Here is a 104,968-nt window from a genome sequence, read left to right on the forward strand (position 1 = left end):
CCTAATTTTCCTTGCTTAGAACCAACCAGTAAATGCTTATATTAAAAAGGGGGCAAGCATAAAATTTGGTAGATGAAAATGTTGGGTTGGAAATTGTTAAATGTTTTTTCTTTTATTTGATATTCTCAGGGCACTAAATGAAAAGAAATTGAGTCCATTATTATTGCTATTATTAGTAGTAAGCTTACAAACAACTCACAATGGTATGCGTCTTTTACCTGAACATACCAAAATCCAGAAAAGAAAACAAGAGACAATGCGGTATGGAATTTTAGAATTCCCAAAAGGAATTGTAAAGAGAAGGGACCAAGAAGAAGAAGAAAAGAAAAAAGAGGCAATTAAAGGAATCCGGTCTGTTTCTGACAATGAAAGAATTGATTGGTGCAAATGCAAATCAATAATTGTACTTTTCCTCTTTTTTTCTTTTCTTTTTTTTTGTATTTCAACGACCGTAAGAAACACACACACCCGGATCTAAGGTAACTCCACCAATTTATCCAAAAGGCAATTGCTGACTTCTGGGTAAACTCACGGACCTTAAATCCAAACACACGCACACCTCTTTTTTTGTTTTTCTTTTTTTGTGTAGGTTGAAAGCAAAGCAACATCTTCTTCTTTTGGCCATTTTTTTAATTGATGAGTGGTAGCTCTTATGTAATTAATGAAGTTGTTATATCCAAAAAAAATCTGAATCATTACACTCGAAGTCGTCATTGTTGAATTTGCCAGAAAGATGAAAAAGAACAGGGCATTAATGTTGAAAATGAGAGGTGGATGAACCCACCAATTAAGAACCTCCGAGTTTCATCTTTCATCCATTTAATCTATTGCTGGGGTCAGCCCAGAGTTCAAGGGAGGACTTCAGGTTCAGGGGCTGTTCTTGCATCTGATGGTTGGGAATAAGAGGGGTGGGGAGACAGGATAAAGCGTAAGCCAGAAAACAATTCTGTTGCTGGAGAAATATCAATTCGAGTCTTTTGGTCTTTTAAGCACTATTCAAGGATTTTTTTTTTAAATTTTTTCTTTTAGTATTCTTACAGTGAAGAATGAAGATAGGAGAGGAATTGAAAATTAGATCGCAAATCCAACACGGATTAATCTTTCTTACACTATCAGTATATACTTTGATAGGTTTGGACGTATGACACATTATTTTAAAAGTTTTTTCAAGGGCACTTGTTAATACACGTACTATCCACCTAACTTATCATATGTATACATATACTAATAATTATTATTCTCTCTTGCATTCATATACTTTTTCTATTTAATCTTGTCTACCCTCCCTTATATTTATTTACTTTTCCTAATTAATCTTATGTTTTCAAAAATATAACACCTAAAAAATAGGGCACTCCTTTGACAAACCGTTATTTCAATTTGAATTTGAACACTAAATTTTACCTATGTGATCTGTATTTAAACCCGCTAATATATATATTGTCACTATATGAAAGATTTACCCACTGAATAGTCACTTGTCATTGTTCTTGCTCTAGGAATAGGTTTTTTTTTTTTACCTTATCAATTAATTGAGTTACACGCCCTAGCGGGCAGTTTGTATGGTAACTGCTTTCAGGTCTTTACTTGAGGTCGCCAGATTGACTCCCGCTAATAAATTGCTATGCATCTTGGATAGACTTTGCACAGCCGCAAAGGATTAGTCTAAGGATGGCAACGGGGCAGAGTTGGGGCAGGGGAGAGGCCCCGTTGCCTACTAATTCCCCCCGCCCCGTGTCCCGTCCCGCTTCCCTCGCAGGGTTAATAAAAATTTGTTATATAATTTTATTATAATTAAATTTTAACAAATAATATTAACATCAAACAAAAGTTATTTGAATACAGTCCAATATGATGAAATAAATACAATTAAAGTAGACAAGTTTTCACTTTTGACACAAATACAATCACTAATTCATTATTGTGCTTGTGCTTTTTTTTTTTTGAGAAAAAAGTGTTAATGGATTAAGTGTAATTAAGAATTTAGTATAAATGTATTAGTAAATTTAGTATAACTAATTAATAATTTCTATTAGTAGACATATATAATTATTAGTATAATTGTCAATATCAAGTATATTACATATACTAATATACATTATATAATACATATAACCAATAATATCATTATTATAAATTTGTAACTAATTAAATTATTATTATATATATAATTATATACATATATATATATATATATTTTTTTTAGCCCCCCGCCCCATTTGCCCCCCACGGGGCAGGTGCCTGCGGTCACCCGTTCCCATTGCCATCCCTAAGTCTGGTGTAAGCCAAGGTATCCTTATGTTGACCAAAAAAAAAAAAATTTTTTTTTAATGGAGGTACACACTCAATTTGGGCCATCAGCCCGAGAATTTTATTCCAGGGCCAAGAATGTGTCTTTGCCAAATGAATTCCTTACAATCCAACTTCGGACTCACGGCACATAAACATTGTGATCAAGTGTTAGGTGCCGTTGCCAATGTGGCCACACAACAGATTGATGGTCCAAATAGGACTTAGTTTTTTTTTTTTTGGTTGATACAATAAACCTATAATTATTCTATGCTATAGGGAGAGAAGGATCTGAAAAGATCAAGAGAAAATCGGAGGGGACTGAACCACCTACCGGCTCAAACTAGTGCACTACACATTCGTCTGGAAATCACTTGAAGTGACTTGCCACATTTTGTGGCCATGGTGGGAGGCAGGGTTTGATCCCCTGACCTCCCACCCCACCAACTTTGATGGTGGCCACTGAGCTAAGCTCAGTGATTCAAATAGGACTTCATTAGTTTGGTTTCGATTTGAGCTGTTCAATTCAAAATTCAAAAAATATATTTTTTCTTTAATTTGAAATAAAGAGTCTAGATGAGGTCGAGTTCATGACTCCATTCGAGCAGTTCATTGCACCGTGCAATTGTCACTGACAATCATAGCTGACGCTTTTGATCCCTAAGAGTGCTTACAACTTTCCTGGGTTCGATGGCTATTTGTTGTTAACGGAAAACAAGGATAGAAATAGAAGAAAATAAATCATTAGTGGGATTTAGAAAAATGATGATTGCATCTTGAAAGAATTGTCCACGAAAGTGCATGATGCATCACACATGCAATTAGTGGGTAGCAGTAAACATTTGGTTCAGATAACTCGACAATCCAATACTCATGCGCAATTAGTGAATTCTGTACCAATTTGGCGATTACACCAACTTGAAAAACAATTAAAAGTTGATCAATGGAGATTGATTGATGCAAAACATTATGGAGGGGTTATTAGTGGGAATATGGGTAATTGCAGAATGAAATCAATTGAGTGTCAAATTTTGCTTGAAACTGTCAAGTATACTTGGTCCAATGCAATAACAGCAGTCAACTATTTTTTGTTTTTTTTTAACAGCACTAAGTCAAATTTTGCATCAAACTTTCAAGTACATTTTGGTTTGATCCAATGAGATAAAGTAGCCAACTATGTTTTTGATACAATACCAAGTTTGCTTTTTTAAAAAATAAAATAAAATAAAATGAAGAGAGAATATTATTACCAAACTTGCTGAAAATCGTCCATCGTTTTACCTAACCAAGTTTGTTAAAACTGTCAAATTTGGTATCAAACTTTCAAGTATGTTTGGTAGAATGTAATAAAGCAGCCAACCATCTCTTGATACAATAGCAGTCTTAGTACTAACCATTGGGGAGCCCAAATGACAATTTTCTTCCATCACTTGACTAAAAGTATATATGCTATTTACATATTGCAGAATGACACCAGAAAAGGAAAATACAAGAAATTAAATTAACCATCTATATACAACTCGGGGAAAAGAAATCATGGGAAATGCTCAAAACTGAAAATAACATGCACAAAATTCTTCAAGCAGAAAAGAAACATTTGCTAGCAGCAACACCAATATCAGATTTAGGCTCAAAAACCCTCTTGACCGTTTCCATTTTCTCTCCCCCAATCTCCTCCTTCATCATGCAAAAAGAACTTTCAAGATCAACCCTCTTAGCTGATACTGAAACATGAGCGAAGTATTCAATCTCTTCATCATTTGCACCTTGATGACTACTTTTTCTTGAATTCTTCACCCTTCTTTCATACTCCTCAGCAACTAACATAGCTATATCAGCCATCCCTCTTGAACTTCTTGCTGAATATTTCTTGTCAGTTTTACTATGATGAAATCTGATGGACAAGACTTTAGTGGGAAAATATATGTATATATAGGGGTAGGATTGTAGGAACTAGGAAGGGTTGCCCAGGCTTTGGTAAGGTTTTGGTAGAACATTTTGGATAAGGTTGCCTGGTAACTGTGTGTTGTGTGTGTGAGGTAAAGAGAGCATTTAGTATTATTTTTTCTGAAGGTGGCTACAGCAGTTTTGGACATTTAGCATTTGGAGTAGCCTGTTTTGGATTTGTTTATTGGTTTGATGGTCATAGGTTTCATCTGTCATGCGCCCAAGGGATGAGGAAGTCAGCAAACCACTAAACAATGCGGTATTGATTATTATATTTCCTCTTGTGAAATCCACGCAATGCTGACCCAAAGGTGAGAAGGAAAATATGGTAGTAGATTCATGGAATTTTTACAAAGTCTTTGAATTCGGCGTCTTCAAAGTTTACAAGTGATTGTTGATTTTTTTCTTTTTCTCCAGCAAAAGGAAAGCATTTATGATGTCAGTTTTTTTTTTTTTTTTAAAATTTGGATTAATTTATTTTTGGATTTTGCCTTGATTTAACTTCCAAGTGTCAATTTATTTAATTTTCTCTTTAGCCAACAAATGGAGAAGTTAAAAAAATAATCACAAACAGAGCCGTAGAAGACAAGGTCAAAAAGTCATTAAGTGTTAAGACTCAAATGGTTGATTGCTTCGTAGGGGAGATAATGGAATCGAAAGAATTGGGCGAGAAGCCTTAATTCCCCTGCTCCCTCGCTTTTTAAACACATTCATGACAATCTGTCGAATTTCTTTTTTTTTTTTTACCTGTTTTTTAAATCTCACCTCTCCTCTCCTCTGTTAGAAAAAAAAATTAATTAAAAATCTATTGAACTTTCGGAATAGTTGAATCTTGTAAGGAGTAATTTGTGTAAATAGATAATAATCTTGTAAAATAGGTGGATGTAACGTACAATTATTGCATGCTGTGTTGGACCCTTAATTTTTCTCTTTTTTTTTTTGTCTCAAGAATTTTAATCGTGGCTTATTAATTTCCATGCCAAGAATGATTAACAATCTACATTTTTCAAGATTAGTGGGTAGAAATAGACAGATCGGCAAATGGGGTTTACAAAGAAAAGAAAAACCAGGACACTGCAAACTGCAACAGCTAAGGCTGGACAAGGGGCACGGTGCAACCGTCCCTAATGGTTTTGACCATTTTCAACAGTGCGTAACTTTGGTTATATACGGTGTAACTTTGTTTGCACAATGTGTAACTTTAGTACAACATTTTGCGGGCCCCACACACGGTGTGAAAATCGATGCACAACTTGTTATCTGGACCGCACAAAATTTTTTGGCCAAATCATGGTCATTAACTACTTTATACCTGTTTCCGAAACAACGGTAGGGCCACAGTTTTCAGATTAAAAAACTATTTTGATATATAAAAGCTGTGTGTTTGTGGGTAATCTACAAGTATTCTGTGAGCGGCATATGATTTCGACAGTATACAGGTCCGACTTATGGTTTCGACAGTATGCTTTAACCTGTATTAATAAATGGTGCCGAAATTGTTGGTGGGTAATCTATAAGAATTCAATAAGCGGCTTGTGGTTTCGACAGTATGTCTTGAGCTGTAGTAATAACTGGAGCCGAAATTGGTATTTTTCGTTGTTATAGAAATTTTTCTTTTTACTATCTTCTTTTGCAAAGATGCCTATTGAAGCAAATTTGTTGCCTACAAAATTGTCCATTTTTGTAATATAGTCTCCTCAAGGGTAAAGCATGGAGCAACACACGATTTATGTTGAATTAAAGTGACTAAAATATCTTTTGCAGAATGATGTATGAATCTTAAGAGCAATTAATACATTTTTAGAAGTATTCAAGTTCCATACATAAAATACATTTAAACCTACTACTAGTATCAAAAGTTTTCTTACAAGGCTAACAAGATTTGTCCTTTAAACTGAGTTTGGAGAGAATTACACCCAAAGAATATCAAATATTTGTTAAGGATATTGTATTAGTATGGTTTAACATAGAAAGTGAGATTTGAGTAGAACCATATCCATCGCAGTCAATCCCATACATGCACAATCTAGGCGGTTGGCAGGATATGAAAATCAGATAAATGAACCACAGTTCCAAATCAAAAAAATATCCTGATTGGAATCAAATCCTTCTGGTTTGTTATGATGGGAACACACATGGAGCCATGATTTATTGAGCAAATAAATCAATTATTCAAACCATTTACCCAGGAAAATTTCCTTGGGAAGTCCAATCATGCCTAAAATCTGTAGGTGTAAATCTTGACTTCAGCAAGGCAGTGAAGTATTAATAATGTCTCTGGCCTTAGCTTTGGACAATAACAATATGAGAACGACCTGATCAGTTTCTTGACAGATTTACGCATTCATTCTCTACAAATTCTGGATCAGAATGGAAAAAGAATGCTGCCACCAAGGAATTATGCAGACAATAATGAAATCTGAATGTGAATCTTGTTTCTTGATTCGAATTATTAGAAATCATTTGCATTGCGTATAGTGAATCATAAGGGAACTATAACTTACACAAGTTGTAATAATGCACAGATTATTAACATAACTGAACAACAAGTGCTGCACTCAAGCTCTCAATCAACAACAAGAATATCTGCATTCAGGCCTGATACATATCAACCCACAAGGGAAGAATGACCAACCTAGTTAAAAGCCTGTCTCTACATGTTCCAAGTATCCTATTCAAATTTCTCTTATCTCTACAGAAGCCCGAGTGTCTTCAACTGTTGCACATGCTCAGGTGGAAGTGGTGGGGGAGACCAATCAGATCCAGTCATCTCACCATCCACATCTTCCACAACATATTCCTAAACAAAAACCTTTCAGGATATGGTTGAAAAATAGTCTCATATGGAGGAATATGATGAAAGATAATGTAGCAACAACTACTTTTTCCACTTTTTGGGTGGAAAATTAACCATCAAAAATCTAATTGCTCGAGCAAATCTTGCTCGAAAGTTGAACTAGAAATTTCGTTTCAATTTTTTTTAATTTAATATAGCTTGGAGTGTTCCTGAAAGCATGTAACGTAAAGATTAGGAACAATAGCAACATTTCTTCTAATAGCCTGGGGAAGGAAGAAGTAGGAAGACTAGGAACACTTTTAACCTAAGAAAACAAAAGAAAAGATCGTGAATTTCACAAATCAAGCAAACTTGATGGACTAGTGAATGACTGTTTCGGCTATCCTTTGCCAGTTTCTACTATCCAAACCCCATCCCCACAAACATGCCACATGAGGTGGATGGTGCCCCCTCAGGCCCTATTTGTTTTTGAAGGAACAGATAAGCGGAAAGAACATTTTTGGTAAGACACAATTCTCAAGCTGTTTGTTCTTTCCATATTCAGAGAAAGAGCAGGAGAGAAAACATCATTTCCCGAGTAGATGAAATCAATTGACTTACCGAGGGGAATGTTCAGCTATCACTGATCAAATCCAAATTCTCACCATATTTTCTTGATAGGCATAAAAGATAAAGACAGAACAGTGGCAGGTAGAATAAATTATTGAAACTCACTTTTGTCAGCATTCTTTTTGCAAGTATGTGGTAGTGCCGCTGCCAAATCCTTTGTCCAACCATTGTGGCCACCAAAACACTGTAGAATATGCCAATCACAGTAAACAGTCCAAGCACAACCAAGGCCATTATTAATAATAATGGCAATCCAGCTTCACCAGCTCCTCCCAAGCAACCACATTCACTAAATGCACTAGCGCCGCTTTCAAAGCATGTAGTACAATCAGTCCACATACAAAGTGTGCCAGGCAAGTGACAGTCAGCACACATTCTGCATGGATGGCATAATTCAAATTAGAAGAATAGGCACTGTGTCTGGGTTAATCTGTATTGTATGATTAAAACCATCAACTTATCTAAAAAAAATGCCAATAATCTGAAACACGCAAGTACAGCTGCAAGTTAAACAGATAGCTTGGCAAACTATGGCAAAGTACGACATATATAAAGGTTCTGAAATACATCATAAATCAACTAAAAAAAACAATTAAATACTAAATAAGATTTTCAACACAGTCACTGGAACTTGCCAAGACAAAATCTGCTCATGACTTGCCAGATTGACGTTGTAGCATAGTGGGCTCCTCATATGTCAAGGATGGCAATTAAAACCATCCAAGCGACTGTCAAATTTTCATTTTATTGAACCCAAAATTATAGGCAACAACCAGGCATGATGCTCATAATGTTGTCTGTGTAGAATATAAGATGCCAATTTACATTGTGCGCATCATGAAACAGGTTGATTAAAGACCTCGGTCATATGGAATAAATAAAAAGCAAATATTTCGTTACCATTTATAAAGAGAACTAAACAGCACAACCATATAAGACCCTTGTCAATCAACAAATTTTGAGTTAAAAGGAAATATTAACCATTAGGTCTACGAGTTATACCCTGGCTGACAGCAACAAAGGCATAATTCTCGACATGGCTGAGCAAGATCGTTGCGCACTCTTCTGTCATAACAAGTTATGGCACACCCAGATAGTCCCAGCAAAGCAAAAAACAAGAGCGCCCCTGAACATTAATGTACAAAAGATTAATAAAATATAGTGCAAATGTTCAAGCATCAAGTCAAAGACACAAGAAACAGCAACACTCTTATCTTGAGGAATAAACTGTCTCAATGTGCAAGCAATGGCGGATTCTAAGACCTCAATTATTTAAAAATTGTAGAATAGCCTATAAAAATTTTAGATCTTTTAGTATTGCTCCAATCCTGCCAACACCACCCCTCCCCCCCCCCCCGGCGGAATTCTAACCATATTACTTCTAGGCCATCAATTGTCCCCCAAAAGCGTTGAACTTTCTTACAATTATGCTTACAATTTCTACAATGGAACCTTAAAATAAATTAAATTACAGAATGCTACATTTTTTCTTTTTAATGAATTTTATTACATAACATTGAATTGTTTTAGATATCCAGCAATATGAACTACAAAAGCAGACATATATTTCACAGTCTGATTGTGTACTCATTATTAGTCTAGTTTACATACTAAATCTTTACATCTTGTAGTCTTACGCATAATTTTAAGTACTATGCAAATTTATACAATAATAGGACCTCATAAGTATTGCAAATGGTTAATCACAAGTTGTATACCATTTGTTTTTAGAATTTTTTGATATTGAGTAAATTGGTGTATTTATATCAAGGGATAATTTCAGAAACCTCCCCTAAGGTTTCTGACAATTTCACTGAGCTCCCCTGAGGTTTGAAAATTTACACATACCTCCTTTGTCATTTAAAATGACAATACTACCCTTAAATATTTTAATGAAATTCCCTTGTTTGGTATGCTTATACTTAGAATGACTTTTAAAATTATTTTTTCATTCTTTAAAATTATTTTAATTTTTTGCCAATAAAACTGTAGAATTACCACTATTATCTCTAGTTTCTATTGTAACCAAATATCGAACTAGTGATTTTTTTGATGAGTTAAACTTTATACGAAATCCAATAATTTTTGCTAATCTTTGTTTTCTATTTTTTGGTATTAAAATTAACAATAAATCAAAAAGAAATTGCCCAAAACCACTACTAAATTATGATAATCCCACTACTCGAAAAATTCATAAACTCTGAATCAATTATTTCAACGTTTTATTTTCTATCTTATAAATCTAAATCCATAATAAAATACTATCAAAAGTATCGTATCATAGTGATAAAATTATTAGCATAGTTGGTTATCAAATAGTAGGTATGGACATGAAAAATTCGGCACCTTTTCCTTATAATTACATTAGATAATCTTATAATTCTATAGGGAAGTAAATTAAAACTTATTACACAAGGGCATTTTTGGGAATTCATTTAAAAATTTGACCAAGTCAATATTATTTTAAGGTTTTGTTACTAAAACTATCAAATCAAGGGACGTATGTGTAATTTTCCAAACCTCAGGGGAGCTTAGTAAAATTGTTAGAAACCTCAGGGGAACAATCCCAAACAGTGAAATTGTTAGATATTGTTCACGGGGAGCTCATTACATTATTTCAGTGCATACTTGCATAAATGCTTATTGTGTTGGATGATGTCTAATTTTCAATTTTCTTTTTAACTGTATTTACCTCCTTATCCAGCTTGGAATTTATGATAATATGATAAAAATTTGCTTTTGATTTTTTGAAACATAAAAGTTGTTCTAAAAGCACCAATTTTGAGATTTTGCTAAAACTGCTTTTGACACTAAAAGCTCTACTTTTGAAAATTTATGGAATGATGTTCACCAAACACCTCAAAAGTGCTTTTATCACCCAAATGTACTTTTTTAACAAAAGCACTGCAAAAGGGTCTATGTGTATTTCTACAGAAGCACCTCTACCAGCATGTTGAGCTCAAGATTTACAGTCTTTGCTAGCTTTTTCAATAACAAAAATTGTAAAATAATATTAAGACAGGGACATCTCAGATATACAGAAAGAGAGGCTAGGTGGCAAAGGAAGAAAAGGAGATAAAGCACCAAAACCATCAAATTGAGTAGACGGATTGGAATACCAATACAGCCACCACAAAAATGTAGAGCAAGGAGAAGAAGTAAAATGAGAAACGATAAAATTAACAGCAATGACACTAAAGTTAGATTAGAGGACCGGACAATTAGCTAAGGCAGATAAATTATTAGCTGACAAGTAAGAGATTTCCTGATACAAATTTCCAAAAACTATCTAGGGATTTCTGCAAGTGGATGTTCACTCTTCAAACCATTAACTAGTGGGGAAAAAGCATTCAATATGAGGATCATTATGTGCACATCAAACTCACTTCCAGAAATTAGTATATTTATGTTGTAGAAGTTTCCAAATCGAAGTATGAAGAAAAAAGGTCCAGATAACATAATGGTCCTACAAGCAAAGCACAAGATAAAATGAACTCTCATGTAGTTCCAGACAAATGAACATAAGAGAACTAGATTAGTATTCAAATAAAGATAAAACCCAAAAAAAAAAACAACTTAAGCTTCTCAGACTTTACCACATATGTAATAGAAACTGAGTTCACCATCAAAACCCCAGGCTAGACGAAGCCAGAACTCCTGGTGACCGTCAACCAAATATACTAAATATGCCAATGAAGAAATTACCTATAAAAAGAAGCATGAAGTATCAACAGTAGGACATCAATTAGTAACTTTTTTCTACCAGTCTCTCATAAAGAAAAACTGAAAATCAAAACTAAAATAAAAGAGAGAGTCAAGAACTAACAAGCTGCACAGCAAGAAAAATGAACAGAATGTCTCTAGTCACGAAAAATCGGAACTTCAACGTTCGCCATCTTCTATCAGCAAGGACGTGAACTCTCAAGTGATAAGGAGCCTTGCAAGTTGTGCAATGGGCAAATGCAAAACCTTCCTGCAAAAATCAAATTAACCAAAGATGCTATGATGTGATTCAACAAAAGTACAAGTTTGAGAAGAGAAAACAACAAACTATGCATTTAAAATATAATTAATCAGCCAAGACTCGCAGCTTCAATTGTTAATATGTGGGATGTATAATAACCACTTCATTTGGCAACTTAGTATAAATGAGACATAAAAAATCAAAAATTATAAAATTATTCTAAAAACACAAAGATTAGGCAGGGCATGGTCAAATGCCTGGAGGGAAAAGGAAAAACTATGTCTACATACAGAAGCAGCATAGAATTTTCTTCTCCTTAGTTCATTAATATCAAACTGACAATGTCCAACAATACTACCAAATGCTGGATGATTAAAATTTGACCTAACTAACTGATAGATTATGATATTTTATCATGTCCCACTAGGACAAAGTTTATTACAACCACAATATCTAACAAAACGCAAGTTACAGAGTTCCATTTAAAAACCCCTGGTTATTACAGCGGAAGTACTACAGTGACTGCAGTTGACACAGCAAGAGCATTCTTGTATAATCTATAAATTATATCCAACACACAATTCACACATTGTCAACTATGAGAAGAGCACACTGCCAAGTACGACATAAATTCCTGAATAAACTACATCAAAGCACAAGTAGAGGTCATCATTCTAAAAGCTAAATAACCACATATAAGGGACAGAATCCCCAAGCGGATATCCGCCTTTAATTTGACAATAATTTGGAGAAAATAAATGAGGACATAATAAGTCCAATAATAACTCAAAAACACGAGAAATATTCACTAGTTACCAATGCAATTACTTAAGAAAGTCGATTGGTGTGTCTGACTAACTTTATGTAATCCTAGTGTACAGTGAAATTCATTCAAGAAATATACCATACTGAAGAAAACAGGTTAACACAGATAGGAGGATCCTAGGATAAAGTTAGTAAATATCTTTATTGCCATATAAATATGGATAGAAATGTCATGGAAGCGTATCATAGATTGTTAAACAGATCAACATTCAAGCATGCCAAGAAAAAGAAATGAAAGGAAATAAGATGTCTGCTCCAAGTACACATTTTGTGGGGAAATCCATCTTCAAGTAGAATAAATAAATGTCTCCATAACCAAAAAAAAAAAAAAGGCAAGTAAAAGCTTGCATAGATAACATGCACCGTTTTGGTTTCCAAAAACCTAGAAACACTAATCAAATTCATTATTGCATCTTGATTAGCAGAATGCAAAAGAAATATTACAGGAAAATAAAAGCAAATCTTTACAGGAAAATAAGTCCAAGATAATTAAATGTTCTAGGAAGAAAATGCATCAAGTACCTAAGTGCAATCTTCATGCAAACAGCCTAGAAAATTACACAAAGGAGTGCTTGAAGGAGAGGTCAAAACTTGTACCTTCACAGCCCGCCAGTGATCAAGGCATTCACGGTGAACAAATTTCGATGTCCCTTTGCACTTGCAAGGTGCAATAAAATCCCTACCTAAGAAAGAAAATGGATTAAGTTTTCATGAGCATTCAGTAAAGATAACCATGACACACGTCAAGGACAATATAGAACACCATATTTCACCATCATAATGCATCATAGTCCATCCAAACCATGGAAACTACAGAATTCAAAAATATTGAAGCCAGTCACAAAAGTAAAGAGCAATAATCAGTCACCTAGAACGTCAAGTTCCATTATTTGACATTATAATCAACCAAAAGTTCAACTACCACGATAATGGGGACAAGACACATACTAATCTTCAGAAATGGATAGCAGAAAGCTTCACATTTGGAATACATGCTCACACCTCACCAGCTTATCCAGAGAGATGAGTTGGCACTTAAAAGATCATAATTGCAGCTAAATGGCAAATCCAAGAATGCATATTTCTACAGCAAAAAGTGCATTAATCACAATAATATTCAGAAAAGAGCATAAGGTTTCGACATCCATATACAAATGTTTCTTCAAAATTTCAACGATCCATGTGCAACATAAGCCCCCACCCCAACCCGACAGAAAAAGAGGAAAAATATAAAAAGAAACTATGCTCACAACAAAATTTGTAGTTAACCTTTCTTTCCTACTGGATTACCCCTAAATTCCAAAAAAAAAAAAGGCATAGAATTGTACAAAACCACAGAAAAAAAACATAAAAACATGCTACGAAAATAACAGCACAGCAAGCAAACACACAACATTTTAAAACAAAAATTGCTTTAAAAAAAAACACAACTTTGCTATTCCATTACGTGTTATCATCCAAAATTATCCCCAAAAAAAGTCAACATAAATTAGCAAACTTTTCAAATTATATTAGCAATGCAACCAAACCTATGACTTGTTTTTAAGTGTAACTCAGTGAACACAATTCACTACCATTTTTGAACTATAAAATGGAGTGAAAATCAAAGCAAAAGAAATAGAAAAAGAAAATAAGAAAGTAAATAATACCGTCAGTTTCGAGGCAAATTCGGCATTGAATTTGTTCCTCTGGGCCGGCTTCAAGGTCGATCTCCGACGGGTCCTTGATCGGAGCCGGAGCAACGAGGAGAGGAGAAGAATCAGAGTGCTGCTGATCACCCATTTCTTCCTTTTACTTTTCCCTTCCCGGGTGTATTAAATTCAATATTTACTTATTATTATCTATATAAGAAAGAGGGAAGAGGGATAAACAAAAGGCTAATGATCAATTTTTCTATTGATTATTCAGATGAAATACAACTGGCAAAAAATTGAAGAAAAACCCTCCTTGCCAAATTCATCTCTTTCTAGCCCTACCCCTCTCTCTCTCTCTCCATACAGAAATTAATTTTATACACCTCCCTATTGATTGAGAGAGGTGCAATTATTTTTATTCCTCTGAATATCTTTTCTTTCTCTCAATATCTTTCTCTTGACTGAAGATTTTTTTTTTTTTTTTAAGTCTTGTGGTTTAGATGCGAAAGTACTCTATAACTACTTTTACTCCTACTTTATTATATTCTAAAAAAGAGTCCAATTGAACTTAAAATAATTAACGGAGAGTGAACCACCGTCACCGTCGAGCCACAGATTTTAATAGCTAGGATTGAACCACCTACAGGCTCCCTTGGATTTTAATAGCTAGGAATTTAGAAAGAGAGGAGACAACTTTTATGGGAAATTGACAATTTTGGTAGTACCTAATAGAGGTCTATAATAACCACCAAAACTTCGAGGTTTGGTGGGATAGGAGGTCAGGATTCAAACTCTGCCTCCCATCATTTATCACTAAAATGTGGCAGGTCACTTTAAGTGGCCACCGAACGAGTGTGCTGGCCCGATAGGCGGTTCCATCTCTTTCGATTTCTCTCTGAACGCACTCGTCTGGACCGGTAGATAGTTTTATCTCTTTCGATTTCTCTCTGACCTTTTCAAGTCCCCCTCTATCGTTGCAAGCAAAAAAAAAAAAAAAGAGGTCTATAATAGTGGGCTTCCAGAGATGGACTTGGACTTCTATTTCCATGTACTCCTATGTACATTCCATGACCTGTATTATTTAATGTTATGGAAGGTTTCAGTATTTCACCTGTAAAGAGTAACTAAAAATTACACGTCTGAGTTTAGTTTGGGTTGTTCCTTAGAGTAGATTTTCCCTTTTAGAATAGGTGTTGGAGATGACAAAATTATTACTACTCATTGGTCAATCCTGGAGGGGTCATATGGTGCATTAATACACATAGTTACCACAGAGGGGAAAAAAAAGATAAGATAGACTTTCTTTTTTAAAAAAAAAAACATGAACTTTTGTCATTAGATATTCACCCAAAAAAATCACCTTGCTTATTTTGTGAGCTATTTCTTTCTATATTTAAAGTATGAGACATAACTTTTGGTGTTAAATTTTTTTTTGTCGCATTATATTATACCAATTTTATCTTCATATAAGTTAGGATTTACACTATATAACTATCGCAAACAAATTAGTAGTAGTTATTAAATTTCGATTCCAATAATTTTACCACTTTAGTTTCCAATAACTTTCACGTATTATAATTCATTTTTACCAGTGCCAGAGTAATGGGCATTTGGTAGAATTAAAAACTAAAATCTAGCGTTATCAAATAAACGTGTGTGACTGTGTGAGTATATGCATGAAGCAATATATTATTGAGTGAATGTTACTATACTTATTTAGTGACGGTTAATGTGTTCAGTTGTAAGTAAATTCCATTATCAAATAAAATTAATACAAAACGACACTCGATTATTTCATTTCAAATACTCATTGGGTTATCAAATATTCAAACTCATGTACTCAACAAGTTATTACACATTTTTGTAAATATTTGAAATTAAATGATAATAGATTTCAATTGGCTTGTTTATTAGAAAATGAAGTGTGTCAGATCTTCTGCATATTTTGTCCATTACTAGATTGAGAGTTTGCACTCAATGATCATTATAGATAGTTAGGTGGCTTCGTATGAATTACGTGTTTTTTTGGAATAGTTTTAAAAATTTTTACTATAATAATGTGTGTAAAAATTTTTTACTATAAATAGTTAGGTGTTTTTATCGGTGTGCTTTCAAAGTGCCTTTGACAATGTATTTTGTGATATTTTTAGAATTAAAATTTTTTTGAAGTATTTTTTAAAAATTAATCACTACCACTACCATCACTTATTTACCACCACCCATCTATCATCATCGGTCGCCGCCACCACCTCTTCCACTCTCCTCCTTTCTTCTCCCCCTCCTTCCTCCTTCCTCATCCCTCTTCCTTCCCCTCCTCTCTTCCGTGATTAGACCGGTGGGGGTGGAAGGAGTTGCGGAGGAGAGGGAGAAGGAAGGAAGGAAAAGAAAAGGAAGAGGAAGATAAAAATGAGGTAGGATTTATTTTTATTTTCTTTTTGATAAGTCGTGTTTGAAATTGTTTGTTTTCTTGGAGTTGTCTTTTAGAATTGTTAATGTAAACTTCAAAAACAAAAACAGTTTTTTTTTTTAAAAAAAAATGGCAATCCATACAAATAACGTGCTTTAAGTTTTTCCTTTTCAAACACACGACACGCATTTGAAGCAAAGCTAAGTATTCATAAGGGCTATCCTTGAGGATAAATTTACCCCATGGTAAGGCTAGGATAAGCGAACTTGTCATGTGAAATGACGCTTGGGTTCTTAATTAGTTTGATCCCAGAGAATAGTTGATTATTGGATTAGTGGTAGTCCAATCTATCACTAATTTGCTGTCCACTTAAAGAAGGTGTACGTGATGACTCAAGTAGAAAATATGAGAATAGATCCCTCCAGGCTCCATCTTGAGAAGGGGGAAAGAAACGAGGAAAGAGAAAGAAAAAATGCGCTTCGACATAATGAAACAAACATTTCAAGAACTACAGTGCAGTGTTGTACACTAAAATAGACTGAAAAAAAAGGACTCTAACATCCTAGCATGGTTTAGTGATTGTACACAAGTTGATATGAGGGTAGTTGCCTTATTTTGTAGTAATTAAGTCTTGTATTACCAAGTGCTTTCGAGCATTGCCGTTCGACAAAAAAAAAAAAAAAAAAAAAATATGTTACAAACTCCTTTATAAACTTTGTCCTACAACACAAGCAAAGCATCAACCAAGTTCTTCTTGCCCCAAAAAAAAAAAGATCTTTGATCTCAAAATGAGAGTGAAGATTCCACTAGTTGCACCCACGAGGTTTGAGACTTTACATTGGTAGACTTCTGTTAGTAATTAAAATGCATTTGTTTACCATTGGCATTGCTTTCTACTGCAAAGAAATGAAAGTGGGAGCCAATGGGATTTTCCTTTTTTCTAGGTTTGGAATAAAGGGAGTCAATAAGAAACGAATCTTGCCTTTTGGTTTTATAGTGTAAGGATAACCTTTGCTTTCTGATGGGATCGAAAATTAGTGAATCCCAATATTTTTGTCCTCATACTTTGTAAGGCGAAAGTTGCATAATTCCAATTTGGGATGTCTTCATTCATCAAACTGCAGAACAACTGCAACATCAACAAGAGAAAAAGGAGTACTCCATTTATTAAAAAAGAAAAAGAAAAAGAAAAAGAAAGGGCAGGTAGAAAGACGATTATTTTTGTTTGAATTAGATTCAGACACCAGTCTTGATAAGGCAATTTGGAAAAAATGGTTTGGAGTGGAAGCCAATGAAACAAGAGGTAAGCTTAACGCCCGACTAAGTACTAAACTTGGATTGTATAATTGTTGAATAAAAAAAAAAAATTTAATTAAACATCTACTACAGATCAATCCGCATGTCTGAGCCCGGGTTCGAACCGGGGACCTCTAGTGTGTGAGACTAGCGTGATAACCGACTACACCACCCAGACGTTGTGATAAAATTACGACGTACATTATCTTAGGAGACTGCAGTATAGTTTCCTTGAGAGTCCTCAAGAGGCCACCGAATCTTTAGTGGAGCAGCAAGAAAACCCCATGGTTCTATTCGGTTCTCCGTGAACTTCTAGCAAAACGGGCACATTTTCCCACTGATATTATGTTTTCTGAAAAGATGATACTCGAAACATCAAAATAGCAATACTCGTGTTCTTCCTCCGGTTGGATTGCTATTTTTAGAATTTAATATAGAAGAAAAATTTACTGTAATGATTTGATATATATGAGATGAAAAGATTATTGGAAATGCGTTTACGAAAAACGTAAAAAAAAAAATTTGTGAAAAATCACAATCCAACCTGACGTTTTTGCCTCAAACGTGCCAGACATGAACTACTTCAACTAGTCTAATAGGGATTAAACTTCTAATAATTTTTATCAGATTTAACGTCACCAGAGAGAGCTTGGGCAAAAGGAACGCAAGCATTCGACTCCTTCGCACAATGGCATGTAAGGCTACGAACTTTTCTCCAAATTTTCCGTATTTTCTGTTTGCTACCCAGCTTTTCATGCTTAGGAGCCAATTAGAGTAAAAGTTTGGTCAATTTTGATAGGTTTAGTTGTTGAAATTACGGAACTCGCAAGCCACCGAGTTCTCCTTATTGAATATTACTACTAATCCATCGCGATGAAGTGATTGAAGTTTAAACATTACCATTTACTACAACTACTATTAGTGCGCAAGTGGAACATGGATAGCGTCGGACACTAAGAAGTTGTGAAGATTAATTGTTCATGCCTCTACTCTACCCATGTTACCATTTATGCAACTATTATATACGGTTTCCCATTCTACTGTTGGGCTCTTGAAACTTGGATTTGCAAAAGAAAAACAATGGCTTACATTCTACTACTTTCGGGTTCGAGCCCTCTTGCTTACACTTGAAAAAAAAAAATGAGAATGTTTTTGATATTTTATATTATTACAGGCCTCATTAACCCCTCGCTTTGCCCCATCCCCTGCCCCATTAACCCCTTGCGGCTCGAACTCAATGTGTTTTTAGTGTAAAAATTGAGTTCAAACTCGGCCTCAAATCTGAATATCATAGAACTTGTTTTGCAGCCCTAGCTTGAATAGAATAATATTATTTGAATTAATTACTATTTACACGTGTCGTTGAATTCTAAATGTATGTACCCTGAACAAATGCGTACGATGGCATTGTGGTTGTACAAAGTGTTGAACGATTTTGTACATCATATTGGCGCGGGGGTGCCGTCGCCCACCACAAAACTTCCATCCTTTTTGGTGCGACAATCAAATCTCTGTAATGGCAAAGACGACTAAAGTGAAGAAGCAGAAGAAAGTAAAGCCCCACCATTCCTCCAACCTAAATCCAAACCCACCCGACAAAATGCTCAAGAAAAAGAAGAAAAAGCTCATAAACCAGAAGTCGGAATCCAAATCCAAATCGAAGGTCAAATCTCCTTCCTCCTCATCTTCAGACTCCGAATCCGAATCCGAGAAAGTCCAAAAACTCCTGGAACCATTCTCGAAAGACCAATTGATTGATCTGCTCACCGATGCTGCGCTTTCTAGCTCGACCTTTTTCGCGAAAATCTGTGAATTTGCAGATAAGGACGTTTCCCATCGGAAAATTTTCATCCACGGTCTATCCTGGGATACCACGAACGAAACCCTAATTTCAGCATTTCAGAATTTTGGAGAAATTGAGAGTTCCAATGTTGTTCTTGATAAGGCTACTGGAAAAGCAAAAGGGTATGCTTTTGTTACGTTTAAAACTCGAAAATCGGCTTTGAAAGCACTGAAACAGCCCAACATGGTGCTCAATAATCGACTTGTGGTCTGGCAGTTGGCTTCTTTAGGGCCCCCATCGACCTCGGGGCAGCTGGAGGGAAATGGGAATTTGAGTGGGAGGAAGATTTATGTGAGTAATGTGCAGAGTGATGTGAGCGCTGAGAGATTGAGGGCATTTTTTGCCAAGTTTGGGGAGATCGAAAGTGGCCCAATGGGATTTGATGTGCAAACAGGGAAGTTTAAAGGGTACGCTTTGTTTGTGTACAGGAATGTGGAAGGGGCGAAAAATGCGTTAGAGGAACCGTATAAGGTGTTTGAGGGGCGCGAATTGCATTGCCAGAAGGCAGCTGAGGGGAAAAAGATTCATGGTGGGGCTGCTGGAATTACCACTGGTTATCAGCCTATTCCACCTATGTATGCTGCCATGGGGCCGCAGAACATGGCATTGCTAGGGCAGAGTCCAAATGTTAATGTGGATTTGGGTTTGTTGAGTGCTTATCCGTTGTATAATAGCTTGTTAGCGAACCCAAGTCCAGCTACTTCAGGGTTGATGAATGCAAGTCCAATCGCGGTTTTAGGACAAGGAGGGATTGGAATGGGAATGGGGATGGGGATGGGGGTGGGAGGATATAATGGGGTCATGGGAAATTATGGTTTTGATAGTTTAGGAAGTGGTGGCAGCACCACTACAAATTTAGGGGCTTATGGTGGTGCTAGTGCTGGGTCAAGTGGGCCGATGATACAGGGTATGCATTATGCATATCCTAATACACCAATTGGGCAGAAATCATCAGCACCTCCAGCATCAGGGACTTGAGGGAGTCTTTAGTGGTATTAGTGGTATGAACAACTCTGACTTCCATTTATTTACTTGTGTAGTCAATTGTTTTGCTAGTTTTCCTTTTATGTACTGTGTATGGACAATTTTTCCTTGTTGATCCATGAAATCTATTGCCTCTATAATGTGATGCTAGCATTTGTTTGTAGGTGTGACGTTTTGCAATAGATGAACTTAGTTATGGGCATATTTCATATGGCTATAGAACGTCTTCATTTGGATATAAGATTTTTTTGTTAATTAAGACATGCACGCCTCTGAACCAAACCACAGATGACACAAGTGTACTTATAGTTAAGCGTGGAATGCTTCATTATGAGATAATACCTTATACTTAACCCATATTTAAAGTTGTAGTTTGCATCTATATCAGTTACTTTGGCAGTTTAGGAGAGAAGAGAAAGCTTAAGTTATGAGAGAAAAGAAGATAGATTTCTATCTTGTTTGGGTGTCTAACAAACAAATGGTAAGTCTTAGGATATATATGTTAATAAAGTTTTAATCTATAGTATTTCAAGGATATATCGCATTTTGAAAACTTATAACAGGCTTCTTTTTGCTTTTTCTTCAATTCTCTCCAATTTGGAGAGAGTTTTTGAAACTGTGGTGGCCAAGTTCATCCTTCGAAATCTGTTCCTTTGAACTCTCTTCTTCCCTAAAAAATCTCTCAAGCAGAGGAAAACCCAGCTGTCTTTTCTCTTCCTTTCTTTTCTTCCAGGTCCCATTCAACTGTATATGTCAATGATGTAAGTGACACATCAAAAAAACTTTAAAAAAAAAAAGACAGATATATGTATAGTTGGTGGACTAGGATCTCATCTTCTTCTGACACAGAAAATGTATGCACTGTATATGAATTCATATCTTCCGAGCCGAGACATGATCAGGCATGATAACTTGAATGATGGCAATTTGGATAATTCCTGAGGATTTTCCTGCTGTTCTGTGTTTCAAAGAAATATACACTATATGATTGTGTTTGCACTCAGTTGCTACAAGCCAGCTGCTTTCTTGAGCACTCAACAAGAAAATTTGGAGCTTACAATTTTTTGTAAAAGAAATTGTATTTCTCAGTTAATAGACAACTATCACAGATACCTTAATTATTGTGTTTTACATATTGTGGAGTTCTTTGCTAGTTTACTACATGGTATTTTTGGTATTTAATTGTTTGATGCTAGTTTGTACTGATTATTTTGGAATTGCTGTTTTTGGAGGTGAGTAGTTTTTACTTTATGTTGTTTTCTGTTGTTACAAACTTTGTCTCCATGTTGCAGATAAATTACAACTTGCCATTGACGAGAAAGACGATGCTCTTGGAGATGTCTAAGTGGTTTGCAGAAATGAAAAGAAAATCATGCCCTTTACGTTTTGCTACTTTCTGAAACCCATAAATTGGATCACTTGGCAAAACTTCTAAGGGACTTGTTATTGGTTTTTCGCTACATGACAAAAAGTTTTGATACATCTTTGTGGGATTTCAATGATCTTTTAACTTTTCTCTTGTGGTAATTTTTGCTATTTTCTATTTCAATTATTTTTGGCAGTTTATCATTACTTTTTTCTTTGATTTTTCTCATATTCTCAATATTTTTATTCTGTTTTTCCTTTTCTTTTTGTTAATTTTTTTGTTGGTTTTTCGACCGAGTTTTCATATATGTGTTAGGTTCTGATTTTACTCTACAAACCTTTGTTTTATTAGCATCGTTACAAACTTTCTGTTTCAGTAGTAGTTCAATTTGGAAAACAGAAGTAAGATGGTGTCAAATCCAGTATCTGGCTTATTGAGCTTGAACTGGCTAAAGATTAAGCTCTCTAATTTGATTGGGTTGAGCTAAGAAAGAGCTCATGCTCAATTCACATGTTTGATAGCACTCAAGCTGGTTCTAGCTAAGTGTAAATATCTTCTCTTACATTGGTTATGTGGTAACTACCCACATTAGATTAAAATATAGGGAATAAAAATTGAATATATTCCATGCTTGATTAAGCTCAATGAGCTCATCAGCCGAGTATTGGTGTACTTGAGCTTGGCTCATTTAGCTAATTTAGTAAATTATCCTTGAGGTGAACTTGGCGAAAGCAGAATTAAATCTTCAGATTTTGATTAGGTTTGTGCCAAGCATCTGTCAGTGTCTCAGTTCTTTTTGCAGCTGTTTTGGGGAAATTAACAACCTGCTGAAGCACCAAAAGTATCTTCTACTGTTAGTATGTTCGGCTAAAAATATGGTCAAATTTCTTTTTAACATATGATTTGGTCTCAATAGCTTTTGCTTTTTGAAACTCTATATTAAAATTGGTTGAAATTAGATAGTGTGTCTTTGTTTTAACTTCTTTGAAAAGGTAAAGCTTATCAGAAGCATCAAAGGGCTACTTCCTCAAAATCAACTCTTTTTTTTTCATTTTAAAATAGGCTAAAAGCGAAGTGAAAGATGGTCTAGAATATCTCAAAAAGCTTTTAGCTTAGAATAGCTTAAATTAGGTGCTTTTAAACTGTTTAGAGTAAGCCGTTTGTGCTTGCACCCTCATAACCATTCCAGGCAGGCCTTTCATATCTTATATGGAAATTTTTCTTAAATTCACGGAACATTACTCAGTTGACTTCAGCATAGGCACCTGGCTGGATTTATTACTTTGAATTTGGGTTGGTTACTCTTATTTTAGGATATCTACTCAATTAGGTGCCGCATCATCCCCACTTATTATTTTATTTTATATATATTTTTGCTTGGAAACAGAATTGTATTTTTGTTTTCTTTTTTGATGATAAGAAATATCTTATCTTCTCTTAGAAAGAAGGGCTTTTTATGTACATCTTCTGATGTACATGTTCTCAAGACTTTTGTGCTATTTGCTGAATTTCCCCAAGGTACTCTGCACCATTGGAATTTCCTTTTAGGTGGTTAAGTTGAAGCAAGAATTTGTTTTCCCTGTTGGTATAATTTTTTATTATGATTCATGGCAAGTGTTGGGTGCAGTCATTCTTTTTCATAAGATACATTTTTTATTACCTTTTTATTTCCTATTATGTTTTAGTTTTGTCGTTTTTCTTAAATATTTATTTTTCCTTTAATTTGTCTAAGTTAACTTTAGTGCAAGGCAAGTCCGTCAACAAGAAAGGATAATAGCTACTAAAATGTTCAATCTGTAGATGATAGTAGGGGTGTGAGGGGTGATTTAATGTGATCCATTGCTCTATCTGTGTCCTTGATAAAGTAATGGCTGTAGGAGAGCTGCTGCAAAATTTTAATTATAAGATGCTGCTTTTGCATTTTGTAGATGATGTTTTGTGGCAAAAGGATGTCAAACCAAGTGGAAGTAATACATAAATAAATGAGTTGGCTATATGGAGTGTGTTTTCAGTTGCCTGGCTATGTCCAATCTTTGCTGTGTTACCAATGTTTATCAGTGGTTGCTTGTTTATGGAGTCAAAAACCACCATACAATGTGTATATTATTTTGTGACTTGGTTGCCTTGTGTAAAGCAGAATTGTGCATATGAAACTCCTGCTGTGCTGGATTGAAAGAATGTGTAAAGAATATTTTTTCCCACTTTTAGTTAATCTAATCAGGGATCCTTGGCAGACACAGCTTTTTGGTGGTTTTTTATTGGTGTTTTTGGTTGTTGGAAGAAAGAAGGGGGGGGGGGGTGCACATTTACTCTAAGAAGTAGGTGATTTCCAATTAAGATTACAGCAATGGACTTGGATGGGAAGCCTGAAGTTAATTTTTCTCTAGGCTCCTTTTGTCCTGGTTTAAGAACCAAATGCGCGGCTATCTCTTCCCGTCGATTTGGTGCTTTGCTTTTGCATATTTAGTGAGCGATTTAAGTGAGTTTCATGTCACTATTTGTGAACATTCAAGTTTTTCTTAGGTTTGAATTGGTTTCCAATACTTGATTGAGCTATGAGGCCAACTATAAATAAGTAGGTTGAAACATTAGCAATTGACCTTGGACGTTTATTGTTTTTTTTAAATCGGTCAACTGTTAAACTGCCAAATTTATGCACTCTTCAAATTTGCCACAGTTGCAGTCATACAAAGTACTCTAACCGTTCTATGGAAATTTAATTGCAAGATAACATTTATCCTAGATAGACCTGGTCCTCCCAGTATGAGCCGAGGAGTTGGCAAATAAGTCACATATGGATACAAGGAGAATGGATTATTCTTTCTTCAGATTCACTTCTTTCTCTTCTTTGGGGGCTGCAGAGCTTCTTCCTCTTCATCGTCTTCCTCTTCCTCGTCCTCTTCCTCGACAACTTCCTCTTCACCTTCTTCACCACCATCTTCTTCTTCATCACCACCGTCGTCATCATCGTCGTCGTCGTCGTCTTCATCTTGGTCATCTTCGCCATCATCGTCGTCATCATCATCATCATCCTCACCATTCTCTTCCGCCCCACCTGATCCTCCTCCTGCACCTGGACCCTTCTTAGGATTGCTCTTGTTATTGTTGGGGTTGCTGCCAAAATCATCCCCATCTTCAGACGACAAGTCCTCCTCACCTTCACCGTCATCCTCATCATCATCGTCGTCATCCTCACCATCGCCCCCCTCTGCATCAAGTTGCTTGCATGGGCAGTAGGTTTCAGTGTCTCCTCTCATTTTGGGCTTGTTTCTTAGCAGATTGAGGTACTCCTGTTAAACAGATCAATACAACGATAAATTTCCAAACATGGTCGACTTACATCGGATCAAGTCTCGATCGTAAGAAACAAAGATACAAAATATACCCTCCAATTCAAATGGGTAGATTCATCAACAAACACAGCAGTTAAATTCTCAACCACCCTTCTCCCAACAAGAAATCAGCTTAAACCTTGCAATACCTTTATTGCTGAACACGTGGGAAGTGTATTGTGGTATTTTTAACTTTCACCAACAAGGAGAATATTCCATGTCTTGGCACCCACTAAAACTACTTTTGACTCGTTCTAGTATAAAAGAAACGACAAAACAAGATTGTTTCATAAGCAAAACGAATAGGGCCTACTAGGGAGTATCACAACACCATTGTCCAATACTCCAAGCTCCCAACCATCTTTGGTCTAACCATTAACACAACATAAATCATATTTATTTCCATATGCCCCATTTCAATTGAAACCGAAATTAAAAAAAAAAAATTGTAGCCTCACATTTGAGAATCTCATTCTAAAATCTCAAAAAGCTGGACTACATATCCTTTCTTTGATAACATCACAAGAATGTCCTCGTAGAGTAAATTCCCTTTATCTTTTACTATTGTTTTGTCACCATTTGAAGCCAAAATGTTAAAAATAAAGGGAAAAAAAGATTTGTTTCTTGTTAACTCGTAGCCTATTAAAAATTTGCACCTTCAGACAAAAAAACGAAAACAAATTTTTATCGGATCAAAACAACAAGGGCTATACGTTATACACAAAAAGATTAATGGGCTATTCCTCCCACAAAAAGGACAAAAAATTGAGGAAAAACAAAAAACCTTCGAAGTTTACCATGACAAAAGTCATAAGCCTTAATAGTGGAAAAGTCTGCCGTCTAGACTAAAATACCCACAACTAAAACAAAAAAAAGAATTGAAGCAATAAGATATTATAAAAAAAAACAAGGATATCAAAAAGATCTAATTTTATTCTAAGAAAAAGGAAAACACTAAAGAATTCACAAAGTAAATTCCCAACTAAAAAAAATTTCCACGTGCAGCAGATCTTTTTCCTTTTCTTTTCTTTTCTTTTTTGGAGCAAAATACTTGCTGCAGAGATACAGCTGCTAAACTACAAAAAACAAAATAAAATAAAACAGCACTTTAAAAATCGCCCAAAAGAAAATTAAAAAAAAAAAAACAGATTAACAAAGTCAACGCAGTGTAATTTACCTGCGTGAGAACAACGAGGGAAGTTTTGACCAAAGCCGAGACAACAGCTGCAGCTAATAAAACCACTGCTTCCCCGGCGCACGTTAGCACACCCGGATTAACGACGTTAAACGTCATCGTTTCGTCAAAACTACTAGCTAATATTTCCATTTCTTCAGTACGCTACAGTGCGAAAAATTAAACCTGCACGCGAATCACGGTAACCGTTAGATCTACACTTCCTTCACCCTCAACCGTCCGATTTTCCTTCAAAAAAACATATTTTTAGTATTTTTCAACCCCAGAAGAACAGGGAGAAACAAAACTGTTTTAGTCAAATCATAAAAACAGTGATGAAGCAGTGAAAAAGGACAAAAAACTACTTTAAGCTGCAGAAATAGAAAATCAATATCAAAATAATAGCGAATCTAAATTTTCCCCATGAAAATTCGTAAAAAAGGAAGAAAAAGTCAGGAGAATTGGCAGAAATACTGCAAAGATGAGAATAAAAGTGAAGAGGAGGCTGGAGATGGATGGAAAACTTACCAGAAGAGTAGATCTGAGGTTGGATGCAGCAGATCTGAGAGATTGGAGAGCTAAAGCCAGGGGAAACAGAGAAGAGAGGCGGCGTTCATTGTGGACCGTCGGATGAAGCAGAGAGAGAAATCAGAGGGCGAGAGATGGACGTATGTATAGGTGAAGCTATAGATATAAAAAATCAAAGGGTAAAAAAGAGATGATTGAGAAGCAGCAGCTGTGAGAAGGAATGAGATGATGATGAAGGAGCCATAGTGGTAAGGGAGTGTTTGGATGTCAGTGTTACTGAGAGTGCTGCCCGTGATCTTGCGGGCAGTTTGGGCAGGGGTCTGAAGCTATCAGATTCTGAAAATATCGGGAGGGGGTTGGGGGTTCTGGGGGAAATGAAACTGCCCGTGGTTTTGTTTAATTTTTTGGTTTTAATTTTTGTTAATTGGTTTTGTTAAGAACTCGATGCCCTTAACCGGGGTTAGGTTTAGGTGATTGACTAACTAGCACGCGGTTGAGCTGTGGATAGACCGGGGCTGGAATGTAATTTTATTCCGGCTAATTGCGGGCAGTGGGATTGGTTGGAGGATTTAATTCTATGGGGTCAATGGGGTAAAAAGGAAATTACCTGTTAAGGCAAGTGTCAAGACGCTATTGGGTGTGAAAGTTAATAAATTTTTTGGGTGTCTAGACACTTTTGATAATTTGAGGAAACCCCCATCTAATTTAAAAAATTATACGTGTCACTCTTTATGGTTCAAAAGTACTTTAGTACCCTTCATAGATTCACAATATTTACATGCATACTTCCTACAAAAAGAATAAAGATGAACGAATAAAGAAGAAAATTAATGAATGAGAATGGAAATGTGTCGAAAGAAAAAAAAAGAATGGAAATAACTAGAACCAAACCTTGACCTTGCTTTTTCTCCTATACCCTTCCTCACGACCAAATTATCAATTTGTCCCCCTCTTTTTCTTTTCCTCTTTTGACTCTCCTCTCCTACTCCCTACCATAGCTAACTCCTTCCTCAAAATTTTGGTGTTCTTTTAACTTTGCACCTCTTAGTGTTGGTGTTTGTTGCTGTTGCTCCCTTCCTTTCTTCTTGTTTCATTTCCCTCCATTTTTGTTATTATGATTCAAGTAGTTTTAATTTTTTTTCTTTTTCTTTTTGTGCTTTTATAGGCCGATACAATTGGATGCTATTGCAGATCAAAAGTTAAAGGAAAATAGATGTTTTCGGCCTCTAGAAATTGGATTCTTAAAAGGTTGTTACAAATTTGATAGGGAGACTCGAAAATTGGACAGAGAGATAAAGTGGTAGAAGGGTTTATGATATAAAAATTGTGTAATCAACGGATATTTGATTTTGATCAAAGTATGAAGGTTGAATTTTAATGTCTTGAGTGGCAGTTATGGTTGCAATTTCTGAGTAGGTTAGAAAGCATATCATGGCAATTTAACAAAATAGGAAGTGGTTGTGGCCAGGGATCCTTAAGCTGTCAAAATTGCTAGAATCGTATAGGATTTGTATTTGAACTTTTTGTTTTCTAAAAAAAGTCACCAAAATTCACAGTATGTTGGCAGTGATTAAAGGAAGAAAGTTGGAAATTGTTCCATAGATAGACAAGTTAAAGCAGATGAAAAAGAAGCTCTTTTTTTTATATATCTTTTGAAATTCTACAAAAAGGGTATTTTAAGTATGTTGGCCTAATTATTGGAGGTTTTTGTAATTTTTAAAATTACAGGAAATTTTTTTCAAATTATCAAAAATTTTAGGAGCAATTTGTAAAATTATCCAATAATTTATTTGTTTCTTTGTCCAACAAACTATTATAGTATGAAATTAGTATTTATAGAAACTGATGGGTCTATATGCATGTCACCTAGTCTATAAGAATAAGGGAGGTTTTTTGTAATTTTTAAAATTAAAGGAGAGTTTTTTCAAATTATCAAAAATCTTAGGAGCAATATGTAAAATTATCCCATAATGTATTTGTTTCTTTGTCCAACAAACTATTATAGTATGAAATTAGCATTTATAGAATTTGGGGACCAAAATTGAAACTGATAGGTCTATATGCATGTCACCTAGTCCATAAGAATAAGGGAGGTTTTTGTAATTTTTAAAATTAGAGGAGAGTTTTTTCAAATTATCAAAAATCTTAGGAGCAATTTGTAAAATTATCCAATAATTTATTTGTTTCTTTGTCCAACAAACTATCATAGTATGAAATTAGCATTTATAGAATTAGGGGACCAAAATTAAACCTGATAGGTCTACATGCATGTCACATCATTTAATTTAAATTTAAACACTAGATTTTGTATGTGTAGCATGTACCTAAACCCACAAGTGCATAAAAAATTTACCCTTTAACTTAGGATTAATCGTTTCTATACTATTAATAAATACATTAACAAGTTCAGATGCATATAACTTCATAAATTTAAATAATAAACTTTGCATGTGTGACATGCGTCTATATTCGCAAATATTTGTTAGCATAAAAGATTTACCCATTAATCATTGTTGCACTAAAGAGAATTTTGAGGTACCTACGTAGTTGTTGGTACCATACTCATAACGGATCGGTGAATGCAATATCCGCACTGACATAAACGTCGTCGAGTGGGAATGGCTGCACAGTTCGATCAGCAGGACGAATATCGACTAGTTATATCAGTCGGCGTGAATTCACTGGCATCAACTGCATAGGGTTGAAGGCAATGGATAGAGGATGATGGGTAATTGCTATGGACTTGCTCCGGCATGTTTCGGTATGTTGTACAGATATGAAATGGGAAGAAAGAAACTGATCATGCAAGCTAGTTTATTAGAGGGCGTGCGTCGGAGCATTGTCTTAGAAATCAGGGCCATGGGATATATTCCTGCCCTGAGATAAGGAAATGGATGATTATTATGACCCATGTTCCAATTGATATGGTTGATGTGGCAAAGGGTTTTCTTGGCAGCAGGCTACTAGATTAGGGATGAGTCCATGAAGTGAAGAAGTGGACCGTTAAATCGGCCATGAAGCCATATAGTGGAGTTTTAACAGTTTTCATCCCAATCAGCTATAAACACGAGAAAGGCATCAGAAAAAGGAGGAGAGGGTGTCTCCACCAAAAAAGACTTCTTTGTAAAACTGCTTTCTTAGGAATCTTTACATTCATGACGAAGTACTCTAATCAGCTTTCTTTCCCATTGTTTTCTTGATCAGTTACTTTAATGCATAATCCTTGGAAGTTTCTCAAGACTGACGAATAGCAATCATCTAGGAGTTAGGTTTCATCAGCGCACTCTCTATTTCTTTTCTTTTTCTTGGCATAAGTCAAGTGACACGCTCGCAAATTCCAAACCAATGGCTTGTTCAAGTTCATAGGTGGTCTGATCAAGCATTTCCATGCAATGCCTTGGCATATTTTGCTGTTGTGAACTCAACTCTTGGTTTCAAAATGAGCCACGTTTGCAACTTGGGTATTCAACACATGTTCCTTGGTTTCATTGATAGCAAATTGAAGAACATGATGGAAAGTTTCAGCTGCGCTTCATTTGTTTTCCATGATGTGATTCGATGTTTCATCTGTTGTTCATAGTCATGAAATCTTTTTTTTTTTTTGAGTTATGGCCATGAAAACTATACATGATATACATATTTATGTACACGAACATACACACATTCGTAAAAACTGCAAATTTAAGGCAGCTTTTTTGATCACTAGATTCAGGGAAGTACGTAGATTCGAAGGTGTTGAATGGTGATTTTTTGCATTTCTTGAAGACGAGGGAAACTTCAAAACTGAAGCAGCAAGAGCTGATTTGGCTAACTATTAAGATTAACTAAGTGAATGTGATAGAAATTTAAGACAAGACAACTAATATCAAGAATAGATGCTGTTGTCCTATCTCTATACACTTGAGAAGAGTTGGGAGAAATTAGGGGTAGGGATTGAGCTGGAGAAGAGATGGTTCTTCATTTTGCAATTGAGAATAGTTGACATATTGGGTCAAGAAATACGTGAGTTATCATGTTTATTCATTTATTATTGATCACGTGATGTGTAGCGTTTTTATATGCTACACACTAAAATGGCTCATTTTCAATTTAAGAACTAAAATTTAACGTCAATGATATATATGAACGATGATTAGTGCTGATTCTTTTCTTCATTTTCATTTCATTTTTATTTCTAACTCCAGGGAATTCTTATTTGTAAATTTATTTATTGCATCTATTTTAGTGATGCAACTAGATAAAAGAACCACAGAGAAAATACAAGTTGAAATCCATTGTTCTCTCTCAACAAAAAAAAAAAAAGAGTTGAAGTCCATTGTAGAATCGACTTTTACGAGAGTCCACCAATGCAGTTACATTCATCTTCTTTTTATGTACAAGAAAATGTTCACAAGCTTCCTTCAATGTTCAGTCCTATCGGTATTTGCTGACAGGGTCCGAGTCTCCATATTGGAAAGCCCACTTTGACCCATATGTAGTTTTTGCTTACATTCAGTACGTACGTATGAAATTGTGTCTTCCATCTGTTTTGAAGAAATTGGGTCTTCCATCTGTTTTGGGCTTCAATTTGTGGTATTCCAGAAAGCTAAAGATCATTTTGTCTATAGTCCTTAAAATGTTGAACATGGACTACAGGAGCATAACCCACACAAACTTGGGGCCCGTATGATGGAAAAGATTTCTTTCTTTTCCCTTTTTTCACCCCAAGTGAAAGATTCCTTTACTTCAACAACATTTATCCTTTTACATTATATATATATACTAGCATGGGTCTGGCCGTGCCAAGCACCGGCCTGCCCAGTAATATCAATAATTAAATTGTGGGCCAAAAAATTTTTGCTGTCTATTTAACTCTTTTGTTGTTTGTATCTGCTGTAATAATGAGGATAATTTGCTCAAACTTCATAATGTATTTGTCAGTTCAAAGGGTAAATCATATGCAAATCACAACCATAGATTACATTAACCAAGCCATTCATGTTTTAGCAGGACATGTACTTCAGTGCTAGCCACTACATAGTAACAGCTCTAAGTAAGATTCATTGCTTACGGAAGTGTTGCATTGCTAACTAAACTATTAATAGTTATATTGGGATCTATTATTTCTTGAGTGAAAAGAATAACGGATCGTAACATAATTCAAAAAAGATTGTCTAAGCAATGGAGGCAGTCATTCAGCTAGTTAACAAAAGACTTAACAAAAGTACAAAATTAGGCAATTTCAGACCTGCTTGGCTTTAACTTTCTTTGCTGGACTATCTTGGATATTGCTAGGTGGAGTGTTCTATTGAGCTGTTTCTTTAGTAGACTGCTGAGTAGTCTCTGTTGGATGTTTGCATGGTGTTTTTGCTGGTAAATTTTCATTCCGAGATGGACTTTCTAGAAAGCCATGGCTTCTTTTCACTCTTCTGCTTGTACATATACAAGCAAATTCTTGATTTCTTTCTTGTTCAAAGTACACCTGAATGATTATAGTCAGAATACAGATAGAGAAATCACCATGGGAGTGCATTAATATTTTATAGTCAAAAGTAAAAAGAAAATTAAATTTACCATTGCCTCAAAAAGAGTTCACCTGGCAGTAGAGGATTTATTAGAATATCAGACGACTATCTTGTAGCGAATGACAAAACTGCAGAAATCATGAAAATTTTTAGTAAGATAGAACTACAGAGATCATGAAAATTTTTAGTAAGAGAATATATGAAGCATTTAGAAGTCTATTAGTAAACAATTATAATGCATAGAGAAAGTTTTACTATTAAATGTAGTTACTTTGACGTGTATAACTATGATTAGGGGGGCAGTATTAATCATGTTTGCTATTTTGCTTCCTTCATCATGTTCAAATTCATTGTACAAAGTGATAAGCATGAGTTTTTTCCTATCAGGTATAGAAAAGAATTGTAAGTGTTATCCTTGATCTAAAAGATAGATATAACCTAATCCAAAAAGCTACCATCTCACTTATTCTTTCAGGCATAAAATCATACACATAATAGTACTTAAATTTAATGCAATAAGACAAACCTTGTTAAATCACTTTGAAACTTAAATCTCTACCTTGATGCAGACAAATCTAAAAATTAGAGAAAATTTAAATCATTGATGGTGATTTATAAGAACAATAGGGGCGCCTTTTTGACAAAAGGGAAAATGATTCCAAGTAAAAAAATATAACTACGAGTAGAAGGAGGGAAGAGAACAATTGTACCTATGTTTTCTCTACTCTCTTCAATATTGGCGAAACTGAGAAAATGGCATAAGAAGGCTTTGTTGTTTCCCTTTTTGTGTAAATGGTGGGTTTTGGAAGCTGTACCATACATGATTAAAAAATTCTTTTATAAAAGCAAACACCACTTCAGGAAAGAGAAGAATTTCACTATTAAATTCAAACATAGTACAAAAATGATTGAATTGGTACAACATTCATCCCTAAAGTGAGCAGATTTTTGGGAAAAAAGAAAATTTTACGTGCATATGGAAGATTTTTATGGCTGCAATCGAAGGAAGTACAATTAGTTGTTGACGTAATTGGTAGAAAAGTAAGGATTTTGCAGGCTGATAGTCAGCTATGTCAGCGAAAGAAAGATGAGAACCGAGAAAGCTTTCGGGTCTTGACTCTTGAACCTAAAGAATGACTAAAAATGTTTAAGACAAAAATTCATTAGGGTTAAGTGTTAGACTAACCTCTTGCAAATTTGGATGTTTCACTAATTTACCGGCCTAATATGACTTACACTAATTAGACTCACTCCATTATCTAGTTAATCAGAAAAGAGCCCATGTGATGAATGGAGCCCACAAACAGTATACAACTATTTGCATTTGATCACAAAATTATAAAGGAATAATTTCAAATGTACAAAAATGACCCTGAATAGTTAGCTAGTATTTTGATAGGTAGCTTTCATGGAAGGACCCAACTGACCTTTGCCACCAATAAAAATACAAACAAAAGAAAGAAAGGAAAATAATTAAGCTGTTATTACCAATTAGCCCCAAATAGTATGGAACTATTGATACTTACAATTTGGATGCCAAGTCTCAAATAGACATTTCTCACTCCTTAATGAACAAAATAAAGAAATGAAAATTGCTTCCTCCAATAATACCTTAACACTTGGCATTCAATGAGAACTTGAGTTGTTCTCTTATCTAGTAGGTAGATATGGATTAATCTTCTATACACTGACAGTATATACATTTTTACCATTAGATGCATGATACATAATTCGAATTTGAATTTGAGACTCAAACTTTGCATATGTGTCATATATCCAACTGTGATAATGTATATATTATCAGTGTATATAAGATTTACTATATATATATATCCTTTAATAAGAGCAGGAAAGAGGTTTTTTTTCTTTTTTTTTTTTTAAAAAACCTTCCCCCGTTCCCTAATCCCTCCATATCCCTAAATTTGATAGTCAAGTTTGAACTCTGATTTGTCAGGCGGAAGATTACGTGCCTAGCCAACATTTCTAATGGCTGTTAGTTAAGACCGAAAAAGAGGTTGACTTCTTTGTATTTGAAAATTTTTATGAAGTCATTTTTTATGTGGAATTATACTAACCTATGGTCTTGTCTCAATGTTCACAATCTGTGAATCCTCCTTTTTGTAGTTTAGGAATAAATTCTTGATTAATGTCGCTACTAGTTGAGCTGAATATTGAATACCATTCTTTTGAGATTTTATTTTTAATCCATTCCCCACTGGGGGCCCTTTAACACGTAAATGTTCTTTCCTCAATTGGTTATATTATCCGATCAAGATTCTAACATAAAACCAGATTGTGAATGTGTAAGAAATTATAACATGCATGAGGAATAAATACTAAAATTCTCACCCATATGGTAAATATAATCATAATCAAAATTTCAAGGTTTGTGGTCTTAATCAGGGAGGAAGATATAGAAGAAAAGGTTTTCTGTAATTCGTTTCCAAATACAGAAGAAAAAAAAAGAAATATTTTTTTGGGTGTGTGTGGAGATAATTAGCAGTCCCTTCAGTTGAGTGGTTACATTTCCTGGTATTAGATTCTGCAAGCTGTCTAGAGAATTAGATCTTGTCGTTTGCCAAATTAGTTCATCTGATACCAATCAAGAATCATCATGACTACATGTAATTGTCAAAGAAGTTTGCACGCAATTTGAAGAACTCAGTCGCAGGTGCACCAGGTATGTGGCTCACGCACGGAACAAAAATCTTTTCATGAATTTGATGGAACAAGAAAAAGTGACCTTACTTTAGTAACTTGTACCAAAAATTCTTGCAATCCAAGTATGGAGGAGAATCTAATATTCCTTTCCTTTAAATATACCTTAAAAAGAAAAAAAAATTCTTGACGTTCTCTTGACGCTCAATGAATGATGTGTATTCATTCATCTAATGACAAAATTAAAAATCAAATTCAAAAGTTTATGCTCGAGTTTTGTTAGTACGTGAGTTATGAGCTCTTGGTTTAGTTTACGTGCTTTTTTTTATTGGTAAGCGAGTTATAAGTTGTTAGTTTAATTTACGTTCCTTTTTAATTATTCTGTGCTTCAAGAGCTCAAAATAAGCACGCCAAAAATGAGGACGAATCAAACACTTTCTTGAAATAGAATTTACATGTTTACTGAGTTAGTAATGCCAAATCTACTGCTTATCTTGTGAGCTTAAGCCTTAGAAGTGAGTATATGTCGTGAGCTGAAACCCTAGAAGTAGAACACAAAATAAAAGAACCCATGTGTAATCTCAATTATTTTTTGATTAATTTTCTATACACTGACAGTGTATGCACTTTTACCATTAGATGCATGACACATAATTCGAATTTGAATTTAAAACTCAAATATTACAAATATGTCATATATCCAATTGTGATAGCGTGTACACCGTCAGTTAGTCAGCGTATATAAAGCTTTGCTCATTATTTTTGTACAAGAATGGAAGGTTGTACTTTCACCCATGAATCTGTAAGGGAAAAGAAGAAGAAATTTCTGACGACACAATATAGCCACCATTAGTGGCTATCCACATTGGAGAGTGCACTTGAGAGAAAACCCACAAATGGGAAGAAAGACTAATTGTTGCGTGACGTATCTCATCGATTTTTCAAACACATAAACAGAGAATATGAAAAGGAAAATGCACTAAGGGAATCAGTAGCCAACTAAATCATCCAAAGGTACCCACACCTTACCCCCCCACAACCCACCAAAATTATTGTATCTTTACACATATCATCAGCACCATTGCCTAATTAATTATGATTCTTAAACTTATCTTCTTGACTCTTTTTAGTTGTCTTTTTTGAGTGGACAAAGCCTACATTATATACTATTCTATTCTTTGCTGATTGGACTTCTCTCATCTAATTATACAGTTATAATCGCATTTCTTGTTTGCACGAGACGTCACTGTGAGATTAAACAAAGCCCACAACTATTTGTGTCTGCATGCCTTGGCCAGCCTGCCTCCTTACGTAAGCAATCATAATTCAAGAAGTGCTGAAATTAATTTGTTGGTTACCATCATTTTTTTTTAAGAAAAAAATTAGTAAGAATTTAAGCTTCAATACAGAGCCATTTGTTCGGGTATATTTTTCTAAAGCATGTTTTTGAAGAATTTTAAATATGTTTTTCAAACGCCTTTTTGACGTTATTCTCAATTGATTTTAAGATTTTGATTTTGGAAAAAGTTTTTTTTTTTTCGTGTTCTCGTGTGCTTTTCATATCTTGATTTTTTGTTCTCTGAGTCTAAAAAAGGCGAAAATCAGAAACATCTATTTTAGTAGTTTTTATTCTGATTTTCAAAAATCAACTTTTACTCGACCACAAACAATTGAAAGCAAGGCCTTTGTCTTATAAACACATGTAACATCAAATGTGTTACGAAAAATGCTTTTCCCTAAAAAATTAAAGTAATCGTGAATTATTAATTATATGCTAGCTAGGTCTATTATGTCAAGAATCTTTTTTCACGTAAATAATTTTTATGAAAACCAACATTTTCTTATATGGTTGATGGAGTCATTCAAATGAATTATCAACTATGATCAAATACAAAGTCAAAATATTAATTATGCGGGCTAAATCATCATTACTCAATCATAATCCCACTCAATTGGTAATTTAAAAGTTCTAACATCTTTCAGTTTTCAGCATAATAAAGCTGCAAGACACTTCTTGCGTCAGCATCACAGTTGCGTTACGAGAAGGAGGAAAGGAAAAAAAAAAAAAAAAAAAACAGGGGAATGATTGTCAGTTCAGAAGTTTCTATTCTTTATGCAATACTTGAGACTCCGAAGAGACATAGAAATGTGTCTTTACCCAAAAGCTGTACGCAAAGTCAAGTTGCAAAAAAATGTTCTTCACTTTTAGAGTCGTTAAAGAATTCACAAATGGACCGACCTGCACCAAGAAAACGTCGACCAAAAAGACAAGGAAAATGTCCACTTGGGATGTCAATCTTATGTACGTTGGACAATTTTTTTTCAAAGTGAGTAACGTAATCTCTGGGCACCAGTGAATCCAGTAGCCTGTCCATGGGGGACTTTTGGAACTCTTATGGAGCATAATTTATGCACCAACACACGTTAAGTTAAATTACAATAAATTTTGTCACTCATCAAACATAATATCCAGATCATGATTTTGGATCGGGCTCGTAGGAGTTCCAAACTGATTGTTCGGATCGATTCTCGAAATATCCTTTTCGAGATTACAATAGTATGACTAATTTGACTCGTATTTAACAGCACTCTAACACCTGACAAATTAGGGAGGCGACTAGAATCGCAGATAGCTATCAAGTAATCATGTCAAATTTTCGAGATCGTAATATGACTGATTTGACTCGTATTAACACTCTAACGCTTGACAAAACTAGAGAGGTGATTAAGGTTGTCACGAAATAATCATGTCAAATCCACTTTTTAAAGATACAATTAAATTGAATTCGCCGATCTATAGATAATAAATAACACCCTCTCTCATTCTCTACTACTTTTTCTCGAGCTGTCTTTACTAGATTAAGTATCAGAGGTGAGCCTAACTTGAGTATCGGAGGTGACACGAAACGAGGGACAAGCCCTGTCTCCGTTGCTTCTTGTGTGCATGCTAAATTCTCAGTCTCACCCCGCCGGATTTTGACTGCCCAACAATCGATCTTATTTCGTCTAAATTCAAGTTAAATACTATCAACTGGGCTTTGTCAAAAAGACCTTTTGTAATTGCCGTCGCAATTGTATAGAATTCCAATCTACCATGGGGCATATTATTATTGGCTAAAACGCGTGCATCACATAGAAACTCGGCTTCTAAAATCAACATAATTGTTCATATATAGTAATTAAGACTACATTCTACAATAATACTATTCGATATTTGAATTCAAGAATCAATGCTGACACTACACGTTTTTATTGAATGACCTTTATTTTATGTTGAGTTTGCGTTGGATGCCAAATAGGCACTAATTAGTAGATTTAATATACACCTAACCTTACCATTTAAATATATGCATTTACATTTATTGACCCTTTTCTGGATGTAGACACTTTTTTTAAATTTATTTCTCATTTCAAAAATTTGAGAAAAGGAAATGTAGGAGCTCATACAAACATTTCTCTTTCCATAACAACAATATGGGAAATTCATAAAAACCCACGTCACCATGCATATCTAAGTAATTTTTCTGATGCAAAAAGTGAATGAAAGCGACAAGCGCAAATCCTGTAGAGCCTAGGTAAGTATTGAAGGGAGTAATTTTTATATATACTGTCAGTCAGTGTATATACTATTACAGTTGGATGCATGACACATGAGTAAATTTTACACGTTATATTTCTATTTTACACTTTATATTTTACACTTTATGTTTCATAATTTTTTTTTATTTTTATTTATTACCTAACCATATCAAGCCCATTAACGGAACATGCTTGTCATCTTCCTCATTATGTGGCTATGTGTACCTTCTTTATGAATCAATTAACGTTATAACAAACCAAAAGATAGAAAATAGAAAAATGAAATATCCCTAATTCCCACCAAAAGTATTAAGTTGTTTTGTTTGTCTTATCCTAAACCATATATGGCAGCAATTTGCCTTCTCTATTATATCAATTTTACGTATAATGATAAGCGAAAAGGCGTCTAATTCCATACTTGGAAAACCCTTGAGAAAAGGTACAATGTGCCAACTTGACCTATAAGTTGAGATTATCCATTATGTCCCTAGAGAATCTAAAGGGTCACCTGGTTGTGTGGAAAAAGTATTAGTTTACCCATGGACAAAACTAATGACTAAACAGCTTTGATATTCGTTTACCCATAAAGCAAAAGCCAAACAATTAAAAAGAAACAAAAAAAAGAAAAGAAAAAAAGAAGAGGAAGAAGGCTGGATTGGAATTAGCTTAATTGATTAGTGTCCAAAATCTGCTTGCTTTATTTCATCAACATCAGAGAGGACCATGCATGGATAACGTAAAATGTACAAAGATTCTTAAAACTAATGGGACAATCAACTTTTGAGGGCGGGGTCGTACATTTTTTAGACTCTACTTGAGAAAGATTAGTGGAAAAGTGGCACCATCGTATTTTCCTCCGAAATCCAGCACTTTGATATGTTTTTTGAGTGCATCAATTAATTAAGAAGAGGAAAAAACAAGATATTCTCTACAAACCTCTGATTTCCTCCAACAACATAAAGCGTATTCCATAAAAAGCCATATTCTACCACACATATAATAAATATACACAAGCAATTGGAATCCAACTTTAAAGGATCAAGTCAAGACTCAAGAATAGAGTTAATATTAGTAAAATAGCTTTTGGAACTGTTGAAACAAAATTTCATTTCCCTTTTGGCTAAGAAAAGAATGTTCGGAGGAGATAATCAATACTAGCATACCTACACGTCATCACATATATACTTCCATGCAAATTCGAGAAAATATTTAACTAGGTAACTGGAAACACGTACACCAAATAAATAACGGACACACATATAGATAAAGATAAATTGTGTTTAAGGAAAACGTAATTTTTTTTTTTTTTTTTGCGTAAAACCACAGACATACATTGCATGGATTTTTTTACCTGCTTTAAACTTTTTGGGGCAATTTTTATATAAAAGCTGGCAACCTTGATTTCAAAATCCTGTGCACAAAATAACAACTTGTTGACGACTCATTTTCATGCACAAAATTTGCTGTACTCTTTTAATGCGTAAATAGTGTGCAAGAATCTAAAAAGTGGGAAGAGACCCCATTTTCAAATTCTTTCTTTACATATATTCTTTTGATACTGGACTAAGTTGGTGATTATGTTAGTTGCATATCTTTATGTATGATAAGTTAAATTCTCCTGACGTCTTCTCATATGAGATGCTCAGCATTTTCCTACTAGAAAGAAGTGCTTTCTTTTCAAGGTAACTACAAAAACTTGCCACTGATTTTGACAAGGAGAAATATATATTTTTTCACCCCAAACATTACGAACAAATGTACAATTTTCTCTTTGTCAAAATCAGTCTATTTCCTCACAAGGTCACGTGACCTTTGTAGGTTGTTTTCTTCTTTAACTAAAACATTGCAGTGTGAGAAATCAGAAATGCTGGAGGCCAATCATAGTTTCGCTTATTTAGTAAGTTTTATCTAGTGAAAGTCTTCATGTTTCTGATTAAAAAGGGTTTCCAGTGTTACCTTTTTTGAAATATAAAGTTTTAAATTTAAAAAAGTGTATAAATGTAAGTTAGACTGTATCTATAAAATGTCAATTATAAATGAAAAATTGTGTATAGTATTCAATCCTCAAGGTCCAAGGGTACTGATTAGATATCTTTGATTTTCAGAGAGGTTTGATCTATTTATTAAAATTGAGATCATAAAAGTAAATGTTCTAGGTTTAAGTCTCGTGATCTATTTCTTACCAAAAAAAAAAAACTCACTAAATGTGAATTTTTTATTCCATTTTTTGTGGACTTGTTTATTTATTTATTTTTATCAAAAATCACTTTCTATACTATTTCTCTGACTAAATTATCATCGAATTAAATAAGTGCATTCTACACCTGGTGGTATTTTGAGAAGCCACGTATTAATGAAAAATAATGAGAGACGAAGGTCGAATCCTTAACTTCCATTTCAGAAAAATATGTAAAAGTCTTTGTGACAACAGCTCCTTGCGGACTTATTTGTTTATTATTGAACTTTAGTGTTGATTGTGCTTCTCCTTAAATTACTTGCTACCAGTATAATAATGATTAGCTTTCCTCGGTAAGGTAATCCTAATCGTAAGGTCTTATCCAAAGCGTGTTTAGCTCACACAAAAAAAAAACAAAAAAAAATTCGGACAAGTTTTTTACTAGGCATAATTTCAGAAACCTCTCCTGAGGTTTATGACAATTTCACTAGCCTCCCTTAAGGTTTATAAATTTCACTTACCTCCCTTAGTAGAATTGTGAGCTCAATTATTTACATTACATGGGGGAAAATTACTCATATACCCTAAGACATTATGTCTTATAGAAACTAATATCTAACAATTGAATAATTAGAGCACTAATTAATTATTAATAACTAATTAACAAAAATAACTATTGAGAATTTCTTTATTGACGAACAGTGACTTGCAATTATAAAATAAGACCAATTGATATAACAAATGATGCTATTTTGTGATTGATAGAACTTGATAATGATAAAAAAAATCAGTTGTACATAATGTGACAAGAAGGGCCTTGACAAAAGGAAAAAAACAAGGTAAAAGAAGATTATTTGTGAGAAAATTTTCTTTGAAACTTTTAAAATTGTAATAGTTGTAAAGTAATTTCGTGGAAGTAAAGGAGAAAGAAGGAAAAATAAAGGCAAAATTAAAAAATTCATTCTGTTTAAAATCACAAGAATCGTAGTAAACTTAATGTTAAGAGAGATAACTGGTCTGTTTTACTGAATCTTGTGATCATTAGTTTAGTTTTATTGTTTATTTGTGTTATCTAATGTATTGAATGTGAATTTTTTGAATAGTGAAACATGTGTGTTAGTTGTTTCTAATTTTTAATTATTTTCATATTTTTACTAATATAGTTTATATACATGTATAAGGGGTAGTTATGGAATAAAAATTTCATCTCTCTCCTTAAAATACTTTTTTAATATTTTTTTATTTGAACTAATTTGTTACTATAACGTTAACTTTAGGGGAGGTTTTTATAATTTTACAAACTTGAAGGGAGGCTAGTGAAATTGTTAGAAACCTTAGAGGAGGTTTCTGAAATTATCCCTATTTACTAACTCGCACTCGGAAAGATTTCTGATTCTTCAGGCGATTTTGGGAGCGTCGCTACACGCTCCATCACCATCACTGGTAACTTCGCGCGAAATTACAACTACCATTTAAAATTACGACAACTAGAAATACGGAAGCCCGCAGCCCAACTTGCTTTCCGCGCGCGTACCGTACAATCCTAACAAACTTTTGTTTCTCTCTTTTTTTTTTTTTTCCCAAACAATATTCACGTCATGCCACTCTTAATATATGAACATTCTTAAAATGGAACTTCTGCCCTTAAGGTAAAAAGTATGCGTCACATGTATTTTGGACTTTCAAAAAATATATTATTAAGTAACTGTTTCTGAATTATTTAGAAAAAAAGTACTATAATTTTTTGAAACCATGAAAAAGCATTTTCAGTTTGCTATAAGGTAAATGATATTCATTATTTCAAGTTATCCAGATGACTATATGAACACTAAATTTGAAAAGAATTAATTAGCTTTTCCTATCTCCATCTAAGTGGAAATTAGAAGTTTTCATTAGAAAATTATAAGTGTGTTTGTCGTAATTTTTTGTTCGTCTGTATAAAAGAGATTGATAAAAAATTTATATAATTCTAGAACGTACTAATTTGAATAAATATTACACAAACTTTTAGTGACACCAATAATGTTTTATACTAACTTTAATCTTGGGTTAATACACCTTTAGTAGATTGGTTTAACTTGGAGAGGGTTCTGAGTGTCATGGGGTTAGTACACCTTTAGTAGCAGTGGCTTTACTGGCCTTTCCAAAAATCCCACATCGATCATTGGGGGGGTTTGGGGTTAGATTATTAGTTTCCTGGGTGGCCTCAAGAGTTGCCGGCTTTTGAGATTTACCTGGGATTAAGGGTTAGTGATTTAATTCTGATTTCTTCTGTTGAAAGATCTTGGGTTAATATAAAAAAAAATTCTAATTCATGAAAAAATAAAACAAAAAGGAAAACAAAGAAAAAGAAAACGAAAAAGAAAAGGAATTGAGGGTGACCTGGTGCGCAGACTCAACTTCCACATAACACAAAATCACTGTTGTTTGATAGTGGAAATATGACAGACAAAACTCAACTCAAAACAGACACTCTATCAATTTCTAATCTTCTTCAAGAACTGTAGCACACGATGTCACTCTGTCCCACAGTTTCACGCACAACACACATTAAAACAAACATCAATCATCCCAATTATACGTATAAATCAACCTAAGAACAGTTCTCTACATGTCACTCTGATGTTTTGCAACTATATTTTTGTGTATAGTATTTGTAAATATTTTTATAATATATCATTTTAAATATGGAGTCTGAAAAGACTGCTCTGTTTGCACTTGATTCTTCTTCTAACTCTTCCAATAAGCTAGTAATGGGGAGATGAGAGTCAGAGGGAAAAAGGGTATTTGAGAAAACAGAGAGTTGTGAATTAAAGACTGATGAATTTCAGTTAAGTCTGTTTTGGTGTGAAAAAGCAAATTGAGCGGGAAAAGAAGTTGTTTCTTGAAGACCCTTTTCATCAAAAAGGTTCTTTTCTTCATTTCCTATTTCTTCTTTGGTTGCCACAAGTCATATAAGTGGAAAAAGGGATAAAAGAGCTGAAAAAAGGGTGAATCCGAACAGTTTCTATTGACTGTTGATTGGTTTTTGTTCCTTGGGGTTTAATCAATTTAGTTGCCATATGTATTTTTAAGTATGTCAACGTACTCGTAAGAAAAAAATTCTTGTTTAGTGACGAATTTCTTGGATACTTATTCATATATCGTGATAAATTCTTGGTTTCTGAAAATTTTGGTGGGGGTGGCTTTCGTTTTTGTTTCGTTTATCCCTGGGGTTGCAATTGTTGTTGCAGTTTGTAGTGTTTTAATCTTTCTTCCTTTTTCTTCAGTAAACATAATTTTTCTTGGATGGTTATTGGTGTATTTGTTGCTTATGGGCTCAAGTTCCAGTGTTTATAGCTTGTGGACTCCTGATTTATGAGTTCTTAATTGTTTGTTTCTGGGGATTTAAGCTTGTGGGTAATCCAAGTATTTCTGTTTTACGAGCTTAGTATGTTGATTCTCAAGGTTGTTTCTTTCTTTCTAATTTTGACTAAACAATAAGTATTCAAGGTATAATTAAATGGGAATGAGTTGTAATTTTGTGATTCTCTCCTCAAACTCAACTGCTATGTGCAACAGAAATTGATTTCTAGTTCTATGTTAGATGCTTTTGTTGAGGCTGTTAACCTATTCTGTGAAGACTTGTGAAAATTGAATTCTGAATGGATAGTCTTCACTGAATTTGAATTCACTTTCATCATTCTGATGTAGAAGACAGCTAGAGGAAAATAAACTGTTGATAGTGGAACAAAAATTTGAACTTCTGTTTTTTGAATAGAATACCAGATTTTTGTTTTTTGTTTTTTTGTCTATTAGAAACTTTTGTATTATCTGAGGCAGTGTGGTTGAATGAAATGCATGTTGTAGAATCACATATTTGGAGAAAAGCTCATATGATATTGCGGATATGCCCTTACTGGCTTAATGACACTGGACACGAGATTGAACTCAAACACTCAAAACTTTCAGTGACAGAGATGCTTTCCTTTCTTTTATGAATCATGGTTTTCTTGTCTTTGGGTTGTATGTTTTATTTATTTTTCCTTTGTTTGAGGGGCAGTGACTGGCGAGATCACCAAATATGATTGTTACCTTGAACTTGATTCCCTGAATGGCTGACACTTCTTTCTTTCTTTTCTTTTTCATGTTATTCTTGATAACTTTCCCTTTTGAATCTCGTAATTGTAGTAGCTGATTGAGTGCTTTTTACATCAGAATACATAAAAAATGCATTCTACAACGACCCAATATGTTGCCTCACGGAGAATGGGCTTGTATGAACCAATGCATCCAATTGGCATGTGGGGAGATTTCAAAGGTAATGGGTGTCCCAATGCATCTGCTTCCACGATTCTACAGGTTGAAACCAATCTAGATAACCAGGTGACTTTTTATCTGTCTTTGCTATTTATTTCTTTGGCTATGCATTGTTTCCCATTTTGTCTGAGTTTTAAAATCAATTGCGCAGTCAGAGGACACTTCACATGGAACATTAGGGACTCCTAGCAAATACGATCAAGAAGCTAGTAAACCTGTTGATAAGGTAAAGATTTTGCAATGTTCTAGCAACCTCATTAGTTCATATTGTCTATCCTGCATCTTAAACGGTTACTATGACTAGTAAGTCTCTACATTCAAAGAATTCCCCCACTTTCCATAGTCTGGCATGTGGAGACATGTTTTGATTGCAAGGATGCTCTGATTTTTGTCCATACTTTATCTTTTTTTTCCCTTCGACAATTTCTTTATAGCAGATAATTTACCATAACAAAAGATGTATATGAAACTCTTAGCGTGATGGATGTGGACTTTTTAACTCTATGAAGTGCCTTATGGACCATCCTAAGATAAATACTGGCATCCTCTAACTGTTTCCCCCTTGACCAACTATATACTCTGCAAACAACATTTTTTCTTAAAGTTCACCTTGGTCAGCAGGCAGATTGGGTGTCCTCTTTCGGGTGGATGTCAATTAGTCTTGGCTTGCTGGTGTACAATTTTGTCTTTCTTCTGTTGACAATAACATTAAATACTTTGAATGAAAGGAAGACATAGACTAATGGGAGAGTGGCAGAAACCATTTTAGCTATTGATGAGGACTTCTAACCATTTTCCGGATGAGAAGGAAATTGCTTTACAATTTTATTGTAGCTTGAATCTCCAAATATATGCTGTGCACGAGTTTCTATTTTTCTTTGCATTCTGAGCCACAGTGTATTCAATGAGTTTGAATTTTCTGAACTGTATGAAACATTGGTAATGGAGCTTGAGTTGGTCTCGCAGGTACTGAGACGTCTTGCCCAAAATCGTGAGGCTGCTCGTAAAAGCCGTTTACGCAAGAAGGTAAATTGCCAGGAATACTATTATAGGTGCCATGTAATCATTGTTATATTGATTGGGTTATATAATATCTACCAAAAGAAAAACATTGTTGTCACTAAATATCTTGCGTAATATCCAAACCACCATGTACTTAGTGATCTGCAATAATTTTTGCAGGCATATGTTCAACAGTTAGAAAACAGTAGACTTAGACTGGTGCAGTTAGAACAAGAACTTGATCGAGCTAGACAACAGGTAGAAAGAAATCTTCATCTTTTTGTGTCCTTTAGTTTTTCTTTAAAATTGCTTCTATGATATAGCACAATAAGTTTTCTAATCCTCTGAAGAATTTGGTTCAGGGTTTGTATGCAGCTGGTGGATTAGATATTAGTCAGTTAACTTGCTCTGGAGCTTTAAACTCAGGTTTGTGGGTCTATTCTTAGAAACTATCTTGCTAAATTGTTAGTATCAACCAGGTGGTATTACATGTGTTACTGACATTCCACGTGAATTCATACTTGATGGATTCTGAGTTATGCTTGATAAGCAGAAATTGTTAATAGCTTCCTTGTTTGGTACTTTGTAATTGTAATTTAGCTTTGTTCTGATTTTGTTTTCCTATTAACATTCACTTTTTCAACCAAGCAAGATTCATATTTCACATTCCTTGTAGTCATCTTGTTTAAGGGAGTGGATGATAACTTAAACGGTGGTTTATGTCGAGTATTGCTTGAACTACCTTTTGTAATACTCATTTCATGCTAATTACTTCAAATTGTAATGGTTAATTATCCCCCTGATATTTAACTTATTTTACCTTTCCCTGTCAGTTATAAGTATCTACTTTGGAGATGAACCATGATCAAATTGAGAACACAAGTGTAACTTATGCAGTTCTGAGAAAAGTACCCCTAAATTTTCTATATGGCAAGGATTCTTGATTAATAAAAGAACTTTTGGTGATAATTTTCGCAAAATGTGATCCAATAGAATTAAGGGACATGGCAAAGTTTAAGGACTGAAGTTGTGAGTAAACACTATGTGTCATTTTAAATAGACTAACATTTCACAGAAGAATTTTAAGAGTCATACCAGAAAATCCTAATGATATCAAACCTGAGTTTACACTTTCCAGTTCTCCAGGCATTGCTTAATTTGACATGTAAATTGAAGGTCTCATTTTGTGAATGGGCATTGGGTAAAATTAGAAGATTTTAATTTGTACTTGACCTCTGATTGAAACTAATTATTTCAATGAGTGAAGAGCTTGAGAGAATGCCTAACACATGATATAGCTTGCAGCTTATTTCATTCTTTAAGAAACTTTTACTGTTTCATTTGGTTTTTAGGACAATATTCACCCTTTCCAATGACAAACTCCCTTTGCTCTCTGGTTGTACACTTGGGTCAAGTTTACTTTCCTTAAGTGAGCCTCCATGTTATACCTGCAGGAAGTGCTGCATTTGAAGTGGAGTACGGACGCTGGGTGGAAGAACAAAATAGACAAGTTAATGAACTAAGGAATGCTTTGCATTCTCACATCAGTGAAGAAGAGCTACGTCTACTAGTTGATGGTGGCATTAACCATTATTTTGACCTCTTTCGTATGAAGGAAACAGCTGCCAAAGCTGATGTCTTTTATCTCATGTCCGGAATGTGGAAGACATCTGTTGAACGGCTATTCTTGTGGATTGGGGGGTTCCGCCCTTCGGATCTTCTAAAGGTAATTATAAAACTCCAACTCAGTTGTCATGTAATATCCTCATTCTTCTTTGATTAAGATCAGGTAGATATCAGTGGATTCCAAATTTGAGTTGGGAAACTCAGGGTTGATGCATTAGCTCAGAAAGTAACTCACCAGAGTCCTAATAACATGTCTTGTTTAAGTATAAACGAGCAACTAAATCACGCAAAAACTCATCTTTGTTCCGCTACAAAATGATGAATTTTCTTTGAAATTATTGTGTTTCTATGGAGGTCTCTTTCACATTCTTAGCATGATTTTTTTTTTTTGGGAGCAAATTTAGTATGATTCTAGGCCCTATATGATTCTTATTTTTCTTTATCTCTTGCATGGTTAAATATGTGATGCATATTATCAATCTTTCTTTAAGTACAGATTCTCTCGCAACACATCCAGCCTTTGTCAGATGAGCAAGTCTTGAATGTGTACCACCTTACACATGCATGTCAGCAAGCAGAGGATGCTTTATCACAGGGAATGGATAAACTGCATCAATTTCTGGCGGAGTCAGTTTGCCGTGCTCAGCTCAGGGAAGTTAGTTACCCACAGATGGAAGCTGCAATAGAGAACTTGGAAGCTCTAGAGAGATTTGTGAAGCAGGTAATTGATGGAATCTGAGTTCATCTTTCTGATGTTTTATAACTATAAAGTACTCTAGGCACCAGTTCCCATCCCTTGTAACAAACCGTTAATAGTGATTCTTTTATACTCTGAGCTTGAATTTCTGCTCCTTAAGCCATTGACTTCTTACTGCGTGAGATGCTGGCTCCTGACTGGAGAAATTATGGATGGAAATTAACTCCTGTACTCCTTTTATCTTTGCTTTAAACTCCCTTGATTACTTGGGAAAAGAAGAAACAAAAGGAAAAATTTTCACTTCTAGTTGTCAAATTCTTGTCCTTTATGCTATGTTGTATTATGTTTGAGTTTATTTGCTGCTCTAGAGGAATTCAAACACTCTGGTACTTGTGACTTTTGAAAACATATTTTCCCTTTTGATAGACACCGTGCTTGATTTTGTCTCTAAACAGGCTGATCATCTTCGCCAAGCAACATTGCAGCAGATGTCTGGTATCTTAACCATCCGGCAATCGGCTCGAGGCCTTCTTGCCATGGGGGACTACTTTGAGCGTCTTCGAACTTTGAGCTCCTTGTGGACTAAGCGTAACAGTGAGCCTGCGTGATGGGGAGAGGAAGATTTAGATGATCGTTTGGAGGATTTGCGAGTCTCAAGTTCGTTTGTTTGCGCTTCACTGAACTACACCTATCAAACGTGCTCTCAGCTGCTGCCATTTTTCGAACAGCTTCCTATCGTCAAGAAGTTGTACATATATATCTGTTTTAATCAGGAGGAGTTTACACTTCATTTCTGTTTTGATGTACATTTGATTATATGTCTTTAGAGAGTATCAACTAATATATTTTGGGCCTTTCTGAAGTTTCTAGTCAGATCATCCTGTATTATAATTGAATTCAGTGGTAAAGAATATTCCAAGTTCTCCCAACTTTTGACTTCTCTTAGTGCCGATGTGTTCCATAGTGGGATTCAACTCTGATTCCTGTGGGGTTTTGCTGGGCAATGGGAAGTGCTTTCGCTTTCCCACAACACCTTGAGGAGATAGGATGCGTTCTATTTCTGACAAGACATTCCCTGTTCTAAAACAGTTTCTGTTTTCGGCAAGTCCAATAACAGTGCCTGCACCATCATCGGTGGAAAACCATCACGTGTCTAATCCAGAAAGGTGTTCTATATATTGTCTACCTTTCGAAAAACAACTCCAACCAGCCAACACATGCAGAAAAAAGGGTTGACATGTTGATTGGTATCATTTTAGAAGCAAGTAGGATGGCAAACAATTAAAGTATCTGTACGACGGATGGATTCCTCAGCATTTCAACATGCATATTGTTGTGTTCTTTCAATTGTCCAGTACCCATTCAGGGACAGCTTGACATGTTACAGCATTTAAAGACAATTGCTACAACCTGATATGTACATCTAACGTAGTCATGCCAATTATAGCAAACAATAAAACAATGGCATGTGCAAATTCAGTGAGTACCTTCCTCGACATTAAATTTCCAAGCACAAACCTAACAGGTGTTTTTTCAATGTTGTCTTCAATTTTTACATTCTAGTTTTCTAGTAATTCCCAATTGAAGGAAATACAACGGGGCTCAGATTGTAAACTTGGAGTTCTCTGCATATCAATTAGTTCTTCCTCCTCAGAAGTGAACTCCACCAGGTATCAATTCACTGTCAAAACAACTGTCCTCTGAGTTAAAACAAGCTCAGCATATGGTGCCTAATCTCAGTTTGCACCAACTACTTTGTAGATTCAGAGTCAGCAGCACTTAATCAAATAGTACTTTTTTGCCAGCCAGTTTGTCTCATATCGCACTCCAGAGTCAAACACTAGGCTTTGAGTTGTAGTTTTACGTAAAGATAGATTGTTGATGTCATTAGTGCATTATTAATGGATCTTCTGGCTTCTTCTTTTACATATCTTGAATGAATGAAAGTTATCCTTCAATAATAGAACCTGTAGTACGTAAAAGATTAGTTGTTGTTACATGTTGTTTCAATTAGTAGCAATGCCATGTAATTTTCATGGACAAAGGCTACTATTTGCTCAATATGCATTATCTGAGACACTTGATGTGTGTATTAACATTTGTTCCCAGGTTAGTTAAACTGTGTCTTTTACCTTTAACATTTCAGATGGGGGTCTGAATGATCAAACTCAAATTATTCTCCAGTCATAGCCTGTCATGCAGGGGCAGTTTACCCCTTATACCTGAAAAGGAGGAATAAGATCCATTTACATACATGGGAAATGTTTAATAGGACCGCGTTAACCTGATCACAGCATTAACCTGGGGCAGTTTGCCCCTTTTACCTGAAAAGAAAGAATAAGATCCAACTTCCTCTGTTGTTAGATGCCTTGAGGACAGCATTACCCTGCGTGATTAGATTTGTTATGACACTTGTAGAGTTAAATAGTACATAGTAGCAGAATTAACATGAATTTTTTTTTCCTCTTTCGGTTTCTATAAGCTTTCTATTAATTAAGTTGAAAGGAAACTCAAATCATCAAATTTTAAAACTCAAGCATTCCAAAATGACATTTTGTCTTGTTACATCCTATAATTCAAAAAGAGTGGAGAAGAATCACAAACAACTTGCAGGTTGCAGTATAAAAAACAGTTTGCATCATATGATCAAATCCAAATTGATTTAGATCAATATGATATACTATCAAGTCTATCACAGTTTACAATACTGAAAGATTCTTCAAGAATTGTGCTTTACAGTAAAATGGCTTACCAAATACTTTTAACAGTACCACCATTCAACTACTAAGCCACCTGCTCTCGGGAAATAAAGTATTTGAAGGCTTTGTAGTCTGCCAATTCAAGCACCATAACTGGGCTAACTCCAAGTTCCTCATAAACTCATCTTACCAAACTACAGCATCAAGTAATGGGACAATCAACTAAAGGTTATATTGATACCCAGAAAAGGTACTTATTACTATACTTCAATTGCACTATATTGACCATGTTTTGCTTATTTGCTGGAACTTATTAAGTACTCATGGTAGTACTGAAATACAATTGCGCAATATTTCTGCTGATTATCTTTGTAGCTCTTCCTTTCGATCCTGGTATATTATGATAAAAACATATTTCTTTGATCTCTCAAATCCATTCACTTCATGGTTACTTCTGAACAAAATGTATGAAAGTGACAAGATTTGAAATTATGGGCACCTGTAGAATCTGTGCCCAATATAGATGCGCACTTTTTTTTTTTTGGTTGTTGGGGGGGGGGGGGAGTGGATCTTGTTCTTTTTGCTAGGTATGCAGTTGTGACGGGGGCAAACAGAGGGATTGGAATTGCAATCTGTAATGGATTAGCTTTCCATGGAATCACAGTGGTGTTGACTGCAAGAGATGAGAAGAGGGACTCGATGCTCTTCACCAGCACAAAGGGACAGGTGGGCTTACTGCTCTCTTTTATAAGCTTGATGTGACAGATTCATCTGATGTTGCTTACCCAGTTTGGAAGGCTTGACGTCTTGGTACATGATAAATCCAGTGAAATTTTGGTTAATTAAAATTTTTTCTTCAAGATCCTAATGGAATTCACCCCTTATTATTATTTTTTTGGGTTTAAGGTGAATAATGCTGCGGTTCTTGGAAACATTCATGATCATGATGTTCGAAGAGCAGCATTAGTGAGTATTTATGTTGCCTGTAAGTCGCACCTTAAAAACACAGTTTAGACTGGCTATTAAATGATGCAGAAGTGTGATACGCGTCCTCTCATTGGACATCATACAGGACATGTACGTGTATCATAGAGTGTAACACTAAAAATCGTCAAAGTATCAAAATCTATAGATTGCGATATTCCTCACCTTTTCTTCAACCTTGTGGATTTTCGAACTCTATTACTAGTTTTCCTTGCTAACTTCTGTTTAATTTGTTTTGAACAGCACAGGAAACTGGAGCTCGAATTGACTGGAAAGCTGTATGCAATGAGACATATGAAATGTCAGTGGAATGCTTGGAAACAAATTGGTCCAAAAAGAATGGTTGAAGCATTCTTGCCTCTTCTCCAATCATCTCAATCCCCAAGCATTGTCAATGCTTCTTCTCTCGTAGGCAAGCTAGAGGTATTGAACTCGAACATGCAATGTGCTTCTTTAACTATATGATTTCTTTTTTGGGTGTTTTTGTCCATAGTTGCAACGTGCAACTACTTCCTCACCATTGATTTATTTGGATGAGGTGCTGAATGAATATCTAAAAGACTTCATGAAAGCAGGTGCCCCATGGGGCCAAAGGCTGGCCTTTAGCATATGCAATCTCAAAAGCGAGTCTGAATGCTTATACAAGAATTCTTGCCAAGAAGTTGCCTAGTTTCAAAGTGATTTGTGTTTATCCCGGTTATGTGAAAACTGACATGGGCCACAATATTGGTTTATTGACGCCAGAAGAAGGTGCTGAAAGTCCCGTGAGGCTAGCTTTGTTGCCTGATGATGGTCCATCTGGCTTGTTCTTTAGTCAAAAAGAAGTATCATCTTTTGAATGAGAAAACCATCTTTAACAACATTCAGTGTAGCCTAGAAAATGTTGCCCCCTATCACCGTTTCTGCTTTTCTTTGTGTGTATTGCAGTGCCATTTTCAAGACTATGCTGTACTGCTCAGCAATCAACGAACATTTTTGACCATCTACTGGTTGTTACGTATAAACATCTACTGGCTTGGTTTCTGCAACACTAATTCATCGATCCATTGGGACGTTAAGAGGCACTGAACTAGGCAATCTGCTTCTTCAAGAATATGGATTTTCAAATTCTTCATCATGCATAGGATGTCATTTTAACTTAACAGAGATGAACTCACGATAGCATCACAGTCTAAACCTTGCTCAACTATATCAAGATGGCTTGGCCTAAATCAGGGTGGCGAAATTGTTCAAGTTTGGATCTTGGCCTAGGCTTGGAAAAACATCACTGCTGCTTTCACATGACCACTTGATTTAAGATATAAGCAGCAGGTTATTTATCACCTAGCTTCTGAGGATTGTGGAACCAAACGGAATCAACAAGCAAGGGGATGATTAATTTGAAAAAATGTCTTCTTTCTTTCATGTTGTAAAATCATGTGGTATTAATTTTTCTTGTTTCAATAGTAAATCAAGAAAATTGCTTTAGTATGGCATTTTCTTTTTGGTCAATGACAGTTACATGTATAATTGTCAGATTAATTTGTAACGATCATATTACTACAAATATAGCTGCTACAACTGGTACAAAGTTACACACTTTATACTAAAACATAATAGAAATTTTTTTTTTTGTAAATTGTAACTTAGGTGGTTAAAATAGAATTTGTAAACGAAATAGGAATTTAAATACTATAATTCTCTCATTTAAAATATATCTATCTTATTTTTAAAAAGAATTGTAACAACCCAAAATAAATTCCTTGGAAGTTGTAATTCATTGAGAATTTCGTCAATTCTAATTATTTTGATAAAGTAGTCAACTAAAATTAATTCAGATTTTGCTTATTAAATATTTAACAGTACGACCGACCTCTCTACCACCAATCGAAATAATCTCAGGAGATGGAGTATTTAAATGCTTTGTCGCTTGGCAATTGAAGAACCAAATCTGGGCTAACTCCAGATTCCACAGAAACCAATCTTACAATACTTGCTACAGCATCAACCAATGGAAGAAGCTACCAATGGTAATAGTCTTGCCCAGAAAAGGTACTTAAAAACATCTTCTTGAATTCCTCTCAAAGTATGTAAAAACTAGAAAGTTAACATTGTACTTGCACATGAGAAAGGAAATCATCGTGCATGTTATTGAAAATTAGTTAGCTTTTAGATTTTAATTTTAACAACGTCTTATTTCACAAGTTGTTCTATCAACTTCTTTGATTTGCAATTTGAATTCTAGTTTGATAGGATTTCATCCTGCAATTTGATTTTTAGTTTGATGGCTTTTATCTTTTGTAATCGTTATCTTTGTAAGTCATATTCTATATAAACTCTCACCATGCATTATCAATGACATTGAAACAACACCGTGAATAACAACATCATTTTCTAAAATTTATCACACATTAAATAGTGAAATACAAGTGCATGATATTTCTATGGACTATAAATTATAGCTCTTCCCTTTGATCCAAGTAAAATGTGATCATGGAGTTATTTTGTGTAGGTATGCAGTTGTGACTGGGGCAAACAAAGGGATTGGACTTGGGATTTGTAAGCAATTAGCTTCTCATGGAATAACAGTGGTGTTGACTGCAAGAGATGAGAATAGGGGACTTGATGCTCTTCACCAGCTCAAAGAAACTGGTGGGCTTTCTGGTGATCTACTCTTTCATAAGCTTGATGTAACAGATTCATCTAGTGTTGATTCCCTTGCTGAATTCATCAAGACTCAGTTTGGAAGGCTTGATATCTTGGTATGACAAAAATAAATTTTGCTGCTCTATCTATCGAAATTTTCTTTAAGATCATTCATTTAATTTTGGGATGTCATGTCACATATTGATGAAAAGTGATCATTGATTTAAGATCCGGTGGACAATGCGGGGATTGCTGGAGCCATTGAAGATGTTGATGCCCTACGAGCTGCATTGGTATGTTTTTGCATTCATTTTATTAGTTGTGATATGCTTCACCTTCTATACAATCGTTGTTAATAATATATCTAATTGTTACTGAACAATGCAGGAAGCTGGAGGTCTAACTGACTTTAAAGCCTTCTGCACTGAGACATATGATTTGTCAGTGGCATGCTTGGAAACAAACTACTATGGTCCAAAAAGAATGGTTGAAGCATTTTTGCCTCTTCTCCAATCATCTCAATCACCAAGAATTGTCAATGTTTCTTCTATTTTGGGCAAATTACAGGTACTGAAACTTGATCCAATCTGCCCCTTTTTTTTTGGTGGTTCTATCCATAATTGCAATTTAATTTCTTCCTTACCCTCACATTTTTTTTTTCCAGTTTACACCAAATGCATGGGCTAAAGGAATACTAAGTGATGCTGATAACCTTACAGAAGAGAGAGTGGATGAGGTGCTGAATGAGTATCTTAAAGACTTCAAAGCTGGTACCCATGATGCTAAAGGCTGGCCTATGGCATATACCATCTCCAAAGCTAGTCTGAATGCTTATACAAGAATTCTTGCTAAGAAGTGGCCTAGTGTCAAAGTGAATTGCGTTTGTCCTGGTCATGTGAAAACTGACTTAGGCCATGACTTCGGAGCACTGACTGTAGAAGAAGGCGCTGAAAGTCCCGTGAGGCTGGCTTTGTTGCCTGATGATGGTCCTTCTGGCTTGTTCTTTAGTCGAAAGGAAGCAATATCTTATGAATGAAATGCTGTAATCTTTAATAAATATAACAGTATCTGTATTGTAAGAGAATGTTGCAGCAACTGAGTTTGTGTTGGTTATTTGTGTATTGGTGCCATTTGATCTTCATTTAAGAATAAAGAAAATGAAAAGGAAGTAGTGCCGCTCTTGGAGTATCCCCTATTCAACCAATCACTTAGAAAGTTGTGGAAAGTCCAATTATTTTCTTTGTGTGGATCTGAAACTGTGAAGAAAGCTAAGATAAGCCTGAAATATATGCCAAGAACCATAGGAGATGAATGAAGAATCATTCTGAGGAGAAAAACAAGTCTGATGAGATGCTTGTAATGGAATGGCTAAGGGTCACGAAAGAAAGTCGAAAGGATGAAACTACAGCCTTTGGATTCCAGCCCAATAGCCACCAAGAAAAGGGATTCTGGGTCTCAAGTTCCCTGCCTGCATGTTAGGGTGCCTTAGTGCACCATTTGCCAGTTTCTTAGCTTCACTTCCTGAGGGTGCTTTAAGTACGCCCGTCTGGTTCATCCTACATCCCCTTTCCCTAATATAGGAATAGGGTCGTTTGATAATTTTTGATACGACCTGAAAGTACGACACGAAGCTAGTACCAAATTAATGAATTGGATTGAGATTTTACGGGTTCGGATCAGAATCGGGCAGAATCCGATGAACCCAAACAAAACAGGTCGAATTCAGGTCACCCACGACTTGACTCGATTACCCGTTAATAAATTAAAAATAATTTAATAAATATAAAAATATTTTATTTAACTAAACTAAAGTTATTCTTTTTTCCCAAAGGCATTTACTACTTAATCCTAAATGAATTTGTTTAACTTGTGTGAAATTGGAATTATTATGTTTGGACAAATGATATATTAGATTATTTTCTATTTCTATAGTATCTTAATTTATTTTACATATGGTTTGAGATAAAATACTTTTACAGTGTTTTAATTTATTTCAGGTATGGTTTGAGATTGTTTTATCGAGATTTTTATTACTTGATTATGTAATTAGCCTTGTACGAAATTAGTTCTGTTAAAAACTACAGTGATAAATTAATAAATTGAAATTATGTTTCATGTCATTTGGGGTTGATCCGCCAACCCGAAATTTCTGATCCAACCTGTTTCTGAGTTGACAGATTGTGTTCGAATCAACAGGTTATCTATTATATCTCTGAATCTCAATCCAATCCGCGAATTCGAATCTGATCTGATCCGATTGCCAGACCAGACGTAATTGTTGCATTCAAAAAACAAAAAAAAAAATGAAACCACAAGATCCCTTCTTCAAAGGTTTGACATATATTACTAGGTCCGAGGGTCAATCCTTCTCCTAGGTTCTCTCAAAACAGCACGAGGAGCAGAGCTGTAAAGGCTCCCCGCAGCACTCTCTGCTGCGGCGTGACTATTTAGGTGCATGTGACTATTTAGCTATTCTCGAGGCCTAATGTATAAGACCACATGGGCTGCTATATTTAGATATTCCATTATGATTACGTTTGAAGCTCTTCCACCTTTTGCTTTTCATTCCTTTTTTTCCCCCCTTTTGTGGATAAGAAAGATTGTCCAACCATATTGACCTAAAACTCTAATCTAGTCGGCAATCACCAAATACAAAGCTCGCTCAATGTATACTCGAACACTTTTCTTCTTTTTCCCATTTAAAGTGTATAGCATAGTTTTTATAGTACAATCCAACCATAATCATTGGCAATTGCTGATAGCAATGCTGTTTTCTTACATTGACATGTTCTGTCCACTTCAAGGAGCAGAAGCAACTACTACATTTTGAAGATCTTTGCACAGTCCTATAGTTCTCTCCTTTGTGGGCTGGTACAACATCAAATTTTCTCAGGGATGAATCATCATAACTTAGACATGGCATAATCCAATGCATCAACCAGGAAATCTGCAGAAAAAGAAAATTCAAAGGCTCAGATGTAGAGGGGGCAAAAAACTCATTAAGAAGTCTGGTTTAATGTCAGTTTACCTCATCTAGGAGGAATTTACTCAACGGAACTCAAATGGCAAAGCATGAAATTACCTGCATCATCTTTGTTGAAGCACATAGGAGGCTTTATTCTAAAAACATTCCCATGCAGTCCACCTTTTCCAACTAAGACGCCAAGTTCTATGTTCAAATATGAGAATTACATTAAAACTTTAACTCGCTACCATAGAAGCATATAGACTATAATGTATAGATGAAGATTCTCATGATTTCCTGAATATTTTTTGGTTGGTCTTACTAACCTCGGAGCTTCTCAAACAGAATTGCAGTTTCTGCCTTCGCAGGTGTCTTCTTAGTTCTATCACTGACCAGTTCTATACCCACCATCAAGCCTCTACCTCGCACATCTCCAATTACTGAGACATAGGAAAACATTAGTTAGCATTCACAATTTTATTCCTACATGTCTGGAAATGCAACAGAGTATATAGGGATGCAGTGATATCAATTTGGCATGCTGCGATTGATGAGCTGTGCAGCTGCTCACGTGGCAGTGGCTAACTTCTCTAGACCGCTAATACTAGATTTTGAATAACCCAAGCAAGCAATCGAATCATTGAAAAGTAAATATTTTTTGTTCAAGAGATGTTGCTTACATACAGCTATCCAGGTCATGCAAATGAGAATATTACTAAAAATTATCTGTGACTTGTAAACTTCATTGACAATTAGATTGACTAGGTTCACTAGAGGTAAGAAATTTGCATAGGAGTGCTATTACTGGGTTAGTACTAGTATACCAGTAAGTAACCAGAAAACATAACATTGTACATTATACGTAGAGATCAACATTCTGGAGTTATATTTTAGATCCTTAAAATCATTGTAATTTTGTCAGTAGTAAGCATATGCCTGTGATGACATTATGAAGACATTGAACTATCAGATTTTCCTGACCATATGCATGTTGATAAGGATTACTTCAGCCTATTGCAATTACCTTTTAGGCTGACACAGAAAAGAAGGAATTGACTGCCTTGATAAACAAAGTTATGGTTCTCATAATTATGAGTCTAATCTTTCTTTATTTATATATGTGTGTGGGTGAAACAAAGCACCATAGGCAAACAGAACATTACTGTCATGTGTTTGCTGAAGAACTCTCAGTCGTTCAACCAAGTGGGAGCCAACTTTAGCACAATGCTCTTGGCGCTTCTCAGCATCAATAACTTTAAGTACTGCAAGTCCACCGGCAGAGCATACGGGATTGCCACCAAAGGTGTTAAACTGTATCTTTTGAGCCATTACGCTTGCTATTTCAGGGGTGGTCACAACAGCTCCAAGAGGTAAACCGTTCCCAATGCCCTGATGAGTACATTATGTCCAGTCAAAATTGATTATGCTAGACAACTGTGCAACTGGTGAGAACTGCTGATTAGTATTATGATATACAAGAGAAGGCAAGGGAATGATCATATACACCTTTGCCATGGTAACTATATCAGGAATCACGCCCTGTGTCTCAAACCCCCAATAATGACTTCCTGTGCGACCAAACCCAGTTTGTACTTCATCAGCAATGCAAACACCACCAGCTTTGCGAACAATGTCATAAACCAGTTTCAAGTATCCAGGAGCCAATTCAACTGCTCCCCCAACCCCCTGGAGTTTACATAATAAAATCAAGTAAGCTATTTGTGTCAACATTAAGCTATACTTTCAGTAACCAGAATAAGTTTGCAAACCTGAATGGTCTCAGCAATAAAGCCGGCAACTTTTCCAGGACTCCCATGATCAATGTGATCTTGTACCTCTTCAGCATAACGACTAGCATCAGACCCAAAGACACCTCTATATGGATTGGGATTGATGACATGATGAATTTCACCCTGCATTGTCGAAATCAGGATTTTTACTTGGTTAACTGAATATCAGAATCAACAAACCAAAAACTATTTAGGTTGGATAAAATTATTTTTGGAATACATTCCAGTCAAATTGTACAAGTTAATGCCAAGAAAAATCTACTCAACAAGTGGCAGTAAACAAATTAACTCATTAACCAACTTAAGAACAGCCCCCAGAGATAGGTTAAAGCACCATGCTTTGAACAAGTATCCACTCAAGCATCGCACATAACATATTCGATTGTAATGTGTAACATATTCGGAAAGCAGCATAGTGTGGAAGCATTAGATAATGCATATAACCTCAGGGAACAAACCTGGGGAATTGGATACTTCCATGTATTGAGAGCTGTTAGTCCAATCGTATTGGAACTTCCACCATGATATGCATTTCTTAAGGCAATGATACCAAGGTTACCACTGTACAACCGTGCCATCATCATTGCTAATTCGTTTGCTTCAGTTCCTGAATTTACAAAATAAACTACCTGCAGTTCCAAAAGGAGCAGTGTTAGCAAGTTGCATTGCTTGAGAAGTGTAACCTAGATTTCAAGAAGCAGGAAAAAAGGGGAAAAAATTCAGTATGTAGAGAATAGATATAAATGTTGGATGAGGCATGAAAGAAATTGCCGGCAAAACAAAGATATGGATGGCCTTTTGCGCTTCACACTTTAAGTCAAAAGGCAGCAGGCATATTACTTTCACAGCTGCAAGATCCCAAACAGATTCCATCAAATACTAGCCTTTAGGTTTCCGGGCATCTTAGATGCCAATGCTTCCGCAAAATCAGCGATTGCATGGTGTAGGTATATGGTTGTAGCATGTTGAAGAAGCTTGCTTTGCTCAATGATGGCATTCAGTACTTCAGGGTGGCAATGTCCACAAGATACAGTTACTATTCCAGCAAATGCATCGAGATAACGCTTTCCATTCTCGTCAAACAAATATTGCATCTTCCCTTCAACAATATTTAGCTGTCCATACAACACAAAGTTAAAAAATGAGATCTCGGAGTTTGGCTCAAAAAAAAAAAACCTTTGTGACATTTTGCTGAATTTTCATACAGACTGGATTTACCATACAAATCATAAATGGCACCATGGCAGGTATTCACTGAAATCAAGAATATAGACATGTCATCTACAATAAAACTATTTAATGCCTAGTCGATTAACTTTTGAACTTAAACCACTTGCTCAAAATGCTTAAAACAAGTTAAAAGTAGCCTAAGTTAAAAGAAAACCTCACTAAAGCTCAGAAACTTATATTCTTAAAAGGAGTTTAAAAAGAAGGAAAAATTAAATCTATTCCCAAATAAAATTGGTTAAACACTCTTAAATGGCCAAGACCCTGCTGGCAGTCCATCCGTTTCAATACACAAAAAGATTTCTCTGACCAACAATCTGTCAGAAAATTAGCAATTCAAATTGGAATTCACAGAAACTAACTAAGATACATTTCAATAAAAGAAACTACTAAAGAATTTTGGTCTCCATAAAAAAACTTACGGGTTTTTGGTAATAGTGAAAAAGAGAAGGGCCCAGATACTTTTTGCGCTTCTGGAAGACTTCATCGGCTAAGGGACCATTATATGGCTTTGGTTCATAGTCGAACGCCGGCAGCTCCGGCCGAGACACAGATGCCTCCGCTGCGATCCCCGCCGAAAAGCAACGCCGCTTAACATTAGTAGTATTAACACTCTGCCATTTACTACTCCTCAACAGCTTCCTCCCCACCGTCTTAAACGACATCGTCGGCTCGCCGTTTCTTTCACACACCGTCACTCAGTCACTATTGTGTGAAGCAGACTGAACTGTACTGTGTGAGTGTGTGAAAATGTTGAGTTGAGAAGGAAAGTTGGCGCAGTGTTGGAGGTTGGTTGGAGTGGGGAATGTCTGTTTTATGTTTTGGATTTTGGAGAAATGTTGACGTGGAATTTTGTATTTTAGTCCTTACAATATCAATTTTGTTTTTTTTTTTTTTTTGTATTTTGGTTTTGGATAAATTACAATAGTACTAGTTGATTTGTGATAACATATTTATAGATTTGATGCTTATCTCGGGGAGAGGACTAACAAGAGTTTCAAATATAAAAAGTGTTGAGATTTTTTTCTTTTTTTTTTTTTTTAAATAAGATGGTGAGTTTAGATATGTCAAATTTTTATAATTTTTTTCCCGTTTTCTTGTCAATTTGTAGAGCATTATGGGGAATAATTATTATAGCACTTTTTGTGGTATATAATATGTGAAATAAAGAAGTAGTTGGTTATACAAAAAAATTATTGAAATTTGTGTTTTAAAAAATTTTGGTATCCCAACGTACCTGTTTTTTTCCCCACTTTTTAAGCAAGTTATAATGGAAATGAGGAATTTTGGGGGAAGTTATGAGGTCACGAGGGCAAATTGTCTTAATTAATTTTAGCCTACTTGTAGTTGAAAGTAATTGATAATGAATTTGTCATTAATTTTGTAACTAATTGAATTGAAAAGGGTTTCAGTTCCTCAAAAAAAGGGTTTCAGTTCAGAGTAATTTTGATTTTATGTGTTGAGAAATGAGAATGATATGAATTTTTAATTTCGGAGGATTTGTTTATGGATACTCCATTATGTGAGCAGAAATGGTGGTCGAGTTATCAAAAGATTCCGTTTCCAATTTGGCCTTTTTATTGATAGCATTTCCTGTCTTCTTCCCTTTTTTCTAAATCGTGCTTTTCATCAGTAGTTGTTTTCTTTGTCTTGGTTTCCCTCAGGATCAAGAGTTTGGTACATTAGCCAACTTTGAATAGAACTTCTTTTCATTCCATACGGTGGAATTGAACGTTATTTTCCAGCACAATTATTTGATGGCTACCCAATCAAATCCCATAGAAAAATATTTTGCAACTCCATAACTTACAATCAGAAGGATACGAAAAGATTAACCCCAGGCTAAAATATAGTGCCCCTTAGCACTTGTTACAAGTTTGTGATCTTGTCATGCTGTTTTGTGTATTATGGATTGTCTTTCTGAAGGAGAAAAGACAAAATGCATGAGAAGATGAGAGATTTCAGTCCAAGAAAACTAGAAAAGCATTGCCAGAACTTCTCTCCAGTGTAGTTTAGGTAATCCCACCAAAGATCAGAAACCCCATTGAGTAACAAATTTGTGATTCAGGAATTACTACGAGTCATTCTGCAAAAATTGATCTTAAATGATAATATTCCAGCAAGAAAAATAATTAGAGCATGTCAATAAAATTGAAGCAATATGTCCAACTAGGGACACCAATTGAGGAAGAAAAGACCATGGAATATCAGTATCAAACTTATCTTATTGAAACCATGATGCTGATTCTTCTCCTCAATCTTTTTAAAGACAAGTCATTTTATTATATCACTAAAAAGCCAGACATGTATTAGAAAACGAGGATGTTACGGCATCTGAGATCTAAAAGAGCAAATTTGTAGAAGTTCCCTATCAGATAGACACTTGTTGCTGTCCTCGCCGCTTGCAAAACATAAAGGAGGGCTATTTATGATGATCTAGTGACTAGTAACTCTCACCAGCCTGTGGTTATTTATGATGAACTTGTGACCTTTGACTAGTAATTCTCACCAGTCTGCAAATGATTGCCTGAATCTCGGCATGGTTGTAGAGATTCATGTCCACAGGATTTTACAGCATTGGAGACCAAAGCGTTGAGCAGCTATTAACCTCTATACCTGCAGTAAGAGCCAACACAAGGTCTCTACAACTGAACTCATGAAAAGAATGAGGAACAGAAAGCATACTTGTGTAAAGAAAGTTCAAAATCAGAGGATTAAAATGAACCAAAAATCGTTTCAAGGTGGAAAATTATGTCGCTAGATTTTACCGTAATTCCTTAAATCTTTGAGTATTGAAATTCTCTTGGTTAAGTACTTCATTCTTTTGCCAAAGAAACAGGAATCTGTGGCATACTTAATCTCATAACGAACAGACGTGAATCTTAAGCCCTACTCCAGCAATTCAGCACACCTTTTCATTGAAGCATTGTCTTACTTGTAAGGCAGCATATCAAGATGCACCAATGCTCATACTGTTCCCTACCTGGGACTGCACATAAATAAAAAGCCATCTCTCAGAGCTGTGACCAAGAATGGCACTTCAAATCAACCATATGGGAAATAGAGCAATTCAATCTCTTGCAAAATGATGACAAGTTGTCACATTAAGACTGATAACTTGAAAATGTGTTGCTTTAATTCTACTGAAGTAAGAAGTGTATGGTGGAAAGGAGATACTAATTGCTTTATTAACGATATCAAAGAGATGAACAGGTGATCTTGACCATTCGTCTGAAACCCATGAATGAAAGGCCAACTGTTGGACTAGTTAAGCATTGATTGAATAAACCATATTACAACTATAACAATGACTTCCAATGTCTTGACTTAGTCAAATTTCTAAAAATTATGTAATGAAGTTCAATGCTTCGTTAGAAAAGGATGCAAAAACAATATGCACATCATAGAATGACTAACCAGATAAATGACTATTTGTGGACTATTTGTGGGGCTATCCAAATAAATGACTAACCAGATATGCTGTCAGTAAGACCTGCAGGAGATACACAATTATCCAAAAGGATGTCTCCAATCCCCGTCCTTGTAAATCATTCAGAAATCATCCAGGAGCTGCTTCCCCAGTTGCTGGTTGCATTAGCCTGGACCACTCAGTTCGCTATATTCATGAAACAAAACCATCTTCCCTTTTCCTGAAACTTCAACCACGTTCTAAGGATATAACATCAAATCCTTCAGCAATGTCACTAAATTTGGTGCATCATACCCAACATTTAACTTTACATTTCTCATTTAGCTGAACTGTGCGGACAAAACTGGTCAACCTTGACGGTCCCCTTAACAAAAGGTTCCAAGTTAAATAGTTGAATTGATATCTTTTTTTGTCCTACCAATAGTCCCGACAAGAACATAAACCACCTTTGAAGTGGTGAAAACGAGTAGCATCCCTTAAAATAATTTCTCTCTCCACAAGTTTGGAAATGAATTTAATAGCAGAGTGACAGTCATTACAAACTCTAAGGTTCTTCATGATCCTTAAAGTGGATTTTTCTGGAGTATTTATCAAACCAAATGCTATAGCAAGTTTCTCACTGTGATGTCTAAGAATCTGTTCTTTCACTTCATTATCAAGATCATGCAGCACTGACTCCATGTCAGGAACAAAACCCATTTTTTTTATCTCTTTCCAGATTTTGTCCATAACCTGGTAAATTGTATCTCTCTGTGGGTGAAGTGCATCTTCTACCCCAAATACATGAACTTCACTTTTAATCTGAATCCAACTAAATCCTTGCTCTTTCTTTACCTGTCTATCTTTCATTGACTTTCTGACCGAAGCAGCTTCTTGCCATCTTCCACAGGCAGAATAAGCATTAGCAAGTGCTGTAAAGGCCCCACTGTGGTCTGGCTCAATTGAAAGCAATTTCTCAGCTGCTACTGTTGCCAGCTCTGCATTCTTATGAATCTTGCAAGAAGCTAAAATTGATCCCCAAGCTATAACATCTGGCTGAATTGGCATGTTCTGAATGAAATGTTGTGCTTCCTGTAGCAATCCAGCACGTCCAAACAGGTCAATCATGCAAGCATAGTGGCTTGAGGTGGGTACAATTCCATGTACATCTTGCATCATCTTGTAGTATCTACGGCCTTGTTCAACCTTCCCCACATGTGTGCAGGCAGAGAGGACACCTACATAAGTTATATGGTCTGGCTTAATACTCAATCCCAGCATATTCTCAAACAGTTGAATGGCTTCATCTGCAACTCCATGTTGAGCTAAAGCTATGATCATGGATGTCCAAGAGACAGGGTCTCTTTTCCAATTTGTTAGGTTGAATAATCTCTTTGCGCTACCAATGTTACCAGCCTTTGAATACATGGTAATTAAAGCATTGCTCACAGATACGGACGATGCCTCCAATGATTTCAAGGCCACTGCATGGATCTGCTTGCCATGATTCAAAGAAGCCAAGCTTGAACAAATGCTTAGCATAGCTGCTAGAGTGAAATTATTAGGTTTTGGACCTTCTCTTATCATCAATCTAAAAAGTGCCATCCCTTCGTCATAAAAGCCATTCTGCACATAACCTACAATCATTGCCGTCCAAGCAACCACATCACGTTCTTTTAATGAGTCAAAGATCACCCTTGCTGGATTGATATCTCCAATCTTGATATATCCATCCAGTAAAGCTGTAAATGCTACAATATCTAGATTTGATACTCCACTTTGGCGTACAACTTTTTGAGCAATTTCAACACAGCCACACTTAGAGTACATCGAGATTAAAGCATTCCCAACAGCCCCAGAAGTACCAAAACTGGTCCTAACAATGTGACCATGAATTTGCTTTCCTGAAGTAACATTCTGAGTATTTGCACAAGCAGATAAAACACTAGCTAGGGTGTACTTATCAGGCAACAGGTCAGTGCCCTTGACCATGTTAGAGAACATGTCCAGAGCTTCATTATCAAAACCATGCTGATTGTAACCTGTAATCATTGAGTTCCAAGAAACAATATCACGTTCTTTCATCTGATCAAACTGAGCAAGTGCAAGATCAACCTCACCGTGCTGCATGTGCAAGGAAATCATCCAATTCCAGCTTGAGACATTCTTTAACTCTATCCTGTCAAAAGCCACCTTTGCAGTACCAACATCACCAGACTTTGAATACATATTTAACAACGAATTTGCTACAGCTACATTGCCACCAAACCCGAGTTTAACAACAAAAGAATGCACCTTGCTACCGATATCTAACCCTTTAATTGCACCACAAGCTGCAAGTACATTAGTAAAAGTATATTGGGTTGGAAGAATTCTACTCAATACCATCTTACAAAACATCCTTAGAGCATCCTCAGAACGCCCCAGTTGATTATAGCCCACGATCATTGTAGTCCACGAAACAGAATCATATTCAGGCATCTCATTAAAAAGAGAAATTGCTTCACGAATCATGCCTCGTTTTGCATATGCAGACAAGAGCGTGTTCCATGAAGATGTGTTTCTCACAGGCATTTCATCGAAAACCTTAACAGCATCGGGGATGAACCCAGATTTTGCATATACATTTATGAGATTATTCATCACAAAGAGTCCTAATTGAAGCCCAGACTTGATGATTTGGGCGTGGATTGATCTTGCTGCTAAAGGGTCTTTGCTTTTGAGACTTGTTTGGAGGAGGGATATGTAGAGATTTGACTGAGAGGCCCATGATTGCATTCTTCAGGTTTGGATTTGTACTAACTTAGACGATTAATTACCACTCTTATGGCGTCTGATTCTCATTGAAATTAGAAGGTTTCGGTGGTATTTTGAAACTTAATGGCTGAGAGTTTTGAAAAGCTAGAACTTGCGGGAAATGCAGAGGAGGCTTTTATGGCGCCAAAATTGGAGGGCTCTCCCTAACGGTCAAGATGCTTCCTTTAAAATATCTCACATAGAAATCAGAAAGAAAAATAATAAAGGGATAAAAGGAATTAAAATAGTACCTAATAAGTGATGAATGGAAAATTTACATAATAGGCCTTTAAATTGTAGTCATCCAGAAGTTACTGTCTCCCCAACAATAAGAATAATAGTGTACCAACACAAGTTGACTCAATTGGTAAGAACGGTCACTTATTTATAGAAGGTCACCGTCGACGTGAAAACTGTATTGATAGGTGATTTATAAGAATCTCTACAAGCGATCTATGGTTCTGGAAGCATGTCTTTATCCATGGTAGTGATTGGAGCCAAACTGACCCAAATTTCTCTTATAAAAGAAAGAAGAATACTGTTGGATTAATTGAAAATAAATAAATAAAGTATACTCTAATTTTCCATCGGCCGGTTAGCTCAGCTGGTTAAATACTCTAATACCAAGGTCGGGAAAACGAATCTTTGTTTAGGATGATAGTAAATTACACTAGACATAGGTTACAGTTCCTACTGCAATCTTACAATTTAAAAAAAAAAAAAAAAAAGTATTCTCTAAATTTTCTTGTTAGTTTGAAGTCTTTTGGACAATTGGACTCAATAACAAGGAATTCATCTCTAACAATTAGACAAATATTTTGGTGAAGGTTATTGTTGAACAAATGAACATTCCCTCTACTCAATAGCTTTCATTTGATATAGAAATTGGACATAGTATTTATTGGCACAACAATAAAAAATGGGCATATACTATTTCACTAGAGCCCTGAAAAAATGACTGCTTATAAAGTCAAAAACCCGCAGGAAAACCACCCTTTCTTGGATCACTCACTGCCACAAGCTCATTAGACTCCAGATCTTGAACCACAAATTGGCAAATTGTCCCACCTGCAACACTTTTTAGTACATGGCCTCTCTTCTTCAGGAAACTCCTTGTTTCCTCAGGAACTTCAAAGTGATCTCCGGTCACTACTTTCCAGTCTTCATAATTCACCACATTAGGGATCAGCTGCATTCGCATGAGCATTCAGTGTATGAGTAAAAATAAGCAACTACATTTGTAATAGACTGAGTCTCAAATTATAAGCATCTGAAGTTGTATGAGAGATATCTTATTGTTTAATCATCAAGAATTTAATGAGTTTTGTTGCTGTTCAGCAAGAAGTCAAGCAAATTTGAAACAATTTCGAACATTAGCCAAAAAATGTACTTAGGAAAAGAAGGGCTGAATGCAGAATTTTGCAACCGAATAATGAGTAATCACCTCATGATAAAACCTTGGGGCCATGACAGAAGCCAGAGGATCCATCCCATTAACAAAATAGTTCAAGAATACCTCTGCTGTTCCTGCAATTATCTTGGATCCTCCACTTGCACCTACAACAGCCTTCAACTTTCCTCCCTGTTTTTCGCATCATTCATGATAAAGGGCTCTAGTTTAGGTCAAATCATGTCGAGTCTTGGGAAGGGACGAGACAAGCCTTGGCATTGTAGTTTTTAAGCTGATCAAATGGAAAGGACTTGGTCGAATTACCTGGAGAACAATTGTAGGTGACATGGATGACAGAGGTCTTTTGCCTGGATGAACAAAGTTGGCCGGCGCTGGTGGAGGCTCATCTGTAGAAGCATTATCAGGCATGGAGAAGTCATCCATTTCATTGTTGAGGACTATGCCAGTAGATGGTGAAAGAAATTTAGCACCAAAGTATCCATTTATGGTATTAGTCATTGACACAGCATTTCTGTCAGTGTCCACAATTGACACATGGCTAGTTCCATGGTCATGGATTTGATTCCACCTAGTTGGGAGCAAGGATTCAGCAAGAGCAAAATTATGAGAATACAACTGTAAGCAACTTGCTAAAATGTAACAGTAACAGGTTGAAAAGGTTGATAATGATCATACTAACACATGCTTGAAAATCCAGACAGATCTTTAGTTGATAGAATCAAATTATGTGGGTAATTGATAAAGTTCTCTTAGATGGTTAAAACAGTGAGAGAGTGCAGGATCTGAAATTGTACAATTGGAGACTAGCTGCTTAATTACCTGCCACCATAATGAGGAGGGCTAAAGGTCATATTGTCATTGATGGTCTTCTGCAACTCTTGTGCAAATTCCATTGAGAGCATATCATTTAAGACATCTTTGATGTTAACGAAATCTGGATCTCCAAGGTTCATTCTCACGGCAAATGCATGCTTTAAAGCCTCAATCGTTCTGTGTGCCAAGAGGGGATTAGAGCTATTCACAGAACTTCCATATTGTGCTAGAATATTTAGTGTCTGACATCAAAATTTAACAGATTCAATGTCCAATGCAAATTTCAGAAGCATTATATTGAAAATGAAGCAAAAAAGTAAAGGTGATTTACTTACAAGAACCATTGCAGCACCTCCAGAAGAAGGAGGAGGCATTCCGAGTATTTCAACCCCCAGGATATTGGTAGAGATTGGTTCTCTGATCTTAACTTGGTAACGCTGCATGTCGTCCAGGCTGAGTATTCCTCCAGCGTCCTGGACATCTTTAACCAAGTCATATGCAATTGTCCCATTGCAGAAAGATTTCAATTCATCCTTTGAAACTTTGATCAGTGTGTCTGCTAGTTTTCGGTTGTAACATCTATCCCCTGGCTGCAAGAGGCTGCCATTCGATGTAAAAATCTCTCGAAGTCCTTTATCTGCCAGAATTTCTGATTCTGTTGCAACCATTTGCACGTGGAGATATGGTGAAATCCTGAATCCATGGCAAGCAAAATATGCTGCAGGCCTGACAAGCCTACTCCAAGGAAGCCTTCCATACTGCTTCCAAGCCTCGTGGAGACCTACCAATTCCCCTGGAACTGCTACAGAAAGCGCACCAGCAGCTTTAATCGTTTCATTTCCCGAGTACATATTCTGTACAAAAAGCAAAAGAAATGGGCTTAAGATCAGATAATTCTCTATCTTCTGGCTAGCCAAATTTTTCAAAGAGGAATAAATCATCAGGTCGATACATTGGACTTTTATGTACCTGGGAAGCTCTTTTTGGAGCGGTTTCTCTCATATCAAAAGCCTCAGCTTTCCCATCAGCTGATCGAACAATCAGAAATCCACCTCCACCAATGCCACTAGAGGCCGGGCTAACAACACCCAAGCAAAGGGCAGCAGCAACTGCTGCATCAACAGCATGACCTCCTTCGCGAAGAACATCTCTTCCAACTTTGGAGCATCGACCATCATCCGTGGCAACAACACCATGTTTTCCTCTTATCTGTTCCTTTCTCTTGGTTGTTGATGCCGTCTCGAGGCTTGAGCTCCAACTCAAAGGAGTCAGCAGCAAAAGCAACAGGGCTACAGATGCCAGCCATGGTGTGCATCTAGCTGAAAAATTCATGGGGGAGATGATCTCGCAAAAACTTCAAATGATGATCAAAATGCACATTTTTGGCCTAGCCATATTTCTCTAGCGCAAGTCAACTTCAGAGGAAAAATGCTGATAAGGCATCTTAACTGTAAACCATTAACTCTACTTTTGTTACATCCTTCCACTGGATTACAGGGAAATTTCCAGGAGCCATGTGTTTTCATGTGATCAACCAAACAGAACTTGTGGAAAAGGAAGAACAATACACAAATTTGATGTGGCACGGCTAAAAGTTGAGGCTGAGGACAGATTGCGGGATCGTAGAAAGTGGGAAGAGTTTATGACAACCTCAGTTGACCGTCTCTGTACCTCAACACGACTCTTTATGAATTGAACATTTGTGAAATTACCAATATAACCTAGTACCGAATAGAAGACGCGTCAATATGACCCAAGTGTGATATGGCAAAAGATAATTACCCTTTTCGTCCTTGACCTTTGTCTCTTGTTCTGATTTGGTCCTTGATATCTTTTATTTCACATCTAATACCTTGGGCACCGTTTGGATTGAAGGAAAGTAAAGGAAAGGAAATGAGAGCATTCCAGTGGAAAAGAACAGAAAGGAGAGTAGAAGAAATCGGAGTTCATTTATCTTGCTTGGCTTACGGAAGGAAAGGAAAAGAAACTATCATGCGTTGTTTACATTTTTATCTATAATTTAAAAATTCAATTTATGAATGCATAATATATTTTTTTAGCAAATTTTAAAATTGATTAATCTTAATGTCCTTTCCCTCAACTTCCACTTACTTTTGGATGGAAAGCAGACTAACAAAAAATAACTAAATCTTATCCCTCCCTTTCCCTCCCAATCCTTTCAATTCTTTTCTCAAAAACCAATCCAAACACCAAAAACCTTATCTTTCCCTTTCCTTTCCTCCCATTCCCTCAAAACAAACAGTGCCTAACGTATTGCGAATCTTCTTCTTCTTCTTCTTCTTCTTTTTTTGTGTTACTTACAATTTTGTAAAATGCTTATATTGCTACTTTTGGCACGTGTGCCTAATCCTGCCAATTGTTGCACACATATGAGGTGCAAAAGAATTTGAGGGAAATGAATGATTAATGAAGATATAATAGTTATAGAAGCAAAAGTTATAGTGCCATAAGAATGTGGTTTCCCTTATTGGACAGCACATCCCAATTTTGGAAAAAAAAGATAGAATAGATAATGCATTTTTACTGTGTCATATATCGACTGATCCTGTCAAGTGTGGAATCCTAAAATATGGTACGTACAAATATTAAAAAAAAAAAAAGGAAAAAAAAAGAGCACCCAATACGAGAAGATTTCAAAGCACTTTACTCACATGTTATGACCATTTTGCAAAACTGCAAAAGATATGATGCAAAACCTTTCTTGATGAGCAAAGTGGAAGAGACTTGCTTGATGGTGCAATTCTAACTTATGATGCTCAATTGTACATTTATAGAAGCAAGAAACTTGGGGGGCATTTGGTAGAATTGATGCGACAATTGGAAAAATAAAATCTCCAAATTGCATTATAGTCCAAAAAAAATAATTGCTGTTAGGTACCATATTTTGTCATGTAACCAGCAGCAAAATTAAAGATGAGAATTGCCAGATAGTTACCTAAATTATCAGCAAAGAAATGCGACTTTGTTTCTTTTTGAAGACTCTTGTATTTGTCCTTTCAACTTCAGATGTTATTTTCCTTCAATTTCATAATTCTTGGCCTGATTGCTGTCTCCTCTTGCTCAATCAAGCCATAAGAAATTCCCTTTCTGCCTTTTTGTGAGTTTAGCCATAAAAAATTCTTATCATGCTGTAGAAAAGAACACTAGAGGAGGCATAATATAGCAAACGACCTTTTATACTTGTCTTTTTGTGATATTAGTCTACATGTGCCCCTCAAGTAACATTAATTTGCTCTTTTTATTTATTTATTTTAAGGCAAGCAACTTGTAATATTTGCTATGCTTGCTTTTAAATCTATTGCTATTTTGGACAAATGGATTGTTGTTTTACGAGATTGGTATTCTTTTAAAAATTGTCATAGTTTAGGAATATCCAGAAATAGGTTCAGAAACATCTAGGGATCAGTTCCTCGGTGCAAAAGTCTTTCCAATGAAAGACTCTGGTCAAGCCTTTTCATGTAATTTTGACATCCATTCTTTTAACGCCATGTTTGTAAGTTCTTAGTTTTAAAATTTGCTCCTTAAAAAAAAAAAAAAAGAAAAGAAAGCTTTGTTGTGTGCAAGTTTGTGCATCACAACTCAAGTTGAATGAAAATATCAAGTGCATGAGCTAAGTCCAATGGAAAAAATGCAAAGTACAATTAATAATTGGATCAAGCAATTGGCTGAATGAGAAACTCGTCCAACCATCTGCAATCTGCTAAGTCTTTACTGTTGATTGTGAATCCCTTTACGTCAGAGTACTGGAATCCGCCGTCTGAAGAGTTTGGGACAGCAATTTTCGAAGATTTGAATGTACCTTTATCCTGAACATCCTTCATTATCCAGACCTCATCCCCAAGCGGTGGAAACCAACAGGCTAAAGAAAGACAGCCCTGATATACCCCAAGCCGAGCAGTAGAAAAGTCGAGAGGATTGCTTTCCGGTAACAGAATCTCCTCAAACTTTTTCTCAACGTTGTTGAATTTGATCACTGAATATGCTGGTGCATCTTTACCGCAGTTAACTTTATACACAGGCCAATGCAGAATCCCATTGAATGCCGCAGGAATCTGAAAATCTTTGGTGCGGCTGATGCTCATAGGCGGCATGTTGGTCAGGTCAACTGACCTCCAAAAATTGCTCTTCGAACTATATATCTCGACTATACGGAACATGAAAATCTTGACAACTTTATAATCATCGTTACGCTGGTCGAAGAAGAATCCCAAATCTGTGAAATGTTCAAGAGATTTGCTATTGGGAAGTGCCCTGCGTTGATGCAATAAGGGATTCCAGAGGTATATTTTCTTGGGACTGGAGCAATTGCAAATCTTGTGAACACATAGGATTCCATTGCAGCAACCTGCAAGAATGTAATCATCTGGAAGACAAAAGGGAGTTGTAAACAGGCTGATTTTCCTCAGTCTCTCAATCTCAAATAGGGCATAGTGACAGCTGCATGATTGTTTATGAGATTTCTTGCTGCAAACTAGAAGAGGAAGATTTTTGTTGGTTTTGGGAGATTTTTCCATGGATATGACCGAGTACTTATTGGAATCGAATAGACCTCTTTCCCAAAGCTTGCGGACTGCACTGAATCGGACTAGAGATTTCACAGGTAGTCTGCAAAAGATGTCGAGAATGGCACCGTTGGGACTGAATTTGACGTCTCCATCCTGAAAATTTGTAACTTTCTCTGAGAAATTTTAAGTTAACAATGGTCAAGAATATGTCTCTTTTAGGATTTGAAAAAAAATCAGCGAGCTAAAATGAATGAATTGATAAAAAAAATTTTGATCAATAAGATGTCACAGGTTACAGAAAGAAGGAGCTGAGGGAATAAATAGATGTACATATTAGAACTTACCAAATTCTATTTGGTTTAGGACAATGTTTCTGAAGATTAATCCTAATTGGTTTAGGACAATGTTTATAAAATTTAATCCTAGTTAGTTCAGAAGAAGCTTTCCTAAAAAGCTTACCATTGTTTGCCTGGGACAAGAAATCGTTGTTAAAAGAGAGGAGTATCAGATAGTGAGACGATTTAAGTATCAAGAAAATTTTTAAAAAAAAAAGTTTCAAGAAAATTAAAGAAATTTTTGACTGAAATTTCTTGTTCTGGGCTCTAATGTTGACAATCTTCTAACAAGAAAAAGGTCTACGCGGGACAATTTTAATAATTAGAAGTACCAAAATGTTTTCTACGACTTCGCAAGAAAAGTTGGGAAGAAGATTGTTTTGGCCAAAAACTCTGGAGATATATTCAATATAAGAAACTTCTTCCCAAAAAAAAAGGCATGAAAGAAAAAAGGAAACATCAGAATAATTATAACCTGAAGAACTACAACAATGAAGCTCAATGAGAACCGCCCTAATATTACCCTTCACGCTGACATTACAATCCCATTCCAAAAAATTCTGCAGTAATTTAGCTCCAAATCTCCTATACAAACCATAAATCATTGCAGCCATGATTCTATGATCTTTGAAGCCCTAAAAGCAACATTTGAGACAGTGACGAATCCCCCAGCTTCACCGGTGTCTACAAAGCCAAGTCACAAGAAGCAAGAAAATTGGTAGACTATCCACCTGGAGCACTCATCAAGTGATGCTAATGCATTTTTAACCACCACCATCAAATTGAGATTCTGAAGCATCAAAGATTGTTAATATACTTCACGTCACAAGTTGCTTTTATCCATCAGAAGACAGCAGAATTTCACAAAGGACTCGTACGAAGCAACAAACTGGGAGAAGTAGGAGGAAGGAATATTAGTACCAATTCTGTGGCAGTTTGAAGGAACAAAGAAAAGAAGTAGGGAAACTGAAGTAAAGAAGAAAATGTACCACCGAGACAGGAGAAAGTAGATGGATATACTTTGCAGGCCTGGAATACAATACATCAACCATATAAGGTACTTGTCTAGCAAAATATATGTCGAATAATAGCATGCCAAGTTTGTACAGAAACTTGGCATTAGCATGCATTTAATGTTTGGTGAAATATCCTGAGACTGAGAGATTGCCATTTTATAAGTTAGTATAAAAACCTTATACAGAAACATTGAATACTCTTTCAACCTTTGCTATTTCACAATGTAAGGTCAACTTGATATTTAGTACCAGACAACTAATGGGCTGATACAGAGCAATTGGTATAATTGCATTAACTAGGGAGGGCTAAGAATCAAGTCCTGATCAGGCACAGTTTTAGGCCATCATATGACTTGCTATTAAGTCATCCTCATGTGGCGTAAATAAATATATATACAGACTTGGATGGCTACATACACACAAATTACCTACAGTTATCATATTCAGAATATTTATACCAACCTCTTGTTATACCGCTTCATACAGATGTTTAACTTGTCCAAAAGCTCAGCCGCCTTGTAGTTCAGACAAAATGCAGGTTTTTTTTCTTTTTTTTGGGTAGGTACACAAAATGCAGGTTCCTTTTCTAATTTTCTCAATTTTCGCATTTTGTTTCGTATGGAGGAAAAAAATTACACACACGCATGCACACAAAAGAATGTTGATGCAATCACAATGAAAGTACCATAAAAATGAAACCCAAATCAAGAAACAGAAAAGGTGATAATAACTTCCGAACTGACACGTAACTTTTTATATGCAGCAGGAAAGAGAGAGTCGGGAAGTGTTCTATCAATTAGTCAACATAAGAGAAAGAAATTACCAATTAACTTGGGAGAAGACATTGTCAGGGGCCTCTCAACAATGGGTCTGATGCATTGTCCTCAGTAAGTCAAACGTTCTTTGGATGATATAGAAAGTACAAAAGAGGACAAACCAAATCACTGGTCCATTCCACCTATAACTTTGCAGCAGTCACCTGTTTTCTTGAATCGTTAGTATTGCTAGCTATCTTATGGCTTGCAGGTGAAGACCCAAAAGCTCCCAAAGCATCTAGGAAGAAGCTTTTATTTGGGATGATTCCATCTTTGTCCATGTACAACATCAATTTTTTTACCAGCTCCTTCATGTTTGCTTTAGTGTAGGCCTTGTACAAAAGCTTATAGGTTGAACCATCAATAGAAAATGTTCTAGAGGCATGTATACTCTCAAAAAGTGTGTCTGCTTCTAATGGCAAACCATTCATGCAGTAGACATCCAGCATTGCATTGAGTGTTGAAACCTTCTTCTCCTTCCCAGATTCTCTCACCTTATCAAATATCTCTCTTGCTTTGAAAACGCAGTCGCAATAGCCATACATCATAATAACACATTCATAAGTGATGAAATTTGGGGAATATCCCATGTCAGTGATCTTCTGAAAAATCAACTCTGCCTTGTCCCTCAGCCTTGCTTTTCCATAGTTTGTGATCATTGAATTAAATGTGGGAAGTGTTGGTTTCTCCTTGGAATGTAACAAGCTCTTAAAAACTTGTTCCATCTTTTCAAATTCTTGCTTTCTTCCATATGAATCAATCAACAAATTAAAAGTAATTATATCAGGTCTCAGCTGGTTACTCTTCATTCGTGATAGAACAGATTCCATTTCCCTAATCATCCCATTTTTCCCATATGCATCCATCACTCCATTAAACGTGAAGATATCAGGTGTAACAATGCCCTCATCAAGATCTTTGAACAATGCGTTAACTTGATCAACATCCCGTGCCTGAGCAAATGCTCTCAAAAGGATGTTATACGTTACTACATTAGGTGGACACCGTTCCATTCCCTTCATCTTACCAAAGTATCCTAAAGCCTTAGCCAAGGCCTTGGCTTTATCACGACTATGAAGGTGGGCCGTGATCAGTGCATTATACACTGAGGTGTCAGGTTTACATCCACTATTACGCATCTCAGAGAAAAGCCACATAGCCATCCTCGTTTGTCCCTTCTTCCCCATAACAGATATCAACTTCGAATAAACACCATTATCTGCTATATACCACCGTTGCTTTTGCATCCATCTGAACACCTAAACATTCATTATATGTAAGTATAACCAAGACCTCGTCCTTGATATTAACAACAGTACTACATCACCACTGCCTTGCCTTCATTCAAGCAAATAATTTACAGTCACTTGCCAGTAGCAAAACTGACAATAAACATTATTCAAAATTTGATTTCTAGACATGAAACAAAATACTTATTTTTTGAACCTACAGCCAATGCACATGAAGACAAACACTTACTTTTCATTTCTCACTATTTTGAAACAGTCTAATCTGCACTAAGGGATACAAAAACGACCCTAATCTTTAACATAGTAAACGGCATAATTTTGATTAAATTCGCAAAGAAAATGAAATCCATAGTGCATTGCACAGTCATTAGCTCAGAGGCACAACACATCCATAAGAAATGGATAAAAATTCAACGAACATATAAAAGAACCCAATAGAACCCATACAATTAATTAAGAACCGCAATAACGAATTGAGAAAAAGCCCAGAATTCAAGAAAAGGGTTCAAACCTCCAGACACTGAAGCCACTTATCAGTCTTGCCAAGCTCTTCAAAAAGCAAGAAACAATGCTCAGTTCTCACAAGCTTCACATACTTGTTCAAAGTGGCCACCAAAGGCTGCTTCTTTTCATCAAAATTCCTCATTAATAGACCAACCAGTTCCTCTGCTTCTGAAATGGCCCTCTTGGTCTTTGTTCTCTTCTTCTTTGGCCTTGTGGGCACATTGCTGATGATGCAATAAATGGGTTTTTTTCTGGCAATACATGGTTGAGAGACACTAATGAAATTCTGGGAAGAATTGGGGTAAAATTTTTGGAGAAGAAATGCTGGTTTTGATGGAGAGAATTGCAGAGTTGCTGGGAAGTTTGATGGAGTCATATTTTCTTTCGCTGGGGGCAGTGGACTGTGGAGTTTGGGATTCGGCTTAGCTTGTGTGAAGACTGAAGAAGATGTTGTCTGGAATGACGAGAATGCCCATGCAGTAAGGAATGAGGGGCAAAAATGAAGGACCCGTATTGGATCGGGGTTTTGAACCCGACGTGAATCGAACACGCAACCTTCTGATCTGGAGTCAGACGCGCTACCATTGCGCCACGGATCCACTTGTTGTGATATCGGTATATTTTACAATTATTTTGAACCTCTGTGTAAGTGAAGTTTACTTTCTAAATTACCACACGCAAGTTTAATTGGGCATGAGAAGGTTGTCGAAATCTTTGTTGTTATATATAATAAGATTTTAACTTGACAAAAATGTAGGCAGCCAATTAGATATAGATATTGTAAATCATCCAATCATCTATGTCCAATCTCTTTGGAATTCTCCTCCAACTTTTATTAATCATTTGATGTTGGATGATTTTTAACAATCTTAATGAGTATTAACAAAGTTTAATAATTTAATTACTGATAATTGATCGATGTAAACCCTTACATTTTTGTTTGCTGTCTAAGTGACCAATCTATATACACCATTATTAGTTTTTGTTTACCCCTTAAAAACACCCTTTTCTAGATATGCAACTTCTTGCCCAACTAGTCATTCATTTCATTTCAAGATAATGAACACATTACTAGGATATGCCAAATAACCTCATATGTAAGTACATATTAGTGGTTCAGGCATACCCCACCCACTGTCGTGTTCTTTTCTTTGAGCTTCTAGACGAAAGTACGAATTTATCCCTTTACCTGCTTCATATCTTAGATCATTATATTTTTCTTCCATTCCTAAGCAAACTGAGTATGAATTCAATCAAATTGAAATCACTGTGGAGAGTAGCTTGCAGTTGACTTTTAGATCTTCAATTGCTTCACAGTAGAAAATCAAATGTGCAAGTTGGTGTCCTTGACCATAACACTATTTGAAAGAGCCACTACAGCTTTTTTTTTTTGTTGCCCGCCCGGTATTCGAAGCTTTGCCCCGACTAATCCGGATCCGACCCGCGTCGCGCACCTGGCTATGGTGGGTGAGTCTCCCAACAGGGGTGTCTGCGTACACTAGGACTCGAACACGAGACCTGTTTAAGCGAATCCGAACCGCTTACCACTCGTACCAACCCCTGTTGGTAGCCACTACAGCTTTCCTTGACTAATAAAGGGGAAAAAAACACGATTGATTTCTTTATCTATGCAATCAATAAAGACATATATAATGACGTAATCCACAAAAAAAATGAGAGAAATAACAAACTATGTAACATGTAACTAGAAAAAAATATGATTGATTTCTTTATTTGTGTAATCAGTAGAGCCATATGTAATGATGTAATCTATAGAAAATGAGAGAAATGGCAAATTATGTAACATATAACTAACTCAGTCTAGCTGAATTTGCCATTAAGTAAGGATTTAAAACTATCATTAAGTATAGGTCAAGAGATCAAATTTTTTGACTTGCGTTATTCTCCCAATTTCCTGAAAGTTTCATAATGGGTGCATCGGCATTTGTTTGATCTGTTGACGATTCAATCCCTTAAGATTTTTCGTTGATCTCTTTAGGTTTGACCATTTCCTGTACCTAGAATAAGAGGACTTATCTTTTCGAAAAAAAGAAAAAAACAACAAACTCTGTAACATGTGACAATTGATGGGAACCACAATGTCATCACTTTCTGTTCGGATGTCTTTTTTTTTTGCCAGCAACGATACATTGTATAACTTACTCTATCATAATTTAGGGAGAAAGGGAGCCTAAGGAGGCTTGTGTTAGGGGTTAGTGGGTATATAGATCCAACTAGATCAAGGGAGTGTTATGGCACTACCCTTAAATTTTTTTTGCTGCAGGTGAGGGTTCAGGGACCTGGTGACCACTGAGTTTAGATTTGTTCGGATGTCAATTTCAGTGAACATATGGCGTTGAACATCTTCCCATCTTGCCATAAAAATATCTGGAAAAGCACAGGAGAAGTCAGCTGTATCTGGCATGGGGACAAGGGGCAGTGCAACCATTCCTGGCGGTTTTGGTCATTTTCAACAACGCGTAACTTTGGTTGCACACGGCGTAACTTTGTTTACACAACGTGTAACTTTAGTACAAAATTTTGCGGGCTCCACACACGTTGCACACGGCGTAACTGATGACCGCTCCTGCCCCTTAGATTGATATTTCACAGCCTTTACGTTAGAGAGTGTATACAGGAAAATCCTACAGTAAGGCACGCACAATCAACGATAGTGATAGAAATAAATTAAAAGATGGTTCAGTTCCCAAATTTTAGAGATTTTTATTTTCGTGTAAAATGGATCTTTTATCTCCTTTTTTGTTTCATTTTTATTATATTTTTTTTTCTTCATAAATATTATATTTTAATTCTTTTTTGTTATTTTAAGATTCAATAACTATTAATTGAATAAAAAAATAAATAAAATAGCCTTACAAAACAATGCATAATATTAGACGAAAGTACGAATTTATTTCTTTACCTACTTCATATCTTAGGTCATTATTTTTCTTCCATTCCTAAGCAAACTGAGTATGAATTTAATCAAATTGAAATCACTGTGGAGAGTAGCTTGCAATTGACTTTTAGATCTTCAATTGCTTCACGGATCCAACAGTAGAAAATCAAATGTGCAAGTTGGTGTCCTTGACCATAACAGTAGTTGTATTTAAAAAAACCACTACAGCTTTACTTGTCTAATAAAGAGGAAAAAAAGACGGTTGATTTCTTTATTTTTATAATCAATGAAAACATATATAATGATGTAATCCATAAAAAAAATGAGAGAAATGGCAAACTATGTAACATGTAACTAAAAAAAATATATGATTGATTTCTTTATTTCTGTAATCAGTAGAGACATATGTAATGACGTAATTCATAAAAATGAAAGAAATGGAAAACTATGTAACATATAACTAACTCAGTCTAGTTGAATTGGCCATCAAGAAATCAAATCCCTTAAGATTTTTTGGTGATCTCTCTTTAGGTTTGACCACTCCCTGTACCTAGAATAGGAGGACTTATCGTTTTCGAAAAAATCAAAAAACAACAAACTCTGTAACATGTAAGAATGGTGACAGTTGACGGGAGCCGGAACGCCACCACTTTCTAGTCGGATGTCAATTTGACTGAACGTATGGCGTTGAACATCTCCCCATCTTGCCAGAAAAATATCTGCAAAAGCACAGGAGAAGAAGTCAGCTGTATCTGGTATGGAGCTTGATATTTGACAGCCTTTACGTTAGAGTGTGTATACAGGAAAATCCTATAGTAAAGCACGCACAATCAGCGATAGCGATAGAAATAAATTAAGAGATAGTTCAGTTCCCAAATTTTAGAAATTTTTTTATTTTCGTGTAAAACGGATCTTTTATCCCATTTTTTGTTTCATTTTTATTATATTGTTATTTTTTTCTTTATAAATATTATATTTTAATTCTTTTTTGTTATTTTAAAATTCAATAACTATTAACTGAATAAAAAATAAATAAAATAACCTTAAAAAAATAATAACAAATTAAAAAATACAGCAAAAAATTCATAAAAAATCTCATTTTTTATGCATTTTGATTTTTTTTGATTTTTTGAGTTCGTTAAATTTTGTGTAATACTCAGTTAAATTCATAAAAGTTTTTGAGTTCGTTAAATTTTATGTATTACACAGTTAATAGTTATTAAATTTTAAGAAAATAAAAAAAATATAATATTTATGAAAGAAAAATAATAATATAATAAAAAGTGAAAAGAGAGTTACAGAGAAGATCGTTGTAATATTCGCGTCTATGTGCTTAGAAATGTGATAAGTTTCAGTCAGCTTGTTGTAGGTAGGTGAACTCTGTACGTAATACAATTTTTCTATGTGCTTAGAAATGTGATTAGTTTCAGTCAGCTTCTTGTGGGTAGGTGAACTCTGTACGTAATACAATTTTTCTATGTGCTTAGAAATGTGATTAGTTTCAGTCAGCTTCTTGTGGGTAGGTGAACTCTGTACGTAATACAATTTTTCATTCACAACCGTCAAATTATTACGCTTTACACATAGTTATCCAATACGACTACTAGACATAAATAGCTGCTGTGAGGCCCATTCTTAGATCAGAAAAAAAGAAGCACTAGAATACCATTAAGCAAACTGAGAAAGATGATGAGCATTCATTGGCTATGGACAGCTCTAGCCTTGGCTGCAGTCTGGTTTTTTCTTCAAGACTTGTTCTTGATGAAGAAGAGAAAGAGATTTCCTCCAGGTCCAAAAGGGCTTCCTATTATAGGAAATCTGCATCTGTTAGGCAAGAATCCTCATCAAGATTTGGCAAAACTAGCCAAAAAGCATGGCCCTTTAATGTACATGCGATTCGGTTATGTCCCAGCAATCATTGTCTCATCCCCTGAAGCAGCTGAAAAGTTTCTCAAGACTTACGATCAAGTTTTTGCTAGTAGGCCTTATCATGAATCTTCTTGGTACGTTAGTTATGAGCAAAGGAACTTGTCTTTTGCCCAATATGGACCGTATTGGCGAAACATGCGTAAGCTTTGCATTCTGCAGCTGCTCAGTAGCCACAAAATCAATTCATTTCTGCCAATGAGAAGAGAAGAGGTTGGAACATTGGTTAAATCACTCAAACAGGCTGCCTCAGATGGTGCTGCTGTTGACCTTAGTGCAGCAATTTCTTCCTTGGGTGCAAATATGAGTTGCTTGATGATATTTGGGAAGAAATATATGGACAAGGATTTTGATGATAGGGGGTTTAGAGATGTCATTGGAGAAGCACTTCGTCTTGGGGCCACGCCTAACCTCGGTGACTACTTTCCTCTGCTTGGTGTGCTTGACCTTCAGGGACTTACTCGCCGGTTTAAGGATCTTGCCAAGGTGTTTGATAATTTTTTTGAGAAAATCATTGATGAGCATCTACAGTCTCAGGAGCACAAGCAAACCAAGGACGTTGTAGACATCATGATGGGAATTATGCAATCTGGAGAAGCTGAGTTTGAGTTCGACCGTCGTCATGTCAAAGCCGTCTTGTTGGTATGTTTTAGACCGTTTCTGGTTTGCTGGTTTATTGTTCATATACGTTGCCCATAGCACCAGATTTTTGTATTGCTTGTTGAATTTGTTATTAGCTTTTTTCTACAAAATTTTCGGTTAGTCATAACTTCTGGACTAAACAAATTCAAATAACTAAATCTGTCGTTAGTTGACAAAATTTTGCACCTTAAAACATGATCTGGAATTCTGTGTTCTTACTTTCTTCAAAATAATACCAGCGTTCTTTTCTGAGGCTCTCATTTGTTTATCTGTTGAGAAAGGGATTGTTTCATAGCCAAATCAAATAATTGCAATCCTTGCAACAAATGAAGACAAATTTGATACCTATTTTGATCTTGACATTATGCCTAACTCCGCCAATTCCTTACCTCAACTGCACAGGATTTGCTTGTAGCCTCAATGGACACCTCAGTCACGGCTGTTGAATGGGCGATCTCAGAACTCCTCAGGCGTCCTGAGGCAATGAGAAAACTCCAGAAAGAGTTGGAAGACAAAGTTGGATTGGAGAGGACTGTGGAGGAATCAGACGTTGAAGGCCTGGAATATTTGGACATGGTTATCAAAGAAACCATGAGGCTTCATCCTGTGGCCCCACTATTGCTTCCCCATGAGTCAATGGAAGATTGCACAGTTGATGACTTCCACATTCAGAAAAAATCAAGGATCATCATAAACGTATACGCAATTGGACACGACCCAAATGTCTGGCCTGATCCTGAGACCTTCATCCCTGAAAGATTCAAAGATAGCAATATAGACCTTCGGGGGCAAGATTTTCAACTCATACCATTTGGCTCAGGCAGAAGAGGCTGCCCTGGTTTGCAGTTGGGGATCCTCCTTGTTCGTTTTGTGCTGGCACAGTTGGTGCATTGCTTCAATTGGGAACCTGCAGATAATATAAAGTCAACTGATTTGGATATGTCGGAGACTTTTGGCTTAGTACTCTCAAGAGCAAAGCATTTAAAGGTTGTACCTACTTACCGATTACAAGAATGAGTAGACAGTGTGGGCTCCAACTTTTATCTATATGTCTGTCTAGCTATACTCTCTTTAGAAGTATCACAAATTTTATTTGATTGAGAGCGTAAGCAAAATTTGGTTCTAGTTTTGTTGATGCTCAAATTTCCCTGTAAACAATAATTGCATACATTGCATTGGATTTGAATAGTAATGACATAATCAAGGATAAATTACATATAATCCCCTATGGTTGCATAACGACAGATGACTCCTCTAGGATTCCAAAATAACCACTTAATTCTTTTGTGGTTTTATGTAAAATGTAAAATGAATAAAATGCATAATTAATTACCGCGATCAGATCACACGTGCACTAAAAGTGTGTGTGATCAAATCTTATTATCCATTTAAATCCCCTATGATTTGTATAAATATCCACTTTATCCTTCTGTGTTTTTGGCATTTATCTACATAATCCCTTTATGATTTTGTATAAAGTGGTTAAGTCATCATTTGATCGAGCATTTAAGTAAGGGCACTACTAATATTTCAATTAATGATGTTATAAAGGCTATTTTCTTCTAAATTTCTAGTTTACATGAAACCATATAGGAGTAAAGTAGATATTTTGAAATATTATGAGATTATGTGGCAATAGATAAAACCACATGGGGACTAATGGTAATTTGCCCTATCAATCATGTTAACCATTAGAAAAATGAAGGCTGCAATATACTTCTAATTGAACTAGCACTATGAAACATTTATAACCCATCATTAATAGAAAAAAAATAGAATGGAAAAAAATTCACTAAATAAAAATTATAAAATGACATAAAGGACAACAAGAAGTTAATCACAAAGTTGAAAATTTCAAATTAAATGACATAAAAAAAAGAAAAAATTTAGGTCACTCAAATCCCTTGGAAAGACAAAAACATTTGATGCAGATACCAAAACAATAGTATAAAAAGAAAAGGCGCCCTCAATAGTGAATATAAGCTAAATTTTCCATTCGGTTGTCACTTCTACCTTAAACATTGTATTGATATATAAGTGCAGTACTATCAATATTTGATGTTTTAGGGTTAAAGTGACAAAATATCTAAACAGTTCAGTAAAGAAAAGTTTTGAAAAGGTTGATCTATAATTGTACTTTCAAATAATATTTTGAAAAATAATTGGTTAAAGAAAATAGAAACATAGCAATTTATATTATGATGTTAACAATCGGAATTCCACAATTTTAATATCTAAAAGAATATTATATTTTTGAATAATATAATCACATGTAAGTTTTTTCTTTTCTAATAATAATCACGTGTAAGATATGTGAGCTATCATTAGTTTCTGAAAATGTTAACAAAGACGTATTAGCAAGGCATACTTAATTCAAGACTTTGCATGCACTTTTGTGTCTTCTTTAACGTTTTTCTGGTTGCTTCTTTTCAATTCATAGATGACACAAACATTTGCCTATTTGTCAATTTTGTTACTTTTGTTTCCATCTCTTTCTAAAGAAGCTGCTTCCTTTAACACAATAAAAATATTACAATATACTAGTTAATAAACATTTTTCCTTGAACTTGAAAGCCAGGATATGAATTGAGTTTTCTACCTTCTCATCTAAATTTGACTTAATGGTACATCTTAGATGGTTAATTTTATTTCATTCAAGTGCGAGCTGAGTGTCGCGCCCCAAATTTAAATGAAAGGAAAAGTGTAAGAAAAATGAGTTTTTTTTTTATTTTAGAAAATAAAGATGTGTACCTTAAAAAATGCGACGGTTTGGGCTCAAAACTTAGTCTAAAAGGGTTTTTAAGAAAATAGAAATTGCCACTTGGTATCGAATTTAAGTGTACCAAATCACCCAAAAATGTTTTTAACAAAAATAAAACAAAATAAAAATAAAACACTTTTCACAATTCCAAATATTTGAAAAACAATAGGAAATGAGTTCGAGAATCACGGTTGAAGCAAAGAAAGGCAAATGTTCGATTGATTCAAAGTTAAGGCACCCTTTCAACCTAGTCTAAACTAATTGCAAGATTTAGTCAAAATTTTTTTAATTTAACCTTTAAATTTATCACATTTGAATGCTTCCTATATAAATGCAAACCTAAACTTAAAAGAGGATATCGAAAGGGATAAAATGTCCATTCAAGATCTAATTGGTATCAATCGTATTAATTGCATAGTCCAAATTAATCCATTGAAAAGATCACGAATATGCAAAGATGAAATTTGAAAAAAGAAAATTAAATTATATACAAAAGTATAAGTGACCAAAGAAAATGGAATGCAACATGATGGGTACGGAGAACTAAAATTTGTGACTCGATCTTTCTACTTATAGAGAGGAATATGAGCATGTTAGGGCTAAAAAAAATCATACTCGTCTATTTCCCTTATTCGAAGGGTGATTCTTCTAACTTATGCAAGCAAATGAACTAACATATTCCCTAATTACTTAAATAAAATACAAGTCTAAATAACATGGTTTGCACATGTAGGGATAAGGGATTAATATAGAGGATATATCATGCAAATCGTAATAACCTAAAAATGAAAAAAATGCATAAAATACAATAAATGTCATATAAAGTATGAATCTATCATGTAAACGGTCTAAAGGGTTTAACATTGGACTAACCCAATTCTATAAGTTATCACTAGCGTTGGACTAGAGAGAAATCGGGAGAAAAGTCACAACTAGTATTGGACTAGTGTGGTAATGTCATGTATTCATTATAAATAAATAAATAAAGCATATAAAGTATAAATAAAACAAATAAATAAATAAAACATATAGAGCACATAACACATAAAATATAATATCTAAAAACAAAAACCCTAAGAAAGCGAAAGAACGTATAACCACACAAGTATGCAAGCAAATAAAAACCTAACCATTACATTTGAGAGTCCTAACTACAATCTAAAAGGAGAGTTTTGACAATAATAAATCTATCTATTACATTTATCTAACTAATTACATGTTTTGCAAACAACAAAAATTAGTTGTTACATTGCCTATCTAATTGCATTTCTTGCACAAGAGGGTACGATCTATCTATTACAATTTGGCATTTAAATGCCTTTCAAATAAACATTGAAATTAAATAATAAATAAAATCTAAGAATGGATGAAATGAGTAAATAAAAATACATAAAACATACAATCACACATAAAAAACACATAGGAGCACATAAAAAGAGTTTAAAGAATAATAGAGGGTACCTTTTTTGAAATAGTGGTTAAATGAGATAGAGTTTGCCTTATTTTACTCCAAAACCAACAAAATGATCAAGGCACCAATTTAATTTATAACACTTTAAAAGAAAATGTAAACATATAGCAAATTCACCTTATTATTTTTTAAAAAATATGAATAAATATAAAAATCCCTAACATTTACAAATTAGATGCATTTAAATGAAGCATGATTAACAATTAAAAAAAGATAAACAATTGTACTTAAGAAAACAAAAACCATTAGGGACTAAATTTCAAAAATTAGAAGGTTTTCAAGATCAAAAAATATTTTAAAAAAATTAGGGGTCAAAATCAAGTAAAAATAAAGTTTAGGGACCAACATGTAATTAAATTAAGGACTTAAGTGAAATAAATTCAAAATTTAGGGTTATAATAAAATTATTTGAAAGATCAGGGGCCAAATTGCAAAATTCATTTCTGATTTGCCAAAATTGCATACAAAAACCTTGTTGGGCCATTTTAGGGTAATTGTGCTGCACCACCTTGGCCCGAGAAAATTAAACCAAATTGTATCATTAAGGAAAATATCCCGACCCGACTTATTCTACCAAAAACTTAACAAAAGTATTGGGATTGAATTTTGTAGCCCAACCATAAACTTAAGCAAAAAAATAAACATTAGCCATTTCTTAGCCCACAAACATAAATAACCTCAACTCAACTAGTTTTGACACAACAAACAAAACAAAGAAAAATGAGAAAAACAAAAGCAGAAAGAGGATGAAGATTTCGACGGGTCAGCCCGTCGGGATCTGAAAAAATTTCGACCATAAATCTCGTTGGAAGTTATTTTTAAGGGGGTTTAAGGTCGGATTTTGATATAAACATGCTCTTCACAGTCTCATGAGTTCATTTAAATATCAAACAAACCCATGAAACACCACAAATCATGAGAAGAATGAAATCTAAGACTTAAACCTACGGAAACACATGTAATGGTTTAAAATCACATGCACAACATTAAATCAACCAAGGAAGGATGCCATAGTTACCCAGGGATGATGTTGAACTCAAGTAGACATGGGAAATCGCAAGAAAACACACCCACCTTCTTGGATCGAAGCAAACTCGACCCAACTACAGAAATTCAAGTGCTGATGAACTGTCAACTTCGTGCTTGAATTCGAGGGATCTAGAGGCATTTTTTCAGGAAATTTTCAAAATGAAAGTTGCTCCCCTACAATCGTAGATGGTACATTAACAAAGATCTCGCTCAATAGACTTCGGATGAAGTCCAAAACCGAGACAAACAGCGCTGGTTCGTCAGCCCTGTTTTGATGTTTTTCTTCTTTTTTTTTTTTTTAAGAAAAAAATCTCTTGTTTTTCTCCTTTTTCTCTCCCCTATGCTTAGCCGACTTTCCTAACCATCTCCCTCTCTCTAAAAGCTGCATTATTTTCTATTTATAAGGGACAAAACCCTAAAATCTAAGATGAATGGTTGGGATAAAAAAGAAAATGGGTTTATGTGGCTGTTTTTGATCCATTTGACTGTTTTGCCAGCTGTTTCTTGGTAGGTTTTTGGATGGTTGCATCAAAAAAATTCCAGCTATTTTTTTGGGCACTGTGGTTTCGTTGTTGCAAATTCAGGTGAAGAAACCTGTGTGTGTGCGTCGGATGAAGAAGATTTTTTTTTTTTTTAAAACGAAGCTGGGCCAAATGGGCCTCCTCTTATTTTATATCTTCAGGCTTTTTGGTGGGTTTGGTTTGTGCTTTTGAGTGGATTTTGTTCGAATTTTTTTGTATGGATTTTAGTGATTTTTTTTTCTTTTGGATTGGGCTAAAAATGAAGAATATTTTAAAATTCCATTTCTTCCTTTTCCTATAAAATAACATAAAATAAAAATGATTACTTAATCAATAATATAAAAATAAAGATACAATAAAAATTAGCAAATTTTTTTATCAATAATATAAAAATAAAGATACAATAAAAATTAGCAAATTTTTTTGAAAAAAATTTGGTGTCTACACTGAGAATTTAGATCAAATGGCAAAAAAAAAGAAAGAAGTCAAATGGCAAGTGAAGTGGTACGAATTCCTCTCTCTTGCTAATTGAATATTAGATCTTGACTGAAATGACATCTCTAAAGCGTATGTCACACATTTATTTGATCTTGTACATTGTTAGGCCTTGAATATATCTGTCTATCTACCTATATCTATCAATCTATTTGTATCTATATGTCTATTTATAGCCATCTGTACTCCCTATAAATGTATCATGAGTATGGAAGTGCAAGTAATATAAGTAGAAATTTTTGTAGTTTGTACTACCTAAACTATTATCCATAAAAATAGTTGTAACGCATTTCAATAATGATGAAGGAATGAATATAAATCACGTTAATTAACTGTCACAAAAGTTGTTTGTAACTGAAATAATACAATGAAACAATTAAAATTCATCATTAAGAGCATGCCAAAAAAAAAAAAAAACGCTCAAACTGAAAGTAAAAAACTCCCTAAAACTAAAAACCAATAATTAAAGAGCAAATTACATTTTATCCCCCAGTGGTACAGATAATTGTCACATAACCCCCTATATTTTTAAAAACTATATATAATTCCTTCATAGTTTGAATTAAAGTGTCAAAGTGGCGGAAATGATCATCCGTAACAGAACTTATTAAAATGTCAAAATTACCGTTGTTTAAAATTAAAATGATTGAAATGACCAAAATATATAAACATAATATGCATGACACTTTAACTCCATATGATTTTATATTTTACCATATAACCTTGTTATGATTTAGTGTTTTATCATATAACTCTCTTATGATTTTTAATACATCTATATAATCCCTCTGTGGTTAATAAATAATTTTTAACTTTATATGGGGGAATTTTTGACATTTTAGTTAATTTCGTTATGAATTGCAAATTCTGTTACTTTGATACTTTAATCCAAATCATGAGTGCGTTATATATAGTTTTGGAACATGTAAACAAACACTAAACCAAAAGAGGGTAAATGATACAAAGTGGACAAACAAATTAGTTAAAAAGCTGAAAAGGACAACTCGAACGACACCAAAGAAGGAAAAAATGGTAAACTTAACTAAATTGGAATATGGAATACAATAGACAAAATAAGATACTCCAATCCAATTTGTCTCTTTACATTCCGTCATCAATTTCCTAACAGTTTGTGCTGCTTGGAGAGCTGAAATGATGATGAGCATTCATTGGCTATGGGCAACTCTAGCCTTGGCTGGACTTTGCTATTTTCTTCCTCAGTATTTTCTAGGGATGCAAAGTGCGGCCAAGGCTAGAGTTGTATCTTCTTCCTCAGTATTTTCTTCCTCAGTATCTGAGATGTATCTTTAAGTCAAATTTAGCAAAGTGCGGAAGAACCCTCATCCCTCATCTACTGAGGAAGAACCCTCATCCCTAGCCTTGGCCGCACTTTGTGGCCATCATGATGGAAATTATTCAGTCTGGAACGTCTGAGTTCGAATTTGACCGTCGTCATGTCAAAGCTGTTTTGTTTGTAAGTGGGTTGCTCTAAATTCTTATCTGCTAAATTATTGTTCACATACATAGCTGGTAATAGCTGGTTATTTTAACCTTGTTGAATTTTGTCTTTATTGTTTCAACAAAACTTTCAGCTTGTCATAATCTCTGGACTAATAAAATTTCAAGAAATAGTTATTTGCTGAATTATTGTGCTATTGCTCTTAACTCTTCAGAACAGCAGTGCTGGTTTTACTTTCATTGGTGTTGATCATTTCTTTATTGTTGTCTGCTGATAAAGGGTTCGTTTCCATGCCTATATCAAATGATTGCAGTCTCTGTGACAATTATCTTCATTTTTCTTACTCATTCATTTATTAACCTCATCAAAACAGGAGGATATGCTTGTAGCCTCGATGGGCACTTCAGTGACAGCAGTTGAATGGGGCATCTTAGAACTCCTTAGACATCCAACGGCCATGAGGAAACTCCAAAAAAAAACTGGAAGAGAAAGTCGGGTTGGAGAGGATTGTTGAGGAATCAGATCTTGAGGGCCTGGAGTATTTGGACATGGTTGTCAAAGAATCAATGAGGCTTCATCCTGTCGGACCACTAATGCTCCCCCACGAGTCAATTCAAGATTGCACAGTTGATGACTTCCATATTCAGAAAAAATCGCGAATCATGTATATGCAATTGGCCGTGATCCAAATGTCTGGCCTGATCCGGAGGCCTTCATCCCCGAAAGATTCAAGGATAGCGATATAGACCTTCGCGGACAAGATTTCAGACTTGTACCATTTGGCTCAGGCAGAAGAATTAGCCCAGGTTTGCAGTTGGGGCTCACTGTTGTGCGTTTTGTGCTAGCACAGTTGGTGCATTGTTTCAATTGGGAACTTGCAGATAACATTCAGCCAATCGGTTTGGATATGTCTGAGGCTTTGGTTTGGTAACTTCAAGGGCTAAGCATTCAAAGGTAGTGCCTGCTTACCGATTGCACAAATGAATAAAGATTGTGGACTCCAATTCTAGTTCAGGAACTGTAAAAGTAGATTTAATTTTTTTTTTTTTTTGTTAATTCGATTATCCAGTTACATTATGGAAAGGTATTCATTTGTTTGTTTTTTAATCAACAACTTGCCCAAATATTAAGTTGGATAAGATCCAGAGAAAATTAGCTAAAGCCCTTTTAAAGTTTTTGATAGGTATGATTGGTTGTCGAATAACCGATTCGGGTTTACAAATTGAATTCTGTCTGGTTCAAACCCTGTTTGTATAATTCTTATTATATTTTGTATAAACTCATATAGCAATGGTGTAAAATTAGTTGTATGAGTTGATAAATTTAAATTTATATCAAAATTATACAAATTTATTCCAAAAGTTGGAAGAATTGTATCAATTAGTTGGACAAAACTGAACTCGTGAGAGCAGTTTCCATCTAATGACATTTTAGACTTGGAGGGACAAATTCTTGGTCTTGCAATGATTCTTGTCCTTGATGCCTAACAAAGTTAGCAGTGATAGAATTTTAAAATGGAACTACCATCATATTGGATAGAGTATTATTTAAAATTAGCGGTGATGCCTAACGAAGTTAGCAGTGATAGAATACTTGTTCTCTGTTTGGATAGAGTATTATTTGAAATAATTAGTGTAGTACTTTTGTGATATGATATATGTGAAATAAAAATGTGGGTTGAAAAATATTTTTATGATACAAACAAAATATTATTTAAAAAAATTTGATATCCAAACTATTAGAATACCACTACCACTTTATTTGTCTAAAAAAGGGGAAAAAACATGGTTGATTTCTTTATCTTTGTAATCAATAGATCAATAGAGACATATGCAATGACGTAATCCATAAAAAATGAGAGAAATGGCAAACTATGTCACATGTAACTAAATCAGCCTAGCTACGATGACAGAAATGGCAAACTAACATGTAACTATTTCAGTCCAACTGAGTTGGCTACCAAGAAGAGACTTAAAACTCTCATTAATGAATGTAGGATAAGGGATTAAATTTCTTAACTTGCATTCTTCTCCTAGTTTTTGAAAGTTTTATAAGTGGATGCATAGCTATTCATTTAGTCTGGTGGTGATTCAATCTCCTTATGATTCTTCATTGACCATTTTAAATATGTCCGTTACCTATAATGTAGAATAGAAATTACCGTTTCGGCAAAAAAAACAAAAGGACAAACTATCAGAATTGTGACAGTTGACGGGTTGCAATCAGCCACAATGTCACCACATTCTGTTCGGACGGCTAGAGTTGAAAAATCTACAAGCTCATCTGCAATTTATTCATACATAATCCTTATAAGGCCAGATCGCAAGAATTATCAATTTTTCTCTATGACAACAGTCTGCAAAAATTTGAAAAAATGGAAAAAAAAATTTACGGCAAGGTTTTGGACCATTTTCAATGTATGATCACAATGGAATGTAGCACAATAAAATATCACATAAGTGGTCTGGTCTTGGAATTGAGTCACCAGACTACTTGACAAATTTGTGAATTGAATTGAAGTGGTGTAAATTCTACTTTAATAAGTAGCGGTTCAAATTGAACAGCATCAAACTTCAAGAATTTCTTTTTATTCTTATTTTTTTATATTTGTGAAAAAAAATTTGCACGACCCAATTGACCATATCATCGAAATCAGTTCGATGTCACTTCCCTTGAACGCGCGGGGTTGACATCAACACAACTTGCCCAAAAAATATCTGCAAAAGCACCAGAGAAGGCGGCTGTATCTGGTATGGAGATTGATATTTGATACCCTTTACCTCAGGGAGTGTATATAAGAAAATCATATATTAATTAAGCGACGCACGATTAGCAATAGAGATAAGTTAAAAGATAGTTCAGCTCGTTGATTTTAGAGATTTCATATTCTTGTCTATCTGCTTAGAAATGTTGTAATTTCCATTCACAACCGTCAGATTATCGCCCTTTACACATAGCTATCCAATACTACTACTAGACATAAATAGCTGCTGTGAGGCCTATTCTTAGATCAGAAAAAGAAGCACTAGAATACCATTAAGCAAACTGAGAAAGATGATGAGCATTCATTGGCTATCGACAGCTCTAGCCTTGGCTGCAGTCTGGTTTTTCCTTCAAGACTTGTTCTTGATGAAGAAGAAAAAGAGATTTCCTCCAGGTCCAAAAGGGCTTCCTGTTATAGGAAATCTGCATCTGTTAGGCAAGAATCCTCACCATGATTTGGCAAAACTAGCCAAAAAACATGGCCCTTTAATGTACATGCGATTCGGTTATGTCCCAGCAATTATTGCCTCATCCCCTGAAGCAGCTGAAAAGTTTCTCAAGACTTACGATCAGGTTTTTGCTAGTAGGCCTTATCATGAAGCTTCTTGGTACGTTAGTTATGAGCAGAGGAACTTGACGTTCGGCCAATATGGACCGTATTGGCGAAACATGCGTAAGCTTTGCATTCTGCAGCTGCTCAGTAGCCACAAAATCAATTCATTTCTGCCGATGAGAAGAGAAGAGGTTGGAACATTGGTTAAATCACTCAAACAGGCTGCCTCAGATGGTGCTGCTGTTGACCTTAGTGCAGCAATTTCTTCCTTGGGTGCAAATATGAGTTGCTTGATGATATTTGGGAAGAAATATATGGACAAGGATTTTGATGATAGGGGGTTTAGAGATGTTATTCAAGAAGGACTTCATGTTGCGGCCATGCCAAACCTCGGTGACTACTTTCCTCTACTTGGTGTGCTTGACCTTCAGGGACTTACTCGCCGGTTTAAGGATCTTGCCAAGGTGTTTGATAAATTTTTTGAGAAAATCATTGATGAGCATCTACAGTCTCAGGAGCACAAGCAAACCAAGGACTTTGTAGACATCATGATGGGAATTATGCAATCTGGAGAAGCTGAGTTTGAGTTCGACCGTAGTCATGTCAAAGCCATCTTGTTGGTATGTTTTATACCGTTTCTGGTTTGCTGGATTATTGTTCATATACGTTGCTGACAGCACCAGATTTTTGTATTGCTTGTTGAATTTGTTATTAGCTTTTTCAACAAAATTTTCGGTTAGTTATAACTTCTGGACTAAACAAATTCAAATAACTAAACTTTGCACCGTAAAACATGATCTGGAATTCTGTGCTCTTACTTTCTTCAAAATAATACCAGCGTTATTTTCTGAGGTTCGCCTTTGTTTGTCTGTTGAGAAAGGGATTGTTTCATAGCTAAATCAAATAATTGCAATCCTTGCAACAAATGAAGACAAATTTGACGCCTATTTTGATCTTGACATTATGCCTAACTCTGCCAATTCCTTACCTCAACTACACAGGATTTGCTTGTAGCCTCAATGGACACCTCAGTCACGGCAGTTGAATGGGCGATCTCAGAACTCCTCAGGCATCCTGAGGCAATGAGGAAACTCCAGAAAGAATTGGAAGAAAAAGTCGGATTGGAGAGGATTGTAGAGGAATCAGACATTGAAGGCCTAGAATATTTGGACATGGTTATCAAAGAATCCATGAGGCTTCATCCTGTGGCCCCACTGTTGCTCCCCCATGAGTCAATGGAAGATTGCACAGTTGATGACTTCCACATTCAGAAAAAAACGCGGATCATCATAAACATATACACAATCGGACGCGATCCAAATGTCTGGCCTGATCCTGAGACCTTCAACCCTGAAAGATTCAAAGATAGCAATATAGACCTTCGGGGCCAAGATTTTCGACTCATACCATTTGGCTCAGGCAGAAGAAGTTGCCCTGGTTTACAGTTGGGGGTCCTCCTTGTTCGTTTTGTGCTGGCACAGTTGGTGCATTGCTTCAATTGGGAACTTGCAGATAACATTCAGCCAACTGATTTGGATATGTCTGAGGCTTTTGGTTTAGTAACCTCAAGAGCAAAGCATTTAAAGGTTGTGCCTACTTGCCGATTACAAAAATGAGTAAAGAGGGTGGACTCAACTTTTATCTATCTCTGTCTAGGTCTATACTCTCTTTAGAAGTATCACCAATTTTATTTGATTAAGTGTAAGCAAAATTTGGTTTTTGTTTCGTTGATGCTTAAGTTTCCCTCTAAACAATAATTACATACATTGCATTGGATTTGAATAGTAATGATATAATCAACGCTAAATTCTATATAATCCCCCTGTAGTTTTGTATATAAAATGCCAGATGACCCTCCTAAGGTTTCAAAATAGCCACATAATTCCCTTGGGGGTTTATGTAAAGTGGAAAGTAAACGGAATGCATAATTAGTTATTCCGATTAAACCACACGTGCTTTAAAACTGTGTGTGATGAAATCTTAATAACCACTTAAATCCTTATGGTTTGCATCTGTGAATTTTGCATTTATCCACATCATCCCATTATGATTTTGTATAAGGTGGTTAAGTTGTCATTTGATTGAGCATTTAAGTAACGGCACCACTGGTATTTCAACTAATGACGTTACATAAGTTTTTTTTTTTTTTTTTTCTAAATTTCCAAGTTTGCATGAAACCATATAGGATAATGTGGATATTTTGAAACGTTAAGAAATTATGTGGCAATAGATGAAACCACAAGGGAACTAATAGTAATTTGCGCTATAATCAATCAATCAATATCAATCATGTTAACCATTAGAAAAATGAAGGCTACAATATACTTATAATTGAGCTAGCGCTATGGAGCATTTATAACCCATCATTAATAGAAAAAAATAAACTGAAAGAAAAGTCACTATATAAAAATCATAAAATGACATAAAGGACAACAAGAAGTTAATCACAAAATTGAAAAATTCAAATCAAATGACATAAAAAAGAAAATATTTAGGTTACTCAAATCCCATGGAAAGACAAAAAACGTTTGATGCAGATACCAAAACAATACAGTATAAAAAGAAAAGGTGCTCTCAATAGTGAATATAAGCTAAATTTTCCATTCAATTGTCAATTCTACTTTAAACATTGTATTGGTATATAAGTGCAGTACTATCAACATTTGATGTTTTAGAGTTAAAGTGACAAAATATCTAAACAGTTCAGGAAAAAAAAGTTTTGAAAAGGTTCATCTATGATTATACTTTTAAATAATGTTTTGAAAAATAATTGGTTAAAGAAAATAAAAACATAGAAATTTATATTATGATGTTAACAATCAGAATTCCACAATTTTAATATCTAAAACAATATTATATTTTTGAATAATACAATCACGTATAAGTTTTGGACGTGAATTTTCACTAGTTTCTGAAGGCATACTTGATTCAAGACTCTGCATGCACTTTCGTGTCTTCTCTAACGTTTTGCTGGTTGCTTCTTTTCAATTCATAGATGACACAAACATTTGCCAATTCGTCAATTTGGTAACTTGTTTCCATCTATTTCTAAAGAAGCTGCTTCCTTTAACACAACAAAAATGTTACAAAACACTAGTTAATAAACCTTTTTCCTTGAGCTTGCAAACCAAGATATGAATTGAGCTTTCCTACCTTCTCATCTAAATTTGACTTAAAGATACATCTCAGATGGTTAATTTTATTTCATGAGAATTCAGATCAAGTGGCAAAACCAAACAAAGAAGTCAATGGCAAGTGAAGTGGCATGAATTCCTCTCTCTTGCTAATTGAATATTAGATCTTGACTGAAACGACATCTCTGAAAGCGCATGTCACGCATTTATTTGATCTTGTACATTGTTTAGCCTTGAATATATCCATCTATCAATCTATTTATGTCTATCTGTCTATTTATATCCATATGTACTCCCCATAAATGTATCATGAGTATGGGAGCGTAAGTAATATAAGTAGAAATTTTTGTAGCTTGTACTACCTAAACTGTCATCTGTAAAAATAGTTGTAATGCGTTTCAATAATGATGAAGGAATGAATATCAATCATGTTAAATAATTATCACAAAAGTTGTTTGTAACTGAAATCCTTATACTATATAAGAACGAGTCTAGGACAAAGGCAGTTTTCAGATTTCAACCGCAAGGGTGGGGCTAATTTGGGAATGTGAAAGTGTTTGAAGTGTAATTGGAACATTGAGTACAAGTCATTATAGCTTTAATTTCACTATAATTACTTATATAACCTTTCAGACATTTAAGGTTAGGAGCAGGTTTGGTATGTTACAATGTTTGGTGCCAAGTTGAGTATCAAGTACAATTGAATTAAGCTTGTGTTTTGATAGAATTACATAAAAACCCTTTTAATCATTTATTATACTAACATACAAGCCTTCCAATTTCCTGAAACCTTTCTCATCCGTTAAGGAATTAATTGGATTTTAATTACAATTAATTAACTTAATTATTATCTGAACAATCATTATTATATTTATGCCCCATGATTAGCCGATACCCTTTCTTCTTTTTCAATTTCACCTTTTTGGTTTTATTATGGCTATTAAATATTTGGTGGAATGGGTAGCTTTTCCTTTAAATTGAGGTGAGTTCTTTGGGTTTGTCTTCTTCGATTGTAGTTTTTTTTTTTCTGATAATTGGTTTATTCAAGAACTCCATATAGTTTGCTTTTTGATACTTCTAATTCCAAAAACTGACTAATTATATTGTTTTCCTTAGTAAATCCCAGAGATTCTGTCTCTGGTCAAAGTACAATTTGAGATAATGTTATCACTTTCTAAAATAATTGAAAAAACAATTTTATCATCTTCTCCTCCTCGGCCAAGGTATTATCTCTTTATTTAAGTCAAATAACCTTATTTCTCATGAACTTTTTTCTATTGTTCTTGACTCCAGGGATCTGTTGACTACATTCTAGCAGTTATGGTTCAAGTAGTTATTTTTTCATGTAATATGATTTGGAATTCAGCTTGTGTTTATTTTAATTGGAAATTTTATGATTGTAAAATTTATTAACTTAGAATTTTGTACTTCATTGAAACTAAAAAAGAAAATTAATCATGCTACATAGTACTAAGATGTCATTTGCACTCTATTTGCTTTTCATGTTATGATCTCGTTCTTGTATTCTATTGTTTATATAGTTTTAAATACAAAAAATTTATTTTTTATGCTATCTAAAAGAATTTGTAGTGGAACTTAATGAGTTTAAATGCTTTAGCTATAGCACCATTTTGATTGCATTGTATTAATTCATTTACTCATAATTGTATGTTGTACAATGATAAATAACGTTTCTTGATTTGATTGAAACAACTATTATCCATAGTTCAAACGAGTCAATTAAGTAGAGATACTATATTGGATACTTATACAAGTAAACATTGAAAAATATCATTAAACAGTTTCTACCTATAGTTTCCAATTCAAATTCATATGAGGAATTTCTTCTGATTTTAGTTACCATTTTCTACAATTTCAAATTTAGAAAATATTATTTGCACCAATTTTTTTATAATCAAGATAGTTTCAATTCAGATCCTTAACAATTATGCAGATTTGAACTTATTTATGAGATTATAAAGAAATGCCCCTAGCAAAAAACACCAAATCTGAATAGTTTCTACAAAACTTTGAAAAAGACCACTTAAGTTTCTTATCTATCTATCATTTTTGGGCATTATTATCTCTGTAAGAAACATGTGATTAAGTCGTATTATACCCACCAAATTATATAAATAGTTAGTTAAAAATAAAATTATTTTAGATTAGATTGGACGCAAAGTGATTGATGGATAAACTTGACTTGATAATTCAGGTTGAGGTTAAGTCGAGGGAGAAATCAGAAGCATTGCTTGAGGGATCTTTCACGAACATATATAGATTCGAGAGATGAAGGGTCAAATTGATACTTTAAAATATTTTATCATCTTGGATAAGTTTTAGAAGAGACCTTTGGATACTTTTCAATTGCACTTCAAACATTTTTACATTTTCAAACTACCCTTATCTTTGCAGTTGGAATTCAAACATAACCTTTGATCACAACGGATTCTTATATAGTATAATGATAAGGATGTCTCATTGCACATTATTTTTATTGACTCACTATGTAACTTATAATTTTTCTATTAAAATCACTTGATAAAATCATCATACTTCAGTTCCTATACTACAAAATATTAAACAATAATTATTAATTATCTTGAATCACAAGCACCAAATTTTCGCGCGTCGCGCAGGCTGTCTCTCCCTAGTAATACAATGAAACAATTAAAATTCATCATCAAGAGCATGCCAAAAAAATAATCCCTAAAACTGAAAGTCAAAAACTCCCTAAAACTAAAAACCAATAATTAAAGAGCAAATTACATTTTACCCCAGTGATATAGATAATTTGTACATAATCCCTTATAGTTTTAAAAATTATATATAATCCCCTTATAGTTTAAAGTGTCAAAGTGACAGAAATGATCATCTGTAACGGAACCTATGAAAATATCGAAATTACCCTTGTTTAAAATTAAAATGACTGAAATAACCAAAATATATAAATATAATATGCATGATACTCTAACCCCGTATGATTTTATATTTTAACATATAACCTCCTTATGATTTAGTGTTTTATCATATATCCCCCTTATGGTTCTCAATACATATATATAACCTCCCATGTGGTTAATAAATAATTTTCAACTTTATATAGAGGTATTTTTAATATTTTAGTTAACTCCATTATGAATTATAAATTCCATTATTTTGATACTTTAATTCAAACTATGAAAGGGTTATATATAGTTTTTGAAACCATAAGAAGGTTACGTAAACAAACACTAAACCACAAGTGGCGTAAATGATACAAAGTGGACAAACAAATTAGTTAAAAAGCTGAAAAGGACAACTCATAACAACCAACAATTAAATGATACAAAGTGGACAAACAAATTAGTTAAAAAGCTGAAAAGGACAACTCAAACAAGACCAAAGAAGGAAAAAATGGTAAACTTAACTAAATTGGAATTAGGAAGACAATAGACAAAATAAGATAGTCCAATCCAATTTGTCTCTTTGCATTCCGTCATCAATTTCCTAACAGTTTGTACTGCTTGGAGAGCTGAAATGATGATGAGCATTCATTGGCTATGGGCATCCCTAGCCTTGGCCGCACTTTGCTATTTTCGTCAAGATTTATTCTTGATGAAGAAGAGAAGAGGGTTGCCTCCAGGTCCAAAAGGGCTTCCGGTTATCGGAAGTCTGCATCTACTAGGGAAGAACCCTCATCAAGATTTGGCGAAATTGGCCATAAAACATGGCCCTATAATGTACATGCGTTTTGGTTATGTCCCAGCGATCATTGTCTCATCTCCTGAAGCAGCTGAAAAGTTTCTCAAGACTTACGATCAAGTTTTTGCCGGTAGACCTTATCATGAAGCATCTTGGTACATCGCGTATGAGCAGAGAAACTTGACTTTCGGTCAATATGGTCCCTATTGGCGAAACATGCGTAAGCTTTGCATTTTACAGTTGCTCAGCAGCCACAAGATCAATTCGTTCCGGCCAATGAGAAGACAAGAGGTTGGAACATTGGTGAAATCACTGAAACAGGCTGCTTCAGATGGTGCTGCTGTTGATCTTAGTGCCTTGATTTCATCCTTAGGCGCGAATATGAGTTGCTTGATGATATTTGGACAGAAGTACATGGATAAGGATTTTGATGATAGGGGTTTTGGAGAGGTCATTCAGGAAGCATTGCATGTTGGATCGACGCCTAATATCGGTGATTACTTTCCCCTGCTTGGTGTGCTTGATCTTCAGGGACTTACTCGTCGATTTAAGGCTCTGGCTAAGGTGTTCCATAATTTTTTTGATAAAATCATTGACGAACATCTTGAATGCAAGGAGCAGAAACAAACCAAGGACTTTGTGGACATCATGATGGAAATTATTCAGTCGGGAACGTCTGAGTTCGAATTTGACCGTCGTCATGTCAAAGCTGTTTTGTTCGTAAGTGTGGTTGCTCTAAATTCTTATCGGCTGAATTATTGTTCACATACATAGCTGGTTATTTTAACCTTGTTGAATTTTGTCTTTATTGTTTCTACAAAATTTTCAACTTGTTATAATCTTTGGACTAATAAAATTTGAAGAAATAGTTATTTGCTGAGTTATTGTGCTATTGCTCTTACTCTTCAGAACAGTAGTGTTGGTCTTACTTTTATGGGTGCTGATCATTTCTTTGTTGCTGTCTGCTGATAAAGGGTTTGTTTCCATACCTATATCAAATGATTGCAGTCCCTGTGACGAAAGAAGCAAAAGTTGACAATTATCTTCACTTTCCTTGCTCATTCATTTATTTACCTCAACAAAACAGGATATGCTTGTAGCCTCGATGGGCACTTCAGTGACAGCAGTTGAATGGGCCATTTTAGAACTCCTTAGACATCCAGCGGCCATGAGGAAACTCCAGAAAGAACTGGAAGAGAAAGTCGGATTGGAGAGGATTGTTGAGGAATCGGATCTTGAGGGCCTGGAGTATTTGGACATGGTTGTCAAAGAATCAATGAGGCTTCATCCTGTCGGACCACTAATCCTCCCCCATGAGTCAATTCAAGATTGCACAGTTGACGACTTCCATATTCAGAAAAAATCGCGGATCATCATAAACATATACGCAATTGGCCGTGATCCAAATGTCTGACCTGATCCGGAGGCCTTCATCCCTGAAAGATTCAAGGATAGAGATATAGACCTTCGCGGACAAGATTTCCGACTTATACCATTTGGCTCAGGCAGAAGAATTTGCCCAGGTTTGCAGTTGGGGCTCACTGTTGTGCGTTTTGTGCTAGCACAGTTGGTGCATTGTTTCGATTGGGAACTTGCAGATAACATTCAGCCAACTGATTTGGATATGTCTGAGGCTTTTGGTTTAGTAAATTCAAGGGCTAAGCATGTTAGGACCGGGCCAGGAATAGACAAACTCAAGTTAGCACAAAGTAGGCGGTATAACCGACCATATAATAGATAGGCGGTAGATACCAGCCATATAATAATTAGGCGGTAAAACCGACCATATAAAGACGGATAACAAAGCAAATAAAAGACACAGAAGATTTACGTGGTTCGGTCAAATTGACCTACGTCCACGGGCGAGGGAGGAGCAATATTTCTACTATGAAGAAGAAATACAAAAGACCGTAGGAAAGTGGTTCCTAGGCCAATAGGCACTTACAAAAGAGTTTAGAAAATATTCCTAAACTCAAAATAAGAGAGCCTAAAATATTTGACTAAATGGGCTAAATGACTCAAGAAGCTAATAGCCCATATAACTCTCTTAAGTGGTGCAAGTTAAATCCTTCAATGGACCCTTCTATTTATAGGCCTCGAGTAGCCGACTTCTCTTCAGCAGGCTCCGATGTGGGATGAGAAGGAAATGAAAAAATTATGCCACAAGTCAAAGCTTGCGGCTCTGACAAAACAACAAATCTCCACCTTGGCATAATTTTGAGTCTTATCATCGACAATAGCAAAATTGCTCCACCTTCTCCACATAAGCCCCAATGGGCGTAAATCACCAACAATGAACACCAACCAAATCCAAGCACTGCTTGAATTTGTAAACTGGAAGAGGTTTCGTAAACATGTCAGCTGGATTGTCCTTGGTATTGATTTTCTGAATAAGGACTTTTCCCTCAGCAATGATATCCCGAATGAAGTGATACTTCACATCAATGTGTTTCGTCCTCTCATGATACATCTGATCTTTAGTCAAGTGTATGGCACTTTGACTATCACAGTGAATATCAATAACACCTTGATATAGACTTAGCTCGCTAAATAAACTCTTCAACCACAAGGCTTCTTTGATTGCCTCGGTCACAGCCATATATTCTGCTTCAGTAGTAGACAAAGCTACGACAGGTTGTAGAGTAGCTTTCCAACTAACAGCACAACCGCCAATGCAAAATACATAGCCTGAAAGTGATCTTCTCCTGTCAAGATCTCCAGCGTAGTCTGAGTCTACAAAACCAACCAAAGTGTCATTAGTTCTTCCAAACTCCAAACATGCATTTGAAGTTCCTCGCAAGTATCTGAGAATCCACTTCACAGCCTGCCAATGTGCTTTACCAGGGCAAGACATATATCTGCTAACAACACTGACTGCATGTGAGATATCTGGACGAGTACAAACCATTGCATACATAACACTGCCGACTGCACTGGAATAAGGAACCCGTGCCATATAATCTTCCTCTTCAACTGATTTTGGTGATTGAGCAGCAGATAGCCGAAAATGGCTAGCAAGAGGAGTAGATACTGGTTTAGCATCTTTCATGCCAAAACGCTCCAAAACTTTCTCAAGGTAATTTTTCTGGGTCAAGAACAACTTCCCTACTCCTCGATCTCGTTTGATATCCATGCCAAGAATTTTCTTAGCTGCTCCCAAATCTTTCATTTCAAATTCACTATTTAACTGCAGTTTCAAAGTGTGAATTTCTGACAAGTTCTTGGCAGCAATGAGCATGTCATCAACATAAAGCAGCAAATAAATGAAAGAACCATCATTTAACTTCCGGAAGTAAACACAACTATCATACATGCTCCTCAAATAACCATGACCCAACATAAAGGAATCAAACCTTTTATACCATTGTCTTGGAGACTGCTTCAATCCATATAAGGATTTCTTCAATAAGCAAACATGGTCTTCCTTACCTTCAATCTCAAAACCCTGGGGTTGCTTCATATAAATTTGTTCTTCAAGTTCGCCATGTAAGAAAGCTGTCTTAACATCAAGCTGCTCTAACTCCAAATTATACATGGCTACTAAAGCAAGCAAAACACGAATAGAGCTATGTTTAACAACAGGTGAGAATATATCATTAAAATCAACACCTTGTACCTGACTATAGCCCTTTGCAACTAATCGTGCTTTATACCTTGCATCTTCAACCCCTGGAATACTTTCCTTCTTCTTGAAGACCCATTTGCATCCAACAATTTTCTTAGCTGACGGCGGCTTTACAAGAACCCAAGTTTCATTACGATGAAGAGATTCAATTTCTTCATTCATCGCAATCAACCACTTTGCAGAATCATCACAAGAAACTGCTTCTGAATAGGTGGAAGGCTCACCAACTGCATCAGTTTCTTCTGCAACAGACAAAGCATATGCAACTAAATTTGCATATCTTTGTGGTGGTCGAATGTCTCTCC

General features: G+C 35.2%; 12 protein-coding genes, 1 long non-coding RNA gene, 2 other non-coding genes and 3 pseudogenes across 25 annotated transcripts; 8 read left to right on the forward strand and 10 right to left on the reverse strand.

Moving 5' to 3' along the window:
* Window positions 1-6,649: 6,649 nt before the first annotated feature.
* Window positions 6,650-14,556, reverse strand: LOC113702457 (uncharacterized). The gene is made up of 7 exons (XM_027223676.2): window positions 14,081-14,556; window positions 13,029-13,114; window positions 11,469-11,615; window positions 11,239-11,347; window positions 8,645-8,768; window positions 7,748-8,018; window positions 6,650-7,036 (listed from the first exon to the last, which is right to left on the reverse strand). Exons 1-7 carry the CDS (start codon window positions 14,211-14,213, stop codon window positions 6,929-6,931), a joined length of 978 nt encoding a protein of 325 aa, XP_027079477.1. The 5' UTR covers window positions 14,214-14,556; the 3' UTR covers window positions 6,650-6,928.
* Window positions 14,557-17,872: 3,316 nt separating this feature from the next.
* On the reverse strand, window positions 17,873-17,946 carry TRNAV-CAC (transfer RNA valine (anticodon CAC)). Its single transcript has one exon. It is a non-coding gene; the product is annotated as a tRNA-Val (tRNA).
* Window positions 17,947-19,178: 1,232 nt separating this feature from the next.
* LOC113700348 (UBP1-associated protein 2B-like) lies at window positions 19,179-22,122 on the forward strand. Its single transcript, XM_027220774.2, has 2 exons — window positions 19,179-20,612; window positions 21,888-22,122. The coding sequence occupies exon 1, from the start codon at window positions 19,285-19,287 to the stop codon at window positions 20,587-20,589; it is 1,305 nt and encodes a 434-aa protein (XP_027076575.1). The 5' UTR covers window positions 19,179-19,284; the 3' UTR covers window positions 20,590-20,612; window positions 21,888-22,122.
* A 2,427-nt stretch (window positions 22,123-24,549) lies between these two features.
* Window positions 24,550-27,383, reverse strand: LOC113700349 (uncharacterized). Of its 4 annotated transcripts, none has more exons than XM_027220775.2 (4): window positions 26,996-27,198; window positions 26,471-26,653; window positions 26,277-26,369; window positions 24,550-25,251 (listed from the first exon to the last, which is right to left on the reverse strand). In XM_027220775.2, the coding sequence occupies exons 2-4, from the start codon at window positions 26,618-26,620 to the stop codon at window positions 24,793-24,795; spliced, it is 702 nt and encodes a 233-aa protein (XP_027076576.1). In that variant the 5' UTR covers window positions 26,621-26,653; window positions 26,996-27,198; the 3' UTR covers window positions 24,550-24,792. The 4 variants fall into 4 exon arrangements, with proteins under 4 accessions (XP_027076576.1, XP_027076577.1, XP_027076579.1 ...); XM_027220776.2 differs by having other exon boundaries at window positions 26,471-26,716; window positions 26,996-27,135; XM_027220778.2 differs by lacking the exon at window positions 26,277-26,369 and having other exon boundaries at window positions 26,996-27,383.
* A 4,584-nt stretch (window positions 27,384-31,967) lies between these two features.
* On the reverse strand, window positions 31,968-33,453 carry LOC140010964 (uncharacterized). Its single transcript, XR_011818162.1, has 3 exons — window positions 33,210-33,453; window positions 32,571-32,627; window positions 31,968-32,456 (listed from the first exon to the last, which is right to left on the reverse strand). It is a non-coding gene; the product is annotated as an uncharacterized lncRNA (long non-coding RNA).
* Window positions 33,454-43,381: 9,928 nt separating this feature from the next.
* Window positions 43,382-49,465, forward strand: LOC113700959 (TGACG-sequence-specific DNA-binding protein TGA-1A). Of its 2 annotated transcripts, none has more exons than XM_027221387.2 (9): window positions 43,382-43,820; window positions 45,110-45,277; window positions 45,363-45,437; window positions 46,178-46,237; window positions 46,394-46,471; window positions 46,576-46,639; window positions 47,668-47,939; window positions 48,336-48,560; window positions 48,992-49,465. In XM_027221387.2, exons 2-9 carry the CDS (start codon window positions 45,122-45,124, stop codon window positions 49,142-49,144), a joined length of 1,083 nt encoding a protein of 360 aa, XP_027077188.1. In that variant the 5' UTR covers window positions 43,382-43,820; window positions 45,110-45,121; the 3' UTR covers window positions 49,145-49,465. The 2 variants fall into 2 exon arrangements, with proteins under 2 accessions (XP_027077188.1, XP_071915730.1); XM_072059629.1 differs by lacking the exon at window positions 43,382-43,820 and adding an exon at window positions 43,878-43,986 and having other exon boundaries at window positions 48,992-49,278.
* Window positions 49,466-51,127: 1,662 nt separating this feature from the next.
* On the forward strand, window positions 51,128-53,686 carry LOC113701363 ((+)-neomenthol dehydrogenase). Of its 3 annotated transcripts, none has more exons than XM_027221977.2 (4): window positions 51,128-52,045; window positions 52,142-52,201; window positions 52,463-52,642; window positions 52,795-53,686. In XM_027221977.2, the coding sequence occupies exons 1-4, from the start codon at window positions 52,010-52,012 to the stop codon at window positions 53,059-53,061; spliced, it is 543 nt and encodes a 180-aa protein (XP_027077778.1). In that variant the 5' UTR covers window positions 51,128-52,009; the 3' UTR covers window positions 53,062-53,686. The 3 variants fall into 3 exon arrangements, with proteins under 3 accessions (XP_027077778.1, XP_027077775.2, XP_027077776.2); XM_027221974.2 differs by having other exon boundaries at window positions 51,129-51,961; XM_027221975.2 differs by lacking the exon at window positions 52,142-52,201 and having other exon boundaries at window positions 51,134-51,961.
* A 23-nt stretch (window positions 53,687-53,709) lies between these two features.
* On the forward strand, window positions 53,710-56,032 carry LOC113701365 ((+)-neomenthol dehydrogenase-like; annotated as a pseudogene).
* Window positions 56,033-57,514: 1,482 nt separating this feature from the next.
* LOC113701362 (alanine--glyoxylate aminotransferase 2 homolog 1, mitochondrial) lies at window positions 57,515-61,632 on the reverse strand. The gene is made up of 9 exons (XM_027221972.2): window positions 61,249-61,632; window positions 60,484-60,714; window positions 60,058-60,228; window positions 59,579-59,722; window positions 59,316-59,495; window positions 58,973-59,198; window positions 58,136-58,249; window positions 57,927-58,013; window positions 57,515-57,791 (listed from the first exon to the last, which is right to left on the reverse strand). The coding sequence occupies exons 1-9, from the start codon at window positions 61,489-61,491 to the stop codon at window positions 57,748-57,750; spliced, it is 1,440 nt and encodes a 479-aa protein (XP_027077773.1). The 5' UTR covers window positions 61,492-61,632; the 3' UTR covers window positions 57,515-57,747.
* A 1,319-nt stretch (window positions 61,633-62,951) lies between these two features.
* LOC113701360 (pentatricopeptide repeat-containing protein At2g22070-like) lies at window positions 62,952-67,457 on the reverse strand. 3 transcript variants are annotated; one of them, XM_072059397.1, is made up of 3 exons: window positions 64,299-67,457; window positions 63,738-63,815; window positions 62,952-63,442 (listed from the first exon to the last, which is right to left on the reverse strand). In XM_072059397.1, exon 1 carries the CDS (start codon window positions 67,011-67,013, stop codon window positions 64,671-64,673), a length of 2,343 nt encoding a protein of 780 aa, XP_071915498.1. In that variant the 5' UTR covers window positions 67,014-67,457; the 3' UTR covers window positions 62,952-63,442; window positions 63,738-63,815; window positions 64,299-64,670. The 3 variants fall into 3 exon arrangements, with proteins under 3 accessions (XP_071915498.1, XP_071915497.1, XP_071915496.1); XM_072059396.1 differs by having other exon boundaries at window positions 63,681-63,815; XM_072059395.1 differs by having other exon boundaries at window positions 63,595-63,815.
* A 423-nt stretch (window positions 67,458-67,880) lies between these two features.
* Window positions 67,881-72,011, reverse strand: LOC113701361 (glutathione hydrolase 1). 2 transcript variants are annotated; one of them, XM_027221971.2, is made up of 7 exons: window positions 71,928-72,011; window positions 70,225-70,574; window positions 69,591-70,109; window positions 69,262-69,497; window positions 68,746-69,010; window positions 68,476-68,613; window positions 67,881-68,220 (listed from the first exon to the last, which is right to left on the reverse strand). In XM_027221971.2, exons 1-7 carry the CDS (start codon window positions 71,938-71,940, stop codon window positions 68,002-68,004), a joined length of 1,740 nt encoding a protein of 579 aa, XP_027077772.1. In that variant the 5' UTR covers window positions 71,941-72,011; the 3' UTR covers window positions 67,881-68,001. The 2 variants fall into 2 exon arrangements, with proteins under 2 accessions (XP_027077772.1, XP_071915499.1); XM_072059398.1 differs by lacking the exons at window positions 68,476-68,613; window positions 71,928-72,011 and having other exon boundaries at window positions 70,225-71,016.
* A 918-nt stretch (window positions 72,012-72,929) lies between these two features.
* Window positions 72,930-74,730, reverse strand: LOC113700560 (F-box/kelch-repeat protein At3g23880-like). The gene is made up of 2 exons (XM_027221036.1): window positions 74,592-74,730; window positions 72,930-73,954 (listed from the first exon to the last, which is right to left on the reverse strand). Exons 1-2 carry the CDS (start codon window positions 74,728-74,730, stop codon window positions 72,930-72,932), a joined length of 1,164 nt encoding a protein of 387 aa, XP_027076837.1.
* LOC113701065 (pentatricopeptide repeat-containing protein At4g39620, chloroplastic) lies at window positions 74,557-78,293 on the reverse strand. Of its 2 annotated transcripts, XM_027221534.2 has the most exons (4): window positions 77,709-78,293; window positions 75,956-77,206; window positions 75,106-75,145; window positions 74,557-75,005 (listed from the first exon to the last, which is right to left on the reverse strand). In XM_027221534.2, exons 1-2 carry the CDS (start codon window positions 78,075-78,077, stop codon window positions 76,091-76,093), a joined length of 1,485 nt encoding a protein of 494 aa, XP_027077335.2. In that variant the 5' UTR covers window positions 78,078-78,293; the 3' UTR covers window positions 74,557-75,005; window positions 75,106-75,145; window positions 75,956-76,090. The 2 variants fall into 2 exon arrangements, with proteins under 2 accessions (XP_027077335.2, XP_027077336.2); XM_027221535.2 differs by lacking the exon at window positions 75,106-75,145.
* Window positions 78,229-78,300, reverse strand: TRNAW-CCA (transfer RNA tryptophan (anticodon CCA)). Its single transcript has one exon. It is a non-coding gene; the product is annotated as a tRNA-Trp (tRNA).
* A 3,918-nt stretch (window positions 78,301-82,218) lies between these two features.
* LOC113702450 (cytochrome P450 71AU50) lies at window positions 82,219-84,389 on the forward strand. Its single transcript, XM_027223668.2, has 2 exons — window positions 82,219-83,168; window positions 83,571-84,389. The coding sequence occupies exons 1-2, from the start codon at window positions 82,287-82,289 to the stop codon at window positions 84,183-84,185; spliced, it is 1,497 nt and encodes a 498-aa protein (XP_027079469.1). The 5' UTR covers window positions 82,219-82,286; the 3' UTR covers window positions 84,186-84,389.
* Window positions 84,390-90,850: 6,461 nt separating this feature from the next.
* LOC113702451 (cytochrome P450 71AU50-like) lies at window positions 90,851-92,126 on the forward strand (annotated as a pseudogene).
* A 1,616-nt stretch (window positions 92,127-93,742) lies between these two features.
* LOC113701514 (cytochrome P450 71AU50-like) lies at window positions 93,743-96,037 on the forward strand. The gene is made up of 2 exons (XM_027222222.2): window positions 93,743-94,840; window positions 95,222-96,037. The coding sequence occupies exons 1-2, from the start codon at window positions 93,959-93,961 to the stop codon at window positions 95,834-95,836; spliced, it is 1,497 nt and encodes a 498-aa protein (XP_027078023.1). The 5' UTR covers window positions 93,743-93,958; the 3' UTR covers window positions 95,837-96,037.
* A 4,738-nt stretch (window positions 96,038-100,775) lies between these two features.
* On the forward strand, window positions 100,776-102,883 carry LOC113701452 (cytochrome P450 71AU50-like; annotated as a pseudogene).
* Window positions 102,884-104,968: the final 2,085 nt, after the last annotated feature.

This window comes from Coffea arabica, chromosome 7e (assembly GCF_036785885.1).
Source record: "Coffea arabica cultivar ET-39 chromosome 7e, Coffea Arabica ET-39 HiFi, whole genome shotgun sequence".
Taxonomy (NCBI): Eukaryota; Viridiplantae; Streptophyta; class Magnoliopsida; order Gentianales; family Rubiaceae; genus Coffea; species Coffea arabica.

Bases quoted from the DNA above. Each gene is read 5' to 3' on its own strand.
- LOC113702457 (XM_027223676.2), bottom strand. From the start codon at position 14,213: ATGGGTGATCAGCAGCACTCTGATTCTTCTCCTCTCCTCGTTGCTCCG. The intron at 8,769-11,238 runs GTAAAGTCTGAG...ATTAATGTTCAG, and splicing joins CAGTTTCTATTACATATGTG to GGGCGCTCTTGTTTTTTGCT. The intron at 7,037-7,747 runs GTGAGTTTCAAT...GTTTTTGTTTAG, and splicing joins CAAAAAGAATGCTGACAAAA to GAATATGTTGTGGAAGATGT.
- LOC113700348 (XM_027220774.2), top strand. From the start codon at position 19,285: ATGGCAAAGACGACTAAAGTGAAGAAGCAGAAGAAAGTAAAGCCCCAC.
- LOC113700349 (XM_027220775.2), bottom strand. From the start codon at position 26,620: ATGGAAATATTAGCTAGTAGTTTTGACGAAACGATGACGTTTAACGTC. The intron at 26,370-26,470 runs GTAAATTACACT...TGTTTTTTGTAG, and splicing joins CCCTCGTTGTTCTCACGCAG to TTTAGCAGCTGTATCTCTGC. The intron at 25,252-26,276 runs GTTGGGAATTTA...TCTGTTTAACAG, and splicing joins GCACGTGGAAATTTTTTTTA to GAGTACCTCAATCTGCTAAG.
- LOC113700959 (XM_027221387.2), top strand. From the start codon at position 45,122: ATGCATTCTACAACGACCCAATATGTTGCCTCACGGAGAATGGGCTTG. The intron at 46,238-46,393 runs GTAAATTGCCAG...TAATTTTTGCAG, and splicing joins AAAGCCGTTTACGCAAGAAG to GCATATGTTCAACAGTTAGA. The intron at 46,472-46,575 runs GTAGAAAGAAAT...AATTTGGTTCAG, and splicing joins TTGATCGAGCTAGACAACAG to GGTTTGTATGCAGCTGGTGG.
- LOC113701363 (XM_027221977.2), top strand. From the start codon at position 52,010: ATGTTGCTTACCCAGTTTGGAAGGCTTGACGTCTTG. The intron at 52,046-52,141 runs GTACATGATAAA...TTTGGGTTTAAG, and splicing joins TTGGAAGGCTTGACGTCTTG to GTGAATAATGCTGCGGTTCT. The intron at 52,643-52,794 runs GTATTGAACTCG...TCATGAAAGCAG, and splicing joins CTCTCGTAGGCAAGCTAGAG to GTGCCCCATGGGGCCAAAGG.
- LOC113701362 (XM_027221972.2), bottom strand. From the start codon at position 61,491: ATGTCGTTTAAGACGGTGGGGAGGAAGCTGTTGAGGAGTAGTAAATGG. The intron at 59,496-59,578 runs GTTTGCAAACTT...TGTAAACTCCAG, and splicing joins TTATTGCTGAGACCATTCAG to GGGGTTGGGGGAGCAGTTGA. The intron at 58,014-58,135 runs GTTAGTAAGACC...ATTTGAACATAG, and splicing joins TCTGTTTGAGAAGCTCCGAG to AACTTGGCGTCTTAGTTGGA.
- LOC113701360 (XM_072059397.1), bottom strand. From the start codon at position 67,013: ATGCAATCATGGGCCTCTCAGTCAAATCTCTACATATCCCTCCTCCAA.
- LOC113701361 (XM_027221971.2), bottom strand. The intron at 70,110-70,224 runs GTACATAAAAGT...CTTTTTGTACAG, and splicing joins CTCCAAAAAGAGCTTCCCAG to AATATGTACTCGGGAAATGA. The intron at 68,614-68,745 runs GTAATTCGACCA...TGCGAAAAACAG, and splicing joins CACCTACAATTGTTCTCCAG to GGAGGAAAGTTGAAGGCTGT.
- LOC113700560 (XM_027221036.1), bottom strand. From the start codon at position 74,730: ATGGCTGCAATGATTTATGGTTTGTATAGGAGATTTGGAGCTAAATTA. The intron at 73,955-74,591 runs GTTATAATTATT...AAAATTTCTCAG, and splicing joins TCATTGTTGTAGTTCTTCAG to AGAAAGTTACAAATTTTCAG.
- LOC113701065 (XM_027221535.2), bottom strand. From the start codon at position 78,077: ATGACTCCATCAAACTTCCCAGCAACTCTGCAATTCTCTCCATCAAAA. The intron at 77,207-77,708 runs GTTTGAACCCTT...ATGAATGTTTAG, and splicing joins AGTGGCTTCAGTGTCTGGAG to GTGTTCAGATGGATGCAAAA.
- LOC113702450 (XM_027223668.2), top strand. From the start codon at position 82,287: ATGATGAGCATTCATTGGCTATGGACAGCTCTAGCCTTGGCTGCAGTC. The intron at 83,169-83,570 runs GTATGTTTTAGA...TCAACTGCACAG, and splicing joins ATGTCAAAGCCGTCTTGTTG to GATTTGCTTGTAGCCTCAAT.
- LOC113701514 (XM_027222222.2), top strand. From the start codon at position 93,959: ATGATGAGCATTCATTGGCTATCGACAGCTCTAGCCTTGGCTGCAGTC. The intron at 94,841-95,221 runs GTATGTTTTATA...TCAACTACACAG, and splicing joins ATGTCAAAGCCATCTTGTTG to GATTTGCTTGTAGCCTCAAT.